Genomic DNA, 130,715 nt, shown 5'->3' with positions numbered 1-130,715 from the left:
TCCCTCGGGACTAGCGATTGGAGAGCCTACACCTTTAGTTGCCATGAATAAATTTAAATTTAAGACTTTAATTTGCCCTTTTTTTCTTAGTTGTTTTATTTTTTATTTTTTAAAAAAATAACAAAATAATATTTTCCACATTTTCTATTTTATTCTAAAATGAGAGAAAAAAATTAAAACAATATTAAAATCTGATAAAATTATCAAACAATATGTTTATTAACAAACAACCCAAAGAATTAAATCCCAGTGGATGGTGCCATTTGGCTACAATTCTTGCATTTTTTATATATATATATTTTTTTATATCTAAAGTCATTCATATCTTAGGTCGGGAGAGTAATAATAATTTTTATTATATTAACATTAATTCACTTATTCATAACGAGTGAAAAGACGCATCTTTTATTTAAAAATCATATATTTTACGAACAAAAGGGAAGGAAGATAGTCTTATAATTGAATTGAATTTAGGAGCGTGCTTTAATGGAATAATAATACTTGTTAATATCGCATGTTAAAATGTGAATTGGCTTCTGTGTGGTGTGACTTTAATTAGTTTAATCAAATGTGTTAGTCTTTGGACAATTTTACTATTTTTTTTTTCAAATTTCAATATATATATATATATATGTTACCAAGTTGATGGCAAACCTAACCTGCCATTATTGTATGTCCCAAATCAGAGTGGTTGTGTGTCATTGTTTAATTAATTGTAGGAACTACACAAACACCTATATATAATATAATATATATATAATTATTATATTATATACATCGAACAACATAACATCTACCTTATATAGACAAAATTAGAGAAAATGCGTAAGCTCCACAACCCCTCCCCATACATACTTGGGTCGAGAAGGAGAACATTTTTCATAATATATATACATATATAGATATAGATATAATTGATGAATATTTTACTTACCCATCAAATTAACTTTAACTGATTTCAGATTTATTCTAAAGTTTTAATTTTATCAACTTACCTCTTATTTATTGTAAATTATTAGAATGTAAAATAGGAACTCTATATGACTCCATTAAGATAATATTCGTTAATCAATATATAGGTTGAAAAAAATAAAATATAAAAAGCATTTCAAACAAAAATATTTTTGATTGTATTTGTTAAATTTATCTGACGATACTTAAAAAATAAGTTACGTAACTTTTTATTTGAGTTTTTTAGATAAATTTGTCTCTTTCCTTTCAGATAAATTTATCTTGATCCTTACAGATAAAAAAAAATAACATATATGTCCTTTAATACATTCTAAAAAATTTAACAATTTGATAAAAAATCTAGAATATTTCTTGCTCTTTATCTTGACCATTTCATATTTTGATATGAAAAATATTATAATCTTATCTTGATATAATATTATTTTATTTATTTTAACAAATATTACTTAAGTGAGATAGTGAGATAATAAATGGTGGCGGTTATCTTGATGGAAGAAATTGTTTGCAACTGTTACATTAAGCAATTATCGATCTTCTTTCTTTTTATAAATTAATAGAAAACTCACAAAAAAATAAATTGTTCTAACAATTTTTGTAATTAAAGTCAAAAGAGATAAACTAATTGAAATGAGATCGAGTCAAGTTATAAGAAGATTAAGTGCTTTTTGATCGTAAGATGATGCTTATCATCAATCAACTTAGGTACTCAATTTTGATTTTTAAGAATATATAATATAGCATGGGATCATATTAATTTTACGATCCTGAAATAATTATATAGAACACCCAAATAAGAGTTTAGAAATAATAATTAACATAATATGACTAACAAATTTTAAAAGTATAAAATGACGAATTTAATGCGGAAACCGGAATGTCAACTCTTGATAGAGAAAACACCCAAATTGTGCCCAATACATTCAATTGAGATCGACAATTGCGTACGTGGCGACAATCTACCTGCCTATTATTTGGCCATTTGTCTAATATCCCATAATTACACTCATTAGAATTTGAAAGTTTCCAACAACCAAACAAAACATATATATATATATATATAATGTTTAGGCGACTGGACCGGGGGGATAAGAAAAAGAAAGGCTGGGGTTGAATAGTCATTCAACATTGGTATGAGATAAGGTGATAAAATATTAGCCGTTGAAGAGATCAAATTACTCGGTAATACACGTAATTTGGTAATGTTTTTATTATTATTATAATATAATAATGGCGTTTACTTGAACAACTGGTGATATTGATGGCTTAATTTGTGAAACTAAAAAATATTTTTACACAAATGACTGCTAAAATGTGACCAAATTATCTGTTTAGATTACTTAATTTTAAAGTGTATATATATGTGCTCGATTTAGAATTGGCTTATGGAAATAAATTGCCATCATCACACTCTTCTGGAAGCAAGCAAGGAAGCATGGGGTTCAGTGTGAACGGGTAGGGGATGCGATGCGGGCGGGGCAGTTAGTTTTTACCAGGTAAATGTAAATGTAATGTTCATTTTAGCATATTTTAATGTTACAAGCTCAGAAGTCATTTTCTGAAGCTCACAGGACATTTTAGGGGGTACGGAAATTCTGAACTACCCATCCCATGTGTCATGACTACGATTTTATCTCTATTAAGTGGTTGTTACGTTTAAGTTGTGGTTGCAAGCAAATTAAGAAAGGGGAAAATTAAGGCAGGGAAGTTGATAGCCCAACATCAGAATCGCGGTTCGAGCTGGGCCTTGTACGTGGGCGGGCCCAGCCCACCCACCCGTCATGGACGGAAGATGGAGCAGCAGCCCAACAGTAGTAACTTGATGATGATAATCCTGCAACTCTTATCATAGTAATTTAAAAAAAAAAAAAAAAAAGAGCAGAAAATATTTCAAGCGAAATGTTCCGAGTAGAACGACGTCAATGGCATGCCGAGTAATTAAAAGGCAGGCAAGGCATCTCGATGAATCCCCCATTATAGAGAGAGGGAGAGGGCTCGGCTCCGGTAGTCTTGTCGCCAACCATATACATATGTATGTTTGGCAACGCAGTGGAGATAATTAATTAATTAATTTCACAGATTCGAGGGTTGATGCTGATCCTGTTGCTAAATGCATTCTTCTTGTTCGTTTCTTATGAGGTTTAAGAATCTTATTGCGTAAATTGATTTGCTTGCATTTGTCTCATCTACCATCTCCAAACTAACAATAATAATAATATTCAACAAGACGTGTAATACAAATGCTGCGACCTATATTTTAGGGTGTGTTTGATGATCACACACTTTTTTTATCACCTTGACTCGTGTTTGATTGCATACTTTTTTCATAAAAAATAGTCAATTTCTACTCAAATTTTAACTTTTATAGTGTATGATTAACCAATTTTTTCATGAAAAATATTTTCTTACTTTGACTCACGTGACCCTCATTTCTCACTTTTACTGGAATTCATTTTTCCATGGAGAAGTTGAAATAGAATTTCCAAGTAAGGAGAGATTGAGCAATCTGGCAAAAGTAGAGAAGAAAAAGAATGGCCAAACGAGAGGGCGAGCAAGAGGCATCGGCTGAGAAGACAACGGCCATGGTGACAGGGGAAGCTCAACAGTGGCGGGTAGTGATAACGGCGATGGCAACGACAGCGACGGAGAAGGACTGAGTCGGAGAAGCGGCGAGCAAGAACAGTGGCCATTGAAAGCGACGATGGAGGTAGTGACGACGGCCATGGGGTAGCAGCGGCCATGACATCCTCAAGTTGTATGTATATATATATATGTATATATATTTAATTTTTTTAAATATTTTATGTAATATATTTAATTTTTTTAGATAATTCTTTATAATTTAATTAATCTAATCAAACACATTCAATTGATATTTTAACTGAAATTTAATTTTAAGTAATTCAATTTTCTATAATTTATTTTATTTTCATTCAAATTTTACTCATGCAATCAACCGCAAAAAAAGGCATGTGTGTGTTGAAAACTCCTATGCGCGCGCGTGTGTGTGTGTTGAAAAATGGAACCGATGTAGAACTGACATTTTAAATAAATTTCAATGTTTTGTATACACAAATTAAACACGATATTGTATTCACATACATTAATTAGTAATAATTGTCATATATTCTCTTATTATAAAAAATTAATATATGAAGGTAAATCCCCTTCTTGTTACCTTGTCTTTCCCGTGCTTGAAAGACAAGGTTTGAGTTTACTTTCTATTAAGCCTACTCATTCTCTATTTTGCATTCAACTCCTCCACAATTATGAAAGTTTTTTTCTTTATCATAGATAGTTTTTATTAACTAAAATATAAATCATAAAAGATAAGATATGAAAAGTATTCTAAACTTTTATCATTTTCAACGTGTTTATTAAATTTATATGGCGATTTTTTTTTTAAAAAAAAGTCACGTAACTTTTTATTTAAAATTTTCTAAATATGCTTATCTCTCAATCCATCAAAATAAACATATTTTTGACCTTTTATATTAGAAAAAATGATACTTATGTTTTTTAGTGCATTTCAAAAAATTTAACAAACAGTTTGATAAAAATTTTAGAATACTTTTTAACCTTATATTGATCCTTCTATATCTTTGTGCAAAAAGCATTTCAACCTTATTTTAATACAATTTTATCTTACTTATTTTAACAAACATTACTTTAATAAGATATTCATTTGTCGGAGATTATTAAATCCCGAATTGCCTAATCTATTATGAAAAAAAATGTCACACTCTATTTGTCGGGATTAGTTTTGGCACTGGACACCAAAGAGGGGGCTAAATTGGGTGATTGAGAAAACAAATTTTTTTTAGGAAGTTTTAAGAAGATAAAAATTAAAACAATGAAACGTAAAAAATAAATACAAAAATAAACACAAGGATTTATAGTGGTCTGGCTAAACCAAGCATAATCTACTTTCTTAAGTCTTCACTAAGGATTTAAAACACTTCACTAAAACCTCTTACTACACCAGGTAGACCCTCTAGCATAAATCACTAGGAATTACAAACCTCATACTTAGACACTCTTTAGCAATAAGTTAGAAAATACAACCTCCTACAAAATTCGATAAGCCCTTTAGGTCACAAACTAGAAAATACAAAAATGATGTATAAATAGAAGATTTGAGAGTATACACTCCTAGTTATAATGATATCTCAAATAAACACAAGGGTTGAACAAAATTATACAAATGATAATCAAAACTTATAGAGAGAAAAATGATAGCACAAATACAATTGAGAAGTATGAATAATTTTTGTAAACTCAATTCAGCTCATTCCTATCTATTGATCTTCTCAAGTTTTTCACCTGACTGTATTAATAGGTTACACAAAAGTATGAAGCAAAACTAGTAATTTGTAACCATTAGAGCCTATAAAACTATTTATTAGAGATAAAAACAGTTAATAAAAAATGATGCAGTAGCGGTCGACTACACATGATAAAAACAGTTTGATTGCACATTTTTTTTTATTAAAAATAGTCAATTTCTACTCAAATTCTAACTTTTATAATACTTGATTAATCAATTTTTTCATGAAAAATATTTTCTTACTTTGATTTACGTATTTGATTGCATACTTTTTTTCATTAAAAATTGTCAATTTCTACTCAAATTCAAACTTTTGTAGTATATGATTAATCAATTTTTTCATGAAAAATATTTTCTCACTTTGATTCACGTGACTCTCGTTTCCCATTTTTACTGGAATTCTTTTTTTCATTGGAGGCTGGAATAGATTTTCCGGACAATGATAGATTGAGCGATCTGGCAAAGGCAAAGGAGAATAAAAATGGCCAAACGAGAGGACGAGCAAGAGGCAGCGGCCGAGGGGACAACGGTGATGGTGACAAGGGAAGCTCGACAGCAACGAACAATGATGACAGTGATGGCAGCGACATCGACGGACTAAGCGAGAGAGAGGAACTGAGTGAGAGAAAAGGCGAGCGAGAGCGGTAGCCAATGACGACAACGACGGCCATTGAAGGTGACGACAATGGAGGTAGCAACGGCGACAGCCATGGGGGCAGTGGCGGTCATGGTATCCTCAAGCTGTATGTATGTATATATATTATATATTTGATTTTTAAAATATTTTGTGTAATATATTTAATTTATTTTTAGATAATTTTTTAAAATTCAATTAAGCCAATTAAACATTTTTAATTAATATTTTATTTGTAATTTAATTCTATATAATTCAATTATCTGAAATTTATTTTCTTTTTACTCAAATTCTGCCCTTATAATCAATCAAGCGAAGAGAAAGTTTTCCCTTATCTGTGTTTGTGTCTTGAAAAATGGAACCGATGTAGAACTGACATTTTAAATAACTGCTACAATGGCACAAACCATTTTGGACGATTAAGGCTACATTCATTTTAATCCAAATGACTTGGATAAAAATTAAATAGTTATAATGAATTATATAAGGAATGACACATTAAATGAGTCATATTTCAATGTTGTGCATACACAAATTAAACACCATATTGTATTCACATACATTATTAGTAATAATTGTCATATATTCTCTTATTATAAAAAATTAATATATGAACGTAAATCCCCTTCTTGTTACCTTCATCTTTCCCGTGCAGCCTACTCATTCTCTATTTGCATTCAACTCCTCAACAATTATGAAAGTTTTTTCTATTTTTTTTATCTTAGATAGTATTTGCTAACTAAAGTATAAATCATAAAAGATAAGATATGAAAAGTATTTTAAATTTTTATTATTTTTAACGTATTTATTAAATTTATATGACGATTTTTAAAAAAGAAGTCACGTGACTTGTTATTTGAATTTTTCTAGATATACTTTTTTCTCCCTCCATCAAGATAAACATATTTTTGACCTTTTATATTAGAAAAAATAATACTTATGTTTTTTAGTGCATTCCAAAAAAATTTAACAAAGAGTTTGATAAAAATTTTGAAATATTTTTTAACTTATATTGATCATTCTATATCTTGGTGTAGAAAGTATTTCAACCTTATCTTGATACAGTTTTATCTTACTTATTTTAACAAATGCTACTTTAATAAGATATTCATTTGTCGAAGATTATTAAATCCTGAATTGCCTAAAAAAAGTGTCACACTCTATTTGTTGGGATTAGTTTTGGCACGATGAATGGCAGTGCACACCTAAGAGGGGGCTAAATTGGGTGATTGAGAAAATAAATTTTTTTTAAGAGGTTTTAAAAAGATAAAATTAAAACAATGAAACACAAAAAATAAATACAAAATAAACACAAGAATTTATAGTAGTCTGGCTAAACCAAGCTCAATCTACTATCTTAGATCTTCACTAAAGATTTGAAACACTTCACTAAAATCTCTTACCACACCTGGTAGGCCCTCTAGCATAAATCATTAGGAATTACAAACCTCATACTTAGATACTCTTTAGTAATAAGTTAGAAAAAAACAACCTTCTACAAAACCCAATAAGCCATTTAGCTCACAAACTATAAAATACAAAAATGATGTAAAAATAGAAGATTTGAGAGTATACACTCTCAGTTACAATGATCTCTCAAATAAACACAAGGGTTGAACAAAGTTATACAAATGATAATCAAAACTTATAGAGAGAAAAATGATAGCATAAATACAATTGAGAAGTATGAATAATTTTTGTAAACTCAATTCAACTCATTTCCATCCATTAATCTTCTCAAGTTTTTCACCTGGTTGTATTTATAGGTTACACAAAAGTATGAAGGAAAACTAGTCATTTGTGATCATTAGAGCCTACAAAACTAGTCATTAGAGACAAAAACAGTCGATCAAGAATGATGCCGTAGCGGTCGACTGCACACGACCGATATTTTGCATAAAAACGATCGGCATGCTTAACAAACGATCTACACTTTAAGAGAAAATGGTAGACATGCTTAGAAAAATGGTTGACTCATTTTCAAAAAAAAGGTTGACATGTTGATCTTCGAAATTAAAAGAGAATTTGAGATTCAAATGCACAAATTTTGATATAAAAATGATTATTTTGACAATAAAAACTTATTTTTCAAAACCAAATGCTATCAAAAATATTGAACACAAAATTTCTTGTATAGAATGAAATTGATTTAAATGAAAACTTGATTTTCATTTTGGTGATTGAAGAAAAAAATAAATACACCAAACAAATTTTAACATAAAATTAATATTTATTTTTCATCATCAACACCATATAAAAAAACAAAATAACATTATTCTCTAGCAACCTCTTATGTAAGGGCCGAGTCAATTGCACTAGAGCCAATAGATGTAGACGAAACTTCTTTACTCTACTCTAAGGGTGCGTTTGATTGCAAGGATGGAAAAAAAAAATGAATTCCATGGAATTAAATTATCTAGAATTAAATTTTAGGAAAAATATTGTTATGGGCGATCTCCGAGAATCAGCTAGCGGGTTGGACCCGGCCCCGCAGGGCGAACCCAAAATACCCAAGGCCCAATAGGCCGGCCGGAATTCCTTAGAGGCCCGCTAGACCCAGAGATCGAGGACCACCAATGAAGAGTCTCACGGTAAAAAGGTCAGGTCGCTTGAAGACAGCGAGCTCGCTCGAAACAACATCCCAGCATCACAACATCACGACTTTAGCTTCGTCGAAAGACGCGTCAAAGATTAGAACAGCTAGAAGACTGCGAGATAATCGGAAGCGATATACACCTGCCTATCAGAAGTAATTCAAATCCCTGAAGACAAAGAACCTATCCCTAATATTTCGAACGATAAGGAAAGCGCCATCAACGGAATAGACTCCTTCCATACTTAGAACTGATTCGAATTGTAAACAACACGACTCTATTATAGAGAAGATACGCCACTGTAAAAGGGGGATGACTGAATTACATACTGTGACTCTGCCAGAATAACCAGAGAACAGTCGTGGACTAGGCACGATTCGGGCCGAACCACGTAAAAATCTTGTGTGCTTCTTGTTTGTTCTTTTGCTTCTGTTCCTTACTCTTCGGCATCCGTTGTCGCATTGTGGGCTCTCGGACTCCGGTTGACGGTTCTCGTACGTCAACAAATATCAATTGAATGCGTTTGATTAATTTAATTTTCTACCTAGAAATTACCTAAAAATAAATCAAATATACTATACAAAATATTCAAAAAACCACTTCTTCTCCCTAACTAGTTGCAAATCCCAGCAAGCCGGTTGCAAATCCCATCACTGCCATACATACACACCCAGCAAGTTGCAGCGCCCATCACCGCTGCCATTGCCGGTTGGAGCAGCCATTACTCTATTTTAGAGGAATAGAGCATCACAAAGAACTCTGGAATTCATCCTTACTACTAATCATCGAAGCAACCTTAAATCAAAAACAAACACAAATAATCGTCAACATACAGCAACAACAGAAGCCATCATCACTTATCCAAAATCATGGGAACCATCATCGAAGCCATTGAAGGAGCTTCTACTTCATATTGGAGCACACCTGACCTCATTACAGTGCTCAAAGCCTGTCATGTCATCGAGCTTCATCAACATCCCACTGACTTCTTGTTTCATCCATATACACAGAATACATGTACACACACAGTCAGAGAGGCAACGACGAGAGCGAGATCGAGGCGGTGAGAGCTAGATCGAGGGCGAGGGGCGAGGCCAAGGTGGTGAGAGAGAGTGAGATCGGGGAGAACGAGGTCAAGAGTGAAGGGCAAGGGGGTGGGCCGTCGCTGCCATCTTCGCTACCCATCTCTCTCTCTCCCCCTCCCTTCCAAACCCACTTTTTCTCCCTAACCCATTTCTTCTCTCTCCCCTTTCCCTCCTAAACCCACTTATCTGGATCTCCCAAAATGGTTTTCTGGTATGGATTTCTGCTCATCCTCCTTCTCGTTTGCTTTGGAATGGTGACAGTGTCTCGCGCCGATGACTCCGACTACGACGTTGCAGCCTTCGCCACCATGGCGCGCTTCGACATGGACTCCCTGCGTGCTCGCGGCGTCTCGACGTGCAACTGGCAGGTCGACGACTGCATCAATGAGAGGAGGAGTTGATGCTGGACTCGGTGGTGGCATGACGATTCATGGAGGAGAGGTAGAAATACATTAGCTAGCGGGCGATGAGGGCTAACATCTGCTGCAGATCGATCGTTCTAGCCTAGAAAATAATTTCTCTTCCCTTCCCTAAGAATTCATTTTCCAGCAAAAATGAGAAAAGAAGGTCACATGACCCTTAAGTGAGAATTTAATTTATCTAGAAAATTAGACAATCAAACACCACAAAAATTAGAATTTAAGTAGAAAATAGTCATTTTCTATAAAAAAAATGTGGCCAATCAAACAGACCCTAATTATATTCTTGAAGTGTGTGCTCATATAAAAAACAACCATGTGTCACAAACCAAATTAGTCCCATCATCAAGAAAATTGGCAATCAACCTCATCTCCAATTGCTAATATGTCATGTATAAAATGAACAAGTATGGCGAGTAGGTGAACGATAAACCTCTTCAACATTAAATAGTCTTCCCGAACACACATGGACATAACCTTCAAATGTGATCACAGGGAACATGAGGGTCACTTACATGGTCCAAGGAGTTAAAAAGTTTTCCGCCAACCTAGTCTAGTCAATGCCATTTGAGTTAAAGTTGCCAATCATGATTTGTTATTTTTCTTCCCTTACCAAGTTTCAATTTCAGTTGGAGCATTGACGTAAAATGGAAGCGAACCTCAACCCGTGCATGAGGCAACTGAGGAGAGGCATTCTAATAAGATGGACAGACTAGAGAGTGAGTAGACTCTTCTGTTCTCCTCTGGGCCAATGCGGCCCATCTAGTCTAGGAAATTAAATTAGGGCCCAGAGGGGAGCGCATGTGACGGTACTACTGGAAATGGGTTTTAGGTCAGAAAGAAAAGCTCGCAAGTGAATTTCAGCCACAAATTGGAAAGGAGAATACGGGCATGGCCCACCCGACCCATCACACAGTCAGTCAGTCAGTCAGTCACGTTTCCTATTCCCACATGCATCTGTCTCCATATTCTCATTCCTTCTTCCCTTTCTATTACTGTCTGTCTTCTTCATAACGAATTCATTAGGTCTCGTCCCTATCCTTGCCGCCGTCTCTTGATGCCAATCACCTTTCCCATGGAACTCGCAGTCGCAGTTATTCTACTTCTCCGAGCTCAAATAATATAATTCTGCCAAAATTATATTTCAAAATTTTAATTTATGCCATTCTGAAACGGCCGAGAGCAAAATGGAACCCAAGTTCTCAGCCACGCACGGCGGAGTACTTAATTTGGCCGATATCGGTTTCTTCACCGTGAGACGGCGATGGACACGTGTGAGAATGGGATTTAGGAAGCACTGATCATTCCGGATGTTGTGGTGGCCGATATCTGATAATTATGGTCGAATATATTAATATATCTTAAATTTAGGATTAATTTTTAATTTTATTTAATTTTAACATTTACTTTAATTTCATCATCAAACTTTCATTTTTGTCTCAATTTTATCATCGATCCAACAAATATGTCCCATCTTATGTGGCAGCTAATATAGCATGTTAATAGACACATTAGCAAAATAACATCGTTTTTGAATCCTGTCTCTAATCGTGATAACACATCCCTAACGAGGCCATTTTTGGTTCGTCTTCTTGCTCCTCAACAACACATCCTTAATCTTGATCGTTTCTTTGCTGCCTTGATTGAGCCGAATTCCCTTGTTGCAACTGGGGATTCAAAAAGAGATTCTGACTGGGGATGAGGATCGGATTGGGATTCGACCGGAACCCTAATTCAATTGGGGTCGAGTTTGTGTTCTGTGATTGGGAATTCAACGATTACTGATGACACAATTGATGCTCGAGTCGTCAAGAATCGATATGATGAGTTGCTTGAGCTTCACTTTGACGACGAGGAGCAATTGTTGCTGGTGCTCTGGGCAACCACGACGCTAATGCTCTTGAGTGTGCTTCAGCGCCGCCATGAGCGCATTGGAAATGGACAGCTCGACGTTGCAGATAGTGACCTGGTCGATAGGGAGCCGTTCGAGCGCACAACACTAGAACGTGTGGGAAGAATTATGGTGAGACCAAATGCAAGCTTACTTGAGAAACTCGGATGGCGAGGTCAGAAGCGTCACCACCACATGTAGCGTTATCGTCTGGTCGTGGTTTTGGCAACTGGCCTCCGTAATTGACAGGTTCAACACGCTCGCCATCTTCAGCGTCAAGGTTTGCAAGATCGTGCTTAGTTCGGCTCTCATATCTTCTCGAACCTTCCCAATAAATCTAGAACCAAAATTGAATTTTCTCGCACTTTCCCAAAAAATCTAGAACCAGACTTGAATCTATGGAAAATAACAAGGTGGAAGTATTTTCAATTGCAAGGATTTTTGGAAAATGCTTTCTGGGCATAGCAATCTGCTCACCTTTTTTTTTTTTATCATATTTTTAATTTTTTATTCTCATTTGTTTCTTTGACTGAATCAACTACAAACAACCCAAAAACGATATCGTTTGGTGAACGTATCTATTATTGGACACATCAGCATGTTACATCAGCTACCACATAATATGAGACACACGCTTGCTGAATCAATGATAAAATAAAAATAAAAATAAAAATAAAAATTCTATAATTAAATTAAATTATAGGTTAAAATTAAATAAAATAAAAAATTCATTTTAGTTAAAAATATATTAGTTTACTCAATCGATAATTATTTTTAGCGATAGGTGGGAGCCACGGTGGCGTACTGGCAGAAATGACGTGGCGGCAGGAGCGCCAGGATCTCCTCCGTCTCGTAGCTGGAAGCCTGGAAAGATACTGACCACTCGTCCCACAATTCAATTGCACGCAGGGAGTGCCCACAATAATAATGCTTGCCTCCTTGCTTTTATTTCCGCGGCCTCCTTGCTTGACCAGACTTTGCTCTTCCGACGCCGATAGAGAGAGGGGAGGAAAGGTTTGAATGATTTGATAATATTCAAAGTAAAAGAAAATGTATGATCACATCACCCCTTGCAGCAAGCAATTAATGGATTCAAATGATAGCATACACCTGAAAAAGCAGCCATTATTTATAAGAATCACTCATCTAAAAGGTTTCAAAACAAGATTTACCTAAAAAAATATATCAAGCACATGCCAAGGTTTAAAGCATTTTTCCAAGTGGTGGTTTACCTAAGACAATTTGTCGAGCAGAGATCAAAATAACAAATCTTTTGCATTATGAATTGAGGCATAAAAATAACAAATCTTAGTTGAGAACATTATGAAATCTATGAATTCACTTTCAACATTAATATCTTTTGCTTCTCCTAAGTCTAACATCCAAAATATAACTTAATTATTAGGACTATCTTGAAAATTTTAAAACAATTATTTTCAATTACAAAAACATTCTCTAATTGATGTATATATGTCCACTAGCGCAAGTAACACTATTTAATTGAGGATGCACTCTAAGATCACCAATATATATATATATATATATATATTCCTTGTAAAGCATCCGAATATATTAGATGCATATAATTACAAAATTGTACATGCTAATTTTTAATTTGTTGCTTTTTTTTTTTTTGCTCATATTGTACATGTCAATTATTTAATAAAAACTCTAATACTATGTTATCTCTCTTCAGCTTGAGCCAGCTGAGTACATGTCAATGTGCACTGCTAGCTCGCCTTGATAGGAGTGAAAAATTGGAGGTGAAATTTATTTTTTATTTAAATTTTAAAATTTTTATTAAATACTTTTTTTTATGAAATTTAAATTTCATCTTAATTCAAAAAAATATATTTTTTAAATTAAAAAATTAAAATTGGATGAAATTCAAATTTCATGAAATTAAAATCCCCCGCCCCCAATCAAACGCAAAGATGAAAGTGAAACTCCGTTAAGAGCATGCATGGAGACATGATTGATACGGCTTCACAAACACACGCTAATTAGTTGAAACACTGATAAAAGAACATGCAGATAATTCCAAGGATAAAATTCCTTTTTTTTTTTTTTATTCTGAAAGTGAAGGCGCAGGTTCGTTTATATTCCAAGTAGATACAATTAATATAGCAGAATCAGGATAATATTAAGTTCTCAATCTCCATAAAGACCGAAACAGAGGGTTGCTATCTTAGAAGTTGGTACAGCTCCATCTTCTGAAGCCAAAGCAGCCATGGCCGCCCCCATCAGAAACTGCAACAGGCTCTCTCTTGCCATGGAGAGAACTGGCCAATGGTACGTAATAAATCACCGAATATATATATTACTGGGTGTGCTTTAATGATCACAGATTTGATTCTAAATCTTTTGCAGGGTTTTGTCCCAAGATCTTCCAACTGATGTAGTGGTGGAAATAGGTGAAGCTACTTTCAATCTTCATAAGGTACGGATTTAGATGTTCTTGTTTTGAGTACCAAGTTTAATTGATTTGCAGAGACGGAAGGCAGTGTTAAATTCAATTTAATTTGCGTCGTCATTGACAGTTCATGCTGGTGGCTAAGAGCAATTATATAAGGAAGCTCATATTGGAATCGAAAGAACCTGATTTGACGAGAATCGACCTGTCAGACATCCCCGGAGGACCCGAGATCTTCGAGAAGGCAGCGAAGTTCTGCTATGGCGTCAACTTCGAGATCACTGTTCGCAATGTTGCTGCTCTTCGCTGTGCCGCCGAGTATCTGCAGATGACTGACAGGTACTCGGAGGGAAACCTTGCCGGTCGAACCGAGGACTTTCTCTGCCAAGTCGCCCTCAGCAGTCTCTCCGGCGCTGTAGTCGTCTTGCAGTCCTGCGAGAATCTTCTTCCCATGGCCGAAAACCTCAACATCGTAAACCGATGCGTCGATGTCGCAAGCGCTAAGGCAGTGTTCTCGCCTCCTTTTTTCCAACGTGTCTCGATCTGTATGCTGTTCGTGTCACAAAACTGATCGTTAATTTCACTTTTGCAGGCTTGTAACGAGGCGAACTTTCCAAGTCGATCACCGCCGAATTGGTGGACGGAAGAGCTGTCGATCTTAGACATAGCTTTCTTCGAGAAGGTCATTGCACGAATGAGGTCGCGAGGGGCAAAAGCCCTAACTGTAGCGAGCGCGATAATCAGCTACGCAGAGAGGACACTCCGGGATCTCGTTCGAGACCACTCGGGCAGCGGCATGAAGTTGCTGGAATCCAACGACTCCGAACTCATAATCCAGCAGAAAGAGCTCCTGGAATCAATTGTCGCACTATTTCCGGCCGAGAAAACAGCGTTTCCGATCAACTTCCTCTGCTGCCTCCTCCGCAGCGCGATTTTCCTCAGAGCCAGCAACAGCTGTAAGAATGAGCTCGAGAAGCGAATCTCGGCAATTCTGGAACACGTGGCGGTCGACGAGCTTCTGGTGCTTTCGTTCAGCTACGACGGCTCGAGGCTGTTCGATCTGGACAGTGTACGGAGGATCATATCAGGATTTGTGGAGAAGGAGAAGAGCGTGGCGGTTTTCAACGGTGGCGATTTCAGAGAAGTTTGCTCGACGGCGATGCAGAGAGTTGCGAAGAGCGTCGACGCGTACCTCGGCGAGATCGCTACATACGATGAGCTGAGCATCTCCAAGTTCAACGGAATCGCCAATCTCGTGCCGAAGGCGGCCAGGAAGGTAGACGATGATCTATATAGAGCCATTGATATCTACTTGAAGGTAAGCCGATTGTCAAAATTGCTGGAATTATGTTGAAAACATTTCCATCTTCTTCGTACTGGAAAACGTGATTGAATTGCAGGCTCATCCAAACTTGGACGAGATTGAGCGGGAGAAGACTTGCAGCTCCATGGATCCACTGAGGCTGTCCTACGAAGCCAGGATCCACGCCTCGCAGAACAAGCGCTTGCCCGTCCAGGTAGTCCTCCACGCTCTATACTACGATCAGCTAAAGATAAGGAGCGGCGGCGACGATCGACACACGCTGGACGCTCTGACAACGAGAAACCAGCTGCAAGCGGACGTGTCGTTGATGAAGGAGAACGAGGCCTTGCGCACAGAGCTGCTGAAGATGAAGATGTACGTGGCTGATCTGCAGAAGAATAATCAAGGGCCGTCTACGTCCGGGAAGATGGGCGGTCAGCGGCGGCCGACGTTCTTATCGACGGTGTCGAAGAAATTGGGGAAGTTGAACCCCTTCAAGCATGGATCAAAGGACACTTCCAACATTGAAGATGAGGCGGTGGACATCAGCAAGCCTAGGCGAAGAAGGTTCTCTGTCTCTTGATTGATTATGAATGAATTATTAGCGAGTAATTAAGTGAGTGATTCCATTTTGCATAAAATTATTAAGTTGCTAATTTTTATTTGATCAAGCAGTGCTGTTTGATGATCTCTGCCTGTTCTGTTCACTATTGGTTGCATTTTGTCGGATGATTATTATTATTATTATTAATATTATATCGAACAGAATGCATGCTTGATGATGTGTAAGTGTAACCGTGTTTGATCGTTGTTGAGGTTCAGCAGGGAGGGAGGGAGGGAGGGAGTACTGATGGATGGTACCATCCATCTTATTTACACTCTCCTCTTGATCTCGCCTTGCTTCACTTTGCAACCTTACAGCTGTATAATAATTAGGATTAGGGTTGTAGATTTTCATAATATTTTAATCTTAACTTTTTTAATTATGTAAAATTAACTATATAAAGTATAATCATCCCATAAAACCCCAAAATTTCATCTTTTTCCTGAGTTTTTTTTTTTTATATATAGAACATCATTAGAAAATATCCAGTATATATTTATACTAGAGATGTTGAAAATCAATTAATAACTTTTGAAATTATTTTATAAATTGTTGCACACAAATAGTGGGTGCATGACTTGTAGTATTGCATTGTGCATGTATGATGATGATGATGATACAGCTAGCTAGCATGTCCTGGTATTGTCCCAACAGATGAGTGTGTCCTAATTTGAATTCTAGCGAAGGAAGGACAAAGGGCACTAAAAATAATAATAATAATAATAATGAAAGAGGAATGGGCCTAAGGTGGCAGCCCAGCCCAGCCCAGCGAAGGTTAGTCTAAAAAAAGAGAACAGATTTTAAATTCTGAGTACGGTATTTTGCATAGAATGCTAAAAGTAATACTTTCAAGTATATGGGTGTAGTAATTATTTTTATTGTCTTATCCAACACAATTTTTTTTCTTTGTTTTATTTAAAATTATTTTTCTAAGATAAAAAGAAAAATAAAATAAATGAGTTAAAAGACAAGTTAACTCTCCTTGAAGCTTAATGAGAGACCTAATCAAGGTACATTGTAAACGGTACTAATTAATGTGTGTGATATTCTAAATAAACTCAAAATAATTTCACCATATGATGTGCTTGATTTGGATCTTAATGTGGTTATCTTGATTTGATTTGGGTTTGGGTTTGGGTTTGATGAAAAATCTAGCTGCAATATATTAGGAAGGAAGCACGATGAGGATGAGGATGAACCAAAATCATAATTAAAAGTGAAAGACAAAAGTATGAAGAATGGTGGGTTGGGAGTGGGTGGGTGGGTGGGTGGAGGGAGCAAGGCATCTTATTATTTAAGGAATGCATTCGTTTATGATTATGTCTCAACTCAATTATACACTTTTTTATCCCTCCCTCTCTCCCTCCCTCCCTCCCAAGTTTTCTAATACAGATGCTAATAAATAATTTTCATTGCCACCCCACCCGGCGGGCAATCGGATATAATAACGCTTTATCTAATTTTTATCTTATTTTTACAAAAATTGATACAGACTGAGCTCATATTAAATTACACTTTCGTCCTGACAAACCAGAATGCATAGATAGGTGATTTGGTTTACTTGACCAAAAAGCTTCTTAAAAGAGAGCGATCATGAACGCTGTCTCTCTCCCTCTCTCTCTCTATACGTCGCCTCTGTCATCTTCTCGCGTTCTGCAAAAGCACTTCTTCTTCTACTCATTAAAGGACAGATCTCTCTACACAGTCTTTGACAGATAGCTGAAATCCCACTCGAACGCTCCTCGTCGAGCTCCTGTCGTCCGCCGCGCAGTGATTGAATCTTCGGGATCCACCTTTGAATTTCTATGGAAAGGTGGCCACGAGATCCTCTCTCTCTTTCGACTTGAATGCTGCGACTCGTCGGCGTACGGCAGTCCGGACTTGCGGTTTGGAGGTTGGAATGTTTGCTTCAGTGACGGCTTTGGAGCTCGACGAGGTCTAGGTCTACTGGCAGATCTTCGTAAACACTAGCGGAAACTCGGGACATTTTGATTCTTCTGGCCATTGTTTCATTTGAGATTTGACATGAACCCCAGCCGGCTGCAAGGTTTGAAATCTCTAGCTATTAACAACGCTCTGTTTCTTCTTTTGAATTCCTTATTGGAGTATAGCGGTGTTGATCCTGCAAAGAGTCACGGCACGGGAGTGTTGGAAAATGTCGTGGATATCTGAATTAGGAACTAGATTGGTTGTAGTTTGACGTCGTGACTTTAGATAATTCTAGTCTCGCAGATTGCACCTGTTTATTGTTTTGGCACGACAAATGAAGACTGGTAGTTTTAACTGCCCAAACAATGCCAAATCTCTAGTGCGTTTGTAAGGAGAATTTTCCGTAAATTTGACCTCTGCCCAAACTCTCGCGTGGTAAGGTTAGGGAAGTTGCTCCAACTTTGACTATGATTTTGGTCGATTCAATTAACGTGCAGAGGTGGATTTTTGTTGACAAAATTTAGGATAATTTGTCAGTGATCGGTGGTCCTAGTCCATTCCCCAAAGTCTAATAAGCATAAAATTCTGCCGAACAGAACCATGATATATTCTGAGTCGGTGCTTAGCCAATTTTACCAAAAAAAAAAAAGAAAAGAAAAAGTGAACTTGAGGTTGTTCTGTTTCTGTTGATTATATAAAATTCTATCGAGGGATGTTTGATTTTTTTAAGAAAAGATGAAAAACTATGTTCAATTTGCATATTTTTATTTTCATTTGCTGTTAGAAGCTCTAGTCTAATGGAAAATAGCCTATTCTTTCTTTTTGTTTTTTTGTCTGTTTTGAGTTCTCAGATGTTTTTGTTTAGTAGGGGTGGTGCGGTGGAGGAGCGGGGGTTTGTTCAGGAGATGATAGAAAAAGTTGTGTATGGCCCCGCCATGGATGGCGCATGGGTAAACTTCATCAATCTTAATCTAATGGGTGGGTCAAGGAGTTGGGGTGTGGTTACTCTGCACACGGGGTGTGTTTACTCTGCACACAGATGTCACTTGGAATCTGAACTTACCCCATTTACTTTGCAAAAAGAAAGAGTCGTGCCTATGCCTTTTTCTTTCTGGGATGACTTGGCCTCTTGCTTTTGTATTTTGACTCTCTCTCTATCAGCTTCCTTTGTTTTCTGGATAATTTGGGAAAAGGTAGTGCAAAAAGTTGAGTTAAAGTTGTTTCAAAACTCTTATTGACATATTGAGTTAGGATTTGTGGAAGGAAGAAAAAAAGAAAATGAAAATGAGTTTACGTAACAATGCATGTACGTAAATAATTTGATTGTCTGGTTATTTTTCTTTATGTCAAAAAAAAAAAAAAAAAAACCCTTCTTCCTTGCATTGCCTTAGTGATTATGTCACATGAAACTTTTGAGCCTTCTTCCCTGCTAATCTAAGTTACTTTTAGTGCCTCCATTCTGTGGGTCCTGCCTCGCCAGAGCACATACTTAAATCTGTGTAGTCCAAGTTACTAGTATGCTTTTGTTGAGAAGTTCTGTGTTAACTGATACCCAACACTTGGTGTTTATACTCCTAAATTGCATGATTGTTACTTTGTATTAGTTAAGTAGAGGAAACTACAGATATTTGGAAGTACAAAGCCATATAAATTCCTGCTGGCAGAAGGATCTATGCTTTTGTGTATAATCTGCGGGTGACTGTCCTGCTTCTTGTTTTGTATGAGCAAAAGCTTCTTAATTTTCCTTCTGCAATTGTTGGCAACCATATGGTACCTGGTGTAACATATCATTCTTGTGATGTATTTCTTTTTTAACTTCTTATTTCTTATTCTTGTCTGACCTTTGTTAATTGCTTCTTTTGTTATTTAACCATCTCATATTGTTTTTTGGCCTTTACTCACCAGGGAAGCGGCAACACCTATACTAGTTTTAGTTTCATACCCTTGTGGTGATCTACTCCCCATGAAAATCTGCTTGAGTTTTCCACTGCTTTCCTCCATCTTTGTTATTGTTACTATTCTTCCTCGGAATCTCTCTGACCTGAACGCAGATAAACAAGCCCTTCTTGACTTTGCTGCTGCTGTTCCTCATGGTCGAAAACTCAACTGGAACGCTGCTGCCCCTGTTTGCACATCTTGGATAGGCATCACTTGCACTGCAGATGGCAGCCATGTGCTCGCCATTCGACTTCCTGGTGTTGGGCTCTCTGGCCCCATCCCTGCCAACACTCTCGGGAAGTTGGATGCCTTGGGGGTTCTGAGCCTTCATTCCAATCTGCTCAGTGGAGATCTTCCTCCTGATATCTCCTCCCTCCCTACTCTTCGACACCTCTTCCTCCAGCATAACAACTTCTCTGGTGAAATTCCAGCCTACTTTTCCTCAAAACTCCGTGTACTGGATCTCTCATTTAATTCCTTCACAGGCATCATTCCAGTTGCATTTCAGAATTTGATGGAGCTCACTGGATTGAGTCTCCAAAGCAACTCCCTTTCTGGACCTATTCCAAATATCACCTTCCCAAGGCTCAGGCATTTGAATTTAAGCTACAACCATTTTAGTGGCTCTATTCCTTCTTCCCTTCAAAAGTTCTCCAAATCTTCATTTGTTGGAAACCGTCTCTTATGCGGTCTGCCTCTAAATCGATGCTCCCCTATATTCCCTTCACCTGCCTCTACATTATTCCCACCACCCAGAGTTCCTCACAGAAAGAGCTTCAGGAAGAAGCTCACAAAGGGAGCAATCATTGCCATTGCAATTGGAGGGCCTGGCATGCTGCTTCTTGCTGGTTTAATCTTACTATTTTTCTGCTTGAAGGAAAAGGGTAGTGAGGGTAGCAGTGTATCGAAAGGAAAGGCGGCCTCTAGTGGTGGGAGGAATGAGAAGCCCAAGGAGGAGCTTAGGAGTGGGGTCCAGGATGCTGAAAAGAACAAGCTGGTTTTCTTTGAAGGCTCTTCTTATAATTTTGATGTTGAGGATTTATTAAAGGCTTCAGCCGAGGTGCTGGGGAAGGGAAGCTTTGGGGCTGCATATAAGGCTGTCTTGGAGAGAGCAACTACAGTGGTGGTAAAGCGGTTGAAAGAAGTAGTGTTGGGGCAGTGGGACTTTGAACAGCAGATGGAGATTATAGATAGAGTTGGGAAGCATCCAAATGTTGTGCCTCTCCGCGCTTATTATTACTCCGAGGATAAGAAGCTCCTCGTTTACGACTATATGCAATCTGGCAGCTTGTTTATGCTCTTGCACGGTATGCGTTTTCTGCTCCTTTTCCTCTTCTAAAAATTACCGGAGTTATGTTTTAAATGATGAGAACGTGGGGTGACAAGCTCAAGAATGTCACTCGAGCTCGAGAGGTTGTGCTTGGTTTTAATCCCTCTCATCACCGTAACTGAAAAGCCTGAGATCAATACTCAGTAATAGCCTTATTCATTCCCAACGGAGGGAAGAGAAAAAATAAAAGAAAACTGAGCATCGCGTCCTTTGATCAAGTGTTTGAACAAGAGTAACATATGATATATTTACCATGCACTTGGTTAATATTTTCCTTGACTGTACAAATCAACATTGTGGGACCTTCTGCTTGTTACAATAATTTCTTAAAGCTTAATTGGTGCACTAGGAAAATTTTCTCAATAGATCGTAGGCTGTTAGGATTAAATATCATCAGTAATGAGAAATCAGATAAACTCTGCAAGCTCTTGATAGCTCTCTTGAAAAATCTGTGTGTTCCTCGTGGACAAAATACATTATATTGAATCAGCTATTCTCATTATCCTATAATACACTTGATTTAATGGAATCACAGGAAATAGGGTCAGTGGGAGACCTCCACTAGATTGGGGTTCAAGAGTGAAGATTTCCCTCGGGGCTGCAAGAGGCATTGCTCACATTCATGCAATGGGTGGCTCAAAATTCAGCCATGGAAATATCAAGTCCTCAAATATCTTCCTAAACCAGGATTCAGAAGGCTGCATCTCTGATTTTGGCCTAGCTCCCCTCCTGAACTTTCCCCCCATTCGAACCCGACATGGAGGATATCGCGCTCCTGAGATGATTGAAACGCGCAAGCACACTCATAAATCAGACGTGTACAGCTTTGGCGTCCTGCTTCTTGAAATGCTGACCGGAAAACAGCCAATCCAGTCACCGAGGCACGATGACATGCTGGATCTTCCCAGGTGGGTGAGTTCAGTCATTAGGGAGGAATGGACAGCCGAGGTTTTTGATGTTGAGTTGATGAGATTCCACCACATCGAGGAAGAGATGGTGCAGATGCTGCAGATTGCCATGGCTTGTGTGGTGAGGATGCCGGACATGCGCCCCTGCATGGATGAGGTTGTTAGGATGATTGAAGAAATCCGGCAACCCGACTCGGAGAACCGGCCGTCTTCCGAAGAGAACAAATCCAAGGACTCAAATGTGCTGACGCCATGACCGACGATTCCACTGTATGTACCATTCTTTGTTCTATCTATAGTCAATTCCGAGGAATTCATTAGACTGAAGGTACACATATGCATGCAGCAGCAGCTTCTTTGAACTTATCTTAACCCCCAAAAGTTACTCGGGAGGGATTGTATTGTGCGCAAGTTTGGCTGTTAGTTTTTGTGCGCTCTTTTTCAGTTTTTTTTTTGTTTTATTCCAACATTAAAAACTGAACCTATCATTTGATTCCTTTCTTTAGTTGTCAAAAATTTGTACATGATTCGTTTTTTCGTGTTTGTGATTATAATTATATTATTTTAACGAAATATAGAGTGAATTATACTCTTTAACACTTAATAAATTTCATTAAATTATTACTGCCCATGCACATATTTTGAAAATTACATTTATCTCCCATTGCAAACATTAAGAAATTAATAAAAGTCTTTTAAGTCTCTAAACATACATTAGGGGGCCTCTTTGTAATGTAAATCTAATATATTAGGGTGTAATTTGATACAATATTCGAATGTTAAGGGTAGTGGATATAATTTTTGGAATGTAAGAAGTGTTTTTAAATTTATATATCAAATTTAGGGGTGTATAATATATTTTACTCTAATATATATATATATATATTATAAATATAGTCTGTTGCCTAAGCCATGGGATGCTCAACTTTTGTATTTTGGTTAAATTTAAGATTTTTTAACACAATTTAGAAAAATAATTAGATTATTTCAATTAATAAGGTTAAATATATTTTTATCGCTTTATTATGTGTCTAATCTATTCATATTCAATTCAGTTGTGTCTCGAAATGAATTTGATTTCCAAACTCCTTGAAAACTTGTAAGAATTTAGTAATAATTTAAGTTGGATCTCGATGAATTATTATACCCGGAAAGAACAACGGGTATGGTTCTTGAAACCGGACTCGGCTTGAACATTTCTTTCGTCGGGTTGGGGCAACGTATAAAGACAATAGGACTGGCGTTAATGGTACGCCAATGCCAATTATGAATTGGCAACGAAAATTCTAGAAACAACCCTCCCTCACGGCTGTCAATGATTTTTCTTATATTAGTAGCTTTCACACCACTGCTTCCCTCGCCGCTGTACGTTTCCTCCCCATTTTCAATCATCCGTCTTCGCCCTTAGGTACTCTCCGTCCCTCTCTCTCTCTCTCTCTCTCTCTCTCTCTATTTATTTATTTATACTTTTTTTGTGCATTTATATGCGTGTTTGTGGAGGTAAAACGGGGCCAGATCTTGAATCTTTTTTATTGATCGTTGAATTGTTCCTCGGTTAGGGTTTTCTCGATTGCCTGTTCGTGCAACGAGTCTTTGATTGATTTTTGATGCGTCGGTGGTTTTTATCTAACCGTAGTTTTGGTTAGGCTTTTCGATCTGCTAATTGTGTGGGCATTTGGGCGCCTTTTGATTTGGTAAGTCTTAGGTTGGTTGAATCGATGGCGTCCAAGCGTATCTTGAAGGAGCTCAAGGATTTGCAGAAGGATCCTCCCACATCATGCAGCGCCGGTATGTTTTCTCGTCTGCTTGTCCGTTTATTTATGTAGGATTTTTGTGGAAGGTTTTCAGCTTTGGTTCCTTTCTCTCTCTCTCTCTCTCTCTTTTTTTTTTTTTTTTTTTTTCTCTTTTTGGGGTGTAGGTCCTGTGGCCGAAGACATGTTCCATTGGCAAGCAACAATTATGGGGCCTAGCGATAGCCCTTATTCTGGAGGCGTGTTTCTCGTTTCCATTCACTTCCCTCCTGATTACCCTTTTAAGCCCCCCAAGGTAAGACTCAAATTGCCTATTGTTGTACCGTACATTTGCTGATTTTTTTTCGCCTTTTTTTATGTACAATGCATAACCATTAACTCCATACTGCTTTCAAGGGTGTCAAGGTTTTTGCTTTTCATTACCCCCATTAAATTTCACTATACCCATTTTGCCATCCTGGTGTTGCAAAATGGATAGCCCTTCCCCATTACTGTTAGTAATGAAGCAAGGGGCCAACTCTCATTATGAGGAGGCATCAGCTCCCCCTCCCCAGTGGTCCTGCCTGGATAGGTGTCTATCTGTCAGAAGTTTGGACATGAACTCTTTAATTGTGTACAATGCATAGTTAATTACTTCATACAATCTGCATCGGAGAGTTTCTAGGATTTTCGCTTTCCATCATGCTATTTGATTTCACTTTACTCGTTTTGCCATCCTGTTGTTGCAAATGGAATAACCCTGCCCTGTTACTGTTAGTAATAAAGCAAAAGATTGAGTGGCCAATGCCTCATTATGATCCCCCTCCCCTCCCCAATGGCCTGGAGAGGATAGGTGTGTCTTATCTGTCAGAAATTTGGACTTATAGACTCTTTAAAGGTGATCCTCAATATTTTTGGCTTGTATCTTTGATATTTTTGGGCCTTGTTTGCAAACTTTGATACTAGTATTCTAATAGGAACGAATAGATAGCAAGCTAGTGTAGACAAACAAATTGTAATGATGAGTAATATGCTTGAGAAACCATAAGATGTTGAGGATTAGAAGAATGTATAGGAACCTTGAAAACTAAGTTGGTTAAAATTTATAACGTTGATCAGATCAATCATGCACACCCTTTCATCCTCTTTGCCACTCTGCAGAAGAGTTTTAGCTTGCAATAAACGAGTCATTTTATTTGTCAAGAAAACAAAGAGAAATGCACATTATATTAAAAAAGAAGGAAAACCTAGAAAAGAATGAAAGGGTTGTTTAATTTATTGATGAGTTTGTTTGTGTATAAAGTCTAGTGACTTTTTTTCTAGGTAAGAGGAGTACTTGGATGTGCTCTGTTCTCCAAAAACCCTAGATAGGGTAAGAGGAGTACCATAGACGATAAAATGCGTATAGTAATTGACATTATGAATATCAATTTAATGCTATATTCTCTTTTTGTCCAATGCTTTAGAGATTTATGAAAGCTGACTGTGTTAATAATCCAGGTAGCATTCAGGACTAAGGTCTTCCACCCAAACATCAATAGCAATGGAAGTATTTGTCTTGACATTCTCAAAGAACAATGGAGTCCAGCATTAACCATATCCAAGGTGTTGATCTTTCTCCTGTTCTTATTTTGAGTTGTTTGTCTACATCTTTCTTACACATTGTTTGTCTACATCTTTCTTACACTTCTTTTCCCCCCCCAATGACAAGCCTTGGTAGCAATAAGGTTGCATGCTTGTGAGACTCAGTGCCTGGGTTTGACTTCTAGAAACAACCCCTTTGCAAAGCTAAGATAAAGCAACTTACAAAAATGAATGTGTCATATTCCTAGCAAAACAGGGAGCTTCGTGCACTGCCAACATGTACAAGAAGAGCCAATGTATAATAACTATAGTCTTGAAAATGATGGTATATTTCTGTCACATGAATTGTTAACCTCAATATCTAGTCATGCATGGTTATCACATTATCTTAATGTGGAAAGTTATTACTCCTTGTTAATGACACAAGCATCTTGGAAGGAGTTTAGGTGTGAAAGAGCAGTTACTGTCTCTAATTGTAATTGTCTTTATTGTTTGTGCGGCACATTGTAAAATCATCACCATTGATATTTAATTATTTTAATTTATTATGAGGCAGTAGTAGTTGTACCGGTTGATGTCACAATGCTATACAATGGAGCAAGACCATATCAATTATCTTCGTTCACTGTCATCTTATGAATCTTTTCCATATGAAGGTGGTGTTGGACTTTCATAATTCCCTTGCTAGAGGGTTGTGCCGCAACGTAAATTTTGCCACATTGTTCTTTTGCTTGGATTTGTATTGTCAATGTGAGGTTTAGAAGTCAATTGACATTATGGAAGCCATGCAACTGACCTTAACTTGGCTAGAATAAGATACAATTGATGATGATGTACGAGGAGCAGATTCTTGTCTGTCCATTGCCTTTTTATTCATTATATGCCCCTATCGTTGATTTTAAATCTAGATATGTTTTTGGGGTGGTTGATATGATCTTGGTACCCTAGGAAGGAAAAAAGAAAGTGGGTATTTGGAATTTTGGACTATTATTTTTTTATTGGCTTAAGTGTAGAGTTGGGGCATTGATTAGCCTGTCACCTTTTACAAGAATTTTTGGCCATTCTTTGTAGCTACTTCTTTGTTTTCACCGTTGCATATTTGAACCAATTTTTTTGGACATGAAAAGCTTGTGTACTAGGTACTTTGATTGTCCTTTGTATATGCTGGTGTTATTTGTCTTATTAGTGAATAATTTTCAGCAGGAAGAGTCATTAGTGATGATCCTGAGCATTTTCTTCAATGCAATTAGTTAGAATTGAAATAAAGTAAATGAAATCTCAACCAGAAAGAAATAAAAACTATATATATATATATATGCTTATATAGGAGAGGTTCACACCTCTTTCACAACCATTTCTTAAATCAAGCTCACAGCTTAAGTGTGTGTTGAAAGTTAAAAGTCAGCTACAACCTTAATTGACCACAGCGCTCTCTTTTGGTACCAAGATTTAATTACTTATTTTAACATCTTTTCCATATATAGCACTGAGTCACCGTCTCTTCACCTGCCTGGTATGTCATATGTTAAGCACCTTCCTCCCACCCTGCCCCACCCAAATTCACTAATGTTATAACTAAGTGATCAGGGAAAATGTACGTCAAATCCAATGGCAGGCCACCCCAAATCCAACCCAAATCAACTACTATTATAACTAAGTGATCAGGGAAAACGTACATCAAATCCAATGGCTGGCCAATTTGGGTATGTGGGGGCATGGTGATGTCGCAAAACAATGGAGGGGAGACCCGTCTGGGTTTTCCAGCTATCTATTGACAGTGTCCCTTTGTATATGGGTAATTCAGTAGAGTCCTGCACCTTTTGTTCATGTTAATGGTAAACATTGAATTATATGAATGTGAGATGCAGGCCTTTGTTTAATTGGTTATTTCAGATGAATTGTTTCTCTCTTTTTGGAAGCTAACACTCTTTTATCGTTTATAATTGTATGGCCTCAATCTATGTGTATATCTATGTGTCTATGAAGTATAGGAAGTAGATGAAGATAATTGTTAATTATTTATTCCTGTTAAAACTATACAGGTGTCCACACATATTTGAGCCCATTAAAATTAAATGGGATGGGTATAAGTTGTAGTAAAGATAAATAAATTAAGGGGTACATGTGATTGGATTTTCATTTATGCTTAGGTTGAGGCTAATTTGGATTTTCTATTTATGGTAGAGAAACTAGCTGAACAGAAGAGTAAGGTGTTTTCAAATGCTTGCAGCCTAAGATCATAATGCCAATTTAATTTAATGTGTGAATTGGAGAAATTCCCAGATTTTCCTGTAGAGATCTAAAGGATTGTCACAGGCTCAAAGAATGCAATTTCTTTGTAGTCTTTTGGGAATCAGAAATTGTGTTCTAAGTGCAATGAAAATTTTCAGGTACTCCTCTCCATTTGTTCCTTGTTGACGGACCCGAACCCTGATGATCCTCTTGTGCCGGAAATAGCTCACATGTACAAGACTGACAGGGCCAAATATGAGGCTACTGCTCGCAGCTGGACTCAGAAATATGCCATGGGTTGATAGAGGGTCCCTTGTGTCTTCCAAAAGAACATGTAGCTATGTCCTTTTTCAATGTCCTTGGCTGAAAGAATAAAAATGTTGGTAAGGACTTGTTGTTTATTTATGTCTTGAGCTTGATCTCTAAATTGTGAATATCAATTGTGAGACATTGGAAGGGGAAAACGGAACTGTAGCGTAATGAATGCTTTGTTGTCTTTTAGCGGCTGATTTGTTTGCTTAAACTTCTTGTTGTTGCATGATATGTGGATTCATTTGTGCAATGCTTATTAGTTAAATTGTTTAAAAGGAGCAGTAAAATAAATTCAACACATTGGAAACGCGTCTTGCGGAAGCATTCAATTAGAACACAACTGCCGGTGATTATTGTTATAATGATAATAAGATTGTTGCCTTGGAACCTGCAGTTTATCAAGAGAGTTATGAGAATAGGACGCAATGGTTGGTGGTTATCCTTGAGCATATTGATCCTGACACTTGCTACGGAATACTGATATTTTGGGGTTTGTGTGTTACGCTTTTGTCAATTTTCTTCGGCGCCTCAGTTTTGTCTTGTTATGGGTTTTTTTGGGGAAGTTCCTCGTAGCTGCTCCTTCGGTTGTCAATCAAATTTGTCCCTTGTTGCCTTCTTGGGTTAAGGAGGTTGCAGTGACCTCTGGATTATAATGTCATGTCCATTATCAGTTTAGTAACTCAGAGACCCAAATTGTGTGGATATCCTTGCTTTGGGTATCTTGATTTTTTGAAATTGTCATTTTCAGTGTTATCTGTGCATTCTCGCGCACCACAATATGTCTTGTGGGGCCGCCTTTTATTATTTTTCTTTCATATCGTTTTTGCCATTTGTGTTTGGTTATTTATTCAATTTTTTTACGGTTTGGTGATGTTCATTCTCAAGCCCTAAAAGTTGAGTTTATTTAGTTGGAAACAAGGGGCTTAGGGGGCTTTATTTGTGTCGTTGAGATGCGAGATGACTCCTGGAGGGCCACCATAGTTAACGAGGAATACGCATTTAACAAAAGCAAAAAGTGATTTTTAGTTCAGAGGACCTTCGTTTTGATTTGCAAGTGTTGAGAGAAGCTGCAGCATTTATATGTAATCTCTTGTGTTCGTTTTTATGAAGAGATGGTTTGCATAAATATATAGAACCCCGTGAGAGTATATGTTTGTCTGGTCACGAAGGACGGATGCAACCTACGCTCTTCGTCTGGCATTACAATGGAGGCCCCCCCCCCCAAAAAAAAAAAAAAAAAAAAAAAAAACTAAAAACTGAATTAACTTTTGTTTACGCCGGGGGGGGGGGGGGGGGGGGGGGTAAATTTTATTTGAGGATTTTACTAAAAAGTTAAAACAAACCAGGGAGTTTGGCAGGGTGCACCTGCCCTGATGCTTGTGATGTGTTGTGGCCTCGTGCTTCACTCTTTTGCCATCCCATCCCATCCCATCCCCCATTAGGTACAACACGCATTCACGATGTGAATGCGTAATGATATAATAAATGAATAAATATCGTACCAACACAACAGAGTAACTTAGCATCCCGTTAACACTGGGATTGGGCAGAAGCAGTTACAAGTGAGTGGGGTGCAATTTATCCACGTGTTAAAGTGTCGAAGAGGGAAAAGCCAAGCCAAGCCAACCATCCAACCATTACGATGGACTTTGATACGATAGATATATAAGATGCGAATGGCTATGGTAGGGATCGGCCACCCTCTCAATTATTATTATTTAAGCAAAAGCCAAGTGGCCGTTCTATTTCTATGGTCTTCTTCTCTTTCTCTTTTACCTTTTTCAACAGTTGAGTATTAATATTATATTATATAAATATAAATATCTCAGCTCTGCAATGGGGATGATAAGAACAATAATATTATTAGTGCCACCCAACGCCGTAGACTAGTAGTATTTTGCTTGCAAAAAACGCCTCTCACCTCACTCTAAGAGGCCCTAAAGCAAATTAGACATCATTTTATTTTCCTACCCCACTTTGATCCGCAGGGATTAACTATTCCCCTTCTTTTCAGCTCTACGTGTACTCTTCTGCCAACCCCAATCCTCCTTTTTCTTTTAAAGATTTCTCTCTCTCTCTCTCTCTCTCTCTCTCAACTCCTACCATTCAAGTGAGTTGCATTCAAGCTAGAAAGGTTAAAAAATTCAAGACTTGTATATTTAACTTTTTTTTTTTAAGTCTTTACATGTATTACAAGTGTTTATTCACACCAAAGAACCAATTTGAACTAACAATTAATGAATGTTGTTTTGATTCGAGTTTTTCTTAATTGGATATGTGACTTCTAGATCTAAATTTTTGCACCCCATTAGTATTAGGTTAAATTTGAATTAGACAACTAACACTAAGACTCTACTTGATCTAACTCAATTCTTATAAATATTATTATTATTTTAGGTTATGTTTGGGAGGCCTTGGAAAGAAGGGAACAAACGATGTACAACTAAAAGAAAAGAAAAGAAAAGAAAAAATAATAGGAGAGGGATAATAAAGAGACTATATTTACCTTGTTTATCTTTCCTTCGCTCACCACCAAATTTAGGAGAGATTGTGGGGCAGAGATTTTAAAATAAATGGGATTAGGTCTCTTCCATCCCCCATTATTTTCTTCTTCTTTGTTTTTTTCTTCGTCCCCTCTCAAATCTTAAAAATAGCCCCAAACACTCCTTTTCTTTTAACCCCCAGCCTCTGCCCTAAACACATCATGAATCAAATACCAAGATTTAAAATATGAACAATCAATTTACCCATATAAAATCATTTAACTTGGGTTGGGCTTCCATACCATCCATCTCTATAATAATAATATTATTAACATGAATGGGGGGGGGGGGGGGGGGGGGGCTTTTCACTCCATCCTCGATTCACTCGAAAAGCCAGAGGACACGTGTCGCTCGACCCATGATCCCCGACCCGATGATGATGATGATGATGATGATGTACTCCAAACCAACCTAACAAGTTGGAAATTTATTTATTTAATCAAAGTCATTCATTCATTTAAGCTTTTGGTTTTGATTAGAAATTATTCAATACAATAATCATGGCTTTGTTGACAAGCAAAAAATGGGATGGGGGGGCTCTCCGGGCGGGCTTCATTGTAATTGTAAATAAATAAATAAACAATCACCTGCCAATCTGGGGAAGAAGAAGAAGAAGAAGAAGAGGCCTCTCATTTTCATCGCTTCTTCTTCAAGGCAACCCAAGTAAGTACCCAACCCAACCAACTCTCTCCTCCATCATCCCTTACTTTTCATTCAACCCCCCCCTTTTCCCTCCCTCCCTCCCTCCCTCCCTAACCAAATAATTCAAAATACAAAATCATGCATGTTTTATTATAAATGTCATATGACCTCACTGGAACTTAATTATACAATTATATGATTAATTTAAATATACCAAAATGAATATAATAATTAAACTGTTTTAATATATCAGTTAATTTAAGTCTATGTTTTTTGGTAACATGACACCATGGCTGAAGAAGTATTAGCTATCTATTATCATATGTTCTTCTTCTCCCTCATGAATTGGCCGAGTCGTAAGTCATTTGCCAGTGGAAAATGAAGACTTCTTTCTAGGCCCGTAATTAATTAAAGAAGGCCAGAATTGTCCCAAATAATTAATGGTTGAGATTTCAGAAACTTATTCTATATAATTTTGAAGTTACAGTTTTTTAATTTTTATTCTGAATAACTCTCTCTTTAGAGATTACCCGTACGTAAATTTATTCAATCAAAATAAACAATTACTCATATATATATATATATATATATAGCACAAAATTCAAAGTCTAAAGTTTTGGTGCTATTCGAGGATGTCACATTAGAAGGATGGATTATTAATTTGATGGGTTCTTGTATTTATTGATTGATTAAAACGAAAACAAAACCAAAGCATGGAAACGAACAGGAGCGAGCGAGCAAGCAAGCAAGCAAGCATATGGATGTTGTGTTGTGGGGGAAGAAGAAGAAGAAGAAGAAGAAGAGTTGGGTTTACGTCTCCATGAGTAGTGAGGTGTGGTTCCCACTGCATTGACTCTCTGAATTTTGTGGAGTGGCCACGTTGCACAAAGGTCAGTCCTATCAATTAAAAAGTTGTCAAATTGCTTGCTGCAGAAACGGACGACGGGATGGTCTTGCTTTCAGGTTAAATACAAAAAAAATTAAGAAATTCCCACTCCTTTGCCTATGCCTATGCCTATGTTTATTTATCCTATCCTCAAGGGATTGGATTGTATATATGTAAAAATATCCCTCTCTCAGAGCAATTAATTAATTCAGGATATGAACACCTTTTTGGGGAACGTAATTTGTGTATAATAATTCGATTAGAAGAAGCTTTTTTTTTTTTTTTCTAATATTTAATTGTATAATAATAATTCATTCATATATCAAAATTAACTTAGCGATACATTCGAAAAATTAAGCGGAATTTTATTATTATTATTATTATTATAAACTTGGTAGCAATGTAGACACGTCTTATCAAATGAGCGATGATACATGTAAGTAATTCAAGGAATATTTGGAGACAGACGGACTAGGTGTTGTGGTGATTTAATTAAGAAGTGCGTGGCCACTCCACAAAAACGGTCGGTCCCCAGCAGCAGCACTTTCATTCACGGCTCACGGCGGGTTTGGTGAATGAAACAATTGCCCCCTAGGCTGGCTCTAGTAGTAGTAATAGCAGCAGACCAACAAATTAAATTAAAACCCCTCTTCTTCCCTAATCTAGAGAGAGAGAGAGAGTGAGAGAGAGAGTGTGTGTGTGAAAAAAAAAAAAGAAAGAAAAAAAGACGACCAAGTGCCTGACGCGTGAGCTGCAGGTAATTGGGACATCTCTTCCAGTTAATGAGAGTCATGGAATGGATAGACCCACCCCCACCCACATTAACGCAGCCATCAATTCAATTCCAAAGGTAATTTCTCTCTTGTTAGAGAGAGAGAGAGAGAGAGAAACGATGGAAGAAAAAGAAAGAAAGAAAGAAAGAAGGAAAGAAAAATTTTACGCACCGGCTATGGTTATCCCATTCACATGCTCCCTCCATTTTCCCATTACCCGAGCACTATAAATTGAGAACTCATTGCCTCTACTTCCACTCTTCTCACTCTCTCTCTCTCTCTCTCTCTGCTTTCCCCGCCAAATCAACCCCCCCCCCCCTCTCCCTCTATCCCTCTCTGCAGATTTTCTTTTCTACATAAAGCCTTTGGCGCTGTGTCTGGTTCTCACTTCTTTACACACCCTTTAAATCTCTCCTCTTTGTCTCTGCTTTTTCTCCTCTTTTGACTCGGTCCTCTGTTTCACGAGGTTTGGATCGACCCGTTAATTACTTCCCTTTCATGATTTAGCCTCCGAGAATTCGTGGGCTTATTCCGTCCGATCTTCACTGAGCATCTATATCATGGTGAAGAGCGGTCTCACCTTCACCTCCAAGACGGCTTATTCTCTTCCGCTGACCAAATTCACAGAGCATGTGGTCAGAACCAGTAAGGCCAGCAACTCGTCCACGGCTCTCCGGCGAAAACTCGTCAGAATCATACTTACTGACGGCGACGCCACCGACTCCAGCGACGACGAAGAACAGGTCGTCAGGAGAGTGAAGAGATACGTTAAAGAAATCGACTTCCGGCAGTCGGAGCAGAGGCCCGTACAGACTAAGAAGCGAAGCGTCGCGACCTTGAGGTCCCGGGAATCCGACCTTACCGGCCGGAAAAAGTTCCGCGGCGTGAGACAGCGGCCGTGGGGAAGGTGGGCGGCGGAGATCCGGGACCCGACCAGGAGGAAGCGGGTCTGGCTAGGCACCTACGACACGCCCGAGGAAGCTGCCACGGTGTACGACAGAGCCGCCGTTATGCTGAAGGGCGCCAACGCCGTTACGAACTTCCCGACGGTGTCTGAAACGGAGACGGCGGCGGTCGTGGGCGTTAAGGAGTACAGCGAAGCGAAAGCGCTGCCAGGCGCAGCAGCCTCGTCGCCCACGTCGGTCCTCCGTTGCGAGGACTTAACGCCCTTCGACAAGTTCAGCTCCATAGACGAGGACGTCTTCGGGTTTGGCTTCGACGTGCCGATCAGCCTGCCGGCTTTTCTGACACCAGAAAATTTATACGAGGAAGACGACCTCGGCGACTTTGACCCCGACGATTTCCTGGTTAAGTCAGATAACGCATCCGATATTTCTTGTGACCCGACGGGTGGGGCCGTTTGGCAAACCGTCTCATCGTGATTTCAAGGCCCAAATGTTCGGAACCCGACCCGATCCGATCCGATAGATAAGAAAACTAGCTAGCCAGTTAAATCGTGGAGTTTTGTCAAGTGGCCGAGTGGACTCGGCGATTTTGTCTCATGAAGAGATATTTTTGTAGGTTTGTATAATTTATATATATATATATAGATAGATAATGAATTTATTGATAATTATTATATATATTATTGGTAGGAAGAAGGGTGCGGGTGGAGAGACTCCTTGCGTGTAACGTTGGCATTTAAAAAGTGAAGATATTTTGTAATATGTCATTTGCATGAACATTATTTAATGTTTAAATACGGACGGAGAAAAGTAAAAATAGATTAAATTTAGTGTGTGGTTGGTGATCGAGGATTCGTTGCTGCCGTGGGGATCATTATTCATCAATGAATTTGAATTTAATACCATTAGTAACACACGACACCAAATATAATTTAATATTTTCCTCCCAGCGGAGAGTGGTCAGTATTAAATTAAGTGGATGATAGTGGGCCCGCACGTGTTTTGACAAAAACGATCCCCCCCCCCCCCCCCCATTCTATTCTGGGAAATTTTGAAAAGTACGACTTGCCTTAAGAGAATAATGAAAAATAAGATATTTTATATATATATATATATTTTTTTTTTGTAAAATTAAGATTTTTAGAATAGACCAAGATAAAAATATCCTTTTCCCTTCTTTTCTCATTAATTTATTCTTCTCTTTCATTTTTAATTCTCATTTTTTTCACCCCACCACCATTTACCACCACATACGAAGACATCATCGAAATCAACTTCTTATAAAAACACGAAAAATTACGAGACCCAAACAATGTTAAAATTATTATTAAAGAAGAAGAATAATTAGAGAGTTAATTAAAAAGTAAGGATATTTTTATCCAATACACACATTCAAAAGTCATAATTTTGTAAAGATTTATAAAATATTTTATTTTTGATTATTTTCTCAACCAAAGTTGTATTTTTTTCAAATTTCCCTTCTATTCTCTTTTTATGCATGTGGATTGTGGAGAGGGGGTTGCTCCTCACTTCTTGCACCTCATCTCATCCAATCCTCCTTGGTCCCGCTCTCAATCAACCTTTATTTCATTTCAATTAACTTCTCCTCCTCCGTAATTACTTCTTTTTTTTTATTTAATTAAATTGGAAATTTCTGCCGTGCCCACGTGTTGCATATATGCATCTTATAAGACATATAGGAGGGAGGAGCCTACTGAGACCATGCAAATTGTTTGCACCTTCTCAAATCAACCATATCTACTAGGCTTCATTGACTACAATTCCTTCTCCATATTTTATCTTATATAGTTTATATAAAAATATTTTATTTTATTTTATTTTATTTAATCTTGCGATGCGACAGACAGCATAGATATATGGATATATAGATGTTGCAGGAGGAACGGACAGACAGACAAAGAGACAGACAGGGTCGGAGCAAAGTTTGGGTCTTGGGTTGGATGTGACAGGCGAAGATTCAGAGAAAGGGAGCCGACTGAGACTCCCCCCCACAAGGTAAATGCCATTCTGATTTCTGAGCCCACCCAGACCCACTTGCTTCCCTCTTATCTTCCCCAACTATCTCGCCTGATCAATCAATTTGAAACATCACCAATACCAATGCTTCGTTTAGCTTTAATTATCTCATGACATTTAATATTATATTATATTTTTTTGTTTTATTTCAGTTAAGTATTTTCTAAATATTTTTATATTTAATTTTTTTTCTCATTTTATCAAACTCCCCCTTATTTGTCTATCTTTCTCTCTCCCACTCCATTTCTTGGTTCACCAACAATATTGACAATTTTTTTCTTTTGGTGATAATATTTGTTCACAGTGACAGTAAGCTTCTGTGACTCTTCAATTTGCATAACAGTTTTCTCCAACCACCAGAAGAGAGAGAGAAAGAGAAAGGGAATTTCATGAATGGAAATTGGTGATGCAAAGAGTAATCTTTATCTTTTCTCTCTCTCTCTCTCTCTCTCTCTCTTTGTCTTCAAACTCATATGGGGTTTTTGAATTTGATTTGAACCTAATCTATATTTGATCAAACCCAAATTTGCAATGGTTCAACCATTATTTTTTATTGTTTTCTAAAATTAAAAAAGATAAAATGGTTATTAGTCTTTTTATTTGATATCACGGGATATTATTATTATTTTTCAATTGTTAAAAATAATTTTTATAATTTTCTCAAACCTTATAAGTGTTCTTTGTGATTTACCCTTTTTAAAAATTATTTTTTAACAAGAAGCTTAGCCCATTTTTAAATTTCTAATAGCATTTTTTATACTAAACTTTTTAAAAAATATTTTTTTTATCTATCCCATAATATGCAAACACCATAAGAATTCTCAAAATACCTTTTTTTTATTTTGTTTAAAAAAATTAAATATATATATATTAGTAAATGAAACACTTTACATATTTTTCATGAGATAAATTTAAAAAATATATATATATTCATAAATTTAAACTTAACTTCTACATTAATAAAGTTCAAATCATCTAGTGATTTAGCTCCACAGTAAAATATAAGTATATATAGGTTGTATTTTTCATTTAAGAAAAAATAGAACTTTTTTTTAAAAAAAAAATACTAAATTAAAAGAAAATATTCCAACGATACAATGATTAGACACTCGCTGAGATTTCAAGATAGCCACGAAATCGCGGCGGCTGGGCAAAGGGCGAATTGGTTTTGGATGGGGGGAGGGAGCGTCAAAGAAAATTGGAATCCGGTTAAAAAGAGTGGATCTGGAGGGCGCCACGTGGGTGACCAACCAGATATGCTGTCACGTAAGCAGAACCCTCACCCGGCCGCCTTCCACTGTAGATTGTACCCATGGCCAATGACTAATTAAAAAAATAAAATCTTATCGTCCATGCCAGGGACCATCCTACTTATCGTGCACCTCCACTCCCGTGTATTGCGTTTCATTAATTTCATGCCACTCCTCGTTTGCTGCTCCCATGCCAGCCGTGCATGCTACCTTTCGGTGCCTTGGATTTTAATTTTGCGCGTGGGTATTATTATTATTATTATATTATTATTATATGATTTATTTTACTTTATATTAAAAAATCAGAATTATTTGATTTACCTAATAATAGTAAAATTGATTTTGCTTAGAAACTGTAACTAATATATATGCACAACACTACGGTAACTTGGGGAAGGAAACAGTGATGAATTGACACGTCATCTTCCATAACAGCTCCATGATGGTGGTGGTGGTGGTGGTGACAAAACCCCACAGGCGGCCACAGCTTTCGCTAATTTGTCAGCCGCCACCTTTAATATTATTTCTTACATTATTATTAGGATAATTATTAATGATGAGAGCAGTTGACTATGTCTTTGAAATCAAACAACATTAGATAGCTGTCATTGGCAAGTGAAAATCCTGGTGAGCTTCACGTGTTCAAGAATCAAAACCTGGAGACTACTGCTGGAACGTCCTGTCCTCCTCCCAATCACACACTCGTACCATTGCGATCCATACATAACATATATATAGACTACCGTTTTTCAAATTCAGTGCATCCATCCATCCATCCATCCATGGAGCAAGATTCATTCCTGTAAATTTAAATTCATGGGGAAATTTGATTACATAAATTTTAAATTTTCATTTAATTATAAAACATTTAAATCGTATAAGAAAGACGGACTCAAAATGTTTAATGGATTCCATCCATCCAAGGGATCGGAAGGGAGGCACTACACTACTTCAAAGCTAGAGTGAAAGAGAGAGAGCGCTGCGCTGCGCTGTGGAAGGAAGGAGTCTGCGATGCCGACCGCGGGTATTAGAAAACAAAACCAAGGGTCTGGAGCCCAACGAGCTTGCTTGACTTAAGTCTATGGTCTGACAGAGACAAAGGAAGCAGAGGAGGAGATCGGGTCAAGGAAGAAAGAAAGGCATGCAATGCAGGAAGCTGGAATTGCTGCGAATGCACCCACAAATCACGGCCGGCCGGCCACATTATTAATCCCTCCTCCTCAACCATGCATGCATCATCCTCGTTAATGCGCATTATTGTGCCATGTAATCATTCTGCTTCTGGTAGTTTCCAAACTTAATTCAGGCCCACGATTGGCCGACACGTGAGACCTGCTCTCAGTCTCAATTGCGTGCAGGTCTTGTTAGTGCCGTACTTGAGTTTTTGAGGGCATTCAGGTGAAATGTAAAAAAAGAGCCCCCAAATGTAACTGCTGAAAATTGAAACAAATCTGAAAGAGTGAATCAAATGAGCCAATCGACAATCAAGAGGCAGTGAGCCATCGGCCGGCCACAACCCACAAGGGCGAGCGACCGAGCAGAGCAGCGAAAGGCGATGCTTGCTGGGCGAGCGACAGAGCAATAAGCCACTGGCCACGAGGGCGAGGCGAGGCGAGGCGGTGAGGACGAGCGGCGAGGCGGTGAGGACGAGCGACCGTTGACCGAGCAACGAGAGGCAAGAGAATGAGGGTGAGAGCGAGAGGGTGAGGGCGAAGGACGACGGCTCATCAAGAGGAGAGAGAGGCAATGAGCGACCGGTGACGGAGCAGCAGCGAGAAGCAAGAGGCGAGAGCGAGGGCGAGGCGCAACGGAGCGAGAGAGGTAGGGCTAGGGCAACGAGTGAAAGAGAGGGAGGGATAAACTTTGCAGACGGGAAGAGGGTGGGTGGCACGGCTGGGAAATGGGCCCTTACAAATGAAAATGTTTTTTATTTATGGGCACCCCTAAATAGTGAAGTTTCTATGACATTTCCATGGGCCTTGAGACAGTTGCTTCATGGGCCTCATGAAAGGTCTGGTCCTGGGTCTTGTTTATGTACCAATTTGATCTGTTGTGTTAATTTTTTGGATAATGCTACATGTACATAAACTTGAACTGAAAGTTGGACAACTCCAAATTCTCGCGATATTTTGACACCAAAATATCGTGAGAACTTAGCTTTAATTTTCATCCTTGCCGCCCATTTTCAAACCCATTCTCTCTCAAAACCACCATCTCAAACGCACTTTATCTCTCTCCCATTCATTCTGTCTCAAAACCACCTTATCTCAAACCCATTTTTTCTCTCAAACCCACCCCCATTGGTTGCAACGTCCGTCGTCGCCCCACCATTACCCTGCCATAGTGACGAGCACCGCCGTCGCCCCCCATCCAGTCAAGCACGATCCGCTGTCACCTCCCCGCCTCAAGCACCGTCCTCTGTCGCCCCTCGCTCTGCCGGTCGTGTCGGCCACCTCGCCCCCACCCATCGTCGCCTCTCTCTCCGCCATGAATAACCACCTGCACGCACTCACCACAACGTCGCTTGAACAGCCATTGCCAGCCCCTCATCGCTATCGGACAACATTTTTTTGATGTGCTGCTGCTAATGATTTAGTTGTAAAAATAAAAAATTAAGAATATGTGTTTTTTATTTGATTGTGTGAGGTTCTTGCTTATAGATTCTGGATGGTAGATTGTTTTGTGTATGAAGTTGATATTGCAAGACAAACTGGTAGTGTGTACAGGTGTTTATATATGGTTTTGTTTACATCTTATTGTCTTAGATCATACATCATAAATTCTTCCATTTCTATGGAGGCAGCAGAGTTTCAGAGTTTTGATTTATATTTTGTTGATTTTTTTTTTAAAAACAGCAGCAAACTAATCAAATAATAATTTCTGGATCAAGTCAATAAAATCCCTGATTTTTATTGGCATGTGGATAAACAATCAAATTCAAGGGTGTCAAGATAAATGAAAGAATGAACTGATTAAGACTATTGGGATGAAAACAAAGCTTCCGGTGTGTTACATCACATTTATAGATTATGAAGTTTCAAGTATGAAACAAAGTTTGAAACTGATTTTATTTAAAGAAATTTAATAACGGATTTGAGTTGGCTAAACGGCTTATTTGCAACACGATAGTAAATAATGGTTACATGTATGGAAAACTTTTTTTTGATCCTCACAAAGTGGAGCTTCCTTCTCCCTGTATTTTAGTCCATAAGGATGTTGTAAAATTTTTTGCTTGCCTGCATTGGCTCAAGGTGAGCTGAATGTGAAAAACAACTAAAGTTGATTATAGTTGGGAATAGAGGCATTATTGAAGCAAGAAGATGCTGAGAAGTGTTAGATCTATTTTTGTGATTATGCACGATAGTAATAACGGATTAGAATGATTTCTTTGGATTAGGGGGATTGGAATTGGACAATCTCGGCATGAAAACTTAATTATATATTACATAAATTTTATAATATAAAATTAACTACAAAAATTTGAAAAAAATTTCAAGGATAGTGGGCGGTGCCATCCTTGGGCGACGGTGGTGCGAGAGCGATGTGGAGGGCGGACACTACAACTTGCGGGGGTTGGGTTTGAGAGAGAGAGAGTGGGGGAGAGATACAGGGGGTGGGTTTGAGAGAGAGTGAAAATGAAAGTGAGAATGAGACGTGAGACTGAAAGAAATGGGTTTGGGAGGGTGGTTTTGAGAGAGGGTAAGAGGTGAGGGTAAAAGTGTCTTTTACATTAAGGGTTAATATGGTAATTTTATTGAAGTTGTTCAGCTTTCTGTCTGTCTTTACGTTTATGTAGCTGTTATATGTATTTCCCGCATCACCCCGCATGGGCCAGACTCGGTCCGATAGACCGGCCCAATCACCCAAGGCCAAGAAGGCCCGGACGACCTCGTCAAGGAAGGTCCAGCCTCCACCAAAGATCCGGAACTCGTAAAGCGAGCATATGGCGAGCTCCCGGTAATCCCCCAACGAGCTCGGAGCAATCGACTAACGAGCTCCTGAAATATCCTCCAGATCGCTGGACCATCCAGGTCGCTCGCCTAAAACCTCCAGCTCGCATGAGCGACAAAGCTGCTGAGAAGTCAGAGGTAGGGTCCGATCACTTTATCTGTAACAGCCCATGCCCCTCGTAATGAGGATTCCACTCCCGATCTTGCGAAGGCGGTAAGAACTATTTGTCCCCCATTATACAAACACTGTATTTTTATATATTATCTAGATTGTAAAAGCCCCTCAAGATAAATGGAAATGAAAGAGACCATGAGGGGCAAGGGAGGAGGACAAGAAAAATATAATCAGATACCGCCACTCTGGGAGAATAATCAGATGGCGGCCGTGGACTAGGCATTGTTCTGACCGAACCACGTAAAAGATTCTGGTGTACACGCTTGGAACGTTGGGGGGAAGGGTTTTCTTCCTTCTTTCTCGGTATTTTTGGATTGACTCACCGCGGCCCAAAACGAATCACGGTCGGCCGAAATCAAACGTCGACAGTAGCATTATCCTAATTTTTTTTATATTAAGACCCGGATAAAAAATTCAAATTCACAGCAACCAACCAAACATCTTTAATGAGTGATTACTTATAATTAAAAAACATAATAATATGATTTAATTTAAATTTACAGTCCCATACTTAAGGCAAAATGTAATAATAATAATAATAATAATAATAATAATCATCATCATCATCATCATCATTTTTAAAATATAATTTAAGTTCACATCTTTCTTGTTAATATGAAAGACAATAACTTTCAGAACAAATAAAAAATTACTGCTATTCCCAAAATTGGTATTGTTGCCACAATTCCCCTTCTCACACTCCCACTCAACACTCAATAAACTCACTAGCCCTCGTATGGATTTTGACAGAATTGAATATAGTAAGAAACTCACACAATCGCACACACTATGCCAAGGATTTATCCTAATTCAAATCTCCTTTTAATTAGAAAGACCTTGTGTCTATACCAATGAGGTTCCACTATTTTGAAAAAACAAAGAGATAATACAAGTATTGTCTTCATAAGGGGTGGATCTAGAAATTTATGTAGGGGAAATTTAAAATTTTTTTTAAGGTATAAAATTACACATCACAAATTTTGGAGTGGGTTGAAATTTTTTTTGGCTGAATTATCAGTAAAATTTATTATTTTTTATATTAAAAATATTTTTTAATAATAAAAAATAATTTTTAATATTAAAAAATATTTTTAATTGTAAACTGCCCTGGGCTTCAACCGAGGGCAGCTCATGCCTGCATCCGCCCGTGGTCTTCACAACCCTATACACAAGCTGATTTATAGAAGATTACAAAACACAACAGGTCACTTTTCTCACACACATATGGTGCACAATCTCTCTCAAGATACAAAATGAATTCAATAGTTTAAATAACCCCTCTTGGCCTCTATTTATAGAACACAGAGGTGAGAGTTACAAGAAGTTATAATAATGGATAAACCACTTTATATATATAAGGGCAATTATCAATAGAGTCAATCTAACGATTGCTTAACACAAACAACCGTTAACCTTGCTTTCTTTTTGAATCCTTTTTATCATCCCAGCCTTAAGTCTAATAATAGGCATACCCTTTAACAGGTATATATTTGGATAAATTGTTCTGAAAGCAGGGTTGGGATAGTGTCAAATAAAATTTAAACGAGTCCTTGATTGTTTCTTACTTTCTACTTTCTAAGCGATCTTGGACACTATAAGCTTGGGCCGAAATGGGCTGGGCTTAAATTGTTAATTCTAGCGTGCAGGTTTCGCACCAATGTGGGCGGGCCCAACCTTTATCGACTGCCCTTTGCTGCGCTATGTATAGACTTACAACGGCAGCAAAGGTGAATGGAGGGGGAGGGGGAGGGGGCAAAGGCACCGGCGGGAAGCCCGACTACCTCGCCGTCGTCCATCGATCTAAAGGTGAGCTTTCTTGGAGTAGAGCATTCATTCTTTCATCGTTTAACCTCTTTTTATTCCTCCCAAACTTCAGTTCACATTCAGAGTGCAATGTGTCTAATTGACGATTCCTACAAGGTTTTGTAGAGGGGTTTCGTGCATGTATCTGAGTGTATATATGTGTTATGTTACATAGCAGGCCTGTTGTTTGTTAACCTATATTCTCTTACTCGACGCAAAGAATGCTTTACGTTTGTCCTGCTTTGAATGCTTATGAGGGTTTATGGATCTATTATGCACTTATTTATCACCATTTTGGTGGATTTTTGTTTGATTTTCTGTCTGTCGCCCATCACCAAGTTTCGACGCAGAGGAGGTTAAGGTTAAGTGATGCCTAGTTTAATGATAGTCAAACTAGTGTGTATTAAACAACTAAGAAGTAGAACACATCTATATGTCAGGTTGGTTGTGTAGAAACTTGGATTTTACACAGTGACGCAGCTAATAAGCCTGGCCTTAGATTTTTGAAGTTTTGTTTTGAATTTATTTTTATTTGTATTTGGTATCTTCTGGTGGATCTGCATGCAATCATGACTGACCAGAAAATTCGAAATGGAAGAGATAAAGGAGGAGGATCTTGCACTTCCAGGGAACGTGTTTTATTACAGCTATTATTACACCTGATATTGTTAGTTAACATTGTTCTTTTATGCGAAGGTTTGGTTTTGCATTAATTCATCTTTTCAAGTTTTCCTTTGCGCTGCTTTTCGCATTCTTTCCTTGTGGTTAGTGAAATGGGCATGGTTGGTAAAGACTTGTAAACTTGTATATGAACGTCTTGTGTGATTGTTTCAGTGTTTGGGTCCAGATATACGAATCTCATGCAGGATGTTTTTTTGCCTGCTATTCGAAATGGTATATATTTATATTCTAAATCATATTTTTTACTAAGCCAACTTGGATTGGACTAACAGTCTGATCCTTTGCCCCATTTGGTTGTGTAGAAGGACATGGGACTGACAAAAAGCAATAAATTGAAATACCGAGAAGGTATTATGGAGCTGATTCTGGACCATTTGAACATTACTTGGTTTATAGTGTTGTTTCAATCATCCCCATATACCTGTTGGATTAGTGAATCTGCATTTGCCAAGTGGCATTTACTGGATGTCACTTCGAGGACAGCAGTGTGTCATATCTCTTAATTCAAAATCATGTTGAGATTTAAGAATTGTGTAAAATCCACTTAGAGAATTTGATGATTTTGTTGGACAACACAAACTGAATGGGTAAGAATTGACGAAAAAGTAATCCGCACACCTTGTTTTAAATGCTTCATGTTGAAGGATCTCTTATTGTGTTGATGCAGTACTTGCAGTTTCTAATGGTGTTCAAAAAAGTTACTTTTCTTCTGAAATTGAAGAAAGAACTGGTTATTAAAGCAGTAGTGGCTTGCCGCAAGTTGTGAGCATGGTTAATTATTTCAGGTTCAGACTGATCTCTTGCTTGATGAAAAATAAAATGCAGAGGATTGTTTAGATGGCAAGAAATTCAGTTAGCATCACTCTCAATTAGTTAACTGGTGGGTTGAAGTTATATTTGGTAACCATTTTTATATAAATCCATTCCTTTTGGGCCTATGATGATTTAAGTGTTTGCCTACATTGTCTGATTCTTTTACAATGAAGGAGGAATCTGAAGCTTTTCTGAGGCCCATTGATATTGCCTTAGTTTCCATACCCGAAGAAAGATACAGATTTTTATGTTTTGCCGTTGGCAATGGCATCAGCAATTGAGTGCACACACACACACACACACACACATACGAAAACCTTGGGTTGTTGGTATGCTTGTATTTAGTTGACACACTTTCTGGTGTCTTTTGACTTTCAGAAAAGAAAATTATGACCTCCACTTTTAAACAAGTAATTTAGGCTCAAAAGTTCTGTTATCCTTTGCTTTGGATTTACTTGTTAAGTCGATATGACATGGACTGCCCAACATGTTCTTAGGTTATAAGAAACTTGACATTGACTTTTATTTTTTATTCAATTTTTCCCACTTTTAAACAAGTAATTTGGTTCAAATGTTCTGATCTTTGATTATTTCACTTTTATAATCTTGTAAATTAACAACTTGTTTTACTTTTCATAGCGTTTGAGGCCTGTGATGATTTGAAGTTTTGCCTACATTGCCCGATTGTTACATCTATGACGGATGGACTTGAAATTCTGAGGCCACATGAATGCCACCCTTTTTGGTGAATTGGGATGAAGGAAAGAAAAGGGTTGTGCTTGTATTTCTGACCTGATGATCTCGTTTTAGACTTATGGGTTCACATGTTTTATCAAAGTGGAAATGTGCCAATACACTGCCATTTTATTCCACTCTGATTTGAATAGGAAACACATACATGAAAAAGGTCAATCTGAAGCGCAAGATTTTTGTGAGATGATACTGTGGTGTTGGCTGTCTCATGAGGAACATGCTCTGGCAGCTTTTTTCTCATTGAGATTTCTCTCTGCAGCAATTTCAATAATCCATTATAGAAAAGTAGGGTTGCTAATTAGAGATTAGTAACATGATCTGGCAACTTTCATCTCATTGAGATATCCTTGATCAGCATTTTGAATATTGTCCTCCAGAAAATTGGCTTTCTTCATTTGAAAATTTTAGTGGTGAGTTAGGTTGATTATGGACATAAACAGGTGTAATTCCATGACCTGGATTACATGCTTGTGTGATCTGTGGGTGGGAGCTATATGTTCCTATTTTAATCAGGCCGGTTGCTTTAGAGTGGTTTCTGAAGGTTGTCACAAATATGCCTTCTAGTATGTTGTTCAAAGAACATATTATTCTAACAGCAATTGCAGGGGGTGAAACATTGTGTGAAATTAAGTTGCTGGTGCAGCACAACGGCAGGAGACCCTTGGATCATCATCATAACGTTTGATTTGTTCTATTTTTTGTTAGATTGGATGCTTTTGAATAACAGGTTGCTATAGTATTATTTGTCAAATGAATTATTTAAGTAATGCTTTTGTCAAATAGGTCCTTAAGAGAGAATATACAAGGAGTTAGGGAGAATCTGCACGAAGAAGATGAAGATGATGGCCAACTCTGATTCCCGTGGTACATATCCATGGAGACAAGTGGGAATATGTAACTGTGTGGAAATCAACAATTAGGCTGAGCTTGTGTGTGTGTATTATAAGTTCGATCTGTAAATAGAAAGAGAGAAGGCCTTGTGAGTAGTAATATGGATGTGGAAAATATCTGATATTTGTTGATGGTGAAGGAACCTTCGCAAGTGTTCGTTATATATTCATCCTTCCCATATGACAATGGGGCCTAACTCTTCTTCTGCCTTTTTATCCACAGTCCAGCTTTGAGATGTCCTTTTTAAAAGGTTCTTCTTATGACTACTAGGGAGCGGCCTGCATCATCCGGCCGAGCGATGTGCCAATGCACTTGCATTTCCTCGGGCACACCACGTGGAACCACACCATCCAAGTTCTATTCTCTTTTTCTTCCCTCTGGTTATGCCTAAGTAGATATTGTACAAGCAGATTGTTGACTGAGACGCGCTAATATATGGGCGCCTTTCCCTTTTTTTTTTTTTTTTTCAACGATGTGACGAAGTGGGTGTTGACTGATTGTAATATTTGTATTTCTTTTTCCTTTCTGTTTTCGCCTGATCTTAATTCCAAACATAGCAGCACTAAGAGCTGATTTAGGGAACAGAGAAAGATAAAGGATGGAAATAGTGGCCTAGTTGGCTTGGTTTGTCAATAGACTCCAAATATTATTATTCTGTTAAAAGAGAGCTTGAACGAGACAGGGATGAAAATATCCATTTGTTGAAGATAGGTTTACAAATTTTGAAGCTGTAAATGTTTTTATAAACCCTTGGGATGGATGTGTACGGGGTAAAAGAAAACTAATGTATTTTTTTTTTTTGGGTATCTTTCTGCTTTTTACTTACAACAGATGGCCCTTTTTGATTGATATATATATATATATATTTCTATGTTTAGAAAGGATTAAAGAGTGTTGTTTGATTACATTTGCACAAAATTTAGGCAATTAATGAAAGTAGCTTCAATTCAGTGCGAGTGAGCAACAAACTAGAAGTTGTGGACAAAAAAAAAAAGAAAAGAAAAATGATGATTTTGCAACTGAAAGTGGGGGGTTAGTGATGGGAACATGTCATTTGTTGTTGGCATTGCGGGCCTGCAAATCTCAACATCACGCGAGCTTACGAATTAAGGCCCTGGCCCCACCCTCCACCCATTCAAGGGAAAGTTCCCAAATTGATTTCTTAACCTCCTGAAAATTACTTCTGGCCCTTCTAATCCCAAATTTCTCTATTATCCTTTTTATCCTTCTCACCTCCACAAACAATTATTTACACATTCAGTACAATTCAAGATTCATTCATAAAAAAAAAAAAAAAGAGAGAGAAAAAGTTGAGATGGAGAGCAAAAGCAGCTGAATTTGAAGGGGGGAGGGGGTGGGGAGGAGAGGAAACAAATAATTGCATCGGGGTAAGAATGTAATTTTAGAAACAAGGAAGAAAAGGTGGAGTTTGGGCTTGGGCTTGGTGGCAGTCTTTCCCGAATTAATTAATTTATTCGGCGATAGCTAGGGCTAGGCGACAATAGACACCACGCTCTCCTCAAGGTATATATATCCCTAGTTTTTGGGGGTTTATTACAAATTTTGTTCTTATATATATATATACAGGCAAGTGAAATGAAAGTTGAAGTTTGACTTGAGCAAACCACGTTCAGATAAGGGAGGTCAGTATTTCTCGCCCTTCACTTTTCTATGTCGATCATCAAAACCTAGCTCTCTCTCTCTCTCTCTCTCTCATCGGACTTCTGAATTTGTTCTTCATTTCATTATCGATCCAAGCCTTTTTGTATTTGTTCTGTGATTCAAGTACTCGTGCATTCCTGGCTTAGCCACCTATAATATTCTCGGAGAAAAAGGTCTCTCTCTCTCTCTCTCTCTCTCTCTCTCTTTCTCTCCGAGTTTTTTGATTCTTTTACGACTCAGTTGTTTCTTATTTGTTTTTGTATTATTTGCTTTTCGATTCTGGTTCGAATTGTAACGAAGTGATCTGGAGCCGCTTTCTCTTGATGATTTGGCGTAACTAATTGTTGCCAATCAGTTTGCTCAAGCCCTGATTTCAGGTACGAAATGTGTTCCTGTTTCTCTCTATCTGAAAGCTTCTTATCGCCTGGAGTTATTTTTCATTACCATTTCCATTCATGTGAATTACGCCGCTCATTTTTAAAGAGCGAGAAAAACAAAACAAAATGCCGTGGAAGCCAATTTTCTTGTTTAAGTAGGTCAAGAAAAATCAAAAGGAATTGGTCTAATCAGCTGGTAGGTTTACCGAGATCCTCTATCTCTTATGCACATCTCTGTCTGATTCCTCTGAATGTTTCATTATGGTTCGGATTCTCCTCCATGGACCGTTTCGATTCAAATGAACGACGCCTCCGATTTTACACTAGACAAAAGAAAACAAAAATAAAACCAAAAATTCACTATGACGGCTATTTATTTTTCGTCAATAATTTTTAGTGCAGTATGATTTCTTTTTATCTTATTTTAGTTTTTAGGGTTTTGAGCCTTTTTTTTTTTTTAATATTTCGAAGGCCAAACCGAACCGCGTGGATATAGCTGGAAGTATCGACTGGACAGTTGTCCATTTATTATGGTCAAAACTGTAGGGAGGCCCTCGAGATATTTATTTTGAAGGAGTTGGCGCGCTTTGGTGGCGCGTGTTTTCGACCCACCATTTAAACCGAGGTTCGTGTCAATCTCTAACCTTGATATCGTGACACGCGTCTGTGGATAGTCCACTCGTTGGCCACGTGTTTGGGCTTTTAAGTATTAATCTCCTTTTAAGTGTCAATCTCTCGTTTATATATATAATATATATATATATATATGGGCTTGGGCTTTTAAGTGCCATTGGGCTATCATTGGATCTCAGAATATCAGGTGCGATATTTTCAATTGGAGATCAATGTGGTGTTTTATGTGAAAATTTTGAAAATTCAGGAGGGAATGGCCGCAGCTTCGAATTAGCTGAAGCAGCCTTCCCATTATTCTATAGGAGGCTTTTTATTTTTTTTAAAAGATTTTTGTTCTTTTTTTTTTCAATCAATGAGGATTGATGATGCAAATACATCGCAAATCTGCGGTTAAGATAAGTATTGTATTTAAATGTAAGTCCTTGATGGGGTAGTATGATTTCCATTCAAGTAAGTAGTATTAGCTTGCCACGTTAAATTTCCTTGATAAAACCTATGCAGACTGCAAAGTAACAGTCTTAGTCATAGATTTTATATTCTATCTTTTGGATTATTATAAATTTATGATCACCTTCTTCTTGAAATATTACTTCTTTTCAGTTTAATTTAATGTAAACTTTTTTATTTTGGCACCCTGCGAGTTAGCTAGTTGGCACACTCTTTTGCTAATTTTTGTGTATTTAGGGTTAATGTTTATGAAGGTATTTGAAATAATCCCAACATACTGGAATGTCTTGATATACAATTTACAATGCAGATGAAAAATTGCTGTTAAGCAAAAGAATTTTCAAGAATATAAACAATAATACACTAGTGGGAGGTATATTCTCTTTTTTGTGAATTTTTCACTTTTCAACTGGAATGTCATGTGAAATTAAAAAAAAAAATTCTGGAATATCATGAAATATGAGTCAAAATGATCGAAGCACTTGTTTCATTAACAAGGTTAATATGCAGTTCTGGCTGTGGGTTTTGTCTTATTTAAGAGATAGTGTGTATCCATAGTTGTTGCTATACTTAAGCAATGTAAGTATGGTTTTCATTTTATTTAGTTTAAGAGGCAGCACAATCTCTTGCTGCAATAGGATGGGATGTTGATTCTAGACATGGAAGAGTAATCTTTTCATTTAATGGTTGCTTCTAGGAAAAATAGACACATGGAATGGTACAATTCCAGCGTGATTTTATTTCATTTGCCAATGCCTAGGTGAATGTTCTCTGATCATTACCTAGCTGCCAAAATTTGGCGTCTAAGAGTGGAGGGATGATGGACCCAGAATAGAAGAATGATGAAGGGAAGAATTGCTGGTAAAAGCATTGTCATTTGCTGAAATATTTGAGGTAGCTTCATGAAGTTCATTAAATTCATAAAATGGAATGAAATGGAGATCCTCTCCCAGTTTGTGTCCCACCAATCTAATATGTTGGGAGGAAATGATTGGTTACAAGGCTGACTATTGGATAATGTTTTGTTCAAGTGGCTCAACCCCCCAACCCCTCTTTTTACTTCGCATATGAATGCTGTTTTAAGAAAATGCTTATCTGGGGCAATTGATGCTATTATTAATGGGAATTGAGAGTTTCATGGTCAGTTTTATGTTCAGCCTTTCTGGTAGGTTGTGCATCCATAAGCATGAGGATTGGTGCTCAGCAAGTCTTACTAACCCAACGTTAATATTTGCACTAGATGATCACCAAGAGTGGCATGCCTTTTACTAATTTTTACTTCAGTTCTTATAGGTAAATAATCAGGTTTATTAAATGAAACTTGTTTTGTTTCTTTTTTTGACCCAGGTCCTTGCATCAACTCTTAACTGTTGTTAAGACGTGAAATGGCTTCATTGTTGGTAAGCAATTTGACTTGACTAAATATCATTTCTCTTTAAATCCTTTAATTGTTATAATGCACTAACGGGTTAAAGAAGCTTTGAATTGTTATCGGCTGAAAAGCTTTCCTGTGGTTTTGTCTTCTACTTACAACTTACTTTAGGTGATTACTAGATCTTTAGCATTTAGTGTGGTGTAGGAATGGGCCCATTCACACATAGGCTGTGTTTGCACAGAGGGATTTCAAATTATGTCATTTGAAATTTATAATTGAAATACTTGCATTTCAAATTCTGTCATTTCAAATAATACCCTTTTTGAGTCATTTCATATTCTTCTATTTTTTTAGATTCAAATCCACCTCGGATTTGAACTCAGATCCAAATACTTTCAACAAAAATGCATCCAAATAGAGAAATTAGATTTTCTAATTCCAAATGAAAGGGTCAAATGACCCTATCCAAATGGACCCGCAGTTGAGGCTGTGTTTGGATAGGGTCATTTGACCCCGTCATTTGAAATTTGAAATTCCAAATCCATTGTTTAGAAGCATTTGGATTTGGGGTCCAAATCCAAGAATCTGAAATGCAAATATTTCAAATGACAGAATTTGAAATCTCTCTATCCAAATGAAACATCTATTTCTCTTCATTTCTGCAAAAACTTAGAAATATATATTTGGCATTCTTAATTTTCATTATATTAAAGAAATGTTTTTCAAAAACTGCCAGCTAATGTCTTCAATAAGTTCTTGCCAAACAACTCCCAGCAAACCCCAATGAATCCAGGAAAAGTATAAAGCAGCAACAAAATATAACCAAATGACTGTAGATGTAACTATAGTTGTACACGCAAGCTTACCTTGGCATGCATACCATGAGCTGCAGATCTATTTTGTTTTTCAACCCATGATTTAAAGTCCAAGAGTCCTTTATTTCCCTTGTGGCAGCCAATCTCTACTTTTTCATATATTTGTTTTAGGTAATGAAGAAATCAGAGAATGTACTAGTAAAGTTTTTTATTGTGGATGAGAATTCGGACAATAAAAAACTACTAAATTTCCAAAATAGCTTAAATTGTACATCATAGTCATTGTCAATTATCTGTGGTTTTATTATTATTTTTTCAATGTTTAGATTTTGCATACACATGACCATGTTTAAATTTTTTTATTCACCTTTTGTTTTCATTCATAATTATTGATAAAAAATTGCGTAATTTGGTTTGCTGTAATTATAGTTTTTTCTTTTCTATAAATAAAAGCTAAATTTCATACATAATTTGCTTTCTTATAGGAAGTTGAAGCTAATTTTCATGTGAATAAACTCTTTTTTCTTTTTTTAATAGTTATTCATAGAGATTGTGTTCATTTGTTTACAATAAGTATAGTTTTCTTTTTCCTCCATGATGAAGGCAAATAATTAATTTTTTCCTGTTATTGATAAATGGTGCTAAAGTTATATTTGACTTCTGCTTGTTATCTTGATTTTTACTGTATTAATATGAATTTGTAGTTTCTGTCTGTGATGGATGAGTGGTGCTAAAATTATAGTTGATCATTTACATACTATTTTAGCTGTTGTCATTTTTTATTATCTGTTACATATTACAATATTTATTTCTAAGTTGCCAAGCAACTTTTTGTCTTCCTTTTCTAGAAATTTCCTCTTCTGCTCTCCAAAAAATTGAAAAAAAAAAAAAAAAATTTGTGCAGGACAAACATGAAGTTAAGCAAATGCCTAAAAGCTGATAATGAACTTTACTGGTGGTATGCGCCGCTGTATATTTTTCCCATTACATTCTTGGAACCTAGATCATTTCTTTGATACAATATATTCATGTTGGCCATTAGAGCAACAACAACAGCAATAACAACATATTCAGCCTTTATCCCACTATGTGAGATTGGCTACATGAATTCTAGACTTCCATGTATTTCTGTCTATTGTCATATCATATTGGCCATTAGAGCATCCCTGAATAATTAAAATGCATTTAATTGCTTTTGCCATGAGTTCTATATTGCAACCATTTGAGACTCTAGTTGCAGGTTCGTTGTAAAGGTATTTTCTAGAATTGCAGTTTTATTGACCACGCTGATGCTTATTCAACTTCATCAATGTGTTTTTTTTTTTCTTTGTAGTGGACATTTAGATCATATAACACAAACATTGTCTTCGGTATTTATTTTTATGACAATATGGTTTCTTCCCCCTTTTTTTCCTTATCAAGGTTAAGTCAAATAAAAACATGAGGAGGACAGAATCAAAAAAGTCACATTCCTGGTGGTGGGATAGCCACATCAGTCCCAAAAACTCCAAGTGGCTTGCAGAAAATCTTGAGGGTAAGTAACTAAGATTGACATTATCTTTCTGTTAATATTTTGTTTGCATAATTACTGCATGCATGTTTGGCAGGAGACTACATATGCCAAAATAGAAGATAATGGTTGAAGAGGACAAATATATGCTATATAGTTTATAGAGTTTATACAATTGATTTTTATATTTTGGGACCATGCACCAACTAAACTGCACAAGGTGTTGGAGGAAGGGGGGGTTTTCCCTGGGAGTAGGCAAACATGGTTTGGTGGGGAAAAAGCCCATCCCCTTCTCCAAAAGTGTTGGCTAAACTTGGTTTATATATAATATAGTTTATTTTATTTGTATTCTGCCTCTAATAATAGAATGATGCAACTTGTACCCTTGGATTCTTGAGAAAAATGCATGGCTAAAGTTTGTATATGCAAGGATAAAAAATATATCTTTTAATTTACTGTTTCAGTTAGCTCAAAAATAGAAATGATTCCAGAGCAGTATTAAAAGCATAAAAGAAATAGCGAAAAATATTGGCAACATAGAAAGTGCTGGGAAATAAAAAGTATACAAATTTATGAAAACTTAATAATAATTAAATAGTTGAACATGTATGAAATCGACACATCGTTTTAAGACCATCTCCAACCCAACCCCAAATTTGGGGTAAAACCCTCTCCAACCCACTCCCAAATCTTACCCCAAATTTGGGGTATTATATTTATTTCTATTTTGCCCCCTCATTTTAACTATAACAAAATTTAATTCCTTTTGTATCCCACCTTTATATATTTTTATATACTTATTATTAGTATTAATAATATTTAAATAATATTAATAAATTATAATCAATTAATAAATAATAATTAATAATTTTTGTCGTGTTCAATATAATGTTTTATTAATTGAGATAGTAAATGTAATGTTTTTATTTTTTAATATTATTGATAATTAATTTTTTTTAGTTAATTATGTAATTTTTAGGTAATAATTTAAATTGATATATAGTAAATAGGTAAATAATTTACATTATAAAAAATATTTAGAATAAACAAATAAAGAAAAAAAGAATAAATTATTCCTTTACCCCAAATTTGGGGTGAAGGGTTGGAGATGCCCTAATAAGGGCACAAATATCTGTTTAACAATTCAATGCAAAACGAAAGGTAACATCAAAGAACTTAATCTTATCACAATTTTATATGTAGGTTCAATAAAATACGATTTACTAAATTCTCAAAAATAATAATTATTATACCATTAATAGCAAACAAAGATCAAGTTGTTTTTAAAGTTCAGGAGGACCTTCCAAATATGTAAAAAGCTTTTTCTTTTTCTCCCCTTTTATTTCCTCTAAATATAGTGGAAATCAATAAATACTATATACTGATAAAGTAAAGGTTGGAATAGTTAATTGCCAAAGTTTATTCATAAAAAGGGCATCCCCTTTTTATGAGTAAAGAATGCACCAACTATATTAAAGACAATAACCATGGTATTAAAGGAAGAGGATAAGTAACTTCAATCATGCCAATGTTCTCGGCTCTTGATGTCTATGTAGAAATAAACTTTAGATTTCGTTTGCTTGCTAGTATTTTATTTTAAGAAAAAATACTGTTAGATGCCAATAATGAACATCAACAATCAAAAGAACTTATTATATCTGGTGTGTATTCTATAGTGTCAGTGAATTTTGATAAGTTTTTTTATGTTTCTCCAAAAATATTTTAAGGTTGCTTTTTCCCTATTGTTTGGTGTCAATTTCCTAGGAAATGGAAATGTTTTGGCCATTTTTTACAAAAACAAAACAATGTTTTCCCTGGAGTATGTGTTGTATTTTACTTATCTTTGCCTGTTAATGCATTTGGATTGAGATAATTAGAAGAAAACTACTGACCCAATTCATGAATCCTTAAAACTTTTCTTCATATTGTATGCGAATTTATACTAGCTCTACTATCAATTTGAAATTTTTTATCATATTAGCTAGAAGAGAAAAAAGGAAAATTTTTATCAGCAGAAGTCTAGTACCTTGCATTACCATTTGAGTTACATATATTATAAGACAACAAGCATTAGGAAAAACTTGGTACTTCAAATTGCTTCTGCGGAAGAGTAAGGAAATGCAATATTTTTGGTCATTATGGTGCGCAATAAACCAACTATATTAATTGTGTTAAATGAATTACATGAATATTCTCATTTATTCAATCTATGTTAACATTACCAATCGCTTTAATATGCATTTGAAGTGCATATATTTGCCTACTCATTATAATTAGTCTAGATTAGCAATTTTTTGTGGCCAGACCAAATTTTCTCAGTTATTTTTCAGATTAAGAATGGTGTATCACTTCAGCAATAGCATAATCAAAGGGGTTCAAAGTAGTGTAGTTTTGAGTATTTATTGTCTTAAAAAACTAGTTCTGGTTGATGTTAAATAGTTTTTTTTTTTTTTTTTCAAACTGGACAAAATGAATATTCCCATATTTTATTTCTTTATTAGTAGAATCCAAATTATGTAGACCTTTTATCTCATAAATTCTTCATGGGAGTTGTATTTCAGCTTTGATTGCCTGACCCCTTCTTGCTGCGGTAAACTTCTGGCTTTGCCATGGCTAGAGACCTCATATGCTTTGATGATTCTGCAACATATTACAATTGATTTCTAGAGTTCATAATATGTGGTCCTTCAATGGGACTTCTTATGCCGTTTTGTATTGATCACTGGATTTTGGGCTTCAGCAGTGGAACTCTCGTTAAAAGGAACTTTGCAACAATCAAAGTCTTTATGCCTTTTGTTTTAGATTTTATGTATTCATAGAATTTCCATATAATTTTTTACTGCTCAAAAACAAGCAAACATGTTCATGGGAGGAATATCGTTTTTACTAGTAATTCTGTAGCTAAAGGCTCAATGATGAAATATTAATCAACTGCATTGTGAAATCATGTCTGGCTTAAAAAACCTATAGTTGTATAGGACATTATTGAAAGGGACACACATACATGCAATTGTCAGAAAAATGTAGCCACACCTTTATTTTAAAAAAAAGGCCATTGAGCTGTAGCGATCCCAATAATTTGTGCTAGTGGATAGGGAGAATTGAGTTTGCCTAAATTCTTCAGTTAACATTACATTATTGCATTCTGTAATAATTTGAGAAGGCCAAGTTGAGGAGCTTTAAAATGAAGAAAATTCATTGATTGCAGAGATGGACCAGAGTGTCAAACGGATGTTGAAACTTATTGAAGAGGATGCCGATTCATTTGCTAAAAAGGCTGAAATGTATTATCAAAAGAGGCCTGAATTGATCTCTCATGTTGAAGAATTATACCGCATGTACTGCTCACTTGCTGAGCGTTATGATCATGTCACTGGAGAACTACGGAAGAATATTCCCTCAGATCTCCAATCCCAGGGCTCAGGCATCTCTGATGTTGGTTCTGAGCCAGCCTCCATATTGCCTTCTCCTGATCAAAGGCTTAGTCGCCGTAAATCTGGCCCTCGAGCTGCTGGTTTTGATTTTTTCCTTGGTTCCGGCGGAAGTAACTCAGATTTATGCAACAAGGAAGGAGATGACTCCTCTACTTTGGATTCTGAGACAGAATCAGATGATTCCTCCATAAACTCCGTAAACAATTACTCTGTCACATCAGGCAACAGCGAGGGGCAAGGGTTGCGGAGGAAAATTGTTGAATTGGAGGTTGAGCTCCGTGACATGAAAGAGAAGCTCCGTATTCAACAGGAGCAGAATACAGCTGATTCTTCAAGACGAAGTAGAAATGGAAATTCTGAAGGTCTACTTGCTAGAATTGCCGGATATGAGGAAGAGATGAGGGATGCAAGAGATAAAATCCGTCTTTACGAAGAAGAGACTGCCAGATTGAAGATGGAGCTCCAGAGTTATAGGTCCGGCGATGCCATAAACAATTTGCAAGGCGGTGCTGGAGTAACAGGGAAGGATGTCTCTTTTGGAGCCAATTTGGAACTGGAGAGTAAGCAGGCAAGAGAACTTGGGGAAACAAAGGATGGCTTGAAAATAGAAGTTTCTGACCCTGAATTACGAATTCAGAGACTAGGGGAAGAGCTGAAGATCACAAAAGAAAAGCTTCAGGGTTCAGAGAGAGAGAGTGCAAATCTGAGACATGAACTTGAGAATAGCAGGTCCTCTGTTCGACGTTTGCAGGATCAACTTGGGTTGGCTCAGAAAGATAATGCTACATTGAAAGCCAAGGTTGAGAGAGAGCATAGAGAAGTCTCCAAGCTGCAGGATAGAATTTCAAGGTACAAAAACAATTTGTCAGAACGTGATCAAGAGATCAGAATATTGAGAGAAACCATTTCCAATGCCAACCAGAGCTTGTCTGAAGAAAACACACGGCTTCAGGCTGGAATTTCTAAATTGTTGAAGGAACGAACTTATCTGGAGGATAATATCAAAGAATGGGAACTGCGTTGCCAATTTCTAGAGGAGGAGGTCAGGCGAGTCAAGGCTGGAAAAGTAGAGATGGAAGAATTTCTTCAGGCTGAAATACAGCAGTTAAGGGTTTCATTTAAATTGGAGCTTGATACCCTGATAGCCGCGAGAGCAGAGCTAAATACAAGAATTACCACACTCAATACTGAAATAAGCTCGAGGGACGGTCAGATTGAACATATGGACAAGCATTTGAAGCAACTACATATGGAGCATGTCGAGTTGATTGCTGGAGCCGAAAATGCACAGACACTTTCGGCAGACCTGAGATCAAAAGTTAAAGAACTGGAGGAGGAGGTTGAGAGGCAAAGAGATGTGATACGGGAAGGGGCGGAAGAGAAACGGGAAGCAATAAGGCAACTGTGTTTCTCTCTGGAGCACTACAGAGATGGGTATCACCAGCTCCGGCAGGCGTTTGTTGGGCACAAGCGGCATCCAGTGTTGGCTACCTAATTTAATAGGTGATGTTGGAGTACATACCTCTACCTTGTTCGTTTTTTAACTTTTCTTAATTAATGTTCATCTCTTGGAAGTTCCTGATTTTTTGTTTTGGGTCATCTCACTGTGGCTTGGGCTCTGCTGTGGGGAGGAGTTGCGGTTCGGAATTGTTTCTGAAAGCGCAGAAACTTATATCTTAGCTGCCAGCCATGTCCACCGCCATTTAGGGCAGGAGCAGGGCAGTTTGTGCATGTAATTTGATGTTTAGTTTTGCCTTTAAAGAAGTTCATCAGCTGAGTTAGCTTCCATATGACATAAAATGCCGTGCGTGCATTATGAATCAACTGTCATCAGGGCAGTGAGCACCACTAGTAGTTAGTATAGACATGCGATTATTATTCGCGTTTGTAATTTAATATTTATCCTACTGTTGCCTCTTTCCCTAAAATTCTTGTCAATTTCGCTCCGCTTGTAATAATTTTTAAAAATGCAAATTGTGTTGAAGAGATGGAAACTAAACTGAACGCTACGTTCGGTTGGTTTATATAGCTGCTTGTGTCAGCGAACTTTCGATTATGAAAAAGTTCGTTATTGAGCGTCCAGGTCCCGAACCCAACAGCGTGTTAAATTTGGGGTAAAGTGCAGAGATTTTACAGAGTTTGATTCATTTGAAAAAAGATTTTTTATAGTTCCAAAATATTTATTTTTGTTCAAATATATTTTTAGAGATTTTTAAATTTCTGTGATATAAATGTATCTCTAAAGATTGTATAATTTTTTTTACTCAAAACACCATATTTCAAAGAAATTTTAATCTTGCAAAGAATTGTGAATAAAAAACATAAATTACAAAAAATATCTCGTAAGAGACCTTTATATACGTAACTTCGAGCCATGATGTCTAAATGCAATTCTTCATTAAATTTTATCAAAATTTCAACCTTCAACCTCTTTCACGACATCGACATTATTTCCCCAATCTTTTATAAACAAACATTATTTCCTGTTTTCATTTTCAAATGGTAAAAAGGAAAGAAAAAATTAAAACATTCAGTCAACAATTTTATAAAATCCCTGTTAATTTACTTGGCCAAAAAAATTAAAAAAAAAACTACCAAATGGGCCTTAAAATAACACCGTTACACTAAAATTGAAAATTCGGAGGAAATGAATGACAGGTGTGAGATGAAACCTTATTAGACAACATTTCAGGTTCATGGATGAATGCAAAAAAACTAATTAATCACATTCAGGAACCGGTGCGACTAACAAAATGTTAGTACGAAAATTGCACAAAACAGTAGATGAACCATGCAACACTAAAAGGTAGAAGAGTGGCAATGGTATCAAACAATAAAAGTGGGAATGTTTAAGTTTGGAGTTGCACTCCCACTCCAAACCGCAAAAACCCTTCATCGCTCCCCAGCTCCCATGAAGGCAGAGAAGGGCCACAACTTCAAAACCTGGGGATTAGAATGGCGCCGTTTACTTTTGCCACCATTACAATTTGCACTTGTCAACTAAATATAACTTAAGTATCGCTATCCTGCAATCTGTTGCTAAACTGCCACACATTCCAAGGGGCCAATTTGGTGGCACCTGCATTTATAAAAATTAGTGCATTGAGTCTGATGAACTAAATAAATATGCCATTTCAAATTTCAATTGTTGTTTCCGAGTCGCGCATCAGAATCTGTCCAATGCTGATTGAAACAAGGTGAACCAATTTAGGCCACATGAACACCTGATAAAACAATAGATGCACATATATATATATATATGTTACAGGGGACAGATTCTTCCACGAGGAGTTATAATCTGTCTTTTTTGTTTATTTTTCTTTCTTCTTACTATAAGATACGATTCTCCTAAAAAAAAAAAAATAGATGTGTTTTCAAGATGCGTCTGTTACAGTACTGTAGCACAAAGCTTCTTAAACCAACAATCCCTGTTAAAGCTGTTGAGTAACAACAGTAATGGAATGTAAATACAGAGAAGTCACCTTCAGCAGGCTTCGCACTTCTAGCCCCAAGTGGCAAGAAACGCCTGTACATCACATGTACAGCACATCATGAAAAAGTTATGCCACAAAAGACACATTGAGGGAATGCAGGAAAAGGGACCCCGCAGGGGGGAGGGGGGAGTTTTGCATCAAAACTGTAAAATCGAAGACAACCTACTAATGCATGGATGGGCAGACAACAATTCTTTACCAACCTTAGATTTTTGAGGGTTCTACCATGAGCAAGTACAGTCCACAGAAATGTAGAACAGAATTAGTCATCCCAAGCACCATCTGCAGCACCTTCTGCTTTGACCATGGATGGAGCTACCATATATCTGTACTTGTCCTCTATGTTAATTGATGTAGGCCCCATAACTGGGAGTTTGGACAGCGCAATCCTTTCTTCTTTATGGGCAGCTGCTGCTTCTCTCTCCTTCCTTCTAGCAATCTGACTCAAAGGTAGTAATAGCTTTTTAGAAAAAAATACAATGGGGATCTGTTCTTCACATCAGGCAAAAACAAAAACTAAAGAGGAAAGAGGGGAAAGAAATACACAAAGGAGGTATAACTGGAAAGAAAACATCCTTTGCCAGGGAGCTAGCAACTTCTTTCCCCAGTAGGCTATGAAACAGACACATGTTAACGTTGACAAGGATTAAGGCTTGTGATATGTTGTTGTATCAAGAAAAACAACTAATATGGAAAAATAATATTAAAATTAACATGGAAGATACTGTTCGATCAATTATCAATATATTTAAATATTATTCAATACGCAGAAACAGGCTAAATTATCTGTACACCATTACATAAAAAAGCATAAAATAGCATTTGAGTTCAACGGCCACAAATCATCCATAAAAAATAGATAAATAAAACACAAGTAAAAGAAGATTTTCATATAATACTGCAACATTAAAGAAACTAAATTAACATCCAATAATAGTAAGATTAACACAAAGCCTTCCCAACCTTAACTTTAAATAGACTTGACTTCAACTATGTTATTACCACTACACGCCAATTGCCACGTCCAACCCCCCCTTCAGACCCAATCATAGTTGTTAAAGGCGCGCAAGAATAAGAAAATAACCCCCATTTGAATTCAATAAAAATATCTAAAAAATCAAAATCCACAAGAATGAGAAAATAGAATTTTGATTTTACCACCCCCAAAATACATACCTACTATTTCTTGAAAAATTCATTAAAAATCATCTTAACAACAATGAATATTAGCTATCAAAATACCAAGAGATAGTTTTTCAAAATGAAAACATTTTCTTATATATCTCTTTATAATGCGTTAATCTTCCAGACTTAGAAAAATAGCATTTTTCAAAATGAAAACATTTTCTTGATTGAAGAGGATGATGAAGACATTGACCTTGATGTTGATGATCTCTTTGATGATGATTGATTAAAACTTCTTTATTAATTGTGGACTTGTAGTGTTTATATGTTTGTTTAGAACTTTACATGATAATTGGTACTTGTTTGAGTTTGAGACTTTAAGTTTGAACTTTAATGATGTTTCTAGTTTAAAATTTACATGATGAATGAATCAACTTTGATGATATTAGTTTAGATTTTGAAGATAATGAATCATTAATGAGTGTTATTATTGATAATTTGATAGTTTTTTATAATTTTACAAAATTTTGAGTTTTCGCTTCGCAAAGGCGTGCCTCGCCTCATGCACCTCAGGCTCCAAGACCCTTTGCGCCTTATTGCACCTCGCGTCTTTTAGAACTATGGACCCAATGCATGACAACATGATAAAATACCCATTTTGTCCTATCTAAAAGATAATAGATGCATCGCCAAGCCAAGCTCCAACCTGCCCCCTCTTAGGGCAAGAAAAAGAAAAATGATCAAATAAGAATAAAGGATTAAAAAATTAAAGTTTTCAAATGAAAAGGAAATAGCACCTTGCCAGTTGCAAAGGCCACAGTATTACCAGACCGAACATCTGCAATTGCTTTCTTTATTTGTACCACAAGGAACTGTGCCATGCCATCAGAGAAAACAACATGAGAATGAATACAAATAATTGAAGTATGGGAAAGGAAAGATGAGAACAAGTAGGATGAAGAAAAATGTGGAGAAAGAAGACACCATGTCTCGATCAGTGTAAAATGAAGTAGCTTGGCCCATTGATCCTGCGCGTCCTGTCCTTCCAATCCGATGCACATAGTCTTCCATGGTCTATAATTGAGGCAGCCAGAACTGACGCTTAAGGAATTTTGCTATTCAGAAGTAATTTAATAGCGACTGAAAGATTAGCTAATAATTTTGAGAAATGACAAAGCATTTGCAGAAACAAGACTACACTAATTTAGATAATAACCAATATATATATATATACGTATACATATACGTACTTGAAAAAATTTGTTCTGGGTAAATGTTTCAAGCAATTTCAAGATTTTCAAAGATGACAAGCTATCATGGTTGGCAGATTTGAAATGAGGGTTCAGAGATGACAAGCTACTATTTGTTCCTGGAATACCTTTGGAAGATCAAGATTAATAACATGAGCAACACCAGTGACGTCCAATCCACGTGATGCAACATCGGTGGCTACCTACTCCAAAACAAAGAGATTAACCACAAAAACTGAGACCATTTAAGCTCTATTCTGAACCATGCCGAGTAGAAAAAGATGGAAATATAAAAGCAACACAATAAAATTGAAGCCTCTGAAAAAAAAAAGAAAAATGTTTTACCTCATGCTGAGATGTGCTAAAGATGATAGGATGCAAATCTATTTACAAAAAAAAAAGACCTTACATAGCTCAGTCTTGGAAGTATCAACAATTTCATGTTAATACTAATCAGGCCTCTTCATGAACTTGTTTAGCATCAAGGATAATATAATATTTATCGCAAATGCAAACCAGATGGCTACATAACATTTCACAAAAATCATATTGATTAGAAAGAAGCAAAATTCCCAATATGTTCAAAGATAGAAATTCATCAGGACATATTCAACTGCCTCAAAAATGCATCAAACTATAACACGCCTTTATTCTACAAGGCGGGTTGGCTACATGGATTTTAGACTTCCACTCATTCCTTATGCATGGTTATATCCTTTGTAAGACCATTATATCTTATGCCATGTTTTGGATTTTTGGCCAAATCCATATTTTTGTCACTATATTTTCACGTTTTTTCTGTATGAACACCTTAACTTTTTGCTCTTTTGATTACACTCTTATACCTACATTTTTTAGTCAATTTAACCTCTATACTTTGACTTTTTTTTCATGTGACAATTCTAACTTTTTGTTGTTTCAATTACATCCATGCACCTGCATTTTCAAAGTCAATTTAACCCTATACTTTGACATGGAAAAAAAAGAAAAGGTTAAATTGACTCATCTCATTTTAATTTTTTTTTACACATCAAAATTTAAGGATTATATTGACTCAAAAATACAGGTACAATGGTATAATCGAAACAAAAAAAAAAAAAATCAAATTGCTATACAAAAAAAAAATCAAAGTATAAGGATTAAATTGACTCGAAAATACAATTCCAGAGATGTAACTGAAACAATAAAGAATTCAGTTGGCTACATGAAAAAAACTTGAAAGTATAGGGGCAAAAACATGGGTTTGGCCTAGATTTTTCCACAAGTTTTGATTTCCCTCCCCACCTTTTGCTACAAACTTCCTTCATTTTGTCCTCTCACCTCACAAGCGCATCTATCAATATTCTTCTCAAATGTCCAAATTACCTTAATTGTGTCTCTTGCATCTTATTTTCAATTTGTTTCTTATTTTGTCTTTTCTTGTATGGCCACACATCCACCATAATATCCCCATCTCAATTACACTACTTAATTGCCTAACATTCTAAGTCATTCAACAAAGTTTTATGGTTGTCCAATAAAATTTCTCTTTTGAGTTTTAGAGGGGCTTTATGACCACAAAATGTTTGGAGTAATTATCCAGTCTCCACCTTAACCATCTAGCCTTGAATTTATGAGTAATATCCTCTATAGACTCTCCTTTTTGAACAATTGACCTAAGATAACGAAATTGATCTTTTCTTAGGATTAGTCGTAAGAAAAGGAAATTTTGCATTATAAATAAAACTAAATTTGAGCTCAAACAATGTATAGATGCCAATTATTTTGTGGCCACAATCTACATTCCACATTCATGAAAATTCCAACAGAAGTCCACTACAGCACAATTTTTTGTGAAACTGGACACCTCATGGTCAGTGTAAATATAAATGCAAATATCCAGAAAGTTGATGGCAAATTGGACAAATGAAGAGCTTATTAAAGCAACAGGCTCAATTATAACCCAATTAAAAGTATCAGCACCCAATTAATAAAATACAAGCCCAAACACAAATCTATCAATACTTTCAGTAATGCATGTGAGAAAGGTAAATATACCAATATACTTGTAAAACCAGTCCTAAAATCACGGAGAGCAGCTTCTCTCTCACTTTGACTACGGCCCCCATGAAAGGCAACCGCATGCAAACCTTCAGCTACCAATGCTTCTGCAACTTCATCACACCTAGTCTGCATCCAAAACCACACTCAAGTACTAAAACATTGACCAGACACTTCAAAACCCAAGAAAAAGACAATTATAATTGTAACAAGAAGAGAAGTTAGACGTCATGCTAATAACAATTAATAAAGGGATCTTCCACAATTCCTACCATATATAATAGAAAATTTTACAAAGCACAGCCTCTTGCCCACTTATTTTTGGAAAATCACATAATTTTGAGATTGCCTAATTAGAATTGTGAAAGGTTTGGCACTTCACGAGAGACAAGATTGTCTTCATATGCTTTTCAGAATGTATAAGCAGGTGTGGAAATTAAAGAAACTAGAACCCTCCGGCCTAAAACTGACAATGACCCTCAAAGTGGAAACCAAAGGACAAGCTGCAAAAAACAATGATGGCATCTATGTCAAACATAACCACAGCACTCTGCATGTTTTGCAAAGAGAATAGGCTTAGAGGTCAAAGTTTGCAGAAATATACTTAAAAATTTACAAAGAAGCAATTTGAAGTATTCGTTTATAAACAGTAATCAACAATACCTTCCTCTCCACAAAGACAATGGTCAATGGAAACGGGTGACTAGATCTTTCAGTATGATTAGCCTCCTCAACAAGCAGTGATAAAAGATGGTCAATCTACAATAGATCAAAATGTCATAAGCTACAAGATGATCAGCAAATATTATCACCAATAGAACATGCAAACTTAATAATGAGGGTTAGTATTTGAGAAAAACCAGTTGTGGTGCCGATTGTTTCCTTTTTATGTTTTCTTCTTTTCTTTGTCATTTGTTATTGAAGAAACTATGGAGGAAATCATTCAATTCAAGAAGTAGCTATCAAAGGAATAAGTGGGAGACTAGAGGTTTGGGTTCCTACTAAATATTGGCAGCAAGAAGTAACTCATTAAAAAAACTGCAAAACAGAGGACAAAAAAATGCATGTCCATCATCAACCATTAGAATAAAGTGGAAAAATATAGTTATTTGATAAAAACTCAAGTTTTTCACTCCCTCAAAGGACCTTGTCAAGCAATAAAAGAGAAGATTATCCCACTAACTTGATGCAGCTCCTGCACATATACCATTAGTCCAACACTACTTGCCTGCATATTCTCAACGCTCAGGTTAGCAATAGAAAGAATGGCTTTAAGGGTAGCTGATCACATAAGGAAGACAACTCTAGCAGAACACTTGAATTCCACGCCAATTTGCAAGGAAAGCCAGGATAACCTTTATCACATAGTGCTGGAAAAAGAATGAATAAATAAAGGTCCTGGCTCATGTTGGTGTCCATGCAATCTATCCATTCCCCACTCAATCGTAAGAAAATTCAAGAGCAAGTTACAGACAGCCAGCAACAACTGACTTTCCAAATTCGAGAATTTCATCTAAAGCCCATGACCACACCACTGCACTAAGTGAAGATGACTAACACTCAGCCACAACCCTCTTTATTAACAACTGAGGAGTTTAGGGAATAGCTCCACACAAACAGGTATGACCAAACCAACCAACCAAACTCTAACCCTAGAACCATCTTGCACACTAAACTGCATAAACTTGCTAATATCTCCTGAGACCCTCAGAAAACCCTCCATAAACTAGTCCACAGGAGAAACCATTCTATCAGTATGCCATCCCCAACTCAAAAGCATATTTATGCTGTCACTCTCCTTGATAGACCTTCCAGTTCTAAAATGAAGCCCCCAAACCATTTACCAACAAGGCGTTAATTGAAAATATCCAAATTTATAATTCTTAGTTCAATGCATAGTTGCAGGTTAAAGCAGGAATAACTATTTAGTGTAAACCTACATATATACAACATATCCAGCCTTTATCCCATTATGGGAGTGTTTGTTAATTAAGATAAGAGGGAGAAAAAATCAGATATGGAAAGCATTCTAGATGTTTGGTCTTTCCAACGTGTTTGTTAAGCTTATCTGACTATTTCCGAAAAAACCCTCACTTGATCTCTTATCTCCCATTTTCAAGATAAATTTATCCGACCTCTCCCTTCAAATAAATTTATCTGGCTCTTTCAAGATAAGGCTCAATTACTTATATGCCCCTTGTAGAATAGTTAATGCCATTTAATACATTTTAAATATTTAAATTTATTAAAAAACTTATTTATTTAAGTCTTATCATTAATATTATTTAATACATTTTTAAATTGTTATATGTTTTGACAATTTTTAAAATTTAAATGACATTATTCATTTCATTGATTTTTAAAATTTAAATTTCTCTCTCTATATTTTATTAACTAATATAATTCCTTTCACCAATTTTTAAATTATTTTATTTAATTTTATATTTTATTATCTATTATGAAAATATGTTTTGGCCATTTTTAATTATCTAGGTGAAATTATTGTAATTCTAATAATAATTATTTCTACTTTTCAACTCTTTTTAAATTTATTTTTAACATGAATTTAGAAAATAAAATATTTTTTTAATTCTTAATTTTATTTTTTTTGACAATTCATATTAATCATAAAATACTATTTTAATCATAAATTTGGTAATAGAGATATTTTGGTAAAAAAACTCTTATCTTGATGCTTATCATATGCATTAACACATAAAAAGAAAAAATACAATTATCAGTTGATTCCAAAAAATTTAACAAACACTCTGATAGAAATCTTGGAATATTTTTAAACCTTATCTTGATACTTCTTATCTTGGTCATTTTAACAAACGCCCAAGTCGACTACATGAATTCTAGACTTCTATGTATTTCTACTTTGTTAAATAAGATAAGGGGATATTAGTGTATTTATTTTTAAGTACATGTATGTATATATATATATGATTGTACTGTACACTTGTAGTAGAATACACACAATTTATTTTATACATATAACATGGTATTGGAACACAAACCTTAACCTAACCCTAGCCGACGCCATCAAGGCCGGTCGCTTTGCCCGCCGTCGCCATCACGGCCGGTCTTTTCATCGGCTGCCGATTTTGCTGGTCATGTGGCCATCGCGACTCTCCTTCTCCAGATCTAGCTATCGCGGCTCTCCTTCTACAGATTTGGCCATCTTCTTTCGGTCGCGCCCAGATTTCACCCTCGTTATCGCTGCGCCTACCCAGATCTGGCCATCTTCTTCTAGCCACCCCAGATCTTCCCCTCACTATCGCCGCCTCTGTCCAGATCCAGCCATCTTCTTCTGGCCGCCCCAGATCTCGCCCTCACTGTCGCCGCCTCTATCCAGATCTGGCCATCTCTCCGTCGCCATCGTCGCGCTTGTCCAGATCCGGCCATCCTCAGGCAACTCCAACTCTGGCCGTTAATCTTCTCTGGTGAGACAGCTTCAGCTTTTGTGCGCCCAAATTTGCCATTGCTCCTCTTTAGTCGTGTAGTCCAACTTACTCTACATCTGTAGTTCTTTCCGCATCATGGCTTCATCTCTAGCTCACTCTTCATCCACAAGCCGCTCCACCATGTCCACACTTGTGACCATTCCCCATTTTTCGGGCACACCAATTATTACGACGAAAAAGTTGAGTGAACAGAATTATTTCGCTTGGTCATCTACAGTTGAAATTTAGTTTCTTGGCCATGGCCTTGAGAATCATTTATCAAAGACTATTTCAATTGTTCCTGAGGGCGATCAACCTCTTTGGCAGAAAGTGGATGCCCTGTTATTGAGTTTATTGTGGCAGACCATTGAGCCGACCTTGATGCCGATATTTCGACCTCTTCGAGAGTTTAGTGCCCTATGGACTCGAGCTCGTGAGTTGTATACTAGTGACATCACTCGTATTTATGATGTGATTGGTGCTTTGTTCAATTTACGACAAGCTGATTTGGATATGACCACATATTTGGGTAAGCTTCAAGCTTCTATTACCGATTTTAACGAGTTGATGCCCTTTGATACCGCTATCAAGAAACAACAGCAACAACGTGTTCAAATGTTTACTATCCTCTGTTTTCATGGAATTCGACCGAATGTTGACTCAGTTAAGACAGATTCTCGGCAGTGCTTCTCTCCCTCCTCTGACAGAGGTATTTGCCAAGCAGTACTTAGAGCCTCTTCTATTACTGATGATCGTGGCATGTCCGTACCTGGAGATCACTCCGCCCTTGTTACGACCCCGACTGATCGTGGGCGTCGTCCACGGCCCCAGTGTTCCTATTGTAATCGTCTTGGTCACGCTAGAGAGACTTGCTATCGCCTACATAGTCGTCCACCTCACACAGCTAGTACTACTAACATGGTTGTGGGCCTTTCAGAGGGTCAGGCATCTATCACACCCAGTGATTCCTCACCAGTGACTATCTCCGAGGGAGAGTATGCTCAATTTCTTCAGTTTCAGGCAGCACAACAGGCTACTTCACCTGTCACATCTTTGTTGACACTGGTAACCCTATTGTCTGCTTTACTAAGTCCTCACCTTCTCTTGACCCATGGATCTTCGACTCCGATGCCACCAATCACATGTCTGGTAATCGTTCTCTCCTATCTCATGTTCAAACTTCGCAGTCTCTACCTCCTGTTACATTGGCTGATGGCTCTCAAGCCTCGGTCACGAGTATTGGTACTGCATTACCTCTTCCTACTTTACCATTATCATTTGTTTTACATTTACCACAATGTACCTTTAATTTGCTCTCTGTCAGTCAACTTACTTGCAGTCTTAATTGCTCTATAACTTTTTTGTTTGATTCTGTTCTTGTGTAGGATCGAAGGACCAGACGGATGATTGACACGAGGCTTGAGTCTCACAATTTCTACTATTTGTCTCTCCCTGCTTCTTCAGTGGCGTGCACGACAACAACTTCCCCACTACAAGTCCATTGTCAGCTGGGGCACCCTTCTCTTCCCAATCTCAAGAAGATGGTTCCCAGTCTCTCTAGTATTTCTTCCTTAGAGTGTGTCTTGTCAACTTGGAAAACATAGTCTTAGTTCTTTCCCAAGTAGAGTTAATAAACATGTTAGTTCTCCTTTTTCAATAGTCCATTCAGATGTATGGGGTCCCAGTCGTGTCAATTCACAAGATGGTTTTCGTTGTTTTGTAACATTTATTGATGATTTCTCTCCGACTACATGGTTATATTTAATGAAAACGCGTTTAGAGTTATTCTCAATCTTCACTACATTTAGTGCTGAAATTAGAACACAGTTTAATTTGCCTATCCGTGTTCTTCGTAGTGATAATGCTCTTGAATATTTGTCTCTCCCATTTAGATCTTATATGGCATCCAATGGGATTCTTCACCACACTTTGCGTCCTGGAACCCCACAACAAAATGGGGTAGCTGAACGCAAAAATTGTCATTTAATTGATACAACCCGCACACTTCTTCTTCATATGCATGTTTTGCTTCAATACTGGAGTGATGTTGTCTTAATTGCATGTTACTTAATTAACCACATGCCATCTTCTGTCCTTAATGACCAAATTCCTCATTCTATTATTTTTTCTCGGGTTGACTTATATTCTCTTCCTCCTCGTATCTTTGGGAGTATGTGCTTTGTTCACCATTTTGTCTCAAGTCGTGATAAGTTATCCACTCGTTCCGTCAAATATGTTTTTCTAGGTTATTTCCGCCTTCAGAAGGGGTATCGTTGCTACTCTCCTCAATTAACTCGATATTTTCTTCGATTCTGTGTCTGTTGGGTTACCTGTGCCTGTCCCTTTTCTTGACCTTACATCATCTCCACCTCCAATGTCTTCACCATCTCCACCGTCCTTTGCCTCTCGCCTTGATCGCCTCGATCTTCAGGTCTATCAACGGCATCCACAACTCGTGGCCCAACCAGCATCGACTATCGTAGCTAGTCAGCGGGAGCCATCTCCTGACTCATCCCTTGTGCCAATTCGTTCTTCCTCCTCTAGTCTGTCGCCTTCGACTTTTGATCTTAACTTACCTATTGCTCTTTGTAAAGGTAATTGCCATCCTATTTCCCATTTTGTTAGCTATGATTCTCTGTCCCCTGGATATTCTGCTTTTGTTTCTTCTTTATCTTCTGTTTCTCCTCCTAAATCTGTTCCCGAAGCTCTTTCCCATCCAGGGTGGTGGGCTACTATGGTCGAAGAAATGTCTGCTTCACATTCCACCGGGACTTGGGACTTAGTACCTCTTCCCAAGGGAAAGTCTACTGTTGGTTGTCGCTGGGTTTACACTATTAAAGTTGGCCCTGATGGCAAGATTGATCGTCTTAAGGCTCGTCTTGTTGCGAAAGGATACTCATGTTTTTTGTCTTGATTATGGCGATACCTTTTCTCATGTTGCTAAGATCTCCTCTGTTCGCCTTTTTTTGTCCCTTGCTGCCATGTTTCACTGGCCTCTTCATCAACTAGACATCAAAAATGCCTTCCTCCATGATGATTTACAAAAGGAGGTATATATAGAGCAACCTCCTGGCTTTGTTGCTTAGGGGTAGTCTGGGCTAATGTGTCGCCTTCGAAAATCTTTATACAGTTTAAAACAATCTCCTTGAGCTTGGTTTGATCGATTTAGTTCAGTTGTTCTTGAGTTTGGGTTAACTCGGAGTGGAGCTGATCATTCTGTTTTTTATCGTTTCCCAGTCTGGCCGCCACATTCTTCTAGTGGTGTATGTTGATGATATAGTACTTACAGGGGATGATGATGTTGGTATCACTAAATTGAAAGCACATCTTCACCAACAATTTCACACTAAGGATCTGGGCCCTTTGAGATATTTTTTGGGTATTGAGGTAGCTCGGTCAAAGCAAGGCATCTATATTTCTCAGAGGAAGTATTCCTTGGATATGCTAGAGGAGACAAGATTGCTTGGATGTAAGCCTACATATACCCCTATGGATCCAAATATCAGGTTGTTACCGAGACAGGGGGAGCCTCTTTCTGATCCTGGGCGCTACTGTCGACTAGTCGGGAAACTTAATTACCTCATAATCACTCGTCATAATATTTCATTTGATGTGAGCGTGGTAAATCAATTCTTGAATTCACCTTGTGACAGTAACTGGGATGCAGTGATCCATATTCTTCGATATATTAAGGCTACCCTTGGTCGAGGTGTATTGTATCAAAATCATAAGTACAGTCAGATTGTGGAATATACGGATGCTAATTGGGCAGGATCACCTAGTGACAGGAGATCCACATCTGGATACAATGTATTTGTGGGTGGAAACCTAGTCTCTTGGAAAAGTAAGAAGCAAACTGTTATCGTCATATATAGTGCAGAGGCTAAATATAAGGCAATGGTCGTAACAACATGTGAGCTAGTGTGATTGAAACAATTAATTGAGGAGTTAGGAATTACGCAGGTTAAGTCTATGCAATTGGTTTGTGACAACCAGGCAACAATGCATGTTGTTTCTAATCCTGTGTTTCATGAGAAAACCAAGCATATTGAAATTGATTGCCATTTTGTTAGAGAAAATATGCTCTTTGGGGATATAGTTACAACGGATGTGGGTTCCAACGATCAACTGGTTGATTTACTCATCAAGTCACTTAGAGGGTCTCGTGTGAATTATATTTGTATCAAGCTGAGCATGCTCAATATATATGCTCCAACTTGAAGAGGAGTGTTTAATAAGATAAGTAATGGGGTATTAGTGTATTTATTTTTAAGTACATGTATGTATATATATATATGCTTATACTGTACACTTGTGGTAGAATACATACAATTTATTTTATACATATAACACACTTCATATCAAATTTTAATGTCTCTTCCAAAGTCTTCTTGGGTTTGCCTCTACCTACATATATATAGTTATTATTTCATAAATGATTCTTTAGTCATTTTTTAGTACTAGAAACTTATATTATAGTCATAGCTGTCAACAGCGCACTTAGGTGCGAGGTGCAGCTCTGTGCACCTCATCACCACTGAGGTGTAGCACCACGCTTAAGGTGCTGCCTACGTGCATGAGGCTCATTCCTTGTATATACAAGTGTAGTAAAACTCTGATTTTGTGTCCATTTGTCATCTTAGAACTTATTTCTTACATATTCTTGTATATTGGTAGCAAACCTAGTGGAGTAAGCTGGAGGTCTTCCAAATCTCCCACTCACTGGGATCCTTTGGTAGTGATGTTCACTGGCTAGGGAACTACTCGTGTTTGTATTCTGCTTCATTTTTGTTTCTTTCTTCTAATTTCTTTTGCAATTTAGAAGAAATTAATTTTATGCTATAATTGTTTTTAGCTGTGTTCCACTCTAATTTTGTTTTCTTTCTTCTAATTTCTGTTGCAATTTAGCAGAGACTAATTGCTAAGAAACAAATGTTTTCATTGTGTGATCTCATGAATTTTTTTCTCTTCTAATTTTTTTGCAATTTAAAAGAAACTAAATGTTTTTCTCTTAACTTTTTGTGCTCTGTGTTCTGCTATAATTGTTTCTTTCCTCTAATCTCTTTTGCAGTTAAAACTTTTAACTAAGTGTTTTTTTTCAATAATATTAGTTGTTATTATAGGGTTTGTTAGTTGTCATTTATGATTTTCTGAGTTTGTATCTACCTCCTTATAGGTACATATTGAAAAGAATATTGTGTGAGTATTTTATAAACATTTTTTGAAAAAAATCTTATATTATGGTTGTAACTTCTTTAAGTGATAAGACACAAAATCTCACAATGGACACAGGTGTCCAAGTATTTGCAAGATGTTTGATAATCAAAGAATTAATTAAAACATAATATGAGATAGTTTTAGAAGTGTCTGGCATGCTTCTGGAAGTGCCCAGCAATACAAGTGGCCAACAAGACAAGGCCTTGTCATAAATGTTGAAAATGTGTCTGGTTTCAAGGACAAATAATACAACACAGTTGGACATGCGGCTAGCATGTTGGAAGAGTCCAGTAGTGCCTAGGTAACATTTCCTGAAACTTGAAATACGCATTGCCCTTACCAAGCAACAAAAAAGAAAAAGAAATATGCCCTTCTAGGATTGTATGTCCTTCGTGTGCTAATAAAGTTACACACCAGCATACAAGTAAACTACAAAAACCCTGCCAGTTGGTAACATTCATAGACAATCCACTTCTTTAACAATATTCTTTATCAGACCCAAGTTACTACAGAAATCTTTTTGAACTTGTACAAGTTGTCTCTGGAATAATGTTTGTGTTTCTCAAATGTGGAAAACACTAGGGCAAACATTATCAAACAATAGAACTACTAAATCTTTGAGAAACCATTGTGAAATAGGAACTATAAATACATAGAAAGCTAAGTAGAAAATTGTAGAGATAGGACAAATCATGTCACAAATTGAATTCCTAGAAAACATTAAAATTTTGTTGTGTCCTTTTTGTCTAGCAACTACAATCCAATAATAGATCTTCATATACGCCCATCAAAATGAAAGGCAAATAAAACTAGAAACACATAACAAGCAAAACCAAAAAACTTAGAGAGAGAAAGAGAGATAAAAAAAGAAGCCTGGGTAATTGCTTGATAAGTGGCATTAAGCAATCTTCTCAACAAAATGGATCTTGGCATTTCCTCATCATATGATGTGAATCATCAACATGATACTTGGTGTAGAAAACACACATAGTGCCCAAATCCCCAAGCCCGAAGCTAGAGCACCCTAGCTTGTCCAATGAACCTCCAATCAAGCCCAATATTTCCTCACTTGAGCAAACCTACGCCTAGATCTAACACAACTCTCAATAGGACAGGGACTATGCTACCATAGTTAGTCACGACCCAAGGGTCTCTTTTGTAATTTTTTTAAAATTCTTGCAAGTAGCCGTGTAACTCACTAATTTGTTGTGGGGTGAGGACTGTCATACTTCACGTGTAGGCTGTAACTACCTATGCATGGCCCATAAAAGGCTTATATGCATGAGGATGGGGATTCATTCACGATAATAACATTGAATTCTTTCCCTCTCATTTTTGTCATGATCCAAGTAGCAAGGAGGGGGAGATAGGGTAATTAAATGTAATAGGAAGTGAGGAATAGCTATTAGCAGAATAGGCAGTAGAGTATGCTATAAGAGGGGTACATGGTACATGTTTGTTGCTGCTTAGGCAGGTTGTACATTCCCTTAACTGTAAGCGATTACCGCACATAGGCAAGGAATCTAGCTATATATTCAACTGATCCTTGCCACAGATGGGATATGAAATATTCTAACAGAATTCTGACATTCTCTCTCTCTCTCTCTCTCTCTCTCTCTCTCTCTCTCTCTCCCCCTAATTTCTCCCCCTATCTTCATTCCTTCTCTTTCGAACAGGCCACTGGACGAAGGAATTCTAGTCAGATCCTTGGGAGCTGACATTTTGGTATCAGAGCTCGACTTGGGAAACGCTCGAAGGATAATCGAATTACCCAAGCAATGGAGAGGTGGCGAGAAGAAAACCAGGAGCAGAGTGCTCTGTTAAGGGGGCAACTGATGGAGCAGATACAACAATTCGTAAGAATGTTCGCATCTCAACACCCAGTGAGGCTTTCAATGAAGTTTCCTCCCAGGGATAGAACGGAACCAATCCTTCCTAGGGTAGGGATGGAGGAGTGTCGGAATTTGAATTAGAACCGGAGATGATGAAAGAAAGCATGATGGGAAGAGGACCCGGAGTTCAAGCTCACCAGAATCAGCCGAACTTCCTTGTGCCTAAATTAGACATTCCACTATTCGATGGAGAGAACTCGAGATGGTGGACCAGAAGGTGTGAAAGAATGTTCACACTATACCAAGTTTAGGAACAGCAGAAGGTCGTCCCGGCATCTGCTTACCTGAATGAGGCAGGGGACGCCTGGTTCCAAGGATCATAGTTATCAAAGGGGCACCTAGGCGCAAGGCGCCTTAAGGTGCCAGTTTGGCGCCTCGCCTGTGCTGAGGCGAGGCGATTTTGGCGAGGCCCTCGCCTTGCGCACCTAGGTGCTGGGGCGTGAGGCGCGCCTCATGAAACTGAGGTCTTCTACTAAATCTTGCAGCCCAATCGCGCTTGCCTAGCCTCCCGACTGCATCCAGCCGCACTTGCCTCTCCTCTCCAACTCGCTGCTCGCTCGCCCGATCTTCCTCTTCCTCTCTAGCCCCAACCGCGCCTGCCTCCTCTCTTCCTCTTCTCTCCAGCTCGCCCTCGCCCGATCTTCTTCTTCCTCTCCTCTCCAGCTGCGACCCCCTCCTTTCTTCCTCTCCAGCTCGCTGCTCGCTCGCCCGATCTTCCTCTTCCTCTCTAGCCCCAGCTACGCCTACCTCCTCTCTTCCTCTTCTCTCCAACTCGCCCTTGCCCGATCTTCTTCTTCCTCTCCTCTCCAGCTGCGACCCCTCCTCTCTTCCTCTCCAGCTCGCCCGATCTTCCTCTTCCTCTCTAGCCCCAGCCATGCCTGCCTCCTCTCTTCTTCTCCTCTCCAACTCACTGCTTGCTCGATCTTCCTCTTCCTCTTCCTCTCTAGCCCCAGCCGCGCCTGCCTCCTCTCCAGCCGCGACCCCTTGATCTTCCTCTTCCTTTCCTCTCCAGTCTCCAGCCGCGCCCTCTTCTTCTATTCTCCTTTGCCGAGTCTGCCCACGATTTTCCTCGCCTCTCTTCTCATCTGCTCTTGAGCTCTTCAAGTTGAAGTTGCTAAGGGCCTAAGGCTGCCCACGTCTTCTCCTATATTCATAATTTCATATTGTAAGTTCTTTACTTGTATTTTATTTGTTTATTTCTTGCATTTTTGCCTAATTTATTTTGCTGGTAGCTGGTTGCTGAAATTTGCTTTAAGTCTTTATAGTTTATTTCTATCATTAGGAGAATTTTGTGGAAATTGGAATTGTGTTGCAACAGCCCAATAAATGTCGTCAACCACTTCCAAAACGGACCCGGCATGGAATTATTTTGAAGCTGATCCTAATGATAGAAATACCACCACATGTAAATTTTGTCATAAAGTAACAAAAGGTGGTATATTTCGGGCGAAACAACATCTTGTGGGCGGTTTTAGGAATACTAAAGCTTGTCCAAAATATCCTCCATTAGTAAAAGAAGAGATTGGAGAGTACATGCAAAAGAAGAAAAATAACAAGGTTGAGCTTGAAGAGGAGGAGGAAAGTGAGGCAGGGACCGAAGATGATGAAGACTTGGAAGAGGGAGAAGAATTGAGAGATGAAGAAGAAGATGAAGGGGATGATGAAGATATTGACCTTGATGTTGATGATCTCCTTGATGATGATTGATTAAAAAACTTTTTTATATTGATTGTGGACTTGTAGTGTTTATGTGTTTGTTTAGAACTTTGCATTATAATTGGTACTTGGTAAAGTTTGAGACTTTAAGTTTGAACTTTGATGATGTTTCTAGTTTAGAATTTGCATGATGAATGAATTAACTTTGATGTTGTTAGTTTATAGAATTTGAAGATAATGAATCATGAATGATATGAATGTGTTATTATTGATAATTTGATAGTTGTTTATGATTTTACAAGATTTTAAGTTTTTTTCCTAAAAGATGCGCCTCGCTTCGCAAAGGCGCACCTCGCCTCATGCACCTCGCGCCTCAGGCTCCAGGACCTTTGGCGCCTCGCGCCTTTCAGAACTATGCCAAGGATGGCTTGCGACCAAAGAAGGGAGTCCGTGGAATGTGTTCGCAAAAGACCTCTGTACGAGGTTTGGAGACGAGTTTGAGGGACGTGATCGAGGAATTTAACAAGCTCAAGCAAGAAGGAACAGTGCAGGCCTATCAGCTCAAATTTGAGGAGCTGAGGTCCTTGATGGTCATGCACCAACCCCACTTGACGGAAGAATATTTTGTGTCGAGTTTTATCAGTGGGTTAGGAGATGAGGTGAGACCAATGGTTAAAATGATGCAACCAGGGACGGTGGAACAGGCTGCTGACAGTGCAAGGCTGCAAGAAATGACGATTGAAGCGCTGATGAAAAAACAAATAAACCAAGTTAAGGGGGTAATCACCGGTGGATGGCAGGCGAGAAATAGAGCCACTGGAAGGGACACGGGGCAAGGAGGCAAAAGGGGTCTTGGCTTTGCCTTCAACAGTTTCCAATCCTGCTAATGGGGGAGATTGATGGAGCAAAGGCATCAGGCAGGACTCTGTTATAAGTGCAGAGATAAATATTTTTTTGGGCATAAGTGTAAAAGGCAACTGTTAATATTAGAAGCAGAGGAGGATGAAGAAGAAGAGGTAGAGGGGACTCCAGAAGCGGATGAAGAAGACAAAAGAGAGATTTCTCTACACGCCCTTAAAGGATCAATCAACAGTACGATAATTAAGGTGGAGGGAAGAGCCCGCAATGCTCCGGTCATGGTACTTACAGACAGTGGGAGTACCCACAGCTTCTTGGATGAAACCATGGCCCGAAAGTTAAGTGTGAGATCTCCAGCTCACACCCTCTATTAGTAACAGTAGTTAATGGAAATAAGGTTGTGAGTCAATCCTCCTGTGTGGGGTTTTGCTGGGAAATGAACGGTGAAGAATTTGTGGCAAATTTGAGGCTATTGAAGCTGGGGGGTTGTGATGTGGTGCTCAGTGTAGATTGGATGAAGGGGGTCAGCCCTATCAGTTTCGATTTCAATAAAATGGAGGTAACTTTTGAGAAGGATGGAAAGAAAAAGACCCTAACAGGTAGTCAAGAGTCAGGGGTGTGTAAAATGATTTCCGGAAAGAGGCTGCAAAGGATGTTTAAAAACAAACTCTCCCAGGTGGCCCAGCTTTTCTCTATACATGCCATAGAATTCACACAGGAACAGGGAGAGCAAGACGGGGAGTTGACAATGGCTGTGAACAGTAGCTCACATGAACCCTGGAAGGTACAAGAAATCGACTCTCTTAACATGCTCTTAATTGAATTTAGGGACCTTTTTTTCGAGCCAATTGCGTTGCCACCCAAAAGATCACTTAATCACACCATTAACTTAAAACCAAATGCCGAGCCTGTTAACCTAAGGTCTTACTGATACCCATCTAGACAGAAGACTGAAATAGAAAAGCTCATCAAGGATATGTTACAAAGATCCATCATACAACCAAGCCATAGCCCATTTGCATCTCCCGTATTACTTGTCAAAAAGAAGGATGGTTCATGGCGATTTTGTATCGATTACCGCCAACTCAACGCCATGACCATCAAGAACAAGTTTCCCATACCTATTGTGGAAGATTTGCTTGATGAATTAAAAAATGCTTCTGTTTTAACCAAACTCGACTTAAGATCCGACTATCATCAAATTAGAATGAGGCCGGAAGACATTCCCAAAACAGCTTTCAAAACCCACCAAGGGCATTATAAATTTATAATGCCATTTGGCCTCACCAATGCGCCCGCAACCTTCCAAGCCTTAATGAACCAGATTTTTTAACCTTATTTATGCAAATTCATATTGGTTTTCTTTGATGACATTTTGATCTACAGCCCCACTTTTGCCCAACACTTAACCCACCTAAAAACTACCCTTGAGGTCCTTAGATTCAATAAATTGTATGTTAAAGAGTCGAAATGTGCCTTTGCACAAAAGCAGGTGGAATATCTTAGGCATATTATATAAAAAACAGGGGTGAGTACTGACCCTAGCAAGGTGGCAGCAATGGTTGCTTGGCCCAAGCCTCAGAATGTCAAGGGGCTGAGGGGATTTTTGGGTTTAACCGGCTACTACCGACGGTTTGTAAAGGATTACGATGAAATCAACCGGCCTCTCACCAATCTGTTGAAGAATGATGGATTTTAGTGGGATTCCAAGGCGGAAGAAGCTTTCAGAGAGCTTAAGCAAGCTATGAGTCAAGTACCAACTTTAGGCCTACTAGATTTTAGCAAGACTTTTGTTCTGGAAACAGATGTGAGCGCTACGGGTATTGCAGCAGTGTTGGTTCAGGAAGGAAGGCCGATAGCATTCCTAAGCCAAGCTCTATCACCTAGGCATCTTGGGCTAAGTATCTACGAGAAAGAGCTACTGGCGATATTATTGGCAGTGGAGAAATGGCGCCATTACCTAGAGGGAGGGAGATTTGTGATTAAAACAGACCGTGAAAGTCTGAAATTTTTGCTACAACAAAAGTTGCACACCCAGCTGCAAAGGAAGGGGATGACAAAGCTAATGGGATTGGATTATGTAATCCAATATAGGAAAGAGAAGGAAAACCTAGCAGCAGATGCGCTATCTAGGTGCTTTGAGGAAGGAAGTCTGGCTGCAATCACCATCCTCATTCCTGATTGGTGCCAAAAGGTAGTTGACAGTTACGAAACAATTGGAAGAACTAAAGAACTTCTTCAGCAGCTGATAGTAAACCCATCATCAAGACCAGGTTACACTTTGAGCAATGGCGTAATCAGGTACCAAGGGAAATTGGTGATAGGAGAGGATGAGGAGTTAAGGAAGAAAATAATAGAGGCATTACATGCCTCCCCCATAGGGGGACATTCGGGGATTGAAAACACCTATCACAAGGTCAAACAATTATTCCAGTGGCCAAGAATGAAGAGGTATGTCAAGAATTTTGTACTAAGCTGTGATACTTGCAGGAGATGCAAATCCAAGAAAATAGCCAAACCAGGGCTACTGCAGCCTTTGAATATACCTGGGGGACAATGGGAGAGTATCTCAATGGATTTTGTTGAAGGACTTCCCAAATCTAAAGGAAAAGACTGCATCATGGTGATAGTAGACCGGTTCACCAAATATGGCCATTTCATCGGGCTAGTTCATCCCTACACTGCTCAAGAGGTAGCAAAGGTGTTCTTGGATCCGGTAATCAAACTACACAATGCACCAAAGGCCATAGTATCTGATTGCGACAAGATCTTCACGAGTTTGTTGTGGAAGGAGCTGATGGGGCTGCTGGGAGTTAAGCTACATATGTCAACAGCTTACCACCCTGAATCCGATGGCCAAACCGAAAGGGTGAATCAATGTTTGGAGATGTATCTAAGGTGTTCTTACTTCTTACAACCAAGAACTTGGCACAAGTGGCTTCCCATGGCCCAACGGTGGTACAACTCTAGCCACCACAGCTCTATAAAAAGGTCTCCTTTCAAAGCACTCTATGGCTATAAACCACCACTTCTACCATCCCTGGGAGACTCTTCCACAGTGGCAGCTTTGGATGTTTATCTCCAGCAAAGGCAGCAAGCTTTACAGGTGCTAAAAAAAGAATTAGCTACTTCTCAGAACAGGATGAAGCAATTTGCAGATGGGAGGAGGAGTGAAAGAGAATTTTAGGTGGGAGAATGGGTGTATTTGAAGCTTAAACCAGGTCACCTAAGGGCCTTACTGCAAAACCCCAGCTCCAAGTTGAATCCAAGATACTACGGCCCATTTCCCATCACTGCAAAGGTGGGAAATGTAGCATACCGATTGCAACTACCAGAAGGTTCCAACATCCACCCGGTATTCCATGTGGCACTCCTAAAAAAATTGGTAGGAATTCAACCAACAAGTCCTACCCTACCCGACCTTCCAAGTGCCAATGACAGTATTAAAAAACCGGTAGCTGTGCTAGATAGGAGGGTGATCTACAAGCACGGGGCTCCTATTTCTCAAGTACTCATCAAGTGGTCTCATCTCCACTCGGATAGCAACACATGGGAATACCTTCCAGACACGCTTCGCCAATTTCCAAGAGTAGCCAGCCTCCTCCACATTTCTTGAGGACAAGAAAATGTTGAAGAGAGGGGTAATTGTCATGATCCACGTAGCAAGGAGGGGGAGATAGGGTAATTAAATGTAATAGGAAGGGAGGAACAGCTATTAGCAGAATAGGCAGTAGAGTATGCTACAAGGGGGGTACATGTTTGTTCTTGCTTAGGCAGGTTGTACATTCCCTTAGCTATAAGCGATTACCGCACATGGACAAGGAATCCAGCTATATATTCAGCTAATCCTTGCCACAGATGGGATATGAAATATTCTAACAAAATTTTGACATTCTCTCTCTCTCTCTCTCTCTCCCCCCCCCCCCTCTCCCTGTGTTCTCTCTTTCTCCCTAATTTCTCCCCCTATCTTCATTCCTTCTCCTTCGAACAGTCCATTGGACGAAGGAATTCTAGTCAGATCCTTGGGAGCTGACAATTTCTTTCTCTTAATTCTCCCTCCAAAGGCTTGGACGACGGAATTCGGAATGGCTAAGGGAACACGAACGAAGCAACTGGAGAATAGGATGGAAGCGATGGAGTTCGGTCTGACACAAACGCAAGAAGCAATGACTTAGAGCCAAGAGGAGGTTCGATCCATTAGACAAGATTTGCGGGAGGACATGGCGACTTCCTGAGAAGGTATGATGAGAGAATTGGCCTGACAAAGGGAGTCAATGGAGCAGCGGATTAGCAGTGTGATCAACATGCTATCCACGCTTCCTCAATTTAGGCTACCGCCTAAATTTCCTCCCCAATCAGCACCGGAGACGAGAACTTCAAGGCAGGGGATACTTCCTAGGCCTCCAGGAGCGAGAGAGGCTGATAATGTACACACTAAGGAGACATGCGATCAGGTAAGGGATTTTAATTCCCCTAGAGTTAATCATGGGCCCGTACTGAGGCTGGAGATACCTCTGTTTGAAGGATCTAAACCAAGATGGTGGATCCGGAGGTGTGAGAGATACTTCCAATTTTACAACATCCCTGAGAATCAGCGGATCACGTTAGCTTCGGCTTATCTTAACAACGTAGCCGATTGTTGGTATCAAGGGTGGTCGAGATCCAGAGGTATGGGGGCAAGATGGATAGACTTTGCATAAAAGATGTGTGTGAGGTTTGAGGAGAGAAATATGGCTGATGTAATCGAAGAATTTAATAAATTGAGGCCGGAGGGAACCGTGACCGAGTACCAAGAGAAGTTTGAGGAATTGGAATCACTCATGTGGAGTGCTCAGCCCACCTTAACCGACCAATACTTCGTGTCCAACTTTATCAGTGGCCTCAAAGACGAACTAAAATCAATGTGAAGATGATGATGCCAGCCACGGTGAGGGAGGCAGCAGAGAAGGTAGGGCTTCAAGAGCTGATGCTTGAAGCCATTTTTAAAAAGAACAAGTCCTGAGCTAAGTCGTCTACTATGGGAGGGGCCCTTTAGTGGGGGTAATTCGAAGGCTATGGTGCCAGTTGTCACCATAGGGGGTCAAAAAGGGCAATTCCATGCAAGGGTAAACAGGAGCACCACTCTAGATCAGAGGAGGATGCTGGGATTATGTTTCAAGTGCGGGGAGAAATATAGCCCACGACATCAGTGTAGGAGACAATTGTTTAAGACGGAAGGTGGAGAAGGGAATGAAGAAGAAGAGTCGGATAAGGAGGAAGAAGAAGACAAGAAGAAAGAGGAGCATCCATTAGAAACACTGAAGGAAGAACAAGGACCAAAAGGTGGGGAGATCTCCTTCCACGCCCTGAAAGGGGGACCAATGGGAAAGATCATTAAAGTCAAGGGCCAACTAGGGAAAAAGAAACTTATGGTACTACTAAACAATGGTAGTACCCATAGTTTCCTCAACAAAGCTACAGCTAAGGAATTGGGATGTAAGTTGACCCACAATAACCCCTTAATAGTAATTGTAGCCAACGGACATAAGATGTATAGTCATTGCAAATGTGCGAGGTTCACTTGGATGATGCAAGGCAATGAGTTTAAAGCTGATCTGGGGATCTTAGAGCTGGGCGGTTATGATATTGTGCTAAGGGTGGATTGGATGAGGAAGGTTAGCCCCCTAACCTTCGATTTCAACAAGCTGGAAGTCACATTAGAAATGGGCTGCAAACGGTTAACCTTGGTGGGAAGTCTAGAACAAGGGGAGTGCAAAATGATCAATGGAGACAAGCTACAGAAGCTGTTGATAAAGAAAAGGGGGCAGATATCTCAATTATACTCGATACATGCCATCGAAGGAGAAGCAGCAGGTCAAACAGAGGAGTACCTACCAGAAAAGAAGGGAGCATCCCACGCCACCCATCAAGAGGTAACTAAAGTAGCTAGCTTGCATGTACTAATGGAAAACTTTAAGGACCTCTTCCAAGAACCTAACTCCCTACCACCCCCCAAAGGCCGTTGGACCATGCTATACCCCTTAAACCTCATACCACCCCAGTTAATATTAGAGCCTATCGATACTCTCCTACACAAAAGGCAAAGATTGAAAAACATATCTCTAACATGCTAGCCACTTCATTTATACAACCTAGCCAAAGTTCATTCGCATCCCCTGTTTTATTGGTTAGAAAGAAAGATGGGACTTGGAGATTTTGTGTGGATTACCGTCAACTCAACTCACACACCATCAAAAACAAATTTTCCATTCCCCTCATTGATGCTCTACTAGACAAATTGGCTGAGGCCAAGGTTTTTTCTAAGTTGAACCTAAAATCCAAATACCATTAGATCCGGATGAAACCAGCAAACATCCCAAAAACTGCATTTCGCACTCACCAGGGCCTTTATGAATTTGTCGTTATGTCCTTTGGACTTACCAATGTCCCAAGCCACATTCCAAGCCCTTATTGTTGAAATAGACTTACCAAATTAGGCGCATTTTGATGACTTAATCTCTCTCAAATACTCTTCCACACTCTCGGATCAATATACAATCGAAAAATTGAAAGTAAAGAAAGCATAAAAACATAATATAAACCAAAAAGAGCAAACCACAAGACACCGATTTATCTTGGTTCGGATTGCAAGAATTGCAACCCTACATCCAGTAAACACCCCCCCTTGAACAGCTTTGTTATTCAATTTGATTAATCAATACACAGCCAGTTTCCTCCCCCCTATTCCCGAGTACAACAAGCTCTCGTTCCCTCAAGATTACAAAGCTACCTCACAATCACTAGCCTTTCTCTCTCGGAACAGAATGTCGCTCGTTACAATAGGAATGAAACTTTCTTGTGATTCTCGGCTACCCTCTTACCCTCTATATATAATAGAAGAGGCGAACATCCCAATATAACCGACTGGGACTTTACAATTATAGTTTAACCCCTAAACTTATACGAATAACAGTTAGGAATTTATTAACTGTAAAATTACAATTTTAACCGATAAAACTATTGTTGTCTTCATTGATCTTCTAGGATGACTCGAGGCAAACATTGACACTTATGAACCAGATATTTGCTCCCTATCTCCGAAAATTTATTCTAGTCTTCTTTGATGATATCCTCATATATAGCCCAAACCTGGACCAACACCTAAACCACCTTAAAACCGCATTTGAAGTCCTTAGAGCTAATCATTTGTATGTCAAACTATCCAAATGTATTTTTGCCAAAGATGAGGTAAGCTACTTGGGGCGCATCATTTCAGGAGGAGTCATCAAAACCGATCCCCACAAGGTCACAGCAATGGTGGAGTGGCCTAAACCCCGGATAGTGAGGCAATTAAGGGAATTCTTGGGATTAATAGGTTACTATCGCAAGTTTATCAAGCACTATGGATTGATCAACAGGCCCCTAACGGACTTGCTCAAGGAAGGATGGATTTTGCTGGAACCCCCAAGCATAAACAACATTCTTAAATCTAAAGAATGTTATGACACAAGCCCCTGTATTAGCCCTGCCAAGCTTCAACAAACAATTTGTGGTAGAGACTAATGCCTGTGAAAAAGGGGTTGGGGCAGTCTTAACGCAAGAAGGGAGACCTATCGCGTACATAAGCCAAGCTTTGGGGCCTAAGCACCAGGGATGGAGCGTATATGATAAAGAGTTGTTGGCAGTGTTGAGGTGGTGGATAAATGGAGACACTATTTAGAGAGCAATCCATTTATAATCAAGACAGACCATGAGAGCCTAAGATTTTTTTCCCAACAAAGGCTGCAATCTCAGTTACAAAGAAAAAGGGTCTCTAAACTAATGGGGTTGGACTACACTATCCTTTATCGGAAGGGTAAAGAAAATGTAGTAGCTGACGCACTGTCCAGGAGAGAAGTCAAAGAAAATGAGGGCCATTGTTATGGAATCACTCCAGTAGTATCAGAGTGGGTAAAAGAGGTGGAGCAGAGTTATGAAAACACAGGGTGGGTGCAGTCCCTTTTAACCAAATTGGCGGTGCAGATAGGGGATGACAGGGAGTTGAAGACGAAGATTTTGAAATCCCTACACTGCTCACTCCTAGCGGGTCACTCAGGTATCCAAGCTACCTATCACAAAATAAGATAATTGTCCTTTTGGCTGAGGCAAAAGAAGGATATAGTAGATTTTGTACTAGCATGTGAAACATGTCAGCAGTGCAAACATGAGCAAGTACCCTACCCAGGCCTGCTACAACCTTTGGGAGTACCGAGAGCAAGCATGGGAAGATATCTCCATGGACTTTGTAGAGGGTTTACCCAAGTCCGAAGGCAAGGATGTAATGCTAGTGATCGTTGATAGATAGACAAAGTTTGGGCACTTCCTCAGTCTAATGCACCCCTTTTCGGCACAAGATGTGGCTCGGGTGTTCCTAGATTCAGTGGTCAAACTGCATGGAATTCCAAAGACCATTGTGTCTGACAGAGATAGGATCTTTACCAGTCATTTCTAGCATGAACTCTTCAAGAAGTTGGGAGTAGGATTGCACTTGTCAACTGCCTACCACCCTCAATCCGATGGTCAAACGGAGAGAGTGAACTAATGCCTAGAAACCTATTTGAGGTGCATGTGCTTCACCAAACCAAAGAGCTAGAACAGATGGTTACCACTGGCCCAATGGTGGTATAACTCTTGTTTCCATAGCGCAATCAAGAGAAGCCATTTTGAAGCAATGTTTGGATACAAGCCACCTCTCCTACCGACTATAGCAGGTGGGTCATCTAATCTAGCAACGGTGGAGCACTACTTATAGCAGAGACAGGAAATGCTATCGACCCTAAAAGGGGAGCTAACGAATGCCCAAAACCAAATGAGGCAGGTTGCAGACAGAAAAAGGAGTGATAGAGAATTTAATGTGGGGGATAAGGTGTTTTTGAAAGTAAAAAGGTTCCGGCAACAGCCCTTCACAACCACACCAATATCCAAGCTCAATCCCAAATATTTCAGGCCCTATGTCATAGAAGCTAAAGTAGGGAAGGTAGCTTACAAATTGAAACTACCAGAAGGGATACAGGTGCATCCCGTGTTCCATGTGTCTCTACTTAAGAGGTCCATCGAACCAGGAGCACCCACAAGTCAGCAGCTATCAGAGGTCGTAGATGAATTGGAGGAGCAGAGAGAGCCCGAGCTATACTAGACCGGAGGGTGGTTTACCAAGGCACAGCTCCTCTCATCCAAGTTTTGGTCCAGTGGTCACACCTTCAGCCAGACCATACCACTTGGGAATACCTACTCGAATTACTAAAAAAGTTTCCCAAAATAACAAGCCTACTTTGAAGACTTCTTCAGGACAAGAATGTTGTTGAAGGGCAAGGGAGTGTCACGACTCTCTTTTGTAAATTTTTTAAAATTCTTGCAAGTAGCCGTGTAACTCACCAATCTATTGTGGGGTGAGGACTGTCATACCTCACGTGTAGGTTGTAACCCCCTATGCATGGCCTATAAAAGGCTTATATGCATGAGGATGGGGATTCATTCATGATAATAACATTGAATTCTTTCCCTCTCGTTTCTTTCTCTTAATTCTCCCTCCAAATTCTCTCTCTCTTTCCCTCCCTTTTCCCTTTCTCTTTATCCCTTAAACATCGGAAATTCAAGTCTCAATCCAGAGACTTGATAGGGTGCCTCTGTCAGGTGTGTGCCTCACCATAAGGAGCAAGGGGCACACCTTTTGTGCCTATGTCATAATTTTTTTTTGTTTTTATTTTTTTGATGAAGTTAAAATCTAACAAGTAATAACTAGGAAAGAATTAAAAGAAATTCAAGAAAATAATAAAAACACCCTATTAGATATCTAATAAAAGTGCAACTCACATCTAAAGGTTCATGCCTATGCAACCTAGGCTCCAAGTACTCTTGCGCCTCAGTGCTCCTAGAGACTTTGACAACTATGTAGAAATGTATACAACTTGCAATATAAGGTTTTAGAAGTATTTATTTAAGGAAATGAAGCATTCCCCCTAAAGACAGTTTCTAAACACTCCCATCCCACTCAACAGGAAGAAGAAAAAAGAAGAAAATAGAAAAAACAAGAAGCCCTCCTCGTCCCCCTCCCCCCAATTGAAAGAAGATATAGTGATCATAAACAAATGAATTAACTTTTTGTCTTTTCACAAAAAAAATGAACTGGTGAAAGCAGAAGTAATTTTTTAACAGTTGCGATAAATGAATTTTCATCTCTAAGGGTCAAATAGATACCTTCTCATTCTCTGGAACCTTCTCCAAAATTTGGGCTACATTTGCTGTTGGGCTACTCACTTTTCCTACCTTTACTCTTACAGGATCAGTCAAGTACTCCTGACAATTTGCATAAAAAAATTAATGTTAACTGTGCAGATGTTTCTAATGGTAACTTTGATCAACTACTCAGTGATTTGTGTTTCCCAATGATTATGAAGCCTGGGTAACTACCATACGACAAAACATTCATGGCTCTCATTATCTGGAAAAGATACAAGAACCAACCAAGCTTTGGATAATATTATCCAAGCCAAGAAAAATGATCACGTCATTTTGAGTTGAAAAGACGGAACATTATGGGGCTGTTCAGTTGAGGAAAATGTTTTCCAGCTTTCTATCTCCAATTTTCTATAAAAACTCTAGTTTTCATTTTCCACGGAAAATTTGCAGAACATATTCAAATGTTAGAACTGCAGAAGACTAATTTACAGTATAGAAACTTAGAGCATACGTTCAAAAAGGAGATAAACAAAAACTTTTCTTTTGTACAATTGTAACTTATGTTAGAGGAGATAGAAATGGTTTGAGAAAAATTTGGCAGAAAACTGTGTTTTCCAAATCCCCAATTTAGTAACGAATATTTGGAAAACTCATTTTAGGAGTTTCCATGTTCAGTTTAATTTTGGAGAACCGTGTTTTCCAAAATCTCCATTTTCTTTTAGAAAGTTTTTGTATATGAACTAATTTTCTAATCTTTCATTTTGTGGAGTATTTTTCTGGAAAACTGGGGCTCTTTTCACAACTAAACAGCCCCTGTATGTTCAAAATCAAAAATAGGAAGGTTCAAATAAGTCTCCACAGAAAAGGGAGGACAGAATAAATTGAACCATGGACCTAACCTGTGCAAGTGCTTCGATCTCCACTGGCATGGTTGCACTAAACAGCAAAGTTTGATGCTTTTTTGGAAGATTCTGCATCACCTGATACAAAACTGAACGCAATAATTTTTTTCTTCCACAAGCTCAATGAACCAAGAATAGAGAATTGGAAGAGAATCAATTACAACTAGATTTGAATAAATTATAAAGGTGATATTAAAAGTTAAAAGGATGCTTGCATTGCAATTTGAAGCAAAAAATTAGCCAGCGGACACCACAGAACTCTAGATAACACATCCAGGGTCCATGGATTAGTTCACCAAATACACAAGCTTAGACCATCAAACCAATACCACTTCCTCATCAATTAATTGAGATTTCAAAGAAAGTTGAAATATATATTCAAGAGTTACTGGTAGATAACAGCATAGAGAGAAATGCATAATGGTTCCTACCCACATCAGATGCTGATATTTCTTTCATATTTAGCCAACTATGTGGTTATGCTTGATCGTTCAATGGAAAAACACAAGCACTAAAGAAACAACCATATGCTCAAATATGGTTCAAATTATAAAATTAAAGCTGAAGAAGAAGAAAAGTACAAATGGCAAAGGGTAGGAATCTTTTAAAACTAATAAGACTTTTCCAAGAAAAGTTACAACTGGAAACTAAGTGAACAGCAGTTTCAATTCAAATATTGAGATAACAATTACCTCTCTTATCTGTGGCTCAAAACCCATATCAAGCATTCTGTCAGCTTCATCCAACACAACAAATGAAACCCTAGAAAGAGAAGTGTTTCCTTGCTGTAAATGGTCAATGAATCGTCCAGGAGTGGCAACCACTATATTTACTCCTGCTCGCAACTCAGACCTCTATGATGTATCCCAAAAGAAGAGTATAAGAAGTTAATTAAAATATGACCAAAATAATGAAAATACGGAACAGGTACTGGTACAGGGGATAAACAAATAAATGACTGTAAAGTTATTCCTTTGATAATCCTCACGAGTCATGAGACATTGCTAGAGCATTCTCTAGAAACCAAAGTTCTAGAAGCATTTCCTAAACGATTTTTGCATGCATAATACAAGGCATTTACTTTTGTTAGAGGATTCAACAACTACAAAGATAAAATTTATTACCAACAAGTACCTGATCAGCAATGTTTGTTCCACCCACAACTATTGCTGTTCTGAAGGACTCTAGAGATCTGCTAAAAGCCTTAACCTGTAAAGCAAGATAATTACTCAAATAAAATTCCTGCCACATTTGATTTAGAAAACCTCATATATATAAGTATGGCGATCCTTACTCTATAAATACACATTATAGACTAAAATTCAGAAATGAATTGTGTGGCATTTATCAAAGAAATTAAAGGGAGAATAGTTGGTGAGTTATAAGCATGTACATAATATTAGTATATTACAAAATACCTCAACCATAAAGCATAATATCACAACAGATTCACCTCTTATTTTTGCTTCAGTAATGGAAAAATGCTGACCATTCACCAAAGTTTCTTTGTCAAATAACAAAATTCAAGTTCAACACATGAATGTTACAGGAGAATTTTACTTTATAAGATAAAAAGAACTATCTGACATAATAATGATGCATCAAAACTGCCCATTTTTCCTTTCTATTGGGTAAGGCAGCATATACTAAAAATAAGACTATTCTCCATGAGGAAATTAGTTTGTAAAGAATGTGGTGAAAATGTTATCCCATGAATCTTCATGCATTATCTCATATATCTAAAGAATATTGGAAAATGCACACGCCCAGAATCAAAAGTTGCACCTAATACATGGTGAATGAATAGTTATCAAAGATAGATATTCCTAAAAAGTAACTATATAATAAACTAGAAATGTGGAAAGCAAACAAAAGCCTCATAAAATAAAAAGCCAGCTGCAAAACAATCTGCAATATCCACATAAATCTTTAGAACCAGCAACAAGAGGCATGTGACAACAGCACATAAAATACCAACACGAATATTTCTTATATAATACAACAACAATCACAAGCCTAGTGGGAAGGTGAGGAACACAAAAATTTCATATGAAATAAATTAAACAATTCAAGCACCACTAATTTCCACATATTTTATTTGCAAATAGGAAAAAGGAAACTAAAGCAAAAAACAAGGAAGAAAGTGAAAGGGCAAGCGTCCCATGCCAGGGCAAACAGCTATCTATCTTTAGAAACCACACGAACAAAAAAAAAAAACTACAAACCTCTTTTTCTATTTGTTGTGCAAGCTCTCTTGTTGGAGCCAGTACCAAAGCCAAGGGCCCATCACCACGGCAAATGGGAGGCTGTGCCAAGCAATGCTGTAATAAATATGGAAAAGTAACAACCTATGTTATGATCACTGCCCGCGAAACAAGTGAGCAATTTAACAACAGCATATGAGGAAACAAAAGGTTAAATAGTGTATTTAAAAACATGCAAAGGACCTGTATCATTGGAATGGTGAATGCGGCAGTTTTTCCACTGCCAGTTTCAGCACAACCCATAAGATCCCTTCCACTTAGAGCAACCGGCATAGCTTGAGCCTGTATAGAGGTGGGTGTGCTATAACTGTGAAAGGCAATGTCTTCCATGATGCTAGGATGCAAGCTCTGGAAACAGATGGAGAGACCAACATGTAAAATCCATATACAACAAAACTGTGCCAATTAATTATATTTCAACATCATTTACTAGAATGCATGTTTACCATATCCGTGAATGATTCGATTGGTGCTGGTGTAGGAGTGGAGTCTGAAGCTATAGTAACATCCACATTAAGGCGCAGGCGTACCTCCTCAATCTGTACATAAAATGTAAAAAAACTAGATGTGAAATTCTATTTTTTAAATATTGACTTTGACCAAAATGTTAGCACTCTGGACACTAGAGAAATCTAGAATCAAACAGAAAATATCATTTAGAAGATCCTGAGCAACGCCTCAGTATTTTCTTTAGTTTGGAACTTAGACAAACAATTTTGGTGTGTGTTATGAAGATCTACAGGGCCAAACAACAACTGAGTTAAGATAAAAAAAAATAAAAAAAGGAAAATCACAACTATGAAAATGTAAAGAAATAAAAAAACGAATGGAGACTTGAGGTCAAATTTCTATAATCCATCACAATATAACACAAAATATTTCTTTCATATCCAAATTCCCAACAATATTGAAATTATATACGCATAATTTGGTTCATTCTGCAATAGTAAAAAAGAGAGAAATAAAACCGCACGTGAAGGATTAACTGACACTGCAATATCAATGACTCCGGCACAATGTTTCAGCATTGTAGTTCATTCTACTACAGATTCAACGGCAATAAGAAGGAAAATCAAGTTCCACAAAAGCCAAGCTGAAGAGAAATCATTCAAGAAGTGAACAGAGACAGGTAAACCCTAGGAAGCCACAAATCCATTAATATGGCACAAAACCGGTAGCGTTTAAGAGTCCAGGAACAGGCATCAAAATAACAAAAACGTCGAGGAATCACTTGTCGAATAAGAGAATTGAAAGAAGTCTACAAGCAACAGTCGACTCAGAAGGACGAACCTGTTCAGGAGTGAAACGGAGAACGCGTTCGGAGGGCTTCCAGAGGGGGAATACGGCGTCGGGAACGGAAAAGTTGACGGAGCTGCGTCGAGACAAGGAGGAAGACGAGTTGATTTTGCTGTTGGCGGTGGCGTTCCGGGATTGAGGAAGGTGAGAGGAGTTAGAGTGAAGTTTTTTATAGTGATCAGTAGCGGTAGTAGTAGAGGCGGTGGCGGTGGCGGTGGCGGTGGCGGTGGACGTAGGGGTTTCTAGGGTTGTAGAGGTAGTAGTGATCTTGGAGGCAGTTGAGTTCCTGCGATGCGGAGGCATATAAGACATTGTTTCCTTTTCTGGTGAGAATATGAGAGAGAGAGAGAGAGAGAGAGAGAGAGAGAGAGAGTTGATGATTGGAGTGCGAGAGAAAGAGAGAGAAGTGATAAAAGCGGTGAGAAGGGGGATTTCGTTTCGGAAATGTATTGGGGGCTTGAAGAGACCCAGCCAGCGACCAGTGGGGATAATTGGTAATTGATAGACGAGACGACGCTGCACTCGTAGTCCGTGAAATTTTGCTAACTTGCGCCTCCATTCCATATGCTTTGGTTCTTCAGTCTCTCTCGGGTGAAAAATAACCCGCAAATCAACGAGCCTTTGGGCCTGTGCCCAAAAATTAAATAAAAAATGGTCCATACAAAGCATTCTTCGTATGGGCCTCGGCCCAACCTCCTCTTCTGAGGTGCAGTGATCCATTTGGCAACGCGAAATAGTTTATAAATCAGACGCGGGAAGGCCCGTCTGATGCCGCATCTTCTTTCGTGTTTTATTTTTATTAAAATAAAAAACAATGTCTAGTGCATTGTTTTTTTTTTTTTCTAAGATAACAAAACCATGCCTTTGTATTTATCTTTTCAAGAAATCTAACAATCACTTTCTTCGTTAACTCAACTTATAATGGATCCTAACTTACCAATTAAAAATATAAGACAACAAATAAGATTTGGTCGGGAATACAATCAAATTAAAAAAATATAAATTAGATCAAACATATCCAATTGAATTAGTTAAGGCCTATTAGCTCAAAAATTTTAAATTTTTTCTCGTGTGATTTTATCTAAAAGTTTTAATTTTGACAATAAAATCTCAATTTGATCAATTAATTGCAATCTTATCTATGACCTGAATTCGATTCGAGAGACATCTACGACCTGCTGACATGACATGCTACTTGATATTTTAAAACATTTTTAATGGACCACACATATACACGTGTAAAAAATAATAAAATGATGTTATATATATATATATGCACACAAAGAATGAAGTAGGTGGAAGATAGTGACAGTAACGAAAGAGAACGGCGATAGTAAACGACGACGGTGATGATCGATCTGGAAGCTAAAGGCAACGATCGATCTAGGTTTCCTCCTGCTCATGACGACGACGACCAATCTGAAAGCTAAATCAACCACTAATCTAGGCTTCTTCTTACTTAGGACCACCTCACAAAAAGTGACTGACAGCCATCTGCTCTTGCTAACTGCTTTACCTTTATCGTCGATTGACTGCACTCTCACCCTGCAATTAAAACACAATAAAAACAAATCATAATAAAACTTTTATATTTTTTTTATTTTAGTGAGAGGTTTATACTCGCCAGTGTACGAGTGCAGTTGTAGTCCAAATTTAAATTTATATTTTCTGGATGAATCCAGGTCGTCCACTGAGAGATTTATTTATGGCAAAAGAAAAAGAATGTCACACACACGCACACGCATTTGGACAAATTGACAACAAGATTTTTTATGGTTTTGTTTTTAGACAACAGATACTAGAAAATAAAGTAAGGCAAAAATTGAAATAAACATTAAACGTAAAAATATGAATTTGGATAGTGCTTGAGTTAAGACAATTTCAGTACCAACCCGTTGATTCCCAAATTTTAGCATATAAGATTAGCAACATTAATTTAATTTCAGATATGAGGGTTTGTTATTAAATGCAATTAGAGATGATGATAGTTCTAGGTTAAGCAATCCCCATACATGATATGCGGGATTCTAATTTAAGCAACTACCATAAATTCAATTACAATTAATATACAAAACAACTAAATTAATCATCCGGGTTTGGGTATGATAGCGTTTCCAGTTCTAGTAACTCTCATACATGGCATGAAAGCTCTAAGTTAGGCTTACGCTCCAATCCAAACCTAGTGATTTTTTAATAATTAATACACACTCATACTGAAATTTAAATTAATGTTACTTATTTAAAGCGCAGCTTTATTTGGGAATCATTGGCATTGGACACTGTCCTTGCCTTAACCCAAGATTAAATTTAACTACTCATTTTTATTTGAAAGTTAATTGACAGAAATTTAAATGACGTAATTTAAATAACAGAATTTAAATGACAAGAAATTTAAAAGCATAAACTAACCGGCCATTTAGGCGGTGGATAATTAAATGACAAGAATTAAAATTGCAGAAATTTAAAGGCATAAACTAACCGGCCATTTAGGTGGTGAATAATTAAATGACAAGAATTAAAATTGCAGAAATTTAAAGGCACAAATTAACCGGCCATTTAGGCGGTGAATAATAAAGTAATAATAAATGACATAAGAATTTAAAAGAAGAAAGAAAAAAAAGTAAGATTATAAGAGAAAGTACTAAAGAAAATGAGAAAGAACAAGAACAATTCTCAAAGAGAGAATTATAAGGAAACAACTAAACTTTTATTCAAGAATAATAATCACACTTACAAATGCAATCAAGTGAGCTATTTATAGGCCACAAGATGCAATACAAACCACACAATTTCAATTATTCAATTAGACATAATTATATCTAATGGGCACTCACACACTTAAAGTTAAATGGATTTTAGCTATAATACACACCTAATATTAAATGGATTTTAGCTAAAATACATACCTAATAAAGCACTCATAAAGTTAAATGGATTTTAGCTATAATATCCACCTAATAGTTAAATGGATTTTAGCTAAAAAACACACCTAATAAAGCTCTCACATAAAAAATAAAAATAGATTTCTATAAATTGGTTTTTAATCTTCATTAGGATTAAAAATAATCCTTGGGCCTTCTCCAAATAATATTTTCCATGGGTTGCTCAAATTGGGCCTTAATTCTTCATGGGCTTGAATTCTTCATGGACTTTAATTTTTCATGGGTTTGATTTCTTCATGGACTTGATTTCTCCATGGCTTTGATTTCTTCATGGACTTGAATTCTTCATGGACTTTAAGTCTTCATGGGCTTGAATTCTTCATGCTTAAAAAAAAATAATAATAATAATAATTTAATGTTATTAATAAATTATATATTATATATATGTATTACACATGGCACATATATATATTAGATTATATTATATATATATTACATGCATGCATATAATGATATATATATGTATTATATATAATTTTATATATTATTATTATTTACTTTAGAACTTCATTTCATTCATCTTTCAATTTAAATTTACATATAACCATAAAATATATATTAATATCTAATTTAAACCATATTTAAGATCGAAAGAAGGGTATAATTATAACAAAATTTTTACAAAATTAACCACTAATCATCGATCGCTTAAGTTGGCCCCATCAACATCAACGATCACCCATCAAGCTTCTTTCTAGATTTGGCATTTTTTTCAGATCAGCCTCCATCACCATCTCCAGTTTCAAGATCGGTTGTTGCCTCCAACCCAATATCGTCGCCTGTCCTTCATCATCACCATCCTCGTCCTCCTCTTGCCTTTCTTTAACACACAAACTATTAGGCCCCATTCTCAGATTTTCTCGCTAGCATAGGAAGTCTGAGAGAAGATCCATTCAAAATAGATACAGATACAAAAATCACTCAAAATTTGTTAAAATTTTATTTTCATTCCCATATTTTTTTCTTATCAATAGAAGCCATAATAAATATTATACATTCTTTACATTATCACCTTGGGCTTACCATCCTTACATTTTCAGAATAACAAGGGCACTGAGATTTTAAATTCAACATGAAACACTCTACCATGCCCTCAAAATTTACACCCATGAATCTTGAGACTAGGATATTTCTATACACATCTAACTAAAACTCACCCTTAAATATCTATTTTCCACTTTTTTGGAATGACAAAAGAAAAAAAGTGAGCAACAAGGCTCAGCAAGTATATAGCAAAAGGGAAGTATCAAAAGATCGATATATGAAGTCATGAATTACTTAGAGCCAAAAGAAAAGCACTACCCGACATCTAAACAACCATAGGGTTCATGCCTTCTACACTTGACAACACAACCTCAAAGAATTACAATTTCTTATATTTCATTAAAACACATTTTTTTTTTCAAAGTGAGCCATAAGACTCGGCAAGTGTATGGAACAAATGGATATGATCAAGTTTTCCTTGAACATCATGCATATCATGTTGTATATGGAAACACATGTCAGTCTCATATACATCAACAACACACAATCCATGCCATGTGATTATGTAACACGTTACCCAATCATAACATAAATGCATAGATGCACATATATAGTCCTTGTGGCCCATATAAAATGCAGATACTCGCACCCAAGAATTGGTATACAAACCTGCCAGCAGTCAAAGATAGGCTACCAAACCAACCACATGAGCCCATTACTCCTATATCATATTCATCACCGTCGTCATCATGTGCCACAACACTCATAATCTCATCAAGGCCACAAGTTATTGTGGGCCTCCATCCATAATTTTATGCATCACAAGATTCAGGTGGGTCTCCACCCACAGTCTTACGCATCACAGGATCTAGCTGTTGTGAGCCTCCACCCATAGTCTTATGCATCACAATCATATGTCAATTCCCACCACCATACAATGCAACATATAAGGAATGCAATGGCTCTTTCGACATTAACGTGGTGGCAAGGCCCCCATAAGCCAAGCATCAATCCATGCTACGCCCACGTGGGAATTCGCACACACGAATGCTCTAATGCATATGCTTGCCTAACATACACAAGTCAGCATTCACAAGTCAATCATGTCATGTCAATGCACACACTCCTAACACATACAAAGTATGACCCCCCCCAATGAATGCAACTCATGACCCAACATCATAATGCGAAGTAATATAGAAACACAATGCAATGCAACGCAGCCACAAGCACAATTATAACGAGTAACATTCACACACTCTTAATTTTACCCATTAATGTGTCTTAGTTATTTCACTCAATTCAACCTTTAGATGTGTTCTATTAACTTCAAGGGTAAATAAATACGATTTTGATGATAACAAAAATATTTTTATTATATAAATATATTTATTTCTCATACGAAAAAAAAATTATTTTGAATTAAAAGTGGGTACAAAGAGTAAATTTATTTTGAATTAAAGATTGATTGCTTTTAGACATGTTTCTTTATTTTGATCATTTATGTCTCAAAAGTTTATGTTTAAATTTTCATTTCTTGATAAATGCATTTCTTATTTATGCAAAAAGTATATTTATTTTGAATTAAAAGATAATTATTTTTAAACATGTTTTCTTTTTCTCATACAAAAAATAAATTTATTTTGAATTAAAGATAATTATTTTTTAACGTGTTTTCTCTTATTCATGCAAAAAGTAATTTTTTTTGAATTAAAAAATAATTGCTTTTAAACATGTTTTCTTATTTTAATCATTTATGTTTCAAAAACTTACATTTAAATTTTTAAATTTTGAATTAAAGGAGAATTATTTTTAGACATGTTTTCTTTTACTCATGCAAAAACTAAATTTATTTTGAATTAAAGAAAAATTATTTTTAGATATGTTTTCTTGTTTTAATAATTTATATCTCAAAAAGCTTATATTTGAATTTTCAAATCTTGATTTCTCATGCTAAAAGTAAAATTATTTTGAATTAAAGGTAAGACATATTTTCTTATTATTTGATAAAGTCTAAACATTTTTTGAATTTCAAATTTTATATTAATATTTTCTTTAATGGTTAGTGTGTTTGGAAAATGTATATATATATAGGGTAAGTATGGAGGCTCAAGGTAGAACAAACTTGATAGAGCATTCAAACAAGAGTGAGAATGTTCGAAGTGTTGGAAGTGTGTTGGCTGGTGAAATTCTCAACCGTTGATAACTTGTTTGTAATTGTCTCTGGTTGTAAGTTTGTTATTCTTATTCACTTGTGTGAGGGGATTGTATTTACTAGTAGTGTGCTAGTGGTTCTTGCTTAGGCAAGGGATTGTATGTTGGTTCTAGCTCCAATTAAAAGCTAGTGTTGATTCTCCCTAATGGAATCTCAAGCTAAGTCTTGAGAGAGAGGATTAGGCTCTTTAGAGCCGAATCTCTATAAATTTCTCTTGTTCTGTGTGGTTGTGTGATTTTATTGATTTCAATCATACTGCAATCACCACATATTAAGATCACAAATTTAAGAATTTTCAAAATAGTTAAAATTATTAATTGTTGAAAAACCCAATTCACTCATCTTGAGTATTTTTCTGGGCAACAAGTTCCACCACATCAATTAAGAAAAATTATTTATATAATGATAGTAATGCATCACACATGAAATTCCATTAACATATCAACCAAGAATATTTCTTAACAACTTCCCAAATATGATTATCATCCTTCCTTATGCAACTCAATTACATTTTTATCTCATAAATCCCATATATATATATATATAATCAACCACTTCCTATCATCGTTGAGGATTGAGTGACATCAGACTAAGCATTTAATAACAACTTATTTTAACAATCATACTTAATTTGGATTGAGAAAAACCTTAATCAACTCAAATCATAACCAAGGTATATGTGTTATATCAAATCGAAGTCCTCGAAGTCTACATTATGACGCTTCAAACAGATCTCAATTCCAACTTCTAAATCAAAAGTTATGGCCAAAATAGTGCAGCATGCGCGGTGTTAATAGAAACTGCTAAGTCGACTTGAGGGGAAAATAAGTCGACCGAGGCTAAGTTGACTGAGGGAAAAAATAAGTAGACTGGGGGAAAAAATAAGTTGACTTATCTAAGAGTAGGAAGAAAAATGATTGCAAAGATAAGCATATGTCGAGTCAACTTAACCTAAAGATAAGTCGACTTGAAGCAACCAAAAACATATGAAACGAACACCAAACACACCAAAACTCTCTCATCTAGCTTCTTAACCCACAATTGTCATTCATTGAACGAAAAATGGGTTGAACAAACCCCAACGAGACTCTCAACAAGACTATCCAATTTACAAGATAAATATACAATACTTATAACCAATTGAGAGAAACCATTTTATCGAAAGTGATTACAACACCATGGAGAAGACAAAATATTGCATCAAATGAATAGAGATAAATAAAAGAGAAACTTGCAAAAAACAAAAATAAAGTGCAAGGAGAACTTGCCTTGAAGCTTGAACCAAGGGAGAAGAAGAATAAGTCTCGTCAAAGCTGCAAATCCTCGCACCCTTGAAGCTCCAATTTCACCAATAATAATGGAAGAAGATGGAAGAATAAGAAGAATCTACCATCGAGAACCAAGATAGAAGAAGAAGGAAATGAATGAAGAAAAGATAAGAGCGTGGAGAGAAAAGAGGGAAGAGTAGGCTGCCAACCACCCTCCCAAAATTTTACCATTTTACCCTTCCACATAAAATACACACACATAATCAAAGGCTCATTTAGTCTTGTCATTTTTCTTATTTCTTTCCTCTTTTCTTTGTATCCTCATTTATGGATTTTCACAATTACTCTTTTAACTTTTTATCTCTTTCAATACATTCATGAAACCCACAATGGTCATTTTACAATTCATTCCATTTCATTTTAATTTAAAACACAATTTTTGCAATTAAGCTCAAGCCCAACCCATCAATCCAACTCATTTTAATTGGCCCAACTCACTTAAGGCCCCAAATAAAATAACACACATTTTTAATTTATTTTAAGTCCAATGGCTTTAACCCAATTTATAAATGAATTTCAACTCTTCAATTCTATTGGGCCCTTTTAACCCTCGGTCAAAATCCATTATCCACACAATTTATTTACATAATTTTTTTTCACATAAAAATATTTCTCAACATTTAATTTAATAGGGCATAATCTCCCTTGTCTAAAAATAAAAAATTAATAAATGGCTAGACCCACTAACGACCCGTTACACACACATATATATAACATATATTTGATATATTTTTTTACACGTGTATATGTGGGGGTCACTCAAAATATTTTAAAATGTCAAGTGACATGCAATGTCAGCAGGTTTTGGACACCTTTCGAATCAGATCCAGATTATGGATAAAATTGTAATTAATTGATCAAATTATGACTTTATTGTCAAAATTAAAATTTTTGAATAAAATTATAAAAATGCAAAAAAATTTAGATGGTGTTCTCTTTGTATTTTAGTTTTGAGTTTGAATTCATTTTCAATTTTATGTTTTGAGTGTCTATTTTGAAATTACTGAAAGCACGTTCTTTTTATTATTCTGAAAAATTGTTTCTCAAAATAAAAAACATGTTTACTTTGAAATTTTGAGAAACATTATTTTATGATATTTTATTCAATAAATTTGATTCAAAGTAAATTATAAACATTTATTAGTAAATTGTAAATTTGATTCAAATGTTTTAAACTATGATACAAGAGATAGATAACTGATAATCTAATCATATGTAATACATTAAAATTGCAAAGTGTTTTCTAAAGCAATTTTCGATTTGGTTCAACTATTAGTTCCATGATAAATTTATTTTTGCCTACAAATTTAAATTTGACATTAATTTTGAGATTTAAATTACCTACAACATGAGATACTAAATAAAGGAATTATAAATTATAAAATAACAAAACATTGGTTTATGAGTTCAAAATCTTAGAAATATCATTAAAAAATAAAATCAATACAGAAAAATCACATTACTTATTAGTTCAATATTCAAATAAAAATAAAATCAAATCACATAAGATGAAAAGCCACAACAGTAAGAAATCAAATAAGGAAGAAACGGTTGATGAATGGGAGGTGAGCCGTGATTCGAATGGCGACGGTGGTTGGGGTTGTTGGTTAACGGTAGTGGGAGGTGGTGGACACGATGCTCGATCGTCCAGCAATCAAAAACAAAAGCAATGATGTCAGACGGTGCAAAAGGAGCGACGGATGGCGGTGGTGGGTGCAATGCTCGGTCGTTCGATGGCTGAATGACGGGGGGTATGGATGGCAGTGACGGCTAAGCCTTGAAGAGAAGTGAATAGAGAAATAAGAGAAACACTTGAGATGTTTTTCGCGTTTTGGATTAAAGTGGTTGTTTTGGCTGAAGACAGTTAAAAAATGATTAGTGCATTTTGAGTTTTGTCTGTAATTTTTTTTTTTTTGTATTTTTAAAAATGAGTAAACAAACGCGTTTTGAGTATTTTAAAAAATTGAAAACAAAAAATAACCCCAAAAGAACATGTCATTAGATTTTTCGTGTTAATAGCCCATTAGAGTAACTCCAATGGGGAGTGTCATTCGGAGTGCCAACCTTATAATTGCTAAAATGGCACCCTGAAATCAAAATTTTCCATTCCAACAAGGGTGACATCGAGAATTGCAAAATGACATCAATATTCTCTAGGTGCCAAATTTCCAAACTCTGGAGAGAGAAAAAAGGGAAATGTGTCATTTCCAATGGTTAAATTCAACGGCTTTATCTCAACTTCTATAAATACATAGTTTACTTGAAGCAAGGGTTTTTATGAAAGGTGAGCGATAGAGTGAGAGAGGGCCAGAGAGGAAGCGAGGGACAAAGGGTCAGAGGGGGAGCTAATGAGGCTGAGGCAGCTATGAAGTCAAGAGAGGCAGCAAGAGAAAGCGAGACGAGCGATCGAGGGGAGAGCCGATAACAACGAGGTGACGACCAACGAGCCACGAGCAACAACTGATCGAGGTCGAGGGAGGGTAAGCCATCGAAGGGAAGGAGGCACAAAGAGAGGGAAAGGGGAAGAAGGCGCATAAATGGAAAGGGGAGGAGAATGAGGCAATGATATATATATATATACTTTTAATTTAAAATAAATATTTTTATTTAAGTTAATTATTAGAATTTAAATAAGTCCTTTGCTTTGCCTATATATATATTAATTTTTGTAATTTAATTTGAAATTTCTAATTTGATTTAATTTTTAATGTTTAAATTTTTAATTAAAGGTGATTTTATTTATTTTTTAATTAATTATTTTATATTCATTCTTTAAATTGATTATAATTTTTTTTACTATAAAATATATCCGTTAAATTACGACCATTATTATGAAAATTATATCCATTAAAATATAACTGTTAAGTTTAATTATAGTTTTTAATAAAAAAATATTAAAGTAATATCTCTATTTTAACACTTGCCATTAAAGTAGATTTATAATATAAGAATGACATAATAGTATTTAAAATTATAAAGGAATGATTTAGCACCCTAAAATAACAACTCCTCCTCAGTTGCTCTTAGGGTGTGTTTGATAATATTTAGTTGAAAAAGAAAAAAAATTTCAACTTGCATGAAAAATAAAAATCACATCCCACTGGATAAAATTTTTCATGAAAAATAGGTTAAAATATGCTTTAATGGTTGTACCATGGAATTGAATTATATGAAAATGTATTGTATCAAACAACAAATATACAATTCAATTCCTTAAATGTGACTTTTTTTTTTTATTATAAAATTTCCATGTTATTAAACACACCCTTAGTTAAAAGCAATTCTTACCTAGGTTTTATGTAACGGCTCGCCTTCCGGAGCCCCCGCTAGCATAGAGGATCCGTGAGAGGGTCATTACTTAAATGATACTGAACAATAACACGACTACAATTCATATACAACCCTTATTAAAATCATATTTATTTTTTTTATATATAACATCTCATAATCCTCATTACATAGTTGATCACCGTGTGCCTATTTGGCTTACATAAAACACATACATCTCTGTCGACGTTCAATTTCAGCCGACACTGATTCGTTTTTGGGCCGCGGTGAGTTAGTCCAAAGTGCCAATAAGAAGAATACAAAGGTTTTAGACATGAGTCAACACCAGGATTTTTACATGGTTCAGCCAGAACGATACCTACTCTACGACCGTACTCTGATTATTTTCTCAGAATGGCGGTGTCTGATTATTCTCTCTGTCCCTGCCCCTCATGATATATCCGATAATTATTTATACCGAGGGGCCTTTACAATTTAGATAACATATAGAAATACAATGATTACATAATGGGGGACAAACAACCCTTATCATCTACACAAAATCGGGAGTGGGATCCTCATTACGAGAGGTATGGGTTGTTGCAGATAAAGTGAATAGTCCTTATCTCTGACTTCTCAGCAACTTTAACACTTATGCGAGTTGGCGGTTTTAGGCCAGCGACCTGGGCGGTCCAGCGAACTGAGGGTTTTATTGGGAGTTCGTTAGTCAATCGTTGAGAGCTCGCTAGAGGGCTTTACCAGGAGCTCGCAAGGTGCTTGCTTTACGGATTCAGACTTTGGTGGTGTATGGACTTCCTTTGACAAGGTCGCCTGGACTTTCTGGGCTCTAGGTGATTGGGCCGGCCCATTGGACTGAGCCCGACCCATGAGGAGTGAAGCGGGAATGGCGTACAACAATCTCAAACATAAAACATTAACCTTAATATAAGCACAATGGCACCCAGGATCTAGTTTCGGGAGAGTTCTGCACTTGCTACCATCACGACGGCCTAGACCCAAACCCTGTTGAACGTACCTGCTATCACAGGCATATCTCTTACCTGGAATGATAGAAAGCAAACATGAGTCGCGAGACTAAGCAAGCTCTAGAAAGAAAGGCCGTAGGTTAAAGATAGGACTATTCCCATGACACTCCAATGCAAATTATGTCAATGCAACCATATCATGCCATGGTCCATACGTGCCTTACTTTTACATGTATAACATAAAGTTAACTGTACATAAGGAACCAGGGGCCCACATAAGTCACACATTGGCGCCCAGGTCCTGCATACATACCTGTTGCAGCCTAACATAGGCTACCATATTATTATCCATAAAGACTCGCCTTTTTCTGACATTAGTCGGCTTTTCCTGATACTCGTTACATATTCTTCCTGATACTCATCATACCCTCATATGTTCTTCCTGTCATCCATCACATTGTCATATCTTTTCGCGATCTTGGTCTTCCCTCGGGCCACCCCCGAGCTAATATTTAAGCTGAGCTAAAGCTCACCGAGTCGGTACTCCCGACACTTGGCACGGTACTCCCGCCCAGAATAACAGTAACAATAAAACCATGCAATGCAACACATAAGAAATGCAATGGGTTTTATAGCATAAACGTGATGACAAGGCCCCCATAAACCAAGCATCAAGCCATGCTACGTCCATATAAGAATACACACATGCGGCATGCTCTAAATGCACATGTTCGCCTAGGGTACCCAAATTGGCTCTTAGACCAACTGGGTCATGCAAATGCTCACACATCCCATCACATACAAGCATGTTTTCCCAAATGAATGCAACCTAGCCCCCTGTAGCACACACATTATGATATGCACAAACCAAGGCGGGAATCTGGGGTACCAGCTCTTCTGACCCATCTAGCGCTTATCGTAACAACCGGTGACTGGTGCCCATACATCTAGCCATCAACTGCCACGACCCACGGTCGACAGTCAGTGGCTTTGTACCCCATACCCTTAGACACACTTACTGACATTATTAACTTTATATCTTCTAAACTTAACATTACACAACATTTCTCCATAACTTTTCATGTACATAACCATATAACATCATGATACCATTCTCATTCCTTTTCATTAACAGAAAACCAAATCAACATACATAATAGACTCTTAACATATTCTATTAATCCTGACCATAGCCAATTTTCTAAGAATCTAACCCCAACGGGTTCGACATCATTCCCAAGGAAAGCGGAGCGATACGAAGTTCCGTGATGGTCGAAAAGAAAGATACCAACTCGTCATTTTTTAGCTCATTCCATTATCAATAAACTCATTAATAAAATAAAAGTCATAAAGTGGTACGCAGATTATTATTATTTATGTGTAGAACCGAATCATGATGAGGGATGGTTTAAAATATGAAAAATAATGAAAACTCTCGCAGGAAATGAAGAACATGAGGAGAGGGTTAGGAGCTTGCCTGAAATCGATTGATTCCTGCCTCTTTTGTGCTCCCGATGCGGAGTAAAACGTTTTACTACGTTTAATATAGCCATGGCTTAAATTAATTAAATTTAACCGCATAAAATTTATAATTTAATCATATAACGTTTCTATTAATTTTTACCCACGTACCTGATCATTTCCCATGTTGAAATGATCCCAAACCCCCTTTATTTTTTCTATATTTTTTTTCTTTTCTTTCATTTCCTTTCTTTTCTTTCCTTTTTCCTGCCTCTCATGCGCGTGCCATGCTTCATCTTTTCTTTTTCTTTCATTCTTTTTCTCTTTTTTCTTTTCTTTCTTCTTTCTTTTCTTCTTCTTCCCCACGCCACCTCCCATGCGCCTGTGCAGGTTGCTGCCATGGCCGACGGTTGCTTTAGCCACTGCCACAGCCCCTTCCCCGGCCAGCCATCAGCCGACCACCATTGCTGCCTCGGTGCGTCACCGCGCACCTGCTGGTTCTCTGCCCTGCTTCGCTGCTGCGGCTGGTTGCTTGACTGCCACGGTCGAGCTTCACTCGGCCAGTTTCCATGGCCGCCGCTCCTTCTCTCCCTCTTTCTATCTCTCCATCTCTCTCCCTTTCCCTTCCCCTCTCTCTCGGCTTCCAGCTCTCTCACGAGCTCCTCTTCTCTCCCTCATCTGTTTTCATTTTCAATAAAATTAGCCCCCTACAACATACTTAGGGCCCACGATATATGTATATATATATTTATATATTAGTTTAGTTTATTGGTTTGTATATTAGTTTATTAATTTAAGTTAAGTTAATTTAATTTACACATTTATTATTATTGTTAGCATTATCCCTATTCGTTATAATAATAATAATAATAATTCAAATACTTGATATGGACCTCAAATATCGGAATTATGGTCTCTAAAATTTCGAGATGTTACATTTTAGTTTCCCCGGTCTATTCACACCAACTATGACAAATGGGTAGAGATGCCGCGCGGAAAAGCTTGAGGAATAAGATTAGAAAAGGAGAGGCGACGCAAAATCCAAGGGAAAAGAAGGGGTGATGCGAGTGAGGGTACTGAGAGGGGAGTGACGTGACGTGATGAGGGAATAGTTACTCACGTGAAGAAATACAAAAAGCCTGCGGGTCGGGTTGCTAGCTAGTTAATTAAAAAAATACTATTAGTATATCATTGTGTACGTCTTAAATTACATAATAATGTTAAAATGTCTCTTACTCAAAATAATGAGGTGAGATATATAACTAAAATATCCTTCACATAAGGCATAACGTGAGACTATGAGAGGGAGAGTATTTTATAAAAATTTGTGATGTATCACGTAGTCTAATTATAACATGGTCCGCTACTTAAACATTTGGAAGATAGGCTAGGCCTAGGACTAGGACTAGGAGAGGAAGACGCTTCGTTGGGAGTTAGGTGTGGCCTTACTTGCCGTATGTAGGATGCTTCTGTTTCCATCCACGTCTCCCTGGTGGTACGGTAGGTGAGCGCCTTCAACACTCTCTGTCTGTCACACTTTCTTGCTTCTTCATCACTCTCTCCTCCGTTTTCACTCCCCCGCCCCCACTTTCCATTATTGTCAGGCTTGTTATAATAAAGATATTATAACCCACCCACTTTTCTTTTTCATGCCTCCCTCGCTCCCTAAAACCACACGTGAGAGGACTGGTAACTGCCATCGGATCTAACGGCCGTTAAAGAAGGCGATTTGGATGTCCGTGAAAATTTGTCCCCGTGGGTGGCAATTTGGTACTTTCGGAGGCAGAGAACAAGCACGCATGCGCGCGAGCGAGCTCCGTGCCTCTCTAAGCTTGCCGTGGCTTTGAGATGAGCAACAAAGACAGATAAATTATTTTATTATTAACCCCCGCCCCCCGTCCCGGAGGTAAATGATATCTTAATTTACAGCTATTTTTGGGTTTATTTTAAGGGTTCTCCCTCGCTGCCACGTGTGCTCTTAAGGTATCCACTACTAGTAGTTAGATTTAATAACAAAGAGAATAATGATGGATTTAGAGAGTTTCCTTTCCTATATCAGTTTTGATAAATACAGGTTAGCGTGATAAATTCACTTATTAGTAATTTAGTATACTACTTTTTTTTTTTATATGAATGCGTTTTAAATTTAATAAATTGACCGAACAAGTACAGAAAACACTAGGGGACAAGGCGTACGTGTGAGGTAGGTGAGTCTCAATTTACTCACTTCGTCACTGCCCCAGTGCTTCATGCCTGAACAAAAATTAAACTATAATAAACTCCATATCATCACTCAAGGCCAACCGAGGTGCGGGAATCCATGAACTTGCACCATTGTCTCCAACTTATCGTTATACCTATTTGCAGTAACTCCGTAATATATGCCAACAAACAATTAATCATCTATAATAATGTCATAAACATAAATAAAATTCATCATAATTTTCCATAATAACAACAACAACAACAACAATAATAATAAAAACCATAATATGGCTGCATAAGTATAAATGCAATTTACAAGAATAACTCCATAAATACAATTTACATATATTTACCAAGAGGAGCTAAGTGGGGCAAATACGTACCATCCCTAGCTATCCCATACCCCCATAGGAATTAATGACTCGTGAACTCCTTAATTCTGGCCTTGAACTCAAGAGATTAGTGAGAAATAATTTCTCTCTAATCTAGGTGGATAAAATGGTCAATAATGTCTTGATAGACCTCAGTAGATTTGAGAAATTTATTTGATAGACCTTAATAAATTGAGTAAAATTATTTTTTAAATAACACACAATTTTACACCCCTTTTAAGTGTAGACTCTTATTTCAATTAAAACAAATATATATATATATATCCCTATTAATTAAATTTAGCTGTACGAGTTGTGTCACCAAACCAACCATTGGAAAAAATATTAATTTATCGACTTTTGATTTCTTAGTTAACTAACTAGTTAGAACATTTTTATTTAAATTCAAGTCTGTTTAATCACGTGTTTAATTAAAGGGTGTGTATAAAGTGAAATACAAAATGATATAAATTTTGGGGCACTAAGTTGAATTTTTTTAAAGTAAATTCTAATATTTATTTCTCTAATATTTATCAACATCAACGGTGACTACAAGTGGAATCAATGATGCTTAACAGCAGTGTTAAGATGATCATCCATGTCACTTTCATTTTTTTCTTTTCAAACATATTAAAATAACCATTAATTTGAAGAATAAATTCAAATATATTCAAGTAGCAACCCATTGATGCAATCACGGTACAAAGAACAGCTAGAGAAGGATCTGGAATCGCCGAGGAAAAAAAAAAAAAAAAACAAGAATAAATATGTTTTTGACTTTTTTTAGTCATATTATTAATTTTCGATTTCTTACCCTGATTAATTAATTATATATGCATCATTTTAAGTAGGAATATGCTATTTTATTAGTGAAATAAATCAAATTATTTTTAGCCATAAAATTATGATTTAACAAAATTTGATAAAAAATAAAAATAAAAAAGAGACTAAATTTTAACAAAAATCAAATAATGTCTATGGTAAAATTAAAAACAATGACTAATTTATTAAAGTATAAAATTTAGAAACCAATAGTGTGATTTACTCAAAATTAAGCTCAAACATATATATTTAATTTAATTAATTAATTAATTAATCCACACGCCATGATCATTTGTAACCCTAAAACGCATTGGAATTCCGTGTTGTTTTAATGCAATCAACTCTTTATCTGCTAGGTGCCACCATATTGTAGGCTTGCAGCTCGTTCATTTGCTCTTACTTTAGAATTCCTAAGAGCAATTTCAAGGGAATGTTATCCGGCCAACTTCATAATTGTCGAAATGATGTCTCTTTTCAAAATTTTTCACTCAAATGGGATGACACAATAATCTTTTTGGATGTCAATTTTATAAATTTTCAAAATTTTTCACTCAAATGGGGTGACACAATAATCTTTTTGGGTGTCAATTTTATAAATTCTGGAGAAAAAAAAAAAGATGTGTCATTTCAAACGATTATATTCAACGGCTTCATTTTAGCTTTTATAAATATATAGATTACCTAAAACAGAAATTTTTAGGCTAGGCAAGAGAGCCAGCGAGCAATAGAGGACCGGAAGGATAAGCTAACGAGGCCGAGGTAGTGACGTCGATGAACAACGACGCGAGAGAGTCCAAAAAGACAATAAGTAAGAGCGAGACAAGCAACTGAAGTGAGAAGTGGCGAGAACAATTGGCAAACAACGACTGACTAAGAATGAGTAGGGGCAAGCTATCAAGGGAAAGGAGGCACATAAAAAAGGAAAAGGGACGGAGACAAAAAAAAGGGGAAAGGGAAGGAGACAGGGATATATATATATAATTGATTTTAATTTAAAATAAATATTTTTATTTTAATAAATTATTAGAATTTAAATAGGTCATTTGCTTTACTTATATATATATATATTAATTTTTGTAATTTAATTTGATTTAATTTTAAAATTTTAATTTTTTAATTAAGGGTGATTTATTAAGAGTGATTTTATTTTTAATCATTATTTATTATATTGTTATTATTCATGAAAGATTATGTATTAAATTTGATTGCTATGAAAATACTTGTGAAATTGAAATATAGTTAAAATTGAAATTGGAATTAAAAATATAACTTGAAATTAAAATAAAAATAAAAATAAAAATAAAAATATAATCATTAAATTTAATTATATTTTTTAATAAAAAATATTAAAATATTAAAATAACACCCTTATTTTATCACCTATCATTAAAATAAATTTATAATTCAAAAATACTATAATATTATTCAAAATTATAAATGAGTGATTTATCAACCTAAAAGGGCAACTCCCTTAGGTTGCTATAATGCTAAAAACAAAGCAAAATTGGTTGACAATCCTTAATTAATATCATTCAATGAACCTCCCAAGTGATTCATAGCCTTTTATAGCGCCTTCAATCCACTCCCAGTAGAAACGGAACTCAAAGACGAAGCCAAAGAACCACATTTCGCCACGTGGCAGCTCGCCATTTGTCAGGCCCCAGAAGTTATGGCTGCTTCTGTGGACGCCCTGCCGGACTCGGCCACCTACTCCCCCTCGTCACTGTCGCCGCCTACCGGTCCTAAACCGCAGTTAAACTTGACGCCGTCAAGCCCCCCTGGGGGAGAACCCGACTCCACCCACCCCGCCCCGCCCCCCCACCCCCCACCTAACGTCTTCCCATCAAACGTTCTTTTTCATCTACCACCCATCTCCCTTATATTAATCCCACACCCATCTCCGATACGCTCAACCAGCTCCCTCCCCCGCCGCCGCCGCGCTATTACGTATCTCCTCCGCCGTCATTCTATCTAAACTACGCCCATGGATCTTCTCCTCCTAGAGAAGACCCTGCTGGGCCTCTTTGTCGCCGTGGTGCTCGCAATCACCATCTCGAAGTTGCGAGGCAAGCGGTTCAAGCTGCCTCCGGGCCCCCTACCCGTACCCGTATTTGGGAACTGGCTTCAAGTCGGGGATGATTTGAACCACCGGAACTTGTCTGACCTAGCGAAGAAATTCGGGCAAATATTCCTGCTTCGGATGGGGCAGCGTAACTTGGTGGTGGTCTCGTCCCCGGAGCTGGCCAAGGAGGTGCTCCACACCCAGGGGGTCCAGTTCGGGTCCCGAACCCGAAACGTGGTGTTCGATATCTTCACCGGGAAGGGGCAAGATATGGTGTTCACGGTGTACGGCGAGCACTGGAGGAAGATGAGGAGGATCATGACGGTGCCCTTCTTCACCAACAAGGTGGTCCAGCAGTACCGGTTGGGGTGGGAGGAAGAGGCGGGTCGGGTCGTCGAGGACGTGAAGCGGAACCCAGAGGCGGCCACCAATGGGATCGTCTTGAGGAAACGGTTGCAACTGATGATGTACAACAACATGTATCGCATCATGTTCGATAGGAAATTCGAGACCGAGGACGACCCCCTGTTCGTAAGCCTCAAGGCCTTGAACGGAGAGAGGAGTCGGCTGGCTCAGAGCTTCGAGTACAACTATGGAGATTTCATTCCCATTCTGAGGCCCTTCCTGAGAGGCTACTTGAAGATCTGCAAGGAAGTTAAAGATAGGCGGTTGCAGATTTTCAAGGACTATTTTGTCGAAGAAAGGAAGTGAGTTTCATCTCCGTTGCATTCGCATATTCAATTTCAATTACTTTTGACGAATTTAATAACGATTTTTGTCGTTTCTATGGCGATTCTTCTGGTTTGCAGGAAGCTATCGAGCACGACGAACATGGACAACAACAGTCTGAAATGCGCGATTGATCATATTTTGGATGCTCAACAGAAAGGGGAGATCAACGAGGACAACGTTCTGTACATAGTTGAGAATATCAACGTCGCTGGTAATTTTCACTCTTCCCTTGGTACATCCTCCTCTTTATAAATGGCTTGCCTTCCTTTTGTGGCAAATTGTAACGTTCTTGTGTTAAATTTAAACGCGTAGATACCTTTAGATTGCATTTCAACAGAGGAATCTTAAAAAATCTCAATCACTTGAAATGATATCTATATAAGGGTTATTTTAAGGTTTTTTTATATTTTAAATTCAAATTTAGGATTGAATTAAATTAAAAGTAAAACTTAAATATTTTCAATAGTTATGTAATGAAATTTAAAATTTAAAATAATAAATGATACAATCAAATAATCATGTACTAGGGCAACCTTAGAGGCTGCTTTTTTTTTTTAAGGGAAATAGGAAAAAAAAAATAAATAAACAGAGGGCTAGGCCTACTTACTGTCTGATCTTTTTCCTTTGCTTTTGTTTGCTTTACATCTATTCAAATCCAACAGGAGCTGTAGTTATCATCTCAATTACTATATTGCCCTGTCTGGATTGAATAGTGTGAGGCAGGGGGTAGGATCGGATCCAAATATTCAATGTCCTTCCAACTTATGCTCTACGAGCTATATTCAAATCCAACAGGAGCTGTAGTTATCATCTCAATTACTATATTGCCCTGTCTGGATTGAATAGTGTGAGGCAGGGGGTAGGATCGGATCCAAATATTCAATGTCCTTCCAAGATCTGCTTTTTTTTTTTTTTTTTTTTCGTTTTATAGACTGTCATCATCCTTCTCTAATAGTAGAATAGAAGGATTACGAAATATAGCTCGTAGAGCATAAGTTGGATGGCAAAAGGGCGAGTAAGATGCCAGTATAATTTGGTGGATTGTGAGTTCGATTTCTCCTTTATGCAAGGGCTAAAGGTTCAACCTGTAATTTACCTCTCTTGTGTAATCAAGAAGACGAGCATAGGGGACCGGGCAAGAATAGTTATCCCAAGAAGGATCATGAAATAGCTCGGGAACTGGGGTTATCAAAAAAAAAAAAAATAATTAAATGCCCTGTTTTTCTTTAATTTTCTAGTTTTTGTTTTCTTACATTGGAGAAGAATTTATAGATTAAAATTTCAAAATGAATGAAAATTTCTTATATATATATATATTAACATTAACTTAAATAGTTTTATAAAAGTTCAAATTTTTATCCACCACTTTCTCAATTTAAGAGAAAATGTTTTTTTTTATTTTTGTTCTGTTCGATCTCACTCTTTCCATTCCATTAACTTAAGCAGTAGTTCTATTATTATTAGACAAACACAAAAGTGGGACTTGTCAAATGCTTCATCTTCAAGCTGGGGTTTGATCAATTTAAGTATTGTGGATGAGTGGGGTTGAGTTGTCGTACCCAATAAATTATCCAAAAGTGAGTCATACAAGTTCTTATCCTCTTTAAGAAGTCGAAGAAATCATTTGATTATTGCCCTGTTTAAGAAGTTAACGAAACCATGTGATGATGTTATTAGAAGGTTGAACTTTGCTATTGGACCATCTAAACTCTTTTTCTTTAAGAAGACAAGTGCTAATTTGCTTGCTTCGAGTCTTAAAAGGTTGAATTTTGCCGGCACGCTTACTTGTCACTCTCTACACTTACGTTTTCCCTTCTTAATCTTATTGGGTCACAAGATTAATTGTCTGTTTAAAAGGAGAAAGGGATTGACAGATATTGTCAGAGGAACATGATGTTTGAATATGCGAAACCCCACTATCCATGGTTGTTTGGTTGGTGGGTTCGAAATTAATCATGTAGGGTGCACTGTCAACTAACCCACCTAACAGTGTTGTCTATTTAATTTATCCCATTAAAGATTTTCCATACAATTTGAAGACAATAGAGAAAATTAGCATAACGAGAAGTGACAACTGAGGGTGAAGTGAACCTGTTCATCACATGATTTTCCACCATGTCTCGATTGTATGATTAACATACTTAACGCATTTCATATTATTTACGCGAATATTTTAATGTGTAAGATTCGGTCGGCCAAGATACCTGGTGGACATACTAGTAGATTAGCGTTATGTTAGGTTGGCTTTTAAATTAGTATGGGAATAGGCCAATAGGGTACTCACTCACACCAACCCAATCCAATACATATTTAAAGTTCCATGCAGCCTGCATCTCTCTGCCTATGATCTATGATTTGATTTGCCAGTTTGATTCGTGGAAACAAAGAAAACAGAGCAATCTTTGACAACGGATTCTGCGTTTTTGTCTTCATTTGCCACTCTATTTTTGTATGGCAACATGTTTAAGCTTAACGCTAAAATGTCTGCTGCCATGATACAGCCATTGAGACAACGCTTTGGTCAATAGAATGGGGCATCGCCGAGCTGGTAAACCACCCGGAGATCCAGAAGAAGCTCCGGCACGAGCTCGACACCGTCCTAGGCCCCGGCGTCCAGATCACGGAGCCGGACACCCACAAGCTCCCTTACCTGCAAGCCGTGATCAAGGAGACTCTCCGCTACCGCATGGCGATCCCTCTTCTGGTCCCCCACATGAACCTCCACGACGAAAAGCTCGGCGGGTACGACATCCCGGCCGAGAGCAAGATCTTGGTGAACGCCTGGTGGCTCGCCAACAACCCTGACCACTGGAAGAACCCGGAAGAGTTCCGCCCCGAGAGGTTCCTGCAAGAGGAGGCCAAGGTGGAGGCCAGTGGCAATGATTTCAGGTACCTACCGTTTGGCGTCGGCCGGAGGAGCTGCCCTGGGATTATCCTGGCTCTGCCGATCCTCGGCATCACTTTGGGACGTTTGGTTCAGAATTTCGATCTCTTGCCGCCTCCCGGACAGTCGAAGATCGACACTTCCGAGAAGGGGGGACAATTCAGCTTGCACATTTTGAAGCACTCGACCATTGTTCTAAAGCCGCGGTCTTTTTGAATGCGATCTTTATTAGCTTGTTTGTGTGTTTTTGCGAAGAAGTGGGGGGTGTTGAGAAGCAATTCGCAATTCGGTATTCGCTTGGTGGGATTGTAAATCTATGGAAAGTTACGAATGTGGAATAAGTAATTTGTATGAACTAGTGATTTAGTAGTTCAGGTTCAGAACAAGATAGAGAGAAGCCCTCACTGGCACTGGCAGTAATTTTATATATGGAGCTTCAATGCGATGGAGATGGAATTCATGTAAGTCGACTCACAATCACAATTCACAAAACAACAGGTTATGCAAGACAAGAAAGCCCGCTTTTCTTTATTTTATCTTATAACTAACTACAGAATTGTGTATATGTACAGTACAAATATCACACGGAACAAACTTTATTCTTGTTTTCATTTTAAGTCGACTATTTTTTTTTAAATAGAATTTAATAATAATTGTTAATTCTTTGTAGTTTTAGGAAGAGGAAATAAGATAAAAATAAAGGGCCTAGAGAATTAGAGATGGGGGGGTTGTTTCATGTTTGCGAAAGATAATAACAAAGGAAGAAAAAAATAAATATTATGATACACTAGAGAAAAGTGCAACACTTTTTACGTATTACAAGTGCTTAAAATACTAAATAATAGTTAAAACGGAATAAAAAGTGCCCCCCCCCCCCCCCCCCCCCCCTCCATATTTAGGCGAAGGCTAGAATACAATCAGACTAGTTACAAAATAAAATCTTACTTTTTGTGTATTTATATACTCGTAACATTAATTTTAATAATTTTATAAAAATTTAAATTTGATTCTAGTTTAACAGAATTAGAATTTATTTATTGTTAAGAAAAGTATTTTAAATTATTTTTATCTGTCCAAAGAATATTTTCAATTATATCAGCTCTTTTGGCTTAGCGGTATGACCACTTATAAGTGGTATACCTTATTTAGTTATATTTTTATTAAAATTAAAAAAATTAAATGCTATCAAACTAAACTTAAAATTATATTTTAAAAAAACTCTTTTAACTTTTCTCAAAATCTATTACCACCAACTTATTTTCAATTTCATTCTCATTCATCCATTTGCCTACTCTCAGTGCCTCTAACCCCATTCCTATCGCCAGGGCCGATGTTTGTTTATGGATCTTAATCCCTCGAGTTTAATAAATAATTATTTTAATTTTATTATTAAAATAAATTAATAAATTTTTTATTTTTTATTAAGAGATATGGCCAATAAATTAATAATAGCCTAAGACACCATAGCCCCTGGAGCGGGTCGCGGGTCCTGCCAATCGCCTCTTCCATCTTCCATCACCTTTGCCTTCTCTTCCATCTTTATAGATATATATATTTAATTTATATATTTATAATATTAATATATTTAATATTTTATAAATTAAACTTAAATTAATATATAATATATAAACATTAATTTATAATTTTTTTATTTAAAAATATTTTTTTATAAATTTTATTTATATTATCCACCAACATATCTATTTTAATCTTTAATTTTAATAATTTATTAATTTTTTTACATCAAATGCATAATTATATAAATAATAATTTAAAATACATTTATTTAAATAAAAAAATAAGCCCAACAAGTCTCTTATTATTTAATAATTTAAGCCACACAATAAAACAAAATTTTTGTCTAAATTTTGTTTGGGTGGTTGAGTATCCCTAAACTCAATCTGAATTTTACTATTTTGACTAATAAGTCGTGGGATTGACGCGAGGGGAGCAAGAATGGCTATGGCTATGGCTATATACTAAAGAACACAGAAACAACCCTTCTACGTTAATATATCGTAATTTTATATTAATATAATATAAAATACTTGTATTCATGTGTAATTAAAAATGCTACTGCCAAAGGTATAAACAGTATTTCTGTGTATTTGTTTAGCAGAAAAAATAAATTGTATTGAAAAAAGAATGAAAATAATATACGGAAAGAGCAATCAAGAGAGGAAAATGTGGGTCGGATCCAGGCCCCCAAATCAAAGCCGCAAGGGCTCAGAGAGAGCAGACATGGAGACCCGATTCGATCTCCGTGTACCATACCATGCTTCCTTCATCATCAACATTCCAGAGCATCGGCTTATTGTACACGGATTCATCGAAGATCACAACTATCGTTTCGATTACAACAAGCAAAAGAAAAATCAGAAAGAAGCTTTATCTGCTGAACCAAACGAGACCTCGAACCCAAGAACAAAGGAATACAAAGCGAACGCGGCCTGATTGCGCCGGACTGTTTCTTCCTCTTCTTCTAAGATTGGTATTTATAAGCGGCTGAGAGACTCGTTGGGTAGGGTTTCCATTCGACCTTTTCCTCATTGTGAAAATACCTAAATGCCATTCTCGCGTCCGCAACTAACGGAAGTACCCCCGACCGAGCTGGCTCGGGTTTGCATTCATGGGCTTGGAGCCTATTCCCGAGCCCATCCTGATCCCTGCCGGTTTGGTTATTTATTCATCGACTAGGCTCCTATTCCACAGCCCAACCCAACTCCTGCTGGTTGGGCTTTTTATTCATGGGCTTAAAATTTTTGACAAAAATTACAAAAAATTTCGGTTCGTCCTCTTTAACATTCAAATATTAAACAGAAAAATTATCAACATAACTCATAATTATAAGATTATTACTAGCATAAATTAATATATTAATTTTAATAATAAGATTCATAATAAAAAACCTCATCTCCCATTAAACTGAATTTGTCTTGAGTACCATTTGCATAATACTTTATTTAATTTATATTAATCGATAAAAGGCAACTTAATAATAATTATTACATTTAAAACAATAGTTGTATTAAATTCAACCACATCCGTGAATACCGGGCTACGTGGTGAACATTCAACCACGCGTCTTAATATTCATTAATGTCATGTGTCATGAGTCATGAAAAACGAGTAAATTATATTATATATTTTAAAAATAAATTACAAAAATATCTTAAAATTGTCTCTAGACTAAATTCCAAACAACACCGCTTGGTAGCTTGTTTGCGTTGTGAAACCAACGTGCCGCCAACAAGTTTTGGTATGTCATCAATCGCACTCGGATTTAGATAAAGCGATACCACGCGCATCGATTATAAAAAGAAGTGCTTATTAAAATAATACAATAGTAGCATATCGTAAATGAATTGGATTCCTCCTTTTCACGCTATGCACGATAATTAGTAATATACAATTTTATAGATATTTTTTTGTATGTAATTTAATTATTATAGGATGCATGAATGGATAAAGCTTAGAGATGATGAGAAGAATAGTGCATGCATCGATCGGAAGGGCACATGTTGCCAAGCCCCCTGTCATCTGTGTGGTCATTCTTACATCTCCCATTGTTTGTTTTATTGCAGGGATGAGATCTGGACACCTCTCAGTCTCAGTCCCATGGATTTATATATATATATATATATAAAGTACTAATTAATTAGAAAACGTACACAACGATGATACATACTTTTTTATTGCCTTTCATATTCATGCACGGAACTTATTAGAATCCAAATTATATATAAAGGCTTAGATAGAGAAATAAGGTTTGAGTTGAGAGGAAAAACAGTAAAAAGGTTTGGAAAGAGAGAGAGAGAGAGAGATGGGAAGGAAAGGAAATCCACGAAACCGTAGAGTTCGCATATAGCTGTCAGAGTGGATTAGAGAGAAGAGAGAGAAAAAGGTTTCCGGTTTGTTCGGTTCGGTTCGGTGCGGTGCGGAGAGAGGGACGAGCTTCAAGTGTCGTGCATGCATACTGTGCAGCTGTTTCCTTTGCATGCACACACCCTCTCACTCTCTCTCTCTCTTCTTTTCTCTCTCTAAAAATTTTATATATCTATCCATTCTCTCCAACTTCCTTCTACGCATCCACTTCTCAATCTCCCCGCCACCGTTCACCGCTTACCACCGCCAACGAGTTGAGCTCCCTTCCCGTGCTTCTCGCCTCCTGATTTCAGAGCTTTGGTGCTGAAGTGAACTGGCGGCCGTAGTACATACCGGTGAACTGTTTCTGATGTACTGCATGTGAATGTCGTCCACAAGATTTCGCCTCGCCGATTGGTTTGCGAGGTTAGCTTTGCTAAATTTTGAAACTATTTGCTTTTGGGATCGATTTGGTGATCTTTGGCAGGGTGGAGGAATCACTAGTGGGGGAGTTAGGGTTTTGATTTGGGCTTTCTGTTTATTTGCATGGTGATATGTTTCAGGTTTGATTTAGAGTCAATGAGCAAAATTTGCATGAATGATTCTTGCTTGACGAGAACAACGCTCCAATGGAAGAAAGGTTGGAGTTTGAAATCTGGGGGATTTGCTGTTCTCTGTCACACTTGCGGGTAATTTTCCAATTCCAATTTCATCTTCTTCTGTTTTTGGGTTTATTTCACGCTGGGATTGTGGGCTTTCGGTTCTTGTAAGATCTTTTTGGGGGTTTTTTGATTTAATTCTTTTTGAGGGCCTTTCTGGCATTGAAAATTTGATAATTTTCATTTATTTACAGTTTGTGGTCACATTCTCTTTTGATTAAACGACCAAATATTTCCTCTTCTGATTTCAAATTAACATCACATACTGGTCAAACAGCTATTGCTACTACAGGGTCTACAATCAATTTTCATTTTTCGTCCTTGGTAGAATGTATTTTGGAAATGGTCAAAATCACAGCTTAAAATGACGAAATTTTCCCAGCAATTATCTCCAATTATGATAACTGCTAGATATCCACATATGCGATCTGCAAGACAATGAAAAGCCAGGAATATTAGCATATAAGTCCTTTTACCTCGTACGAGCTTTGTGCCTATGATGATGGAGCTTCAGTTGATTAGGTTTTCTAATAAAAACTGTTAACTAGTTAAGGTACTTGCAAACATTTCTGTAAACAATATGGAGATCTTTGGCCTCGTCTATTTAGTTATTTATTTTTTTGGAGGGAGTGTTTGGGGGGAGTTGTTACAAGTGAAATATCTAGCTGTAGATAGTTCCCCTCACCATGCATTCTTAGAGAATAGAATGATGGTTGATTAAAAAACTACAAAGGTTAAATTATTCAGTTTGTAATTATTATTCACTGAAACTTTTAGTTTCCGTCATGATGTGATAGTACTATTAGCGATATCTGTATAGAGACAGAGATCCCTAAATTGTATCTCTGCTTTTATGACAGAGTTCATTTTTTAGAGTATTGGGCCAAGAAGAAAAAACAATATCAATTTATTTTTATATACAAGATCAATTTATTTTTTCTCTTGGAAGATTTCCTGGTGGCTTATTTTATTTGTTTATATATTTAAAATTTTGCTCATGTTGACTTATTGCCCCATGGCTGATACCATATATTGTGGGCTGTAGCTCTGCATATGAGAATTCATTTTATTGTGAGACATTCCATCTGGATGAATCAGGTTGGAGGGAATGCAGAATGTGCAGAAAGGTAATTCTGATGCCTAATTATTGTTTGTTATTGTCAAGACACTCTTACTCTTGTTGCAGCTCCTAATTCCAGTTGAATTTTGGTATGGCAGCCTATCCACTGTGGATGCATTGCTTCTATGAACTTGCATGAGTGCATGGATATTGGGGGTGTGATGTGTACAGACTGCTGCAAAAAGGCTTTGGAGACTCACTCAGTAAGACCTACTCAGGTAACTACTCAGCTAGTGTCTCCTAAATGTCACATTTCACATGTTAAATTTCTTGGAGAATCGTGGATTGATTGTTCTCTAAGAAGGATGGGTATTGGGTGCAGACATGGATACAAACACAAGGTATAGGATTTGGAGAAAATGAAAATACCAAAAAGCTTTGATATGAGACAAAATCATGTTCTTATGTACTTTTAGTAGCTATGTCTATGTTATCAACATTTAAATTCAATAGTTGATAAATTATCCATCAAAATATACATAAAGTCACAAGTAATAAAAGAAACCAATCAACTCCCAATCTTCAGAAAGAAAGAGAGTAGGCACTACAACCTATAAAGCACAAACATGGACACGGGACATGGGGACATGAGTTTTTTCAAAATAGTAGGACATGACAAGGTTGAGCGACGGTATTTAATAAAAATATTTTTTTTTAATATTTTTAATTGCATAATAAAGTATCAAAACTATATCCAAACTCATAAATATGCATTTAAAATTCATAATCCAAGATTCCAAATGAATAAATTAAATAGTATCAAGACTAAATAGTCATGCAATAAAAATATTGAAAAACAAAAGAATCATGCAATTACCATTTCGGAAAGCTGAAGAGTCAAAATTCTTAGAGGAAGTGTGTCCCCTCTTGTGTCCTTTTAAAGGATTTTTTTAAAAGTGTTGACATGCCAAATGGGTGTAATCGACACGTATCGAACAGGTGTCAGCGTGTTGGAGTGTCTGACATGCTGACAACACCGGTACGATTGCCCCTAGGGAGTGTGGTGCTTTATAGGCTTCAACTATTAACTTTTTAGTAGACACAACTGAAGATGGTTTGAGCTAGTTATCATAATTGAACATGCCATATGGCATTGCCTTGGGTTTGTGAAGTCATCACTGTTAAACATTTTATTTGACAAGCATAAAATGTATTTTGATATATCCAATGAGTTTGCATAACAAAAAACATCTTGGGTGTCAATATGGCACTAATTTTGGAGTGTTTGCCCTTCATAGCCTGCTCTAGATGTTATTTTATAGGTTATTAGCTGGCATTATACAGATATGGCACTAATTTTGGAGTGTCTATCCTTATAGCATGCTCTGGATGTTGTTTTATAGGCTTTATTAGCTTCATCCCTGTTGGTTTATGGATTTATTTTCACTTAGTAGCTTATTATTTTTCTCCATTACCCCATCACTCCATCAATATCCAATAGAGATAGTATCAGAAGCATGGACTTTAACTTTCATCTGGGAAAAATATGTTTGTCTTGCTAACTTTAGAATCTTAAGAAGTAAAAAGATGGGCTAGATTGATAGTGGTGCCACTCTACTGACAACCCCGATGAGTGTTAATTTTCCCCAATGCCAATTGAACAATGTGAAGCAAGGTGGTTGTGCTTCAGGATTTGACATTCTTCGCGGCAGCATTGATGTAATTTCAATAATCTGTTAGATCATGCTAATTGTCTTATATGTCAATAGATATGTTCCAGTTTTGCATGAATCTATCATTGGGGGTGGTATTTTTTATTTTTAGTAAAAGCAATATTTATTTTCTGCAGTATACATAACCTGTTTTGGTGATCTTCTTGTGTGTTCCCACTGAATTTGGATGTTATGGATAAAATGAACTGTGTATAAATAATGCATTATCTAATATATGATTATATGAATAGCTGACATTTTCCTGCAACTTTGCTAGAATGTTCCGAGAAGAAATGAACTATTTGGCTCATTTTGTAATTTGTTCTTGCTGACTTTTGACGATTGTAGTATCACAACATTTCTAGAATATTGTTCTTTCTTCCAGTAGACATGGTCTGTTTTGCTGTCGTATATTGTCAAGGATTTTGATACTGTATAGTGAGCAGTGTAAATAATCTGTTCATCTATCATAAATATCTAACCTGTAAATAATATTGCATGTAACACATAAATATCTGATATATTCTAGCTACTTTTCACTCAGATCCAAAATCATGATCTTGCAATTGGGTTTGGCCCAATTACAGCAAACAGCAATGGTGACAGGCAGTCCTTTTACTTGAAAAATAGAATGGATGGTATTAGTCTTGACAAGGGGAAGTTTCTACAATTGAGCAAAACTGTGGATGTAAGAGAGCTGGGTGGTATCAGCTTTGATAAGGGAAGTCCCATGCCCTTCAGCAAAACTTTAGATGCAAAGGAGCTGGGTGCTATTGGCCTCAACAAAGGAAAGCTCGTGCAGTTGAGCAAAACTATGGATGCAAGGGTGCTCAGCCACTGCTCTCAAACTCAGAGGAGTGACACTAGTACATCCACTGTTATCCAACACCAAAAAATCATGCTTCCTATCCGGGAAGTTGGTTCAAGCTTTTCAGGTTTTATGCAACAACCTGTTGGATCACCTATTTTCTCTATAACAGAAAATAGCAGGCAAATGCTAGGGGTGAAGGATATATATGAGTCACTAGCTCAGACATCTTTGAGTTTCTCCCTGAGCCCAACTTTGGATGCTCCAAGATCTTTACTACCTCCTGCTGGTAGGGCTGTTGAAGGAAGAGAACAGAACATGATTCCTCCCTTTCAGCATGAGCAAGGGAATTTTTTTCTCAAACCTCCAAAAACTGCCCTTAGTATAGGTTCAGAGGCTGATAAGGCTATGGATTCTCAGATTCGTGTTGCAAGGCCTCCTGTTGAAGGAAGAGGCCGTGGTCAGTTACTTCCACGATACTGGCCAAGGATTTCAGACCAAGAACTGCAGCAAATATCTGGAAAGTATCCAAGACTATTTTGCCGTTGATTTTCATTTTTATGTTAGTTCTTTAATGGTCAGCTCTGCTGTGCGATATTTATAGCTGTTTTTGTTTATCCATTGAATCATGGTGTTTGCCTTAACTTTTCAACTTAAAAGTTTGAAATCCACCATTGTGCCTTTGTTCGAGAAGGTCTTGAGTGCCAGTGATGCTGGTCGAATTGGTCGTTTGGTCCTTCCCAAAGCATGTGCTGAAGTAAGTTGTGGCTTTTCTTCCATGGCTTGTCTCCCTTGTCAATGGCTCCTACCTCCTACTCTCTCTCTCTCTTCCCCACCCTACCCCTCGAGGAATTTCTTTTATTTCATCTTTTGCTCCTAGTTTTGAATCTGTATAAATGCAAATTCATGCAGGCGTACTTCCCTCCCATTTCACAGTCAGATGGTTTACCCCTAAATATTCAGGATACAGGAGGGAACGAATGGACATTCCAGTTTAGATTTTGGCCCAACAATAACAGCCGGATGTATGTATTGGAGGGTGTAACCCCTTGCATACAGAATATGCAATTACAAGCTGGTGACACTGGTATGCTTCATGAGTTTTTAACATGGAGGGCGATAAACACTCTGTATATTCTTCTGTTTTGAATGACTGAAGCATTAGTTTTATGTGGGTTCACATGTATTAGAATTGCAAATTTTTTAAAGAAACTTTTAGCTTTGCAACTTGCTTCTCCTTGTACATCATAAAATAGGAATTGATCTCTTTTTAATTACGTCGGTCCATTTATTCTGGCAGTTTTAACTCTCATGTGGCTAGTTGTATATATCTTTTGAGTTTATTTGTTAAGTCTTACAATCATTGATGTACTTCAAATTTGGAAAATATTGCTTTCTGATTTATTGTCTTCTTTTGTAATAATTACTTTTTAAAGGAAGTTGATTAACCTGGCATTCTCTAGTATTATTCCCTTGATCTGATAATGATTTTGCTTATTATTTATCTTACATGTATACGTATTTTACAGTAATTTTTAGTAGGCTAGATCCTGGAGGCAAACTTGTCATGGGCTTCCGAAAGGCAATGAATCCCATTGATATACAGGTCAAGCCTTGTCTTCTATACTACCTTGACTTTCTTTTTGTTGTTATGCTAACAAATTGATATATAGCTGCATTTGAAGGAACAGGACAACCAAATATCCACCCTGCCTAATGTTGCTGCCTTGGGAGAGACCTCACTTGGTGGTGCTAATGACAACACACCTGCAGTAAGTGGTCTATAGACTTCCTAGTGGCTGAAAAGAATCCAGGATGTTTTTATACTTTTGCTGATTGAGGTACTTCTGTTTGGCTTTGAATGGGAAGCATGATGGCAGGACAAATGAGGACACATTGCAGCGTCAAATGCTGATCCCAGAGAAGAAGAGGTCTAGAAACATTAGTTCCAAAAGTAAGAGACTGCTTATGCATAGAGAAGATGCCTTTGAACTGAGACTCACTTGGGAAGAAGCACAAGAGTTGCTCCGTCCACCTCCAAGTTCTAAACCAAACATTTTCATGATCGAGGGCCGAGAAATTGAAGAATACAATGTAAGTAAATAGTTGGCATCTGCATGTTTATATATGGAATCATTTAATCGGTATTGCTACTCTTAAATTCATCCTCAGCCCTTCTAAGACCCACGAACGATTTCTAACTAATCTTGTCCGTGATATTTAGGAACCACCAGTTGTTGGAAAGCTGACTGTGTTCACAGCACGGGCATCTGGGTAATTATTTTTTACAATTTATAATTTGTTTCATTATATACACACACATACACATACAAGTAACATGCTGGCTCAAGTTTGGAGGAAAGTTTCAGACTTGATGTAGGCCCAATTGTTTGGACTGGGACAGCGTCGAGAGGTCCCATTTTTAATTAGGGGACCATTCCTATGTTTCAAAGGGAAGAAGCATGCGGTTTATGCAGCAAAGCTCCTCTTGCAGGATGGTTGGGGAGGCCCATTAGTATTCTTTTTTTTCTTTTTCTGATCTCATCTTTAGATGGCCAACTGATAAGGTGAAAAGTGAGGGATAAAGCTGAGAAAGTTGTCATTGTGAACTCATGTCCCCTTTTTCCTTCTTCTTTCTCACATATTGTTATTCCCTGCATTATGGTCCTTGGTTCAATGTCACTTGAAATACATGCAGGATTAACAATATTCACATTAAGCAAAACACCTTCACCACGGTATACAGAAGTTTGGACGGGGTTGGCCTTAGCACTTTTTGTTGTTTCTGTGGGAATTATTATTATCTATGTTGAATGTATAGATTGTTATTGTTCAGGGAACAGGAACAATGGGCTCAATGTGATAGTTGCTCCAAATGGCGAAGATTGCCTGTTGATGTTCTTCTCCCGCCAACTTGGACATGTTCGGATAATATTTGGGATTTGAGCAGGTCCGTGAAAATTCTTATTTTTGCAGCTTCTTTTTTCTCAGTTATTGATGAATACAAAGTGGGGAAAAAGAATTGTGGAGTGATCTCCAAGTGCTCATATGTGCACGGTGCCTGCTAAGCTAGCTAGCTGCTAAATACCTGGAAGTTTTACTATAGACTTTGATCAAATTTCAGATCCATTTGTTAGTTTATATACGGGGCATTTTGGCCATTTGATTGAGCTAAGGTGGGGTTTTTTAAATCTATTTTTACCTGAGCATTTGACATTTTATGTCGATTTTGTGATTTTTCTGTAGAGAAAGGTGGGAAAAATTTCTTTTACCTCTCATTGACTGTTGTGCTTCCAGATGTAAATGTTCTGCACCTGATGAAATGAATCCCATGGAACTGGAAAGTCTTCTCAGAGTTGGCAGGGGTACGCATCAAGATACTGCATTACCTCTTTTATTCTACCAAAACCTAGGAAGCTCATATTAAGAACATGATTTGTGATAAAAAGACAAACTGTGGTCTGACTGTTTGCAAATTCACGCAAGTCACCTGTGCATGCATGCATCTAATTGTGAGTGACTGCTGGTTGATCCTTTATGCAGATGTACTACATTTTATGGTGCTTGGTTGTCATGTGGGTGTGGCATGGGCCATATCGTCTAAATAGTTTATGGGATAGATTATCAGATTCAATTTCTTTTCTGTGTGTATGTGGGATTTTTTATTTTTTTTTCCTGGGTGGGGATAAGATTTCCATGTCATTCTCCGTAGTTGTTATTACACGCACACAGGCACACTGTTCTCGAATGTTTTATAGATCCACATCGTTTATGAATATGATATATGTTGCATACTTTTTATTTAAGCATACGTTTTATTTTTTGCTTGAATATCTCACATATATTGCTTGCTTGTGCGGAATTGAGGAAATAGATGGATTGGACCCCTTGTATGTCATGCAACTGTGATAGGAGAGATTTAAGTTGCAGTCTTGTTTGTCAATTTTAGACATAAATGGTGTGCAATTACTGTGTGATCAGTTGACATGAAGATTTTGAGAGTCTAAAATCACTTGATAATAGATCTTGTTGATCCTTCTTAATAAAAAAATCACCAATTTGACAGTCTCTATAAGTTTGTTACCTCGGTTGTATTGTATGATTATTTCTCTTTGATTTTGAAATAACTGATGATACATGCTATCCCCACTCCCCCTAAAACTCCAGATCATAAGAAGCGGAAAATAACAGAGAGCCCCGAGGTAGCCCAAGAATGTGAGCCTTCTGGGTTAGATGCTTTGGCAACTGCTGCAATCCTTGGAGACAGTGCAGGGGAATCAGGTGAACAATCCCCGGGAACCACTACAAAACATCCTCGGCACCGTCCTGGCTGCACTTGCATTGTGTGCATTCAGCCCCCTAGTGGAAAAGGCAAGCACAAGTCCACCTGCGTGTGCAGCGTTTGCCTGACTGCGAGGGGCCCGTTTAAGACCTTCATGATGCGCAAGAGACAACACCCGGAATGTGAAGCAGAAATTGAACCAGGAACAGACCAGCTTCACCACACTGATGAATCAGAAATGGATGGCACACCCGGACAAGCATTGCTTAACATCAGTCCCTTGGAGGACAAAACAAGCCAAAATGAAGTCCGCCGGGATGTGGCTGAGAGCGGCAAAGGGCAATTAGATTTGAATAGCCACCCTAATCAAGACGAGGACTCAATGCAAGAAGTGACAGGTGGTTGGAGCCCGAGAAGCTTTGGAGATATGTCCAGGTTCTCAATGGAGATGAATTTGGGGCGGGGAGGACTCACAAACGCCAGCTCCTCTTTGCTGTTACAGGGTGCTGAAGAAGGTGAGAATGAAGGTAAAGGCTGTGCACCTGATGAAGAGCGCCTCCCATCTTCAGTTAGTGGGCACGGCAATGGCAATGGCAATGGCAATGAGGCGCGCTGAATGGTAATTGAGCTTCAGCTTGGACCATCTTCATCTTAGTTTTCTGTCTAGTACCCCTTCCTTTTAAGTTACATGTTTGGTTTATATGTTTGCCCGCCCTTTAGAATTACAGCTTGCTTCACTTGTGTAGTATGTTGTCTATATATGTTGTCTCTCCTTATATTGTCCCTTTCATGAACATTCACATTTAGAGGGTACTGTCCCCTCTCTCTCTCTCTCTCTCTCTCTCTCTCTCTCTCATGCTTTTCTGTTAGTTGGTTCGACTATAAGTTCCCTTTGCCAAAAAAATATATGATGTTGTTTATAAGATAGTTATGAAGTGAAACAGAATCTTTTTATGCAGTCGTTTTGTGAACCTTTGTGTGTGTAGAGCTTCTCTTGGATGCCCATTTCTTTTTTCTGTTAGGTGGATGCTAATTCCAATCGACAAGCATAATTGAAACAATCGGATTGCAACACAGGTCATGACCCAGTTCAGTTCCAACAAATGTAAATTAATTAGAACTAGTCAAAACTTTTTTACCCATTTTAATTGAACTGGCCAGTTGGATATAAATGGAATTGCAAATTGGTCCGACTTGCAAACGGGTCATAAGCCGATTCCGTTTAAAATATATATATATATATATATAAATCGATCAGAATTAGTTAAAATTGACCGTCCGTTTTAACTGCACTGACTAGTTAGAAAAATCGAATTGCAATCTCCAATCATAACTGTATCTGTGTATCAAATTACTAATTTATACCAAACTTTTAACTTTACATGCAATGCCATGAAGAGATTTGAACATTTTTATTTAATTACTTGTGTTATTAACCAATTTATAATTCTAAAATTAGTGGCTCATAATTTTTATGTTATTTTAATATTATTTTTTGAATGTTAATAATTAGCAATAATATGTTCCTATGACTTGAACAATGATATCATTATACATGAAACTTTGAACTATCTGGATTGAATTAGCGAATTAATGTCCCACCTCTTTGATTACTAATCTAATTTTCATAACTATGGCTACAAGTGGAACTAAGAAGATGTGTATTAATGAAGTTTTAGGGCACAGATACAAGTCAAATGGTTGGCTCATGATAAATTAGAATTTGCATCAATAAATCGTGAGTTCGATTCTTTATTCTGTACAGCGAGACAAATTCTTCACTTACGATTTATCTTCTTTATCGAAATCAAAGATACGAGTGACGGAGATCGCGTAAGGACGATAATTCTCAAATCTCTATTAATGAAGAAGGAGAAGTTAATGATTTAAGTGCAAGGTTAAACCAGCTCAAACCTTTTGATTGATCCCGGTGTTTACAACTCTAATGTGGACTGCTTAAGGCTCAAAGCACTTGTATAGTTAAATGAGTTAAATATTTTTAGCAATATTACTATAATATTTTTTTTATATAGCCTACTAACATACTTCTAAGAAGAAGAGCACTGAAATCTATAATTGCTCATTATCATTTTGACTTGGATAGTAACCAAAAAAAAAAAAAAAAAGAAAATTAATGGGAAGGGGCCATACATTTTTTGTTACGTTCACCATCTGTCACGTGCTATTAATTAATTTAATTTTTTTTAAGATTAGGAAAGAAAATATTTTGTGGGTGTCATTGCTTGATCATCATTACGTATACAACATTATTAAATATATTTTCTTTATTTATATTATTATGTATATATTTTAAAAAATAATTTATAAATTGATTCAGTAGTACCTTCTAAGTCAATCGACCATTTTATCTTTACTGATTAATCGAGTTAAGGCATGAGTTGACCAAAAAATTGCTGCAAATATATATTTATGGTTATTTGTACTCTTTTTCAATTGACATGCCTATTAATTTCTCATTGGAGTCTTCTTCACTATATATATTGTTATTAAGACAAATATCTTAATAAAGTCATTTAAATAATGGGTATTAATTATGCTGAGGGCACTAGTTAAGGTGTATAATAAAAATTATATTTTAAAATATCTTATCAATCAATAAGAGTGTTTAAGTGATAAAAATAAAATACATTAAAAACACTACTCAATCAATGTCTAAAAACATTCCTTTTAACATGACACTTAAATAATTTGTTAAGATCTGATTATACAAATCAGCATGGTTTAGTCTTTCCATGGACACATATAGCTAGCTAGGTTCTTCATCCAAAAAGTGTGGACATGACATACAAATTATGCCAAGAGAAGAGCCTCCATTTAATCGATCCAACAACTACTTTGGGTTCCTATTTCAATAGATATTTGTTTTTTTTGAAAATCAATTCCAATCTGACTTGAGAGTTAAAAGAGTTGTCTTCCAACATATAATCTTATGAGAGGTGGAGAACTGTTAAATTATTTGATGGTTCTTTCTTGTATATAAGAGATTATTGCTTTGTTAACGTTGGTTTCCTTTGCAAATGGGACCGACCAAAAAGTGCCCTTTGTCTCTACCAAGTCCAAGCTGAAGAAATAAGATATAGATATAAATATAAATATACACTGGTCAAGTGATTGAATTACGATAAATTGAAATTTACATTAATTGGTCGTGAGTTCGATTTCTTATAATGCATAATGAGACAAACTCTGCATTTACGATTTATCTCCTATGTCAAAATTAAGAACAAGAACAATAGAAGACCATGTAAGGAAGGTAATTTCAAGAAGATATAAATATTAGGAAGGTTTTATGAAAATGAAAATAAAAAATATTTTTAATATAAAATAAAAATAAAAAATGATATTTTTTTAAAAATAAAAAATAAAAATATAAGGTAAACTGTAAAATAAAAAATATAATTTTTTTATAAAAAATAGTTCAAATATAATATAAACAATAAATATAAATTTTATAATGCATCAAAGAGAGGATATTGCACAAAAACTAAGGAAGAGCAAGCTGTCATGTCACAGTACTGGATTCAGAAGAAGAGCAACTTGCACAAAAACTACTGAAATTTTCAAAATGAATGAGCAGTTCTTGAATCAATACATCTTACAGTATGAGATTAAATGTTGTTCAACCTAATAAATCTCAAGCCTAAAACATAAATTGCTTACGATTAATCACACAAAAACAGAGAAACAATTGTTTATCAAAGTATAAATTAATTGATGGGGAATAATAAATGAAGTTCTAGAATTGGGGCTCAAACTTTTTTATTAAGTGTTTTTTTGATCGGAACAATATTAGTTTCTAACACCATGGATCTAACAGGAGATGAGAAAAAGTAAAATATACATAATAAAATAAACT

At 37.2% G+C, this 130,715-nt stretch overlaps 8 protein-coding genes, 1 long non-coding RNA gene and 3 other non-coding genes across 27 annotated transcripts; 10 read left to right on the top strand and 2 right to left on the bottom strand.

Moving 5' to 3' along the window:
• The first annotated feature begins 14,043 nt into the window (after positions 1 to 14,043).
• Positions 14,044 to 16,417, top strand: LOC127791779 (root phototropism protein 2). Its single transcript, XM_052321821.1, has 5 exons — positions 14,044 to 14,211; positions 14,290 to 14,359; positions 14,460 to 14,837; positions 14,925 to 15,650; positions 15,733 to 16,417. Exons 1-5 carry the CDS (start codon positions 14,150 to 14,152, stop codon positions 16,216 to 16,218), a joined length of 1,722 nt encoding a protein of 573 aa, XP_052177781.1. The 5' UTR covers positions 14,044 to 14,149; the 3' UTR covers positions 16,219 to 16,417.
• A 1,214-nt stretch (positions 16,418 to 17,631) lies between these two features.
• On the top strand, positions 17,632 to 22,879 carry LOC127803350 (probable inactive receptor kinase At5g58300). 2 transcript variants are annotated; one of them, XM_052339518.1, is made up of 3 exons: positions 17,632 to 18,286; positions 20,074 to 21,413; positions 21,972 to 22,879. In XM_052339518.1, exons 2-3 carry the CDS (start codon positions 20,132 to 20,134, stop codon positions 22,598 to 22,600), a joined length of 1,911 nt encoding a protein of 636 aa, XP_052195478.1. In that variant the 5' UTR covers positions 17,632 to 18,286; positions 20,074 to 20,131; the 3' UTR covers positions 22,601 to 22,879. The 2 variants fall into 2 exon arrangements, with proteins under 2 accessions (XP_052195478.1, XP_052195471.1); XM_052339511.1 differs by lacking the exon at positions 17,632 to 18,286 and adding an exon at positions 18,313 to 19,938.
• Positions 22,880 to 23,606: 727 nt separating this feature from the next.
• On the top strand, positions 23,607 to 28,391 carry LOC127803361 (ubiquitin-conjugating enzyme E2 28). 4 transcript variants are annotated; one of them, XM_052339552.1, is made up of 5 exons: positions 23,607 to 23,752; positions 24,044 to 24,132; positions 24,263 to 24,390; positions 25,575 to 25,679; positions 25,786 to 28,077. In XM_052339552.1, the coding sequence occupies exons 2-5, from the start codon at positions 24,063 to 24,065 to the stop codon at positions 25,792 to 25,794; spliced, it is 312 nt and encodes a 103-aa protein (XP_052195512.1). In that variant the 5' UTR covers positions 23,607 to 23,752; positions 24,044 to 24,062; the 3' UTR covers positions 25,795 to 28,077. The 4 variants fall into 4 exon arrangements, with proteins under 4 accessions (XP_052195512.1, XP_052195489.1, XP_052195505.1 ...); XM_052339529.1 differs by having other exon boundaries at positions 23,615 to 23,752; positions 28,049 to 28,391; XM_052339545.1 differs by having other exon boundaries at positions 23,625 to 23,752; positions 23,991 to 24,132; positions 28,049 to 28,391.
• A 4,605-nt stretch (positions 28,392 to 32,996) lies between these two features.
• LOC127801450 (pathogenesis-related genes transcriptional activator PTI6-like) lies at positions 32,997 to 34,627 on the top strand. Its single transcript, XM_052336628.1, has one exon. It carries the CDS (start codon positions 33,607 to 33,609, stop codon positions 34,426 to 34,428), a length of 822 nt encoding a protein of 273 aa, XP_052192588.1. The 5' UTR covers positions 32,997 to 33,606; the 3' UTR covers positions 34,429 to 34,627.
• An 8,405-nt stretch (positions 34,628 to 43,032) lies between these two features.
• Positions 43,033 to 46,823, top strand: LOC127801444 (uncharacterized). Of its 2 annotated transcripts, none has more exons than XR_008023061.1 (2): positions 43,033 to 43,169; positions 46,527 to 46,823. It is a non-coding gene; the product is annotated as an uncharacterized LOC127801444 (long non-coding RNA). The 2 variants fall into 2 exon arrangements; XR_008023062.1 differs by having other exon boundaries at positions 43,074 to 43,169; positions 46,197 to 46,823.
• On the top strand, positions 44,777 to 44,862 carry LOC127793634 (small nucleolar RNA SNORD34). Its single transcript, XR_008021470.1, has one exon. It is a non-coding gene; the product is annotated as a small nucleolar RNA SNORD34 (small nucleolar RNA).
• Positions 45,304 to 45,387, top strand: LOC127793635 (small nucleolar RNA SNORD34). The gene has a single exon (XR_008021471.1). It is a non-coding gene; the product is annotated as a small nucleolar RNA SNORD34 (small nucleolar RNA).
• A 1,071-nt stretch (positions 46,824 to 47,894) lies between the features above and the next one.
• Positions 47,895 to 58,556, top strand: LOC127801417 (protein NETWORKED 4A). Of its 6 annotated transcripts, none has more exons than XM_052336607.1 (6): positions 47,895 to 48,139; positions 48,267 to 48,343; positions 48,815 to 48,968; positions 50,771 to 50,823; positions 53,036 to 53,147; positions 56,332 to 58,556. In XM_052336607.1, the coding sequence occupies exons 4-6, from the start codon at positions 50,809 to 50,811 to the stop codon at positions 58,050 to 58,052; spliced, it is 1,848 nt and encodes a 615-aa protein (XP_052192567.1). In that variant the 5' UTR covers positions 47,895 to 48,139; positions 48,267 to 48,343; positions 48,815 to 48,968; positions 50,771 to 50,808; the 3' UTR covers positions 58,053 to 58,556. The 6 variants fall into 6 exon arrangements, with proteins under 6 accessions (XP_052192567.1, XP_052192535.1, XP_052192557.1 ...); XM_052336591.1 differs by lacking the exon at positions 48,815 to 48,968 and having other exon boundaries at positions 47,911 to 47,947; positions 48,063 to 48,139; XM_052336575.1 differs by lacking the exon at positions 48,815 to 48,968.
• A 606-nt stretch (positions 58,557 to 59,162) lies between these two features.
• Positions 59,163 to 92,688, bottom strand: LOC127801865 (DEAD-box ATP-dependent RNA helicase 20-like). Of its 4 annotated transcripts, XM_052337364.1 has the most exons (16): positions 92,189 to 92,681; positions 91,345 to 91,437; positions 91,082 to 91,246; positions 90,860 to 90,955; positions 89,769 to 89,843; positions 89,327 to 89,488; positions 88,632 to 88,712; positions 87,751 to 87,849; positions 65,130 to 65,225; positions 64,464 to 64,595; positions 62,555 to 62,629; positions 62,161 to 62,250; positions 61,974 to 62,048; positions 60,255 to 60,490; positions 60,040 to 60,083; positions 59,163 to 59,636 (listed from the first exon to the last, which is right to left on the bottom strand). In XM_052337364.1, exons 1-14 carry the CDS (start codon positions 92,504 to 92,506, stop codon positions 60,314 to 60,316), a joined length of 1,734 nt encoding a protein of 577 aa, XP_052193324.1. In that variant the 5' UTR covers positions 92,507 to 92,681; the 3' UTR covers positions 59,163 to 59,636; positions 60,040 to 60,083; positions 60,255 to 60,313. The 4 variants fall into 4 exon arrangements, with proteins under 4 accessions (XP_052193324.1, XP_052193327.1, XP_052193316.1 ...); XM_052337367.1 differs by lacking the exon at positions 60,040 to 60,083 and having other exon boundaries at positions 92,189 to 92,682; XM_052337356.1 differs by lacking the exon at positions 59,163 to 59,636 and having other exon boundaries at positions 59,777 to 60,083.
• A 17,940-nt stretch (positions 92,689 to 110,628) lies between these two features.
• On the top strand, positions 110,629 to 114,909 carry LOC127811155 (trans-cinnamate 4-monooxygenase). Its single transcript, XM_052350864.1, has 3 exons — positions 110,629 to 111,544; positions 111,647 to 111,780; positions 114,071 to 114,909. The coding sequence occupies exons 1-3, from the start codon at positions 110,760 to 110,762 to the stop codon at positions 114,667 to 114,669; spliced, it is 1,518 nt and encodes a 505-aa protein (XP_052206824.1). The 5' UTR covers positions 110,629 to 110,759; the 3' UTR covers positions 114,670 to 114,909.
• Positions 114,910 to 116,635: 1,726 nt separating this feature from the next.
• LOC127793643 (small nucleolar RNA snoR100) lies at positions 116,636 to 116,743 on the bottom strand. Its single transcript, XR_008021478.1, has one exon. It is a non-coding gene; the product is annotated as a small nucleolar RNA snoR100 (small nucleolar RNA).
• A 1,497-nt stretch (positions 116,744 to 118,240) lies between these two features.
• Positions 118,241 to 127,792, top strand: LOC127791785 (B3 domain-containing transcription repressor VAL1-like). Of its 3 annotated transcripts, none has more exons than XM_052321855.1 (14): positions 118,241 to 118,743; positions 118,881 to 119,006; positions 120,022 to 120,103; positions 120,195 to 120,314; positions 122,293 to 123,080; positions 123,217 to 123,313; positions 123,469 to 123,643; positions 124,086 to 124,162; positions 124,248 to 124,328; positions 124,426 to 124,650; positions 124,781 to 124,830; positions 125,378 to 125,506; positions 125,854 to 125,921; positions 126,724 to 127,792. In XM_052321855.1, the coding sequence occupies exons 1-14, from the start codon at positions 118,703 to 118,705 to the stop codon at positions 127,452 to 127,454; spliced, it is 2,790 nt and encodes a 929-aa protein (XP_052177815.1). In that variant the 5' UTR covers positions 118,241 to 118,702; the 3' UTR covers positions 127,455 to 127,792. The 3 variants fall into 3 exon arrangements, with proteins under 3 accessions (XP_052177815.1, XP_052177804.1, XP_052177795.1); XM_052321844.1 differs by having other exon boundaries at positions 124,242 to 124,328; XM_052321835.1 differs by having other exon boundaries at positions 124,230 to 124,328.
• Positions 127,793 to 130,715: the final 2,923 nt, after the last annotated feature.

Source organism: Diospyros lotus, chromosome 1 (assembly GCF_014633365.1).
Source record: "Diospyros lotus cultivar Yz01 chromosome 1, ASM1463336v1, whole genome shotgun sequence".
NCBI lineage: Eukaryota > Viridiplantae > Streptophyta > Magnoliopsida > Ericales > Ebenaceae > Diospyros > Diospyros lotus.
The sequence above is the reverse complement of the archived record's forward strand: the minus strand, read 5'-3'. Positions and strand labels throughout refer to the sequence as shown.

Coding starts and splice junctions, on each gene's coding strand:
- LOC127791779 (XM_052321821.1), top strand. CDS start 14,150: ATGGCCGCCCCCATCAGAAACTGCAACAGGCTCTCTCTTGCCATGGAG. Junction 14,360..14,459: donor CTACTTTCAATCTTCATAAG/GTACGGATTTAG, acceptor CGTCATTGACAG/TTCATGCTGGTGGCTAAGAG. Junction 14,838..14,924: donor TCGATGTCGCAAGCGCTAAG/GCAGTGTTCTCG, acceptor TCACTTTTGCAG/GCTTGTAACGAGGCGAACTT.
- LOC127803350 (XM_052339511.1), top strand. CDS start 19,889: ATGAGCAAAAGCTTCTTAATTTTCCTTCTGCAATTGTTGGCAACCATA. Junction 19,939..20,073: donor CAATTGTTGGCAACCATATG/GTACCTGGTGTA, acceptor TTTACTCACCAG/GGAAGCGGCAACACCTATAC. Junction 21,414..21,971: donor CTTGTTTATGCTCTTGCACG/GTATGCGTTTTC, acceptor ATGGAATCACAG/GAAATAGGGTCAGTGGGAGA.
- LOC127803361 (XM_052339529.1), top strand. CDS start 24,063: ATGGCGTCCAAGCGTATCTTGAAGGAGCTCAAGGATTTGCAGAAGGAT. Junction 24,133..24,262: donor TCCCACATCATGCAGCGCCG/GTATGTTTTCTC, acceptor TTTGGGGTGTAG/GTCCTGTGGCCGAAGACATG. Junction 25,680..28,048: donor CAGCATTAACCATATCCAAG/GTGTTGATCTTT, acceptor GAAAATTTTCAG/GTACTCCTCTCCATTTGTTC.
- LOC127801450 (XM_052336628.1), top strand. CDS start 33,607: ATGGTGAAGAGCGGTCTCACCTTCACCTCCAAGACGGCTTATTCTCTT.
- LOC127801417 (XM_052336575.1), top strand. Junction 53,148..56,331: donor GCTTGCAGAAAATCTTGAGG/GTAAGTAACTAA, acceptor CATTGATTGCAG/AGATGGACCAGAGTGTCAAA.
- LOC127801865 (XM_052337367.1), bottom strand. CDS start 92,506: ATGTCTTATATGCCTCCGCATCGCAGGAACTCAACTGCCTCCAAGATC. Junction 87,850..88,631: donor AGATCGAAGCACTTGCACAG/GTTAGGTCCATG, acceptor GCAAATTGTCAG/GAGTACTTGACTGATCCTGT. Junction 62,630..64,463: donor CTGGTTTTACAAGTATATTG/GTATATTTACCT, acceptor GTTTTGGAGTAG/GTAGCCACCGATGTTGCATC.
- LOC127811155 (XM_052350864.1), top strand. CDS start 110,760: ATGGATCTTCTCCTCCTAGAGAAGACCCTGCTGGGCCTCTTTGTCGCC. Junction 111,545..111,646: donor TATTTTGTCGAAGAAAGGAA/GTGAGTTTCATC, acceptor TCTGGTTTGCAG/GAAGCTATCGAGCACGACGA. Junction 111,781..114,070: donor TGAGAATATCAACGTCGCTG/GTAATTTTCACT, acceptor GCCATGATACAG/CCATTGAGACAACGCTTTGG.
- LOC127791785 (XM_052321835.1), top strand. CDS start 118,703: ATGTCGTCCACAAGATTTCGCCTCGCCGATTGGTTTGCGAG. Junction 123,314..123,468: donor TTCCCAAAGCATGTGCTGAA/GTAAGTTGTGGC, acceptor AAATTCATGCAG/GCGTACTTCCCTCCCATTTC. Junction 124,329..124,425: donor CTAATGACAACACACCTGCA/GTAAGTGGTCTA, acceptor TTGAATGGGAAG/CATGATGGCAGGACAAATGA.